This window comes from Phyllostomus discolor, chromosome 2 (assembly GCF_004126475.2).
Source record: "Phyllostomus discolor isolate MPI-MPIP mPhyDis1 chromosome 2, mPhyDis1.pri.v3, whole genome shotgun sequence".
NCBI classification, from domain to species: domain Eukaryota; kingdom Metazoa; phylum Chordata; class Mammalia; order Chiroptera; family Phyllostomidae; genus Phyllostomus; species Phyllostomus discolor.
In genome coordinates, this window is record NC_040904.2 from 52,752,038 (window position 1) to 52,895,534 (window position 143,497).

The following is a 143,497-nucleotide window of genomic DNA, read 5'->3' on the forward strand; positions in this document are numbered from 1 at the left end:
CTTATCTTTGGGGCTATAGTCTAAGTCCCCCAAGGGATGCTTGAAACCTCAGGTAGTACTGAATGCTCTATAGAGAGTAGTCTGTAGAGTATAGAATATACTCTATACTCTAACATATCATAGGTATGTATGTTTTCCTATACATACATACCTATGATAAAGTTTAATTTATAAATCAGGCACAATAAAGGATTAACAACAATAAATAATAAAATAGGACAATTATAACAATATGCTGTTATAAAAGTTATGTGAATGGGGTCTCTTAAAAAACATTTTATTATACTGTCCTCACCCTTCTTGTGATATAAGATGGTAAAATACATGATTTCATCATGCTACTCAGAATGGGAAGCAATTTAAGTTTTATAAATTGTTTATTTCTGGAAATTTTTGTTTAACAGTTCAGACTGTAGTGGCATATGGGTAACTAAAACCACAGAAAGTGAAACCACAGCCCTGATTGGTGTGGCCCATTGTGGCAGGCATTGTTCTGTGAACCAAACCAAAAGGTCGGGTCACTGATCTGGTTCAATTCTGGGTCAGGGTATGTGCCTGGATTGCAGGCCAGGTCCCCAGTTAGGAGTGTGTGAGAGGCAAATGATGGATGTTTCTCTTACACGTCGATGTTTCTCTTACTCTTTCTTCCTCCTCTCTCTAAAAATAAATAAATAAAATCCCTAAAAATAAATAAATAAAGCTTAAAAAAGAAAATGAAACCACAGATAAAGGGGGATGACGGCAATCAGAACTGATAATTTTAGAAATGATTGGTAGGAAACTCATACTAATTATTTCAAAACAAAAATCACATTTTTCAGATTTTTCTGTTGTCATTCAACAACCTCTTCTGAAAAAGAGTCTCAAAGTCAAATCCTGTTCACCAGTTCTATCTCATCTCCTGGTCTCTCTGTGTGGGATGGGCATAGGGGTCAGTCCTGGGGCCCCTCCTCATCTCCATGTCTACTCGCTCCCTGCGTGGCCTGAGCCATGCTCCGGCCTTCTATACCGTCCTGTGCTCATCACTCCCAAGGCATCTCTTCAGATTCTGATTTCCCAGTGCCATGACTTCCCCCACCTTACATTTCACTCATTCTCCCTTCCCCAAAGCCTTTTTCCTCATCTTTATTATTTCCAGCTGCTCAGGCCTCAACACTTGAATTCATCTTATCTTACATTCCTCTTTCTCCCTTGCTTCATAAACATCAAAAAATTCTACTTGTTCTACCTTCAAAATATACTCAGAATCCCTCTCACTCCCTCTCTCTTTACCGCCCTAGAGCAAGACATCATCTTGATCCTGGAAGCCTCTTCATTAACCTCCTACATTCCGTAGGAATCTTCTTACAAGAGTCAGATCAGGTCAAAACCCTTCCAGACATCTTCTTCAAGAGCCTGCCCCCTCACTCTGACCTGCTGTCCTGCCACTGCCCCAGTCTCACTCTGCTCCAACCACTCTGACCTCTTCCTTGAATAATGCAAGCAGTTCATGCTTCTCCAAGGTATGTCTGGCTCGATCCCTTCATGTTCTTTCTTAATATTTCTACTAAAATAATCTCTTATCAGAGAGGCCTCCCTAGGCCATGGCATCTGAAGTGACATCACCACCCTTTGGTCCTCTTGTCTCCTTATTTTGCTTTGTTTTTCTTCATTGCACTTAATGACCACTTAGCATTTTATCTATTCATCTGCTTATTTGTTGTCATTATCCCCCCACCAGAGTATATACTCAGTGGGGGCAAAGGGGAATTTTTGTTTGTTTGCTCCTAAATCCCAGTCCTTGGCACTAGTAGGAGCTCAATAAATTGATGTTAAATGGGGGAATTGAAAGGCTCCTGGGTTCATTCAGTCCAAACGTATCACTCTACACAAGAGGATACCACGGCTAGAGAGGACAACTGTCTAGAGGAGACCACTTACATGGTCAATAGCTGTGCTGGAAGGAGTTCCACACGCCCTGGCACCCAGCCAACTCCACTACCTGAGGTTCCAGGTGACGAGTGCATTCTACTCAATACCCAGCACGCATTTGTCTGTGTGTGTTATCTACTATTTAAATTTACTATGTGTAATATACTCTGATGCTTATATTCAATCCGAATTCCAGTTAATTTTCTTTATTTTTTATTTTTCAATTATGGTTTACTCTCAATATTATTTTTATTGGTTTCAGGTATACAGCATAATGGTTAGGCAATCATATGCTTTACAAAGTATTCCTCCTAATATTTCTAGTACCCAACTATTTCATTCTTTGAAAAATGTTGACCCTACTCCATTAAATTAATTTCATGTCCTATTAATGGGTTGTAAGCCGCAGTTTGAAACCAGTACACTATACTACAAGGACCAAAAATCACTCCATATATCTTTCCAAAGAGTAGTAAAAAATATGGCCAATGCACAAACACATTTGTTTAAAGACTTTTAAAAGTGCCAGAGGAAAATAATCTAGTGACAGTAATTCTATAGTTAACTTGGCTATGCAGAGAAATAAAAGAAATATTGAAGGTCTGTTTTCTTGGCTCTCATATATTTATATTAATATCGTGTATATTAATCTCAAAACATTGTTTTATTTCTGATTCCACCCTTGTCCCCCTCTTTCCAGTTCTGAATTTCACGCTATGCCATGTCATACTCATTTTCTTGGTTTTGCGTCTTGTTTTCTGTACCAACTCATGCTTATAAATTACTGCTTTGTGCTTGCAGTCAGAACAGTGCATTCCGAAAGGACGCAGGAGGAATGGTGAGGTTTTCACATAGCTGACTTTGTTTTGACAGGGATGGTATCTGATGGAGTGGGAACTGATTATAGCCCAACACCCAGCCCCACTGCACACACCAACTATTCATAGCTGCAGGGGTGGGGAGACGCATGCGAGCATGGGGATGAGAGACTGAGAAGCTGATCAAGCCGAGGACAGCGAATATGTGGTTATGCAAGGCACAGAGGTCAAGGTCATGCTAAAAATCAAGTATTTAAAATATTGGCTCCAGCACAATAACTCTGTGGTCTAAATTTATCCCACTCTTGCTATTCTCACAGGACTGACAGAGCAGCTAGTGTTACCACTCAGGAAAAAGGCAGAACGGGGTCCAAATCTGTATCTAAAAGAAATCTCAAATGAAAAAGATGCAGAGAATCTGACCTGGCTTCTTCAGATACTGTGAAAGATGCGCCGAGTAACTGGATATCATTGCGGGAGAACGTGGTTACATAACGTCACCACTTTCATTATTGTTGCTCTCCACCCATGTGGTTGGAAATTTCACTGGGCATATACCACCCAGTTCAGGCCATTCAGACTCTTCTCACAGACATGGGAAGAAACGGCAGTGACTAGGAGACGCTCAAGACTCGCGTCCTGGTTATTCTCCATGTGCCTCCACCACCCATCGCTGCCCTGCTCACCTGCTCTGTGTTCTCTATAACTGCATCACCAGTCCCCCGCCATTCCTTTGACTTCCTGTTGGGTTCAGCTATGGGAGTCCCTGGCAAAAGATCCCAGGCTGACATGTTTGTAATTTACTCCATCTCACCACATCCAGGCTGCCATGCTCCTGCTTTACTGCGTTCTGGCCACAGTCACATTCTTCTGCAGCCCCGTCTCCTGTGGGAGGTCCCTCTCCCACTAATCCAGCTAGCACAGACTCCAGCCACATTTCCTCCTCTTGCCTTTTAGGTCTAGTCCTAGTCCCTGATGCCTCAGCATCTCACGTTAGATTCTTAACTCTGGCCACACCGTTATAAACAGTCCCTTCACTGAGCTTTTCTTCTGCCCCCTTCCCCCAGTTAAAAACTTTTGAGTGCACATCTGCTGCCTGCTGGGACCCAGACTGACGTATTGTACTTAGTCTCACATCTATGGGTGCTCTGGGCCTTGCTTATACCCGGTTCTCAAAAGGTCCAGCCAGGCAGCACACTTTGCTGCCTTGAAATCTGACTTCTGGCCCAGGCACAGGCCCTTGGGACTCTCCCTCTTCCCACTCAGGTCCTGCTTGTCTGGAATAGTTGCCAGCTACTGAATGCCAACAGCTGGCCCACTGAAAGAGTCCCTGACTTTGTTATGATATTTTGAGCAGAATCAGGTAAGGGCCAAAGCTCACAGCAGTGGCCCTGGTTTTATGGGCCTCAGTCCTTTCCAAGGGCTCAGGAGAGATGGAAATGCCTGGTTCAAGCTAGTGCCTAAGGGAAAATAGACTCTCAGGCCTGGAAAGAACATTAAAAGTCATCTGGGCCAACCCTCTGCCTTTGTAGCTAGGAAAGCGAAGGTCCAGGGAGAAGTGATTCCCGGGAGCACAGGTGAGAATCACGGTGAGAATCCAAAGGTCCTGAATATTCATGATCAAATCTCAGTATTGGAAGGAGTATTAAAGTTTGTACAGCCTGACCACAATAAGTAGCAAAATAGAGGGCTCTGCCATTTACAAGGGGTGGGGGTACCAGAGCTACAGTGGTCCCTGGTGACCTGCAAACCCAACCCTCACCAGGGACAGTCCATACAGCTCAGCACGATGGGATTTGGAGCAGAGGCACCAAGGAAACTCCCTTCTACTCAGGGTCACCAATAGCTCCCCGCTCTTAACAGGGCAAACATCCTGCCAGGGGGCCAGCTTCCTGAGCAGCCACGCAGTGTGGGCAGCACAGCCTCCCCAGCTTCCTGGGAGCCAACCCCTTGGCAGAGTGCTGACTGTGTCCCTAGCCAGGCTCACTTCCTGGGTCCTCAGTGGAGCTAGGTTTCCCAGTTGCTGGAGGCTAGATGGGGCCACGTGACGAATCCTCACCAACAGAAGCAAGCGAAAGTTATAGGTCCCTTTCAGTTCATGGTGGCAAAGAAAAAGCTTTATTTTCTTTTCTGTCCCTCTGGCTGGAGGCAAAGGATTCCAAGACGGTGAAGTTACCACATGGGCCCAGACAGGATGCCCATGTCTCTGGAAGACAGCTATGTGGGAACACTGCCCTACCAGCCCCACCCACATCTTACAGTAATGGGTGAGAAATAAGTAAGCTAGTGGAATGCTGAACCCTGGGACAAGGGGTGAAAGAGGGCGAATAGCAGCTAACAACCCTGACTGATATAGAAATTGAATACTTTCCAGGTTACCCACAAATTCCTCCAATCCCTCAGGATTGATCTTTCAGAGACATCTTCAAGCCATCCCTTCTGCCCTGTTGTGGAAGTCTAATTCCACAGTGTCTCCCACATGCCTCGCCTGCCCCTTCCTTCCCTCACACTCTCTCCTGCCATCTGTCTCCTGAACAGCCTTCTAGAGAGTGGGCTTTCTCCCCCTAGAAGGGCCCTTCTCACTCTGCCAGCACCGTTTCTTTAAAGGGCCCTCTGACCCTCTGTAGTCCTCAAACAACACACCTAGAATTGCCCCTGGAATTGTCCCAATCCCAATAGTCAGCACCAGGCCACTTTTCTTAAAGCAAAGCTGAGGGAGAACAGCAATATTCCTGTTAGCTCTGCAAATACACTCAGAGCCTCCGTTATCTCCTTTATTGTTCTAAAGGGACAATAATTTAAGAGCACTATTTACAAGTTTTTGATAACAACAACAATAATAGCAATGACAGAGATGATAACCCCGCCTTTTTTTTCCATTGTAGAAACTTCCAGCCATTCACCCTATCAATCCCTTAAAATAGAGTCCTTCCTATCTTGACTCTTCCCTTTTGGGACATGACCTGGGTTTCAATGTCTAATCTCCAAGATCCCGGGGTGGTACCCACAGAGAGATTTTGTTTTTTAATTTCTTCAGGCCATAGGGGATTTTCTGCTGAGGAGACAATGACATTTGTGCTTTTTCCCACCCTTCTGGAGAAAGAAAGATTTCAGGGGGCACCGTACCTAAACATCCTGGCCATTTCCAGCAAATCTTAGCAGATGATGAGATGGATGGGGAAAATGTTGCTGCTGAGGCCTATATTGCTGGTGGTAGGGCTTTGTTTTGTCTTTTTTAATCAGTGTAGATGATAGATTAAGCTACATTTGCCTAGTCTTTTATCAGTTTCTCTTGACTTGCTTTTGAGTTCTTAACCAGTAAAAATCTTTTGTGAGACAATTATGTATGACTATGGGTTGCGCCTTAGTGAATTATTGACTGATTGACTGAATTAATGAATATTATAAACTACTAGCCTCATGACCATGTGAGGCTGTGGAAAGCAGGCTCACCAAAGTCAGGGGACCTAGGGCCCAGCCTTGGCCTGTTTTGAACTCAACCATGTGCTTATAAGCAGGTCACTTCTGCAGACTGACACTTGATTTCATCACATGTAAAATGAAGAGGTTGGATTAGGCCAGTGCTTCTCACATATCCATCACTTGGGGATCTCGTGAAACGCAGATTCTGAATCGGGAGGTCTGGGGTGGGGACCAAGATTCTTTATGTCTAACAAGGTCCAAGTGATGCCAATTCTTCTGGTCAATGCACCACACTTTGAGCAGCAAGAGCCTTGCTAGATCTCCATGGTCCCTTTCCTAATCTTTAATGGCTCTACTCTTCGAAGATTAGAATAATCAGTTTATTCACCACTCAGCAACCAGACTCTTTATAAAAGGTAAGTTTAACTCTTTGGTGGCTCCCTGTATCTAGAATAAAATTCAATTTTTATAATATAGTCCCGCAGAGCCTACATGGTCTGATTCCCCCAATTCCTTTACTTTTCTGACCCCATTTGTCATCGTTTCTTTCCTTGCTTATATACTTTAGCCACATTGATCTCTGCTGTTTCAGATGTGTGCTGACCTCAGAGCCTTTGCACATGCTGTTCCCTCCACCTGGAATACCTCCAGATATCTGTATAATTGGGTCTTTGTTCATGTCACCTTATCAGAAAGACATACCCAGATATCATATAAAAGTTGTTCCCCACTTATACCCTATCCCCTTATCCTGCTTAATTTTTATTCATAGTAAATATTGCCAACTAATATTTTATATATTTAGGTTTTGCAGTTAGCAATTGTCTTACATATTTAGTGTATTTATATTGATTATTGTGTATTTAGATTATCTTTCTCCCCTAAAGAATGTGAGCCCCGTGAGAGCAGGAATCATGTCTATTTGGCTCACTGCTATCTCCCCAGGGCCTGACTGGTGCTCAGTCATTATTTGGTGAACAGGTAAATAAATGAACCGATGAATAGGAAAGTGAGGTAAGGACAGGCTATTAAAAAATAGGGCCCAATGGTGTCATCTGAACCACCTGCACCCTCTCTATCTTTAAGAAAAGCTGCGAGTGAGTCTGCAAGGCCTGTGAGGCCACCAGATAGAAGAAGGAAGTCTGTGAGGAGAATGGTTTGGGGTTCACCTCAGCCACAGAGCAGTTTCTGTGCTTTTAACTCACCTGACTTTCCTTTTTAGCCATTGTCACCTGAGAGGTGTATGTCACCCAGGTTGGGTAGTGGATGCATCAGGCCACTGTTCAGATGACCAAACTGACACTCCTTACTCTATTCTAGGGCTATCGTTAGCCTCCTCATTGTGGTTTGGCTTCCCACAGGGAGAAGGGGCAGGCTGGTCTGGCTGACTCAGATGCCTGCTGCACGCAGCATTCATAATATCGTGATAAAGGAATCATTTAGCATTCTGCTTTATCCCCTCCAGTCTCCTCCGAGGGAGTCAGCTTTCCAAGTCCCATTAACTCTGGGGCCCTGTTGGGATCCAGTTTCTGAACTTTTGAGACCAGACCCTGGACAGCAGCTACTTCTATAACATGTTGCTATCCTGTGAAGGTTCTCAGCAGTTGGCCAGCTGGTCCTTCCCAGCACCACCCAGCTTCACTATAAGATTTGTTTAACATTTTCCCACAGACCCAGCAATTCCACTTAGAGAAGTTTATATGAAGGAGATAATTGGATAAATATGTAAAGACATATGTAATTATTGCTTTGTCATCCCCCTACTTCCTTAGCTGGAGGTGGAGGAGGTGATGCTTTTGTATCACATGCTGTCCCCAGAGTGTGGGTAGATGCTGCAGCACTCCAGTCCCCACCTCATATAGCACCCATGGGAATGAAGTGATGATGCTGTGTCTTACCACAGTTGTGAAGGTAAGTATGGGTAACAGAGTAGCAGTGGGTTAATCTATAACCAGAATCTGTAATCTGTACCCAGAATCCAGAAGTAAATGAACATTTGGCCTCATTTAGTGATGAAGGAATTAGGCAGCCGTGTCTCTGACTAGGGCCAGGAGTGGAGTCCTGGCCAGAGAGCAGCAGCTGGCCTGGGTGAGCTGAGTCCTGGAGCAGGGGCTGGTCTGGTCCTCGGTTCTTGGTGTTGCTGTGGGCACTGCCAGGGCAGATTTGCAAGATGACCTGGAAGTCTGCCAGAGTCAGATGGGCTCCAGCCCCTGACCTCTCCGTGAGGCCTCCCCCTGGAGTATGGCAGCTTCTCTGGAAACCAAAGGTCCCTTTATATTCACTTTCCCAGAGGGGAGAGTGGCACTGTCCACCCACCCACTCACTTTGCAGGAGCCTATGCCCGACAATCACCCTGCTCACCACTTTGGAGGAAGCAAGTTACTTGTAGTTTCCAGGGATGATTCAGCCTCCCAAGGGTGACCTAGATGACTTCTCTCCTGGAAGCAGGAAATAACGTCCCAACTTAGCAAAAAACTAGGAACACTAATCCATCAGCCAGAATCGGGCTCACTATGTTAAGGCTTATTCATACAGCATATGAAGGCATATTATGCATCATATTAAGGTTTCTCATGCTGCCATTAAAATGAAACTGTAGATCTGTACAAACAGTTAAGTGAAAAGAAGAATGTGACAAAACTGCACTTTTAAAAAATACTTTATTTATTTATTTTTAGACAGACGGTAAAGGAAGGGGAGAGGGAGGGAGAGAAACATCGATGTGAGAGAGAAGTATTGATCATTTGCCTCTTGTATGCACCCTAGCCAGGGACTGAACATGCAACCCAGGCATGTACCCTGACCTGGGAATCGAACTGGCCACCTTTCACTCTGTGAGGCACACTGGTCAGGGCAAAACTGCACTTTATACTCTGGTTCCAATTTTACAAAAGTGTGAATGTGCAACTGTAAACATGTGTGCATGGAGAAATAATTAAAAATATGCAAGATACTAACAGTGATTATATTTGGGCGGTGAGATTTCTGGTAAGTCTTTTATCCTCCTCTGTATTATTTCAAATTTTACAATGAGTATGTTTACTTTATAACTTACAAAAACTACCATCAGTTTGGAAGAAAAAAATGTCATTCAATTTGATATACTTTAATTTAACATACAAAATGCTGGATTATTGGCTACTACAGAGTACCATGGAAACATGGGGTTGAAAGTGGCATTGACCCTGCCCAATATTTGCCGGATCAGCGTGCCCTGGGTCAGATGACTTCCACGATAGGTCTTCCTATTTCAAGAATCTGTGATTCAAAGACGCCAAACATTATCTCTAGATCAAAACTATTTATAAGAATCATTTCCTTCTTAATGAGTTGAACTTCCACTAACTGCTTGTATGTTTAGGTGACATCATCTCTGAGATTTATGTGAAATGACTCCTTTTCCTTGATGTTATCAAGGAGTTTCAGCAGCTGAGTTCCTTATATTTCTTTGTGTTTAAATGATATCTGAAGAAGCTGTCACTTGTCAAGGTTTAATTGTTTCCATTATTTTTTTCCTGGTAAGTATCCAGATATTGCTGGGCAGATTTGATTGTGAGTCTGGCGAAGATGTTGAGAGACGGAACATGCCTGCAAGTTCCAGGTTCTCGCCCAGATCCTTCACTTTTTAGCTGTGTGACCTTGAGTCAGTTGCTCTTTCTGGGCTCTACTTTTTAACATTTATATAAAAAGGGGAGAGAAGGGAAGTTAGACAAGATGATTTTAAAGATTCTGTTCAGCTCTGACTCTCTATGATGAGTTTTAACTCTGAGATTATCAAGGAGTATCTCATAGTCTTGCTTCCAAATTTTCTTAATGTTATCTTAATAGCGAAGTCTTTCAGTAATTACAGAGTTATGTTTCTGAATGGTGTGTCAGAGTCTACTGCTTAAATCTCTCCTACAACACCAGTACGAGGTGATCACCCTGTATCCATGTACTAACACATGCAGGGACAAGATGCTCGCTTCCTCCCAAAGCAGCCGTTTCCCTTTAGTTGGAAAAAGCATATAAAAAGGTGTTTCTTGGCAGAACTGAAATCTGCCACCCTCCTACCCAGTGTTCTGCACTCTGGATCACCTTGCAAAGCCCACGCAGAAGGCAGTTTTCTTTTGTCCCCATTCACTGCCCACTTGACAGTCCCAGTGAAGGTGTTTCCTGATATCAATCTTGGAGGAGAAAGTCTCCACTTTCTATTTTAGACCTCGGCACCCAAACATAGTTAAGAAGTTCTTTACTCAATGCTCCAGTGATGAATGTGAGCCACACAGAGTCGGAGTATGGAACTCAGGCATTGACTTTTCTCAGACTTTGTCCTTTCCCCCTGAGCAATGTCTGAAGCCTCCTGCCCTGACTTAGAACCATGTGGGCGTCCCTTCCTTTCCTAACATTAGCTCTTCTCTCTCTTCTCATATTCCCTCTCCCCTCACCCCTGCCGAGTACCTGCATCTCCCCATCCCATTTTCCTGAGTTACCAACAATCTTATCAGAAACCCAGGTCCAAGTCCCCTCTGTGTCTATAAACTGTGCCACCTCCAGCACTTTGCTCCTCTCTCTCCACTTTCTGCCACTGGGTACAAAGGAGAGGCGGTTCTGAGACCCAACAATGGAAAGACAGGACATCCAGAAAAAAGGGGCCTCCCATTTTAGAGTGCTGTGTGCCTTCCTCCAAATAGGATAGAAAAATATTAGACACATCCTGCACCTTAAGGATCACAGACTTACAACTAGCAGTTAAGTACGTCATGGAGAGCTAGTGCACAGCATAGCGACTATAGTAAAAAATACTGCATTAGATGCTTCAAAGTTGCTAAGAGGCCAGATCTTCATTGTAATCACCAAAATTAATAATAATAATAATAATAATAATGTGATGTGATGTGATGTGATAGAGGTGTTAACTAACACCAGGGTGATAATCATATTGCAATACATAAATGTATAAATTAACACCTTGCATACTTTAAACTTATAAAATGTTATATGTCAAGTATATCTCAATTTAAAAAACAGGAATAAAAAAGGACTAGTGAACCTTCAATTGATCTACATGAGTACTTTATATTCCTTTTGTCAACATAATTTTAATCTTTCATTTTGTAAAGGAACAGAAGTCCCCCTGCCTTCCCAGCCCTGGGTTTTCATTACAATGTTCTCTTCCATTAACTTGAGGGAACCATGCCCATATGCTCACGCCTAAGTCTTGGGTTTCTCTTTTGGTTGGGAAGGTGGGAGATTGGAGGATCTTTGGAGAGACGGGTTTCTAAGGTCTTTATCAGGCAGAATTCAACTAGAGAAGAGCAAGTAGGAGATACATATTAATATATTAAGAGAGTCATTGCAGGGACTTTTTGCCTTATGCAATTGCAGGGAAGTGTGAAGCCCACAGGGCAGACCATCAGGAAAGGTAGGCTGGGACTCTCAGGTGGATTTCTTTTTCTCCAGGGGATCCTCAGCTCTGCTCTTAGACTTTTCAAATGATTGGAATGACTGATTATCTAGAATAGTCTCCCTTACTTAAAGTCAATTGGTTAAAGACTTTAATCAAATGTATAAAAAAGACCATTACATTCCCCAAATACCTAACTTGGAACTTTAGAAGTGACTTATTTCATATGTAGTATACACCTGCTTATTTTTTTTCCATTTTTTTAAAGAACTAATAAAAAGTGTGCCTTAATGTATCAGTTTTCTTTAGAAATGTTCGCATCCTTTGCTCAAGGCAGTAATCCCCTCTTTGTTAATTGAGAGGCAGCAGAGCCCCAAATGGCTGGGTGGCAGTCTCAGTGTCTGCTTCAATGGGACCATTGTGTTTCCTGGTGGGAGCCTTCCTCCCTTTGGAACTGAGACCTCTAGACCAGCGGAGCCTAGGATCACAAGAAAGGAAAGTAGAAGTTCTGCTATTGAATCCATTAATTCCTGAACCCATACATTCTGGCTATGAGAGAAACAACGCCACATACTAGATACTGATTTAGAGAATATACAGCATCTTAGAGGACACTGCCACAGCCCCATGAGATAGTGCCATCTAGCTGGTGCTATAACCAGCTGTTCTTCAAAAGGCCATTCGCACCATTGTATCAAGTCAGCTGATTCAAGATGATGGGGAACATGGCAAGATGAGTGAATTCCATGAGCAGATGTTCATTGCTCACTTCACTGGCTACCAGTTGAGTTTCTTGATCAGAGACAGTGCTGAGTGGGATACTGTGATGGTGTATAAAGTATTCTGTAGTCCAAATTTGGTAGTTTTTGCAGAGTCATTGTGTGCAGGGAAGGCAAGTCCACATTCAGACTAAGTGGCTATTCCAGTAGGAACAAAGTTCTGACACTTGCATGATGGAAATGATATCAATTTGCCACCAAAGTAATCAGTTTGCCACCAGGTAGCCAGCAGATCACCCCAGAGTCACATAGGGAGCTCAGTGTTGGTGTCTGCCGATGGCAGATTGGACACCTAGCAGTGGCCACAGGCAGGTCAGCACTGGGTAGTGGAAAATCTATGTTGCTGGGCCTGTGCATAACCTCTGTCCCTGCCACCATTCCCACCTGGTTCTGTTTCTCTGGAGAATCCTGGCTAATACAGAGGGGAAGAAAGAGAAGAAGAAAGTATTCTTCTACATTAAGAAGAAAGAATAGGTAAGTCCTGGAAATTAATATAACATAGATTTGGAGGACAGGGGAAAGAGACAAGAATGATTCCAAGGTTTTCCCCTGGAGACCCAAACAGAGGATACACTGCTTAATCAGTAGGTTTGGAGAAGAAAAAAGGGATCTGATTTAGCCAGTCTGAGTTTGAGAGGCATGGGGTATGCCCAGGGGTGGATGTGTAGGTTCCTGTAGGGAACTTTGAACTGGTTCTTGGAAAATAGATCTAGTCTGTGGGGGTCATCTCTACCAAGAGAGTTGTAATTTTAGAGCGAATGAGACCATGTAGATGATCTCAAAGGTCCTGTCCAGCTTTGACTATGATGAGTTTGAATTCTGGGATTATAATAGTCCTGGTTCCAAATATTCTTCAAGTTATCTTGGTATCTAAGTCATTCAATACTTACAGATTTATATGGTTGAGCAGTGCCTCAGAGACCAGCGCTGGAGTCTCTCCCGCACCAGCCCTGCCAGATGGTCACCCTGCATCCACTAATACCTACAGGGACAGGAAGCTCACTTCCCCCCTAGATGGACCATTTCTCCTTTTGGTCAGAAAGACAAAAAGGCTGATTCTTGAGAGAAGTTCATGGTGGAAAGGGTTTAAAGGGGAAAATTTGCCAGTAAAACAGAGAAAGTGGTAGATGGACCAAAGAGGAACAAAGGGAGGCTGGTATCAGGGGAAGTCCAGGAAGGGCAGATTAAGAAGGCACAGAAGAAGTAGAATTTAGGTTCTTGGAGTTAAATGAGGAGTCTCCCTGGTGACTGAGGAGAGGATGATGCCAAAGGAGTGATCGAGACTGAAGCTGATCTCCAGAGGCCAAGACAGGTTTGGTGGCAGGGTGGAGAGTGGGATTGTTCAAGCAAAAGCTCCTTTAGTGGATTTTGTGTGACCTCCTCAGCAAGGTGAATCAGATCCCTTCCATCAGCAAAGTGAATCTGAGCCTTCCTTGGTACTTGCAGGTAGAATACCTATATCTGTTATGAATATTCAAGACTATGTAATGCAGTTTAAAAGGTAGGTGTATAAGAATCCAGCTTTGAATGATTGCTGCATAAAATGGGATGGGCTTAGCAGACACAATTTTGTGATGGGTCATATGCAACCAGGCTGGAGACATCTACTGCTGTGTTACAAATCCACCCCACAATTTAGTGGCAGAAAACAACAATCATGACTTACTCTCTCATTATTTTTGTGGGTCTGGAATTCAGAGAGGGCACAGCATGAATAGCTTATCTCTGCTGCATGTCTCTGGGCCTCAGCTGAAGATTCAAACACTGAGGAGCTAGAATCACCTGAAAGCTTCATTGGGAGAGAAGGATCTGCCTTCAGACCTAGTTCATTCATGTGCCTGGCAAGTTCATGCTGGAAGTTGGTTCCTCCTGACGTGGTCTTGCCACAGTGTTGCTTGAATGTCCTTACAATGTGGTGCTGGCTTCCCTGAGTGAGCAACTGAAGGGCTCGAGGTAGAAGCTGCAATTTTTGCAGACGGTCTCTCTTGAGTACCACACACCACCAGGTGTGCACTATCTTATTCGTCACGTGGATCAGTCCTCATCATTGTTCGAGGGGACTACACAGGGTGTGAAAATCGAGTGCTGAGGTCAGTAGGGGCCACCTTGGAGGCTGGCTGTCACACCTGGCATGACAGAGGTCAGTCAAAGCCAGATCAGAGCAGTACTGATGGAATGCTGAAGAGCAGGCAACTGGCAGAAGCCTGAGCCTGACAGGAGGCTCACTGTCTTAGCTGTTGCAACCAAGGGGTCTTCAGATGGTATCCATGGTCTAGGAGAGTTTTCATCAGCCCGAATAACCTTCCTGGGTGGAGTTTATAGTTTCCTGAAAGGGAAGTGTCAGCTGGGACCTTCAAAACAAAACCACACACAAAGCCACATTGCTGGGATGAACGAACTCAGCTTGCTACATGTCTGTGGGATGCACTGTTTCCGGAGGCACAATGTCTGTGGCTGCCAGTGAATTTAGGGCTGAGTGAGCAGGGAGACAACAGCAAGGCTTCGAAAAGGATTCTCCGCTGAGCGAAGTGAAGAAGAAATTGATGTGACCTAGTGGGTTTGGATTGAGAATAGTCTCCTCACTCTTTGTAAACAGAAAGCACTGAGTACGATTGTGTGGTGATACGCAGCGCTCTGCAGGAGCCAGCAGGAGCTTCCACTTTGGCACTTCATGGTTTAATGCACCTCTGCAGCTGTTCTACTGACCCACAGGACAACTGCGAGCCTAACATATTTCCTTCTCGTCACCTCCTCCACCCACTGCGGGGAGCTTTCCTGCTATTTTGCCTTTCCGGACAGAATGGTACAGCTGGGGACAGCTGAGATAGCTCCTGCCTGAACACAAGGGCAGGGAAAACCAGTGGGACAAGAGGTGAAAGGACTTAGTAAACATGGGAGAGATATTGAGGTGCCAAAAACACAGCCACAGAGCTTCCCCTCTAGACAAGTGTTGCGTAGAACGGGCTTTCTCTTCTTCCTGGGACGATGAGTGGTCGAGAGCAGCTCAGACTGGTGCGCCTCTGTCCTCACTGGAGCTCCCTGCAGCTGAGGCCTGTTGCTTCTAAGCAGCGAAGTCATGATGAAAAGGAAAGAATTTTCCTTCCCAAAATCAAGGGCTTCTGTTTCCATGACACACCCTCTGCTGTTACTGTGCTATGTGACCAGGGCAAGCTGCAACCTTTCCACCTGTACTTTCTTCATCAGTGGATAATAATATCCTGCTTCTCTGTGGCTTGAACACATAGTTATTAAGTGCAGAAGGAATGAATAGATATTTACTGAGCTCCAGAACACCATTAGGTGAAAGCTTATGAGGGAAACTTGAAACAAAAGTGTTAATTTGCTCTCTAGTAATTATCCTGGCTTCTCCCAGACAAGAAAAAGCTAAAGGAGTTCATCACCACCAAACCAAGATAACAAGAAATGTTCAAGGGCCTTCTTTAAGAAGAGGAAGGGAAGAAAAGATTTTTAACAATATGAATAATAAAATGGCAATAAACACATATCTATCAACAATTACTTTAAATGAGAATGATTAAACGGTCCAGTCAAAAGACATGTGGTGGCTAAATGGGTAATGAAACAAGATTCTTGCCCTGACTGGTGTGGCTGAGTTGATTGGGCATCATCCTGCAAAGCTAAAAGTCACTGTTTCGATTCCCAGTCAGGGCACACGCCTGGGTTGCAGTTCTAGTCCCTGGTCTGGGTACATATGGGAGACAACCTATTGTTGTTTCTCTCTCATGTCAACATTTCCCTCCTCCCTCTCTCTCTCCCTTTCCCTTCCTCTAAAATCAATAAACATGTCCTCAGTTGAGGATTATAAATTAATTAATTAATTAAGCAAAGGCTATAACAAGAGACAAAGAAGAACCCAGCAATTCCATTTCTGGGTATTTATCTGAAGAAACCCAAAATACTAAATAGAAAAGATATACATATATATGTCCATATGTTCATTGCAGCACTAGTTACAATAGGTAAGGTACGGAAGCAACCTAAGTATCCAACAACAGTTGAATGGATAAAAAAGAACTGGGGTATATATACACGCACAGCCATATATATACAGGAATATGACAGCCATAAAAAAGAGTGAAATCTTGTCATCTGCAGCATGGGAGACTGAGAGCATACTGTGTTGACTGAAATAAGTCAGGCGGAGAAGACAAATGCCATATGATTTCACTTATATGGGTAATCTAAAAAGCAAAATAAATGAGGAAGCAGAACAGAAACAGACTCATAGATACAGAGACAATTTGACAGTTGCCGAATAGAGAAGTCTAGGTGGACTGGGTGAGAGAGGTGAGGGGTGGAGACGTGCAAATGGCTGTAGTTGTGGAACCGTCATGGGGATGCAAAGTCCAGCGCAGGGAACACAGCCGAAAATATTATAACAACTGTGCGTATTGTCATCTGGACACTAGATTTATCAAGGTGATCACTTTATAAGTGATATAAATGTTTAATTACAGGGCTGCATATCTGGAACTAATATAGTATTGTATGTCAACTTTAATTAAAAAATAGAAAAATATTTTTAAAAACTAAACTAAAATAAATAATTATTTAATTGGGGGAGGGGGAGTGGTGAGGGGTTCACAGTTAAAAAACTCAAATCTCAAGCCTTGAGTTGTCCTTTTAGAGATTCTCAGCCTGGACAAGACTCCTGCCACCGCAGCGCAGCCAAGCCTGGGTTCCCATCGCCCCCTCCCCTCTAGCATTGTTTTCCAAATCCCTGGTGATCTAAGCAGATGCCCTGGAGCAAAGGAACCAGGCCCACCCTAGCTTCCTCAAGCTGGACCAGGCCTGCCTGCTTTTCTTCAATCCCAGAAAAGCCAAAATTAGCCTCACTTTTGTTTCTTTTTTCAGGAGTCTGTCATTGTATCTCAGGAAAGGATTATTGTGCTCTGGGGACCCTATCTTATCGTGGGGTGTGGGGGAGGTGATGAGTGAAAGGAAAATGGTCTTTGACAAATTGGTTCAATTTGGACAATCACATGACTTTCCAGTAATTGCCCACCACTGCTTCAGTAAGGCTATTGTTTCAGCTCCCAAATATTTAGCCAAGTGGGAGGCTGGGAAGGTTGGGAAACGGTCAGAGGTTTGAGGGCATGACAATGTGGGGAAAGGAATTTTTTGGTGATCTTTAGGCATGCTGGGAATTGTGAGTTCTTTATCACCGAGTTCTTTGGGAGTCAGGAGACACCGCAGGGTCACCGATGGAATGCAGAGGAGCAAAAGGGTCCTTCTGAGGTGTGGGCTCTGGTGGAGAGCGCTAAAGCCTAGTTAGATGAAGTAATTGCCTTCTTAATGGCTGGACAGGCTGAGGAGCTGACTCCTCTGGGGATAGATAGAAATATTTTTTGGCCACAATGAATCGTCACAATGAACACTGCTCAGAGAAATCACATGCAGGGAGCCAGGGGCAACTGTGACTTGAGCTGTCAGAGCTGAAGGTTTCTTTTTACCCCAAGAATTCAATGCAAGAATAAGCATTTGCCCTTATCCAACTTTCAAAATCCCTGCATCTCCAGGGAGGCTTGCTCAGCCTGACATCACCCCACTATGGGACAGGAGGCGAGTGGCGGCAGCAGCACGTGAGAACATGTGTTATCGATGGGAACACTTTTCCCCTGAGCTCATGTGGTCATCTGTCTGATATGCCTGTGGGTGGAGGTGGGCAGAGGGGAAGGGAGTGTCTGGTCACCGGCGACAGAAAAGAGCCATGAGGTCATCGGAGCCCAAGGCTTTCCTTGCAGACCATTGGCAGCAATTGTCTTCCTGGCTGCTATTCCCAAGGGTTCATCTCCGCTCCCACGGAGAGCTCTGATATCGGGATTCCTGCCTTGAACATACATGTTCTTCCATCTGAAAAAGTGCCCCAATAGCCAGATAGGGGATATATTATTTGGCAAGAGGTTTCAGACTTACCTTTGAGAGCTGTATTTTGTTTCCAGCTTCTGATGACAAGTCCCTCCTGTCTGATCTCACCTGCGAGGTGCCACCCCTGCCTTTCACAACTCCCTGCTTGGGCATGACTGTGTGGGCAGCCCTCACCCCACCCGCTTTGCCCACACCCTCCCTGGGTCCCTTTCCATGGCCCAATACAGTTCGTGATTCTTCTCTATTCGTCCATCGGAACTATTGAATCAGCCAGACTGAGAATGTGTATGACAAGCAGACTACCCAGGATTCTGCTGCACACTGAATTTGAGAATCATTGAGGCAGCTGATCTCGAAAGACAAATTTAGCTCCGGTCTTCTAGAATCATGATGTTCTAAGGAATGGCAGCCTCCGGGGAAGAAGCACACAGCCTTCCACCTGCGCCAGTGAGTTAAATACCCAGTAAGTCTCAGTCTTCTTACTCCCGTGATTCTTTGCCTTGGCTGCACGTGAGAATCACGTGTGGGGTCTTTTAAAAGTTACACCTAATATGGTTTCCAAGCAGAGATTAGATGTGTGGGTTTCCCTTCTCTAAGAAGCAAAATATTGCCTTAGAATTGCCTGCCAAAAGGGTGTGTGTTGGCACCTGGTAACCTCTTGGGGAATTTCCCTAAGGAGGGGCAATCACATGGGGCCACAGAGAACAGATAGCCTTCTGAACAAAGTGGGGTGTGGGAACCCCAGGACTTGCCCTGGTAGCTTTCTTTAAAGGGGTGGCCTCACTGGGGAAAGGGACGGACTCAGACCCTTTAGGCTCCAAGACGGTGGAAGAAAAGCTGCAGACCCTGGAGTGGATCTCTGTGGGGAGGACAGGGGACAGTGGAGATGCCGGCTGCACCCACAGTGGGGCTGGGGCTGGGACAGACTCGGAACTGCAGGTCCAGCGGGCGTCCTGGGAGGGGGCTGCGCCAGTGAACTGCTAAGGAAACTAAGTCAGGATACACTTGGCCACAGTTAGCAAAGTGGTAGCAGTGGTCCCTTCCCTGAGGGCCACCGTGTAGCCTAAAAGGCTGGTAGACACAGCTGGTGGGCAACAGCTGAGGCCAAGGTAGGACCAGTATCCAACAGTGACACCGTGAGGCCACCAGTGGTCATAGAAGAAGTAATGATAACTGCTAATATTTCTCTGGTGTTGTTTGCCCAGCATTGATGTAAGTACGTTGCACTGATTCATTCATTTAATAACAATTTAATAACAGTTTTGTGAGGGAGTTACTATCACCACTATTGTACATAGAAGGAAACTGAGGCACGGGGAATCTAGAGTAGCTGCCAGGCTATGACCAAGGCCACCTGGCTCCGGAGCCCACACCCCCTAACCACAGGGCAGGCCTGGCTGCCTCTATAACAACAGCCATCACCTTCTGAGCACTCACGATGCGCTCTTATGTTCTCTGTGTCTGTCAGTCTTCACCACTGACTTATCAGGCAAGAACTTTGTATTCCCGTCTCACAGATGAGGGAAGCGGGGCACAGGGGAGATAATCAGGGGACTGCTCCTCATCCATTCTCTCCTTCTGGGAACGGAGGCCGGACTAACCCTACCTACTCCCATCACAGCTCCTTCACTTTTTGGAACTTCTAAGCCTTTAGGGTTCTCAGAAAATGGAAGCGAGGTCAGAATCTTTACTGGAGGATACGGGGCCTCCTGTAATAAAACGCATGCAGTCTGCAGCAAGGAAGTGGAAAAGCAAAGATGATGCAACAGTGCTTCTGCCTCCCGATTTGCGATTTGCAAGCGCAGAGCATGCCGGTTCCAGGAGCCCTGTCTCGGGTGTGCTGAAGCCGAGTCCCTCAAGGACAAGGTAACGCAAACCCCAAAAGCAAACCACAGGTGATTCTGACACATGGTCAAGGTTGAGAACTGCTGCCCTTTTTTTCAAGGAATATTTCACAGCCCCCAGTGAGCAGGCAGCAGTGTTTCCAGAAACTGTTTCTAGTTTTCAAATCCTCATGAGTAAAAAGAAGTTGTGTGTGGAAGCTGACCAGAGGGAGAGAGGACCAGGGCCGAGAAGCAAAGCCCACGGGCCCAGGGCTCACACCGTGCGCTGTGTTTACGCCCGCCCCTTGCCTTCTCTCCGTGGACGATTAGATCTGTTCTTCAAAGACAGGCTCAAACGTCCCATTCTTGGTGAACACTTTGCTGTCTGGCTTCCCCTCCCCCAACTTCACCCCCTCCAAACACTGCCCCTGGTCGGCCCACAGCCCCAACCTCCCTGCGAGTCTCTTCTCTGTCCTTGACCCCACCAGGCAAGACACTCTTGGGGCCAGGTGTTATTTACTCACTCCCCTGGCCCAGCAGGGTTTCTGGGACACAGAAACTGCCCAGAAAGTGCTAGGGGATGAACATCAGGGAGAGAAAGAAGGGAGGAGTAAAGGTTGGGGGGCGGGGAGGACAAAGAGGGCAAAGGAGCACCCACAGAGGGAGACAGCTGTGAAATCAAATTCAGTGCTGACCCCAGAGCACATGTGACCTTTGCTCTGCTCAACGGGACAGCCAGTTCCAGGCACTCACGTGGTTACCTGGAAGTGTGGGCAGAAGACTGAGAAAGAGGTGAGAACATTTATGATTTCACCAAGAATCATTTATTGTCTCTTCTGATGCTTAAAACAGTCAGTCCTATGAAATAAGCAGCGTAGGTGTTAACAATCTCATTTCACAGCTGAGAAAACTAAGACTCACACAGCTAATAAACATGTCAAAGTCACATGGCCAGTAAGCAGAGAATGAATTAATTCAAATTCATTGCTAGACAAAAATAGCTCAGATTCTTAAGGTTGGAAAAGCCCTGGCATATCATCTGATCCAGCTCTCTGGCCAAGGAGGCATCTTCCCCCAGACATCTTAGAGGAGAGGTGATGGAATCACTCTAGTGTTAGAGAGCTCCCAGTAACCACAGCAGCTTGGACTGGGCAAAAGGAAGGTTCTCCCTTGCACTGAGTTAAACTCTGTCTCTAGAGCACACATCTGTTAGCTCAGACCTCTGCTTCTGAAAGTCTATCAAAAGCGTTGCTCCCAGCCGGCTCTGTCAACACTGCTCTGCTGCCCCTGCATCGCCAAGGCCGCAGTCCAGGACTGAAGAGGCTCGCTTCCCCTCCCTGGCTGCGCTCCAGCAGAGGCCTGCGGGCGCTCACTCAGCGAGGACTGACTCACTCTGGACAGTCCCGTGAGTCACTGCTTGCCCGTGGGGATCTGTTTCCCAATTAAGGCATATCAAAGGGGTAAGTAACATCCTCTGCCACTTTCTGCTTGCTCGGGAGGAAGTGGAGCATCATCTCAAAGTTATTTCAATCCTGCCTCCTCAGAAGTTCGAAAGGCTGCACTCATACAACCTCCCCATGAAAATGCACTCTGGGCCAAAGAGTCATCCCAGGGGAATTGGACCTAAAATTGGGGGAAGCTGCAAAATGAATTGCTTCATGTCTAGGAAGTAATGTTAATAACTGACATGTGGACGGCCTTTACGAGGCAAAAAGGCCCTTTCATCGTCTGTTTCCAGTTTGTGCAGCCCATGAGTAAGGCAAGTAGGAGAGAAGTAAATGTTCTTTGGGAGAACAAGGATAAAGGGATCAGTCTCACAGTTGGAGAGTGTTGGGCTCAGGACTTGCCCCCAGGCCAAGACTTTGACCCACTTGTGGCAGGACTGGTCTCCCTCTGGAGACCACCCAGGTGCGGCAGCGGCAGCACTCCAGGGCTCCTGCCTGAGCTCCGCAGCTTGCTCCCGCTGGGATTGGTGGCAGCAGGTCTGGCCTGGCGTTTTATTGTGTACTATCTTATCTCAATAGGAAAAGGCAATTCAGGGAAGAATTTCCTTGTCACAGTGCTCCAGGCTTTCCATTGTCCAGCTTTCTTAGCCCAAGTTCATCCCCTGGGTCCGACCATTACTCATATCCATGGAGGTGCCTTATCACGGTTGTCTAAGATATAGAGCCTATTTTTTTCTCAATACCAGACAAACTGGAATCTGTCCACCCTTTGTGGCCTGATATAATCCCACAATTAGCGGAATCTGGCCACACAGGGAAGCTGCTTTAAAAGCAGTTAGCCAGCTGTTTCCTTGGCAAAACCCTGGGATTTCGGGTCCTCATTGGTGAGTGTGACAGAGAGCTACCTCCAGGTGGGTGGGGCTGACTGAGAGTCTTTACTCCCGGACTTGCACCCCCAGCGTTGTTCTCTGAAAAACTTCAAACCCACAGAAAAGCTGAAAGAATGACACAATGAACATGCTTACACTATTTACCTGGATTCACCACCCATTCCCATTTTTGTCATATTTTCTCTATCTCTCTCTGTGTGTACATATATATACCTGAAAATATGTGGGGCTCCGGAACAAGTCACCCCAAGTTGTGTCTCTGTGGTATGCAGATTGTCTTGAGCTAAAGGCAACTTTAGTCACAAGCTCAAGAGAAACTCCAACCACCCCCACCCGACCTCAAACTACCTAGAAGAGTTTGAATCTAGGGCTTTGCCCATAAGATATTATCAGGGGTAACTTCTTTTCACTTATCTATAGTGCAGGGCAAACTTCTGTTTACTAAACACCTGTTCTTACCATCCTGCACTGACCCTTTGAAGTCCCCAGGGTGGCTTATCTCCTCCCTACCTCAGGATGTCTTACAGACAGACTCACTTTCCCTTTTATCTCTGAAGCACTCCTGCAGGTGGCATGCATCTCAGGTGTGTGGGGTTCTCATGTATATGTATGTATTAAATTTGGTTATTTTCTCCTGCTAATCTGTCCCTTGTCTGTTTGATTATTAGACCAGCCAGAAGAATCTTGAGGATAGAGGAAAGTTTGTCCCTCCCCCACAAATATATACTTTTAAAAAAATCCTTGTTGAACCATTTTAAAGTTGCCTAGTTATGATGCTTTTCTCCTCAATAGTTCAGCTTTGTATCCTAGGAATAGGACATTCTCCTATAAAACCATAATCCTATTATAACTCTCAAGAAATAAAACAATGGCTCTCGGCCTCTGCTGATTTTGCCCACAACCGGAAAGGGTCTCTACAGGCCATTTCTTGAGTAAACTTAAATCCACTCTGTCCTGCAAGCTTTAGACCATCTCCAGGTTGGGATCGCTTAATTCACAAGTGGCACACACAAGGCCCGCCGGCTGAATCTGGCCCTCCACCCTGTTTTATCTGTCCCAGCACCTGGTTTCTACCCGGCAGCAGCACCAAGCTCTCTTTTAACTGTTAAGGAGTAGTTACATTTATACAGTCCTAAAATTATATTCGGCCCTTTGAAGGCAACCACAAAGCTGATGTGGCCCCGGTGAAAATGAGTTTGACACCCTGCTAGATTATTTGGGCCCTAACGCCCTGTGCCTCCAGGCAGCTTTCTGATCAACTAGAATCCAAAATAAAGTAGCTCAAACTAGCCCTGACTGGTGTGGCTCAGTGGATTGAGCGCGGGCTACAAAGCAAAGGCACAGGCCTGGATTGTAGCCCAGGTCTCCAGTGCTCAAGAGGCAACCATACACTGATACTTCTCTCCCCTTTTTCTCCTTCTCTTTCCCTCTGTCTAAAAATGAATAAATACACTTAAAAAAAATAAAGTAGCTCAAATTAATGTTAGCTACTTTGACAAAATATTTGAGGTGAGGATGGAAGGGGACTTTGAATTACAAATAATTTCTTAATTTAGCAAGTGGAAGGTGGGCTTTGTGTGATAAAAATTTTTATTTGCTACCCTTTTCCCAATAAACATATTGAACAACATGTTACTTTTGCCAAAGTCAGTAGACTTTACGTAGTTTACCTTGGTTCCACAAAATTTAAATGGGAAGAGATTTCCAAAGAAATAGTTGTTTATTCAGAAAGGAAAATAACATAAGCCATGTTGTCTGCCTTAGTAATTTGGCTTTGTATAACATAAAAATTTATTCTGAGCTCAAATGTTTTTTACTAGTTTTGAAAGTTGAAAAACAGCTGAAAATATATTGTAAATTAAGTGCCTGAATTAATGTAGGGTTATGGGGGCAATGATACAGTATTGCTAGAATTATTATTTTTACAGCATATGTTATTTTTTAAGTGGGAAACGTATTTGCTTACTCAATCCATTGCTTTTTAAAATTTTGTGGTGTTTTTAGGATGATGAGAAAAGACCTGAGCTAAAGGAGTATATATATTTTTAAAACTTTAATAGTTACATGCAATAAGTAGTTATGTTTGCTTATTATAATGTTTCTTATATCTCTAAAAATCAGTTTTTATATCAAGAAATAAGTTTTTTATAACAGGAAATAAGTCTAAAAAGACCATTAGACAAAGTGATTCATTACTAGAAGAATATTCAGCTTCTTAAGTAACATGTATACTTTATTGGTCTAAAAACAAGTTTTTGATTATTTGCCATTAAATGAGCTTTATTTTCCATTTTTCCACCTACTTTTATGTTTGTCAGTTTGGGTAAGGAGACTGACATTTAGGTAGTTAAAATAAGTTATTTACTGTGCATAGTTGGCGGCTAAGAGTATGAGCTCTGGCTTTGAATACCAGCTTCACCTCTGGACAGTTGTGTGACGTCAGCTAGGTTTCTTGTCTTCTCTGCACCTCATTTTCTTCATTTTAAAAAATTTTGTTTTTAATCTTCACCCAAGGATACATTTTTTTAAAGATTTCATTTGCTATTTTTAGAGAGAGGAGAACAGAGGGAGAAAGAGAGAGAAACATCTGACAGTCACCTCTCACACACCCGAACCAGGGGCCAGGCTTGCAACCCAGGCATGAGCCCTGATGGGGAATTGAACCATCGACATTCTGCTCTGTGGGACAATGCCCAACCCACTGAGCCACACCAGTTAGGTCCCAAGGATATGTTTTTTCATTGACTTTTTTTTTGAGAGAAAGAGAGTAAGGGAGAGAGAGACTTTGATGTGAGAGAGAAACATTGATCAGTTGACTCCCATACATGCCCCACCGGTGATCAAACCCACAACTCAGGCATGTGTCCTGACTGGAAATTGAACCCACAACCTTTTGGAGTAGAGACAATGCTCCAACAAACTGAGCCTCCAGCCAGGACTTATTCTTTATTTATAAAATCAGAATAATAATGCTGATCTTAGAGTTTTGTTAGGATTAAATGAGTTTTAAAAATGTAGAGACTTGTGACATTAATAGTCAACACATGTTAATTATTATTATGTGACTCATTATATTGGAAAACTAAATGTTCCTTAATAATATTCAGTCCACTAATGAATTGTTTTGTTGTTGTTTTGACCACTCAGGCTTTTCCAGGTAGTGTGGAGCATGATTGATTGATCTGTTTTGTTAGCTAAAATTTAAGTTAGATTAAATTGAATGTGTTGAAATTATTTTTCAAAACAATTTTGCAAATCCACACAACAATAGTAAAAATGACTAGATAATCACATGTTCTTATGTTTGTTAAAAGTCTTATGCCTAAAAAAACACAAAATGAATGAAAAATAAAACAAAAACAAACTCAGATACAGAGAACAGATTGGTGATTATAAAAGGGGTTGGGGGAAGAAAGAATGGGTGAAGGGGGTCAAAAAAATAAACAATGTTAACTAATAGACTGTGCATATGCAAGTTTCCTCAGTTGTCTCAGTAATCCCATAGAGCTTCCCACTCCTCCCTTTAGACGCCTTTAGACTAGAACAGTTAGCTAGTCTTTCTTTATTTTTCTTTCATAACACTGACATTTTAAAAATCAAAGGACTTTTATTTTTGTAGAATTGATAAGGGTGCCAAGAGTTAAAGATTCTTGTTGCAGTTACAGTTGACAGACTTAAATGACTAATGTAGAAGGGAACTCAATAGTTACAAATTTTAGCTGTAGTTATAGTTGACAGGCTTAAGTGATTGACGCATGTGGAATGCAGTTGTTCCAAGAACTGGAATACAGCACACCTACGTGACTCCAGGAGGTGGACAGCAATTCAAACTTTGTGCCCCAGGGTGTCTGCAAGCCATTGTTGCGTCTGAGCCCGTTGCGTTCCAGGGAGGGAACTCAGTGATGAAGATAAAGAATTACTGATCAGCAGATAGAAAAATACTGGGAAAATATACACGGGCTGCAACTCCCATCTGATTAAACTTTCCCCCAAGCCCCTTACCTATCCTTTCTTCTCCTTATAAAAAGGTCTTCTTGAGATGAGATGTTAAGACAGTTTTTGAGGTTACATAACCCACCAACTTCTCAGATGGCTGGCATCTGAATTAAGCACCCATAATGATTCAATCTTTGTCTCTACTTATTGCTTCTTTCTGGTAGTGATAGGCAGCATGAATGCCGACTTTTCTAATTTCAGAATGTCCCATGATTTGTCAGACTGTTTCCACAAAAATTAGATCCCAATTAGAACATTTTGGCAAGAATATTTCATATATGGCCTAGTTAGGACTCACTTGGTTAGAGCATTGCTCCATACACCAAAAGGTTGTGGGTTTGTTCCTGGATCAGGGCACATACCTAGGCTACAAGTTCGATCCCCAGTTGGGGTGTGTGCAGGAGGCAACTGATCAGTGTTTCTCTCTTAGATCAATGTTTCTCCCTCTCTCTTCACTTTCCCTTCTCTCTAAAATTAATAAACATATCCTCAGCTGAGGATTAAAAAGAAGGATATTTCATATATGGTGTTATATCCTGCTCAGGATATGACAGCAGGAGATGCTTATTGTTAATTTACTCCATTTTTTTGGGAACCACTCTGCTTGGTTTCAGGAGCTGTAACCCCCTGTGGCTAAGGCTGAGTGAGAGACCTCCAGACCAGGAGACACTAAGGAGACAAGCTTATCTCCCTGGCAGGAGCGCTGCCTGCTCCTTGTCTGGCCCCCATTGCTTGGTCAGTTAGCCAATGATGGGTAATATTCCCCAGAGGAGGATGGATCTAAGACAGGTATGATTACATGGGAAGGACCTCAGGGAAAGACTCAGGGGGCCATGGAAAAGAGGGGGTGATCGACCCCCGCCCCACGGCTTTGAAAAAGCCTGAGTCCTCATTCTGCCTGTGAGAAATCCCAGTCTCCCAGCTGCCTTTGTCTCCTCTGCCCGACTCAAGCCTGTGACAATACCAAAGGGTGGTGCAATCCACACTGGGGACAGCAGACTTCCTGGGCTGATTTGACCTGAAAAAAGGCTATATAAAATCCTGTGAAACCTGCTTGCTGACAATGCTTTTAATTAGATTATGAAGGCCCGGACAGGAAATGAACCTAGCCCCTCAAATTCTGTGGTTTTTTAGGTGATAAGACCCCTCACTCAGTGTGAGCCCTTTCTAACTCTTTGAATGTACCTACTTGTTTGATCCTCACTGCTAGACAATGGTTAATAAGCTGTATCCATATTCCTACCCAAAAACTACCTAATAAAAGCCTGCTGAGGTAGCGGTGTGGGGCACTCTCCTTTGAGAGAGTGGCCAGGCCACTCCGAGACACCCTCCCCTTGAGAGGGTAGCCGGTCCATCCCTATTCCTCCACAGGACTCGGTGGTCCGTGTGTATTTCTCTCGTATCTCGACCATCCGCAGCGGCCGCAAATACTGCTGGCCAGTATCCACCACACATTTTGTTAATGTGAACTTGATTACTTATTTGAAGTGATATCCTCCAGATTTCATAATTGTAAAGAAACAATTTCCATTTGTAATTTTTAAAAAAATTATAAGAATTTATTTGAGCCAAAACTGATGACAAGCTGGGAATCAAGATCTCAAATGCTTCTCATTTGGAATTAATAAAGGAGTCTGTATGCTGGTATTTTGAAACTGTATGAATATCCTATTCCCAATAATCTTTCCCTCAATTCTTTTTTTTTTTTTCTTCTTAAGATTTTACTTATTTGTTTTTTAGAGCAAGGGGAAGGGAGAGAGAAAGAAAGGGAGAGAAACAGTGATGCAGGAGAGACTGGACTGCAAAATGAACCTTTCGGTTTGCGGGTTTGTGGGGCAATGCCCAACCCACTGAGGCACACCCATCAGGGCTCACCTCATTCTCTTAGCCACTATTAAGGTCCTTGTCTATCATAAGTGTGAATCAATTTTTGTTTGTTTTTATATAATTTTAAGAGAAATACGTACTCATTATATAAAAGATCTATAAAGGAAATATATTTCTACATACACACAGAAAGCAAGATAAAAATGCATGCACCAACCCTGGCTGGTGTGGCTCAGCTGGTTGGAGCCTTGTCTCTGTAACCAAAAGATTTGATTCCCTGTCAAGGTTCATGTCTGAGTTGTGGGTTTGATCCCTGGTCCTTGCTGCAACCGATCAGTGTTTCTCTCTTCCTCTCTCTCTCTCTAAAAGTAATGGGGAAAAAATGTCCTCAGGTGAGGATAAAAAATACATCTATATCTATATGTATATATGTACCAATACACATAGTTACTTATGAATTTCCTAATGTTTATGTGAATTTTGAGGGAGCATATACATATTAATAAATTTCTTTAGTTTGTTTTGGCTAGTTATACAATAAATATATATTAATTGAAAAAAGTTTATAAAGCACCAAAAAACATTAAAAAGTATAAAATTCATAAACATCCATGACAAAGTAACATTTTTTCTTTTTCATATGTCTCTTTTCTTATTTATACTAAGAACTCTAAAGAAAATCTGTCCTTTTAATTTTCCTGTCCTGCTTTTATTTTTTTTTCTGTCCTGTTTTTAAATAGTAATTAAGCTGCCGTATTCCCCTGGGGGCTCTCTCCCACCTGTTTTCCGTGATTTGGGAGCAGTTTCTATTTGGTCTTCCACTACTTTTCTCTGGTCTCGTGAGGCATGATTAGCAAAGAGCTGGAATGCAGCAGCTGCTAGAGGTAAGAGGTGCTCTTGGAATAAAAGGTGTTTGTGCCACAAACTTTAAAGAAAAGGGAATTTATGGGGAGGAAATTTTAATTTGGGGGATGTATTTAACTACTTCCACTTTCAAGAAACCACTATTACAAGAATCCACAGCAGCCCTTTACAATGGAAAGTCTTAATCATGACTTGTACAACTTTTCTGATCTTGTTAGTAAACAGTGTTTTTCTTAAATACCTGCTAATAGTGGCACACACTCTCTTGTGTTCTACTTTTGTTCCTTGATATTGTAGTTGTTGTTTTTTTTAACCATGTTAGAACTGGGAATTCATGTTGTGAGACAGCAAGCCACTCACACACTTAACTAGATTATTTCACAGTAATTCAGGTCTGTTCTTCAGTCTATGGTTTTGTGATCTTTTAAGTTTAATGAAAAAATATCATTTCTTCATTAAAGTACAGATGGCCAACAACTTACATGATGGTTCAACTCATGGAGGTTTGATTTCACCATGGTGTGAAAGCTATAGGCACAATAAAATACAGGAGATATGCAACAATTTATTATAAAATAGGCTTTGTGTTAAATGACTTTGCCCAACTGTAGGCTAATGTAAGAGCTCTGAGCATGTTTAAGGTAGGTTAGTCTATGCTAAGCTATGTTGTTCCATAAGTTAGGTGAATTAAATGCATTTTCAACTTACCATACCATCTTACAATGGGTTTATCAGGACATAACTCCATCATAAGTTGAAGAGCACCTGTGTAATGTTTAATCTTTCCCAACAGTGAGGTTTGGGGCTTTATCACATTTTTTTTTGTTGCTATTCTGAATAGTTTTATGAGAACAACTCCTACAAATAGATAAATTTAAAAACGAATTTCCTTAGGGTAGCATTTCTCAAAGAGTAGTCTTGGATCACCTATAATAGAATCAATGGGGGAGCTTTTTAAAGATTCTTAGGCCTTGGTTGGTTGGAGCATTGTCCTGTACACCAAAAGGTTGAAGGTTCAATCCCTTGTCAGGGTACACGCTTAGGTTGCAGGTTCCATCTGCCTATACAGGAGGCAACCGATAGATCAGCTTCTCTCGAACATCAATGTTCTATCTCTCTCTCTCCTGCCCCCCTCTCTCTTAAAAAAAAAATTCAATAAACACATCCTTGGCTGAGGATTTAAAATAATACTAATAAAAATTCCCAGGCCCTGCCCAAATCACCAGGGGTGGGGCCTAAGAGCCTGCATTTGAACAAGTGTCTCACATATCAGAGCTTTAGCATATACGTATTCCACAAAATGAAACTGCCAGTCAGGAGGAAGGGACCATGGAATGGCTCTTCTCACATGTGGCCAGGCGGGTCCCTGGGAAAGACTGTGGTGGTGGTGTACAAGAGCCCTTGCTCCAGTTTCAGGTTTAGAAAATCCTTCAGACTTGCACTGGACATGCTCCAAGTGCTAAGACACCTTCAGCAGGAGGGATAAAAGGCTGAAAGGCAAGGTCAAGTCCAGAGCAGAGGAGTAGAAGTTGCCAGTCTATGGAAGGCTATTGTAAGTTGGAACGGCTGGCCTCAGAAGTTGGATTCTAGCTCAGGAAACAGCATGGCCAAAGGGGCCCTGGCCCAAATGATTCCAAAGCAACCTTCAGGATGTGAATGAAGATCATTCTTCATACACATCCCTCAATACATGGGTCCCAGCACAACAGTGGCCCTATCCTAGCTGCTGTGTCTCATTAGCCTGCACTTAATGGAAGCTGGAGAAAATCCAACTAAAATTTTGTTTTGGTTTGCAGGCCAGCAATCAATCCCCTGATCCACGCCAGCCAGGGCTAAAAAAATTTTTTTTGAAAAGGATAATCTTAGAACCTTATAGCTGGAAAGCATATTTGAATTCAAACCTAAATGGGGGCTGGGTGGAAAAGGTGAAAGAATTAAGAAAACAAAACAAATTTATAAACATAGACAATAATATGGTGATTACCAGTAGAAAAGAGGGTGGGGGAGGCAGAAGAGGGTAAAGGAGGGATAAATAGTGATGGAAGGAGACTTGACTTGGGGTGGTGAACACAAAATACAATACATAGATGATGTATTATAGAATCGTACACCTGAAACCTAATTTAATTAACCAGTGTTACCTCAATACACTCAATTTTTAAAAAGGGGAAAAAGAGAAAAATACTAGAACAAAAACGTTAAAACTGGTCACCTCAAAAAACAAAACAGAAAAACGGTTACCAGAGAAGCAGGACTGTTGGGGGCTAAAGGGAGGAGCAAGGCACTGTCGTTTTTCTTCATAAACATTTTGCTGTAATATGATCCTCTTAAGTAAACAAAACGAAAAACACGAGGGATGTGAAATGCACACTAGAAACCGTTCTGGGAAGTCTCCCGAGGTCGGCGCGCCTCTGCAGCGGAGCCAGCAGCGCGCAGCAGCGCGCAGGGCCAGAGTTGACCCAGTGGGACACACGTGCGGCGGTGGCAGAGCGCGCAGGCGCAGAACCGAGTAGGTCCTCCCTTCCCGGAAGTCCCGGGGGGTATTGAATGGACCGTGAGACGCAGAGGTTTGGCGACTTGTCTGAGGAAAGAGGTAGGCCTCCGGAGCGGGGATACAGCTCTGAAGGTGCCAACAGTGGGGGCCACGCCCCTCGCAGCCGGAGGAGACCGCCTACCGCCCCCCTTGCAGTCGCGGAGGAGCACTACGAAGGCTGAAGAGGTGGGCAAGCGCACCCCGTTGCAACCACAGCTGCAGACCCTGAGGAGCAGCAAGAGAAAAGCTGGGCTGTTTTCGGCCGATGACGACTGGTGGAAAATTTCCAACAGAAACGGGAGGGTACGTTGAGTTCTCCAAGCGTCAGATTAAGTTAATCTGAAGGTATTTCAAATTAATGCGCTGTCGAATGAAGTACCTGGCCCAGAAGATGCCATCCTGGACGCGTGGTGGCTTGTTCGGCTTTCAAAGCCAAAGAAGTAAAGTAAAAGCAAACCAGGTGTTCCCTAAATCACTTGATTTAGCACCATATTTTGAACTTCTCTATGAACGTCTTTCTTGTCTGATGATGATCCTTGGAATAATGTAGGATAGACGTGTAAACTGCAAGAGATCTTCAACATTACACAAGATCTTGTGTTCCTTCAAGGCAGAGCCTCCTCTGCTGAAGCACAGACCTAAACCTTGGGGCGGGGAGGGGGTACCATTTAAAGTTGAAGAGAGTAGATTGATGACTGCATAGTAGGAAAATATGGAAAGGAATTATCAAGAAGGGACTTGATCAAGAAAACGAAGTGCAGAGAATCTTAGAAGTGTTGTGAAATTAGTCTGGAGACGCTGCTAAAACATCTCTGTTTTTTCCTTAATGACTTACAGATTCTTTCTCTCGCACTGTGGAAAATATTTTTCTTATGCTCTTCAGTGTAAGAGATGGTTTAGCAAGAATGAAGCTTGACCAAAATAAACTGCCAATAATAGAGCCTCTGAGTTTTAAGAAAGTAAATGAAGTGACCAGAATCCCCAAGTTTAGAAGCAAGGTGTTAGTGTTTTTAGTTTTTGGTACTGGAAGGAATCTGCAAAATTTGTAAATGTCAAATGCTGTGCTTTCTTTATGTTAAAGCAAAGATGGGGTTCTTGAGAGTTTATAAAGATGTCAGTCTTTTAAGGGAAACAACTATTCATTGGCATATTCATAAATGAGGGAAAAGGAAAGAAATATGGCCTAATTTTTATTTTATAGATGAGGAAACTGTGGTTCAGAAAGAGAAGTGACTTCTCAAGGATCACACTGAGTCAGACCTGGGAGCTGGACCCCAGCCCTGCCCCTTGGCAAGTGCCTCTCCTTACTCTGGGAGCTTATACCCCATTGTAACAGGCATGATGTAAGTATGGCATCAGATGGTGTTCACAAATCTATTCATCATACTGAAGTACTGGCAGGGGATAAGAGGATTGGTTCTTTGGGATCTAGACAGGATTTTAAGAACATCTCAGTGATCTGAGCTCTCCCTTATGATACAATTTTCTTTGAGAGACAAAATGGGTGAGATCCTTTTAATGGAGTATAATCAGGGTGTAGGTAATTACTTATTAAGGTTATTGTCATGGGGATTCAAATCACTGAAATCTTTTCCAACCTCATTCTTTGGTTACCTGTGTGGCCAGAAGGCATAGGGAGGAAGGAAACATCCTGCTTTACTGTCTACTTTGAGTCAGGTACTGTGTTTTGCATTTCATAGATGTTAATTCACTTAATCTTCACTACAAGCTTTCTTGATAGGTATTATACTCAGTCTACCTCTGGAGTTCATACAGGTTAGGTAACATGCTCCGAACCATGCAGAATACAGGTGGCACGACTAACACTGTAGGACACCATCTCTCATTTCCAGATGAGTGGGCCGAAGAGGATTACACATTTGCTCCCCATCCTCTCCCCAGTGTAGGTAACCCCCTGCACTGTTCAGTGAGTCTTCAGAGCAAGTAACTCCCATTATTCCCCCTGGCCTAACAGCTAGTGAGGAAGCTGTGTTGGAGGCAGGGACACTCCTACTAGGAGAAAGGCATTTAGGTTAGCACCTCTTCACAAAGGCTCCAGTTACAAGCTTTGCAGAACAGGCAGATTCTCATTGAATGATGAGGGCAAACTTCTGAAATTCCCAGTTTCATATTTCATAGCTGACCCTGGAAGAAGAGACACAGGATTCAGCTTTGAGACAAGCTTGGACCCTGATGATAGGAGCTGGTCTGGGAAGAAAGTGTCTGGAATGAAAGGATCTAGGAAGTCAGGCACCTGGAGCTCAAGTAGTTTGTGGTGCTGAGAGTCAGCAAGATCATTATCTAAAGACTTTATTTTTTAAAAGCAGTTTCTAATTTACAGCAAAATTGAAAGGAAGGTATAGTAAGATGTTCCACACATAGCAAGGTCATTTGATGTTCTTGGGTGAATGGCCATTTCCATCAGGGTCCAGTCAATTTTTGGTGCCTCGGAGCATGAGCCAGCATCCCCTTGAGAAAGCAGCATCGCCTGTGCTAAAGGCGAACTTCAGGGATGTCATCTTATCCCCATGTCCCTGCCTTTTTAAAAATGAACCCTCCTCCTATCCTGCTGTTCCCACTTGGATTAGGCATGTTCCCCATGTTCACACTGCATCCATCACTGTACATTTCTGCATCCTGAGAAGTTGTGGCCCTGGGGATGAAAAGCTCACCCATGAGCTGTGGCCTGCCTGAGGCACATCAGTGACCTGCCCACCATGGTGTCTTCGAAGCTCTATCTCTAACCTCCAGCAGAAAACTCAGGTGGGTGAGCAGAAGGCAGGAGCCAGTTCCCATCAGTACCTGTGGTTGTGTCCCAGGCCCCCAGCATGTGGGTGCAACCCTCTCATCTAGGCTTAGTCAGGTCTTGCAGAATGGGGCTCTACTGAGATTCAAAGACATTAGTTATTTTTAGATGAACTCATCCCTGGCACCTAGCAGATGTTCAGAGCATGGTTGAATCATGCTCTGAGAAAGGGGAAAAAGTAACTTTAGATGACTTATGTTTCACAAGAGTTCTGTGTGAACTTCAAATTTTCAGAACTCTGAGCATGTCAAGTCTGTCCACAGGACCCAAAGTCTTCACTCCATTGTGAGCATGGCACAGACAAGCCAAGGTCAGTGACAGCTCTTGGTTCCTCACTTCGTTGAGCAGACTCAGCAAAGCTTAAATGCCTGCCATGGGTGTCACTGCCAGTTGAGGCCTGCTCAGTTCCTGACACTGGGCTTTGGGCTCTGAGCTGTTGAGGTGGCTCCAAAAAGTGTCACTCCTCAGAGTTCAAGTCAACTGGCCTCATAGAGCACTTGTGCATCTGGGATCTAAGCATCTCCACGTCGTCTTTGTTCCCTTCAAGGCTTATATCTTCAGGGGCCCACTGTGGAGAAAAGACAGAAAAGGTACCCTGCTGGAACAGACCCTTCTTATCTCCTACAATCCCCCAACAGCAGCTCCAATCCTGGTTCCCATGGCCCAGGCACACGCAAGGACACACGGGTAAGGGCAGGGTAACCAGGCCTGTGATTCTAGGACCTGCCAGGGCAAGCATAACTTTAAATAAAGGAAGTAATGGACAACCACCCTGAACAGACCAGCCCTACCTGCTCACCACCCTCTTTTTCTTGTCACCAAGTCCTTCTCCAGTGAGACTGAGTCATATTCTCTTTATTCTAAGAATTCCCACCTCCATGCCTAACTCATTCCTAGAAAGGACCAGGCAAACACAACCCATTCTTTATGGTCCAAGTGAATACTTTTCCAGGAAGCCTACCCTGACTGCTTACATACATTGAGCTCGCACCCCCTTCTCTTTGTACTGCCTGTACCACTCATTTGCAGATGAGCATGGGCAGCCCTGCCCTATCACTGGGCCTCTCCCTCGTCCTCTCAGGTAGATGATGAGCTCCTTAAGAACAGGGCACTTGTCTGTCCTTCCCCCTCCCCACCCCTGTCCTCCCAAGGCATTTTCTCTAAACTTGAGATCAGCAGACTTGCCAAAAACAAACATTTAAGGCCTAATGCAGAGTGGTTACTGCCAATGAATATTTCATTGCTCTCAGACAAGTAGGGGAAATTGAAATTTGCAGGAATAGGTTAAAGGTTAAAAAGAGAGGTTAGCACACACACTGGTACAGCTATTTGCAAAGCCCTCCTATTGCTCTAGTGTGATGGACAAGAGAGAGGAGCTCATACACAACTGAAGAGAAGGGAATCCCCACTGTGATTCTAGCCACAGAGGCAAAGAGGGGTTGGGCTCAAGTCTTCCTTCTGCCACTAACTTGCTCTCTCTTCTCTGGGCCTTGGTTTCTCCATGTGTGAGTGGGGATTTTGGATCAGTAACTATGTAACATGATCTCTTTTCTTTCTGAGTTTCTATGACTGATGATTCTGAGTCATAGGTCACATCTGACAGCATCAAAAGACCCAGAAAATAACAAGCAAAGGCCACGTAGACTCCATCAGCCACAGGCCGGATGACCTATTTGGGCAAGAAAATAGAATCAGGTGTGGACATGCGCGCCAAGAAAAATGCTCCACCAGATACTCAAATTTGATCTGAATCAATTGTTCCAGTCCTCAGAGGTTCAGGATAAAGTCTTCAAGGCTCCCTGAGCCAGGCAGTGCCTATACTGTGCCAGAGGTAAAACACAAATTATGGCGTTGTTTTGGACAGAAGGAAAGAGCCTGATTCAATGAGAGTTACTGGTAATAACTGAACTGAGTTCTACTACTTGGTGACTGAAAGTAAACAGCGTCATGTCAGAAAGACCACCTCATCCCCACTAACCCTGCAGGCCAGGGACTTAGCTGATTTGGTTGGTGCAGATCAGCCCCTGCTACCTGTCTGAGGCTGCGCCAGCCACTGCCAGTGCTCACTTCTCATTTACTTGTGGCTACAGATTTGGGGAGACATCTCTAAACAAATTCCCTTCTGACTTTAACAAAGATTCACATACAAGAGTTCCCAGCCCTCAGCCTCTGTGGTACAGTTGCCCTGTGGTTGAAGCCGGAGCCTGTTTTCTGAGGATGGACAGTGTGCTTTTTGATAAATGCTGTTATTCAGGTGAGGGGCACACTCTAGATTAGATTTCTGAGTGTGCTCTGGACCAACCTCACCAGAAGGGCCCAGGTGCTCACTCAAAGGGCCGATGTGGGTGACCCACTCTAGACCCTATCTGTGGGCTGAGACCTAAAGTTTGGCTCTGATGCTTCAGAACCATGGCTCCGGTTCTTGCTACACCTGATGACTCAGCTTCCAGCAAACAGAAACAGCCCACCGCTTGGATCAAGTGAACTCTCTGAAATGGGCTGTGCCTTCAAAAGCATTTTAAATCTTTCTTCTGATTCTCCAGAATAGTTTTAAAACTTCATTTTAAATAATAAAAACATGGCTGTTATCCAGGCGTAAAGAGAATTTGAGCAGAAGATGATCCACTGTCTTCTTAGATATAGTTCTGGGAGAGAGCAGGCAAGGTGGTTGTGAGAAACCACATGCTCACGCATCGCTTGGAGGCAAGGGTGGCCAGGAGACAGCAGCAGCTGCCAAGGCCTCAGAATCTTTACCTCAACTGCTGCTGCCACTCCCAGCACCACTGTCATTAGCAACCATCGGTCATTCTTGCTGACAGACCTGTTTTCCAAACCACGTTTCTTCCTTGGGCTAGACATCTTTTCTGGGCCCCTACTAGATGGCCTGGACAAAGCAGGAAGGACTCTGAACTGAGAGAACCAGGGAAATCCCTTGATGCCAAGACTTGCCTCTCATTTTCACATTCTTTTTTTGCCCCTGAAGGAATCTGGCATGGTCCCAGCCATCCAAGGGGGGTGGTTAACAAAAACAGGAACTAAAATCAAGCCACAGGAAGTCCCTCCTGGAACAGAGAGCACAACTGTCCATACCTGCCCCGAATTTAGGGTTTCCCAATACTGGTGCTGCAGAATAAAAACACAGAAACGTGTATGATAGATTTTGCCACCATTGCAGAGCAGAACTGAGCACCTGGCCCTGGCTGCTCAGTGGGCCAGGAGGCAGGCCCTCCGACAGTCTGAGAACAGAGAAGAGCAGGCAGAACGGGAGCAGCTCTTCGCAGCTACAGTGAGTTAAGTGATCAATAGAATACCTGTGATCATTATGAAGGCTGCAGGTCCATGGAAAAATTATTACCCATACAGATTTTTAAATCACCATTATTAGAAATTACTATTACCAGGTATAATAATAATAATAAATCTTCCATTTATTAACCACATGGCAGAGGTGAGTCAACTGAAAACCACAAAAGTAAGACAGAGAATTGCAAATAAAATCTCCACCTTCAAAGTACAGGGTATTTGCTACAGCCAAGATTCATTTTTACTCAACCTTTACTGCATGGTTGGTTCCACTCCAAGCCTCAAGTATGCCTGAGTCAGTTCTTGAAGGGCGGCTTTGCACTTGGCTCTCGTCCTCCGGCACCGCACGCAGTGCCTGGGAGACATGTTCTGACAGAGCTCTGAACCTGCACGTGTCAGTTTGACTGCTCTGTGAATGTCTAGTAGGTTGAGCAGCTGCCAATCTGGAAGGTCCACAGGATTTGCATTACTGTCACATTAAAACCAAGCCTCTCCTGTTCAATTCTTTTACATTTCCATTTAAAACAACTTTTGAGTGATAAGATTTTCTATTGTAAACAAGAGGATAGCCTCATGAACACCCATGGACACACCCTGTTTTATTTGCTCTAATTCCTCAATTTTTTAATTGGCTTAACTATTTTAATTTCTTCTGTAAATACTTCAGTGTGTATCTTACTGATAAGGACAGTTAAAAAAATTGTATGTACAATGCCACTTTTATATCTAACAAAGTCAGTAGTAATTTCATAGCATTCATATTTTAAGGACATCCTGATTGGAGGGATATAAGCCAAAAAAGAAAAGACTAATTGGAGAAGGCACGACATTACTAAAAATGATGGTTCCACACACATTGCACAACACAGACATGTCGATGACAACATCAAAAAGTTAAGCAACTCCCACAGATAAATACAGGTATTCAGGCAAAACTGAAACGGTTTTCTGTGGTTGCTACAGTGGGTAGGTGTTTTTTTTCGCTAACCAAATTACTAAATGCAATGTGTATACTGGAATGTGACCTGAAACAGAATAAGCATATTAGTGGCAAACTGGTGAAATTTAAATAAAATCTATAGTTTGGTTAATAGTAATGTACTAACATTAATATCTTACTTTTGACCAATGTAACATAGTTTTGTAAGATGTTAACATTAGGGGAAACGGTAGAAGTATACAGGAACTCTCTGTACTACCTTTGCAACTTTTCTGTAAATCTAAAATTATTCCAAAATGAAAAAGTTTATTTAAAGCTGAGCAAACAAACAATAAAGAATCTTAAAAGTCTCGCCAACTGGGTTGAAATGAAACCTTGAAACTTCCTTCCAAATCTGCAGCATCACAGGCAATCTAAAATTTGAGAAGAGTGCCCTCTAGTGGAGATAGTAGTCAGTCAAAATTTCTTTTTTACGTTTTTAAACCACTGATAAGGTGTGCCTGAGCACAATTAACTCAAATCTTTGTAACCGAGGTCTTTCCCCACCCCTCTAAAGTAAAAATAAATAAAATTTTATAGTCTTTTCTTCATTTCAAGAGCAGAATGTGCTCAATTTTATATAGAAGTTTTTTCAAAAGAACTAAAGATTGCCCATAATTTTATCTCCAAAAGAGCCTCTATGAAGTTATTCAATAGCATTCAAAAATACATATACACGCCAAACTGTGCAAATGGCCATCCCTCCTTAACATGTAATGAGTATTTCCACACATCCTTACAGATCACCAAAGTTCCATCACGTTTGTGAACCACAGCATAGAGTACTTTACTTCAATTCACCTCATTTCTCTAAGCACACTTCTTCATGCTTCTGAAACCAAGAGGTATCCCGTAGCCCTTGTCCACAGGACAAGGTAACTTCTCCTTTGCTCCTGAAGACTTGGAGGTGTGTCTTACTTAGCCATTGAGGGAACGGTCACTATCCAGGCTTCCATTTTAGACCATGGAGCTGGATGTGCCTCACAGACCATTTGTCCAGCTTCTGCCTCTTACCCTTGGGGAGAAGTGACTCCCTGACACTGGAGAAGTGAGATGTTGCTGCACTCAGCACCAATTATAAAGTTTTTTTGTTTCTTCTGATTACAAAGTTTTAAGACTGGTCAGAGACACACCAGCCATAGCTCTCTCTTAATTTTATTCAGCAGATTTCCTTTTGACCTGGTACCTTACAGACTTTTAAACATTCCCCCATAGCCCTGGCTGGGTAACTCAGTTGGTTAGAACATCATTCTAATATGCCAAGGTTTCAGGTTCGATCCCCAGTCAGGCCACATACAACAACCAACCAATGAATGCACAAGTTAAGTGGAATGACAAATTAATGTTTCTCTTTCTCCCTCCTTTCCTGTCTCTCTCTCTCAAATCAATAAATAAAATTTAAAAAAATTCCACCAGTATGCTTCAAAATTTCATCCTTTCTATTTCTTTTTTTTTTTTTTTTTGCAACTGGTGCAATACTTTAGTTAGTTAATTAAGGAGTTCTTTGACACTCTGTATCAAGCACCGTGTTCCAACTCTCACTCTTTCTTCCCCCCTCTCTAACTGCCCAAACTTCCCACGCTGCTCTTTCTTCCCAGGCCACTGCGGGGAAAACGGGATGTGACACGAGAACATGCGTCACAGGCTGTGAAGTGCTGTGTAAAAGGGCCAGTGTGAACTTGATCGGCAAGAGGGAAGTTCTGAACCACAGCGGGGCTGGTTTTCTTTATGCAGATGACACAGTTTCACTTCAGGTCTCTCTGAAGGCTGCAGCGAAAGTGCCCAGACGGAGGAGCCCTGGGCATTAAAAAGGTGGGCAGCAGCGTGGGGAGCAGCGCCTCCAGCTCCAGTCACAAGGAGATACAAACACCATTTTAGGCTGATAAATCCCAGCACCACCAGAGGGAAAGGTTGGCAGCCTGGGCTCCCGTTCCTCACTTTCTTTTTTGTTTTTTTCCCTCACTTTTTAAAACAATTTTTTCCTAGTTTCTGAGATATAGTTGATACATCACATTGTGTGTTCCTAAATTCCTGGAAGAAATTTTGCTGCTCAAATGCTGCTCAGAAAAGCTAAGGAAGCAGTCAAAGGCAGGGCCAGAAGTGCAAATAATCCAGTTTGATTCAGGAGCAGGGTTGCCAGACAAAACAAGGGGTGCCCAGTGAAATCTGAACTTCAGATCACAAATAATGTTTTCAGATTTCATTGGACATCCTCTGCTTTTGCCTGTTAAGTGTAGCAACTGTACTCTGGCATGCAGGGAAGTCTTCCTGGAGAAAGCAGAATTTAGCCAGTACTTTGAAGGGCAGGAAGAGAAGACTGAAATAAGTAAAGAAACCCAGAAAAGAGAAAGCTGGCCAGATGTGCAAGAAACACCTGGGGAATTGGCCCAGTGCCAGATGACCAAATGTCCTGGGGGTCAGGATAAAGGGTCCGGACTTAAACTGCAAGTGGGAAGGAGCCACAGAAGGTCTTACAGCAGGGAGACCATGGGGTCAAGTGCTGGGAAGCTCCTGGGTAGACACCAATGAATGGGAGATGGGGGCAGGATCTCAGTCAGGAGAACCTGCACTGGTTCAAGTGGAAATAGTAACACTCTTCCCTGGTTTCAGGAAGTGGGTTTGGAAATTCTTCTGGAGACTGTGGAGGCCAGAGGTCCAGAGTGGCATCTGGCCAGACCCAGCGGCTTGAGCTCCTGTACTGTAAGTTCAGACCCTGGCTGGTGTGGCTCAGTGGATCAAGCACCAGCCTATGAACCGAAAGGTCACTGGTTCAATTCCTGGTCAGAGCACATTCCTGGGTTGTGGGCTGGGTCCCCAGTTAGGGGTGTGTGAGGGGCAATGGAGTGGTGGTTTTTTCCCTCCCTTTCCCTTTCTCTAAAAATAAACACATCAAATCTTTAAAAAATAAATAAGTTAGGCAGGAGGCTGACCCTTCTGGTTTTTTTCTTAAAAAAAAAAAACAAAGACTTTATTTATTTTTAGAGAGAGGGGAAGAGAGGGTTGCAAACATTGATGTGAGAGAGAAACATCAATTGCTGCATCTCCTCTGTGCCCCGACCAGGGCCCAAACCAGCGACCTTTTGCTTTGTGGGGCGATGCCCAACCAACCGAGCCACACCCGTCAGGGCCCTTCTGTTTTCTGGCTGGAAGCCTTTCTACTGTTAAGAATTGACCGGTGCAATTAATTTCATCCGACTTCTTTCAACAACACCCTTTGACACTTAGGGTCACGCTGCTAAGGGGGACCTTAAAGATCGCCCAGTCCAAAGTTAGGGTTTCACAATGAGCATTTGCGTGACCAGCACTCTACTGCATCAGGGCTCCTTCACATCCTGGCCTTGGTGGGGTCTCGTCATTCTCCCTGAGCTCTCTGTCTGCACTTTCAGAACAGGTCCAGCCAAATGAGCAGGTGTCGCCTAGTTCCACAGCTAAAAGGGCCAAGTGAGCAGTGAAGCCCACTTCCAGCCTGGTTTCTAATGCAGGACATGTATCGCCTTTGGGAGTCTTGCAAAGCCCCACCAGCACCCCCATTTGACCCTCACAGTCACTCTGTAATACAGGCAGGGAAGGTCTCGTGATTCCCACTTACCGAGGGAGGAGCAGAGTCAAGAGACAATCCCCTGTGTCCACTTTCTTCACCCCCAGGGGAACCAGCTGACTGCCCCACGCACGTCAGGGTGTCCTGTCGTTCACTCTCTCACGGCAGGTGATGCCATCTTCCCCGGGAGGAAACACATCAGTGGAGAAACCACGTCCTCAACCTCGTTTCTAGCCTTTGGTACCTTTTGTAATGTTCTGGCCACTTTCTTCTTTCTTACATGTATTTTCTTCTAACATGAGCACTTTAAAAAAATCTTCACCCAAATATATGCTTATTGATTTTAGAATAAGAGGAAGGAAGGGAGAGAGAGAGAGAGAGAATGAGAGAGAGAGAGAAACATTGACTGGCTGCCTCACACACCCACCCTGACCAGGGATTGAACCCGCAACCTACGTATGGGGATCAAACCTGCAACCTTTTGGTACACGGGATGATGCTCCAACCAACTGAACCACACAGCCAGGGCTAACACGAACACTTTTATAGTCTGCACGGGCACATGTGTGTATTTGTTTGCTCCTTAAAAGAATGATATGGCTTTAAAAATGGCAAATGTCCAAAGGAAACTGCCTTGGTCTGCTGGAAGCAGGGTTTGGAGAGGGAACAAGCGGTCCCAGTTGTCAAGAGCCCTGGGCACACAGACCCAGGACTTGACCTTCTTGCTGACAGAGCGCTCTGGTGCTGGCCTTCGTGGCCCCCCCACCCCACCCCACACACACACAATGGCACCAGCTCCAGTCACAGCCATTCTCCAACATGCAGACTCTGTTTCAATGACAGAAGCAGCCTCCTTGCAGAATTCCTACAAAGCTTCCTACGCCAGGTCTACGGCATTGCTAGGAAGTGCAGAGGGAAAGAATAACTACATGCGCTTTTGTCGCAAAGTTCAACTTAACCTGTTCTTGCATCCCAGAGACTAAAAAATAAAATAAAACACAACCTTTCAAAGGCAGAGGAACAGTGTCAGTGCTGGGGGAAAGTGAACGCTGCACTCACAAAGCAGGTGCTGCAGCCCTGGAAAGTGACTCCCGAAAGCCCTGCTCCCTCTGGGCCTCTGCCCCAGCTGCAGACCATGGGCGGAGCATCACCTGCACTCAGCCTCTGCCCACTGTGCTCTCTGGGTGGCTGTGCCAAGAGTAGGGCCGCGGTGTGCTGCAGGGGCGAGTGAGCAGAGGAAGAGTGGACCCACGGGCTCTGCGGAGTGCACCACCTCTTGTGAAGGTGCATGGAAGCTCACATAGCCCAGGCAAGAGGCCGGAGGCTCCAACGCATGCATCCGACGCCCTGACCAGCGCAGCCGGTGGACACTGGCGGAAAGGTGAAAATACTCAAGTTCTCCCTCCATGTGAGCCTCCATGGCCTGATCTGTCTCACCACATCTCCCATTCTGCCATCACTGGAGTTACTTGTGATTCTCAGTGTTTTATTCTGTTTATTAGAAAGAGCGCCCCTGGGGAACCCAGGCAGAGCACAGGTGCGTGGGAAGAGCCCTGGGGAGAGTCAGCTTTCTTGCCTGTAAAAAGGGAATGATGAGTACTAAACCTGGTCTTGCATAGCACCTGGGGTGGAGCTCCTGCCAAGGCAGGGGGCCCAGTGGTTACAACAGGGGTTCCAGAGCCAGACAGAGCTGGGTTCAAATCCCAGGTCTGCTAATCATCATCATCATCATCACTATGGAGGGGGATAAGTTACTTAAATGCAGTGGTCCAGTCCTCTCTTCTGGAAAGCAAGGATAACGAAGGTAGTGGCCTCGGGGTTAAGAGGGTTACACCAAACAGTGACTGTAAAGTAGGAACATCAACTGCCTGGCTCATGACACACACAGTTGCTGTCAGACACACACGCCGAGTCCTGTTATTCTTATTAGTGGACTTTCAAACACTTAGTGAGCCGCGCACAGTGGGTGTGGTGTGTTGCTGAGGCACCGCTGTTCTCCGCCTCTCCCAGCGCAGCAGGAAGGAGGAATTCAAAACAGGCGATGTGTGTCCCAAGCACGTGGACACAAAGCCACCTGACAGTTAAGTTACAAAATCATAAAGAACCACAGAAAAGATAAACACTCATCTTCCCGTCACTGAGTGGCCCAGGCTCGCAGGCCTCCACAATGGGAGTTGAAAAGGACACACCGATGGCCCCACAAGGTCAGGCAGAAGCAGACGCAGGGGCGGTGGAGGGCAGGAAGCCCACCCTGGTAGGTCCAGGGGAGACAGCTTGGGTGGGGGGCATCCTAAGGGAGGCGGAAAGAGCCCCAAGTGTCTCAGCCCAATGCCATAAAATGTTTAAATTGTGAAATCCTGGGAGCAAGAGAAGTCACCAGCCTGGGGTGTGAGGGCCCTGACTGATCCAAGTGGCCCAGTCCCTTTGGAATGTGGCCTGGAGGAGCCAGGCGAGGGTCAGACTCCTGGCTGTGACCACCTGGCCAAGACCTCCCACCCTGAGGGGGGCGCTTGGGCCGGCCCATCGGTCCTTGGGCATCTTTCTTTCAAACCCCCACCCTCAGAAAACCTCTGAACGAGTGTCTAAACAGACCAGCCAGGTGCCGAGTTGCGCTCATCTGCTAACGGACTCCTTCGTACTCACGTTCAGCTGCAAAGAAGCCGGGACCTTTAAGGAATATTGTCCCCAAACAGGGGAGGCTGTCAAGCCTGCACAGTCCCTCCACTGGCTGGCAGTCGCTGGTGGGTGGGCACATGAATTTATTTTAATTTTCTTTACATTTTCCAAACTTTCCACAGTAAGTATGTATTGTTTTTAAGGACAGAAAATACAGACCACCAGAGGCCCAGGAGATCACGTACCTGACAAAGGCTTCGCATGTGCTGCTCACATACTCAACTATCTGTACTGGGAGCTTTGCGAGCCATGGGACCTGCTGGTGTTCACACCCAGGGAATTCCAAGGTGCCGCGCCGCAGGGCCCCGCAGCTCTGCCCTTCGGCATGTGTGTGCTTCGGGCATGCGTGTGCTGCAGGCGTGTGTGTGCTGTGGCTGTGTGTGTGCTGCGGGCGTGTGCGTGCTGCGGGCGTGTGTGTGCTGCGGGCGGTGAGGAGGACTGTGATGAGGGTGGGGGTGGGGTGGGCTGCGGCAGCTGTGCTTCTAAAACATGTTCCTTTTAACATGAGCAAAAGCGTCCATTTCCATTTGCCTGATTTAAGAGTGAGAGACCTTGTCCCCTTGGAATTTATGAAGTTAAAGAAATTGTCTGAAAAGAGAGAGATACTAGAGTAGGGCAAGAACGAGGAATGCAAAACAGAGAAATGGCCCAGGCCAGCCACAATGACAAATATCCGAATCTTTCGAGGCCACTGTCCAATCCTTACCTGAACTGAGGGTGGATGACAAAAACCGCCCTTGTTTCCACGGAGCTAAAGTCGTCCCACCCGCAACCTCCCGAGGCCCTCCCCGGACGTGCTGACTGAACTTCTCCTGCCCGTCCCTTCTCCTCCCTGAGCACACCTCACCGTCCGGCCAGCTGTTTCCGTGGGATCTCAGATGGCTGCCGGAACTGCTGGCTCCCAGCTGCCCAGCCGTGTGCCTTGGGCAGATGGACCCAAGAGACGAACAACACTGAGGGACAGGGGGATACTCCAGCCCCCAACGGTTCTCAGTCTGGTGCGGAGTTCCTCAATCAACACTCAGCTCACCACAACTAGCTGTGGTCCCAGATCGAGGGATAAAGGAAGACGAAGGTGGCCCAAGCGCTGCACCTTAAAGCTCCTGCAAGCCTGGTGGAGAGACGGCCCCTCCAGCTCACTGGCTACATGGCAAACAGTGGAAACTGTGTGTGAGAGAGATGTATACTCTGGGCATCCCAGGGAAGGAGCCTTAATCTCTGGTGTGGTGGGAGGTGTGTGTGGGGGGGCTAGTTCCACACAGCAGGTGGCATCTGGGTGGGATTCTGACTCATGGAAACTGGGCCAGAGAAAACCCCAGGTAGAAAGGCCTGGAGGCTGGGCACAGGGTACAGTCCACAGCCCAGGGGGACACCGAGGTGAGGGCGGGGAGGCACCCGAGGCTGGGGCGGGTGTGGAAGGTCTGGAACCTCACATGAAGGAATCTGGACTTCATCCACAGGTCAAGGGCTCTGCCTCTTTGCGACTTCAGGTCCCACTATGAGTTCACTAAATTTGGGGGGGGTCTACTTAGGATGGGTAATGGATTATTTTGCCAAATAAGGCCATTAAAACCAAAACAGAAAACACTGACTACCACATATTATCATTTCATAAAAGGGCATTTAACACCTAAAAGTAGGAGAACGCAAACCCAGACTGAAGCACGGCCCCCCAGCTGACACCCTCCGGCCCAGAGTGCATGTGCCCCACACCACCTGGTCCCCGATTTCCGACTCAGGGCACTTCCTGGTAAACAGGCTGGGGGCCACAGCCATGGGACTGAGTGGCAGGACAGCTCAGACCTGAGGCTTCGCCCGTTTGTGGCACCCAAGATGTGACGCGATTTGTTCACAGATCCGAAAACCAAAATGAGGGAAAGTTTATGAACGTGCCAGGCTTGCCTGACCCCAAGTATGACCCCGATGGTACCATTGGGTGCAGCCAGTGCTACTGGGGGCCGCCGGGGGTGGGGAATGCTCCCATGGCCACGTGGGTTTGGGAAACACCGAGACCCTTTCAAAGTTTATTATTCATGCATTTATTTTTGTAAATGAATGTGCAAGTGATCTCTGAGGCCGCATGTGCCATGCAGCGTTCCCCTGACTAATCTGACCGTGGAAAGCCCTCCTCAGCACTGTCAGTGTGGGAAACTCCTCAGGCAGGCGTCAGTAGAGGCTTATTCATTATTTAGCAGGTGTGAGGTTAGCGTGGGCGGATTGGCGAACCGCAGCGCAAGCACCCAGGAGGCAGCGGCAGGGGTCAGGAAGGAGGACGCCCATGCACCCGCAGGCAGGCAACAGCGTGTACCTCAACGTCGGAGTTGACGGAAGGGACCTCGGAGGAGCTGCTGGAGGACACACGGGCCCGGATGACTCGAATGGGAGGGTACGAGGGGGGTTCCTGCAGGGACACGGCTCCCGAGCACATCTGTCCATCCCCCGGCAGCCTGGTGGCGCTGCAGCCTGCCTGCAAGGTATTGTGGGGAAGGGTGGACAGGGACACTTGATACACTTCTTTATTTTTGATTTGTCAAAGCCCTCACCTACTCCAGGATTCAGAAGGCAGGAAAGGGTGTAGAGTGCACTGCCTCCCTCCACCCTCCTTCCCCAGCCATCCTGTGGGCTCGGTTCTTGTGCTCCCGCCCTTGCAGGCAGCCCAGCACGTGCAGTCAGAGGCAGGCATGCAACTCTCTGGCGCGTGCGGGTATGCTCAACTCTCTGACGCGTCTTCTTTTCTTCTTCTTAATCAGCGTGTCTCAGAGAGTACTTTGTTTCAGACTTTTTTGGGTAGCATTGTATAGGAGGTCACAATCTACTTAACCAGCCCCCTACTAATGGACTTTAAGTTATTTCCAATCTCTTGCTCTTACAATCACCACTGACTGCAGTAAATTACATTGTGCACCCAAAACTTCAGGGTATTTATAAAGGATGAATTCCTCGAAGTCGAATTGCTGGCTCAGAGGGTGTGTGCCTCTGTAATGTGGACAGCTGTCACCAACGATGTACTCCAGAGAGGCCTCACCGACTCACACCCACCAGCAGCAGAGAGTTAGTTGGCAAGGCTGACGGGAGCGTCCGCATCTGTCTACCGATCATCCATCTCTGTTCTATCTATGACCTGTCAACCATCTATTCATCTATCATCTCTCTTTCTATCACGTATCAGCTATCTCTCTTTTCTATGTATCTATCATCTTTTTAATCTGTATTCTATCAATCATTTGCCTGTCTATATCATCTATCTATCTATCTTTCAGAAGACAGCTTCTCCCCACAGGGCTCACGAGAGTTGGGGAAGGGCTTCCCAAACGTACAGGAAGCAGTGAGGGCTGGGATTTCAGAGCCCAGCAGTCATTCCACTGACACACCGCAGGGGGAAAACTGCCTTCTGGGTCCATATTCTTGACCAACTAACCATGTGACCTAGGGAAGAAATTAATCCTCCTCGAGTCTCTGTTTCCTAATCTGTAAAAGGGGCTAGTAATCCCTGCCATGCCTCCTTTGAAGCAGTGTCACAGGGCTCAGATGTGAACATCCTGGGCACGTAACAACCCCCACTCGTACTGGACCCCAGCGTGAGTGGAGCGTGACTGCAGGGGGATTCCGGTGTAAGTGTAGATTCTTGTGAGAGCCGACTGGACAGGCGGACAAAGTCCCCAAAGGAGACAGGAGTGTTCCAGGTGGCCCCTGGGCGGGGTGTGCGAAGTGAGGGAAACAAAAGCCTCCCAGGCAACGACAGATTCTATAGAAACCTCTGGGCCTGACCACACCTGAGTCAACAGGTAATGTGGAGTTTTCAAATGCTCTAATCCTTTTGCCCCCGTGCCCCACACCCCTTGGCCCCCAGCTCAGCCTGAACCCAGCTGCATCTCTTGGGAAATCCCTCCTGAGGGCTAGTGTTTGGGAGGGGACCCTGGGAAGAGGCCTAAGCTGCCTGTGGCTCTGGCTGCCCACTCACAGGGCTGTCTACACAGGACACAGATCAACACACGTGGCTGCAGGGCACCCCCTCACCACAACCCTGCCCATTGGGACAGTCCCCCCCAAAAATTGCTAACCGAGCCGGCATGATGCGGCAGCAATGAGAGTATGCTCTCTTTATAAAAGCTCAGGTCCCAGAACAGACAGGCTTAGTTTAAAACCTATATGATTTCCTAACTCTGGGATTTGGGCAAGTGACTTAACCCTCTTTGTGGTTCAATTTAAAATAAAAATAAAATTATTTTTAATAAATAATAACAATAGAAACAATAGTATCAATCTCCTAGGTTATTATGAAAATGTGTGTTAATGGTAATTTAAAAAAATAATCATTTATCAAGTGCTTACTTCGTGTCAGCCATTACATCAAGGGCACAGACTCAGGTAGAGACAAATCTGAATCCTGGGTCCAGCACTGACAAACTGTGTGACCTTGAGCAAGTTGCTAAACCTCTCTGTGCCCCATTTTCCTCATCTGTAAAATAAGGGCAATACCTCAGGGGCTGGCTGGGAGGATTAAATGAGTTAATCTATGCAAAGCACTGGGACCAGCACTGTAAGAACTATGACCAGTACAATCAGCATCATGGAAACGCTGGCTGTTACTGTTCACTCAGAGCCTGGCAAGTAGTCAGCCCTGCAGCCCAGGGAGGTGGCTTCCTGCCCAGAGCATGTGGGACTCCGGGTCCCTGCAGGGAGCTCTCTCAGACACCTCTCGTCCTCTGGTGGACACAGAGAGAAGAGGCCGGGTGCAAGTATTGGCTCAAAAATGTACTAGCTCACAGGTGGCAAACACAAGGCCTGAGGGCCCAATGCTGCCCTACACCTCATTTTATCCGGCCTGGCACCTTGTTTCTATACTTGGCAGCAGTGCTGAGCTCTCACTTAACTGTTAAGGAGTAGTTACATTTACACAGTCCTAAAGTTATATTCGGCCCTTCGAAGGCAACCACAAGGCGGATGTGGCCCCCAGTGAAAATGAGTTTGACACCCCTGTACTAGCTGGTCTCAATGGGAGAGAACCAAGGAGGAACACATTCTCCTCTCAAGAAGTCTGTTCCCTAGCAGGAATCTACTCAAGACTCCAGCACCACAAGGGTTAAAGTAAATGCATTTTTTGCACTATTATTTTTCAGAAGTTCCATGATTGTAAAATGTCTTGTGCCAAGATTTGGCCAGATGCTACTGGGGCTCCCTCTGCTTTCCCAGGGGCCTCCCGTCACCCGCCAGCCCACCCTCCTGTGGGAGGGAGGATTTCATAACCGAAGTGGCCTCTTAATGGACCAAGTATGCTCCAAAATTCCCTGAACTTCACTTACAGCGCCTATGGGTTATTTGCACCCACTTTCCAAGGAACAACAACAGAGAGGTAAGCTTCTGTCTCAGCCCAAATCCACTGACTGTCAGGATGGCCCGTGGGCAGCGTAGCAGGGCCAGCGACCCCTGAACGCCGTGTTCCAAACACCCCTCTCCAGAGAACCTGGGACGTGACAGACCAGGGTCTGGGCAAACAGCACAGAAGGAGACAAAGTTTGTATCCCAGCAGGGAACGGACAACAAACAAAAGTCAAAGATCTCGGGAAGTGTTCTCTGCAGAGCATTTAAAAAGGCAATAAAACACAGGAGTGTGACAGAGATGGAGACTGCCTTTGAATGAGTGGTTGGGGAAGGCCTTTGGAGAAAGTGGCGTTTGGACTGAAGACTGAAAGACGAGAAGAGGCAGCCGTGTGAAGAACAGAATGAGAACGAAGGGCGCCCAGACAGAGGAAAGAAGAGAAATCCTGTAGGAGAGAGGAGGGAAGAGGGGAGAGAACAGGGGGCAGCCAGGGCGGGAGCACAGGGCTGGCAGGGTCTGGGACATCTACACCGGGGTTTCAGGTTTCATTCTTCATGAAATGGGGATCCAGGAGTATTTTAATTATTAATTAGTCATTTTTATGTTTTAGATTTTATTTATTTTTAGAGAGAGGGGAAGGGAGAGATAAAGAGGGGGAGAGAAACATCAGTATAGGAGAGAAACATCCATCAGTTGCCCCTCATACACCCCCAACTGGGACCTGGCCCACAACCCAGGCATGTGCCCTGACCGGGGATAGAACTGGCGACAGAACCAGTGACTTTTCGCTTTGTGGGATGATGATCAGCCAACTGAGCCACACGGGTCAGGGCTCCAGAGGAGTACTTTAAACGAAGGAGGCACAAGATGCAATTTACATTTGTAAGAGACCCTTGCAGATGGAGAGGATGGGACAAAAATAGCAGTGGAGGGCGAACGGAGTTAGGAGGCTGCTGGATCTATTTAAATAGTACGAGGCACATATTTATAGATTCACAAATGGATTGGACAGGCTTGGACGTGTAGTGAGGGGAAGAGAGGAATTTGGGGTTTGACCACCTGCGCAGACAATGGTGTCCTTCACAGAGATCAGGAAGAGGGGGAGAGGTCTCAGCATGGAAATCCAGAATTCTTTGTCAGACGTGGGGAGTGTGAGACGCCATGTGGTGTCTCTAAACAGGCAGCTGGCAGCCAACGCTGCAGGGGGGGTGTAACAGTGGGAAATCGTTAACGCTGGGAAATTGTAACGCAAGCTCACCTCACCATTCTTTTGACACCGTTTCTGTAAGTGCTGACTCTGACTAATATGTAGCTTGTAGATAAACAGCATGTTTGTATAAGAACCCTAGGAATTAACTCCAAAAGACAGGGACCTGAGTCCCTGTCTTCAGTCACCCCAGCTCCGGGAGACTTGCTGACCTTCACCCACGGACCCGGGAGGACGTGAGGCTGAGATGATGTGGAGCCGGGGTGACTACGCCAGGATGGTGCACACGGGACCATCACTTGCCATATCGGAACGGACCGTGCTCATCTGCACGTAGAGAACTTTCTGTAACCCCCTCCCTTGGTCTCTTTGTTCTGTTCCCCTCCCCCTCCTTATAAAAACCTCTGCCTCTGCTGATAGGTGGAGATGGGCTTTAAGACATGAGTCCCCCATCTTCCAGGTGGCCAGCACCTAAACATAAACCACTTTCCTTTACCTCAGCACCTGCCTCTCAAGTATTGGCTTTCCCAGCAGCAGGCAGCTGGACCGGCTTTCGGCTACAGAGGGAGAGGGAAGGGACAGAGACAAGTGGGGGAAATCAGCGAGGGCTGGTGTGTGAGCTGTGGCACCGGGCGGCTGGCAGAGGATACAGAGGGGACAGGGACCTGCAGCCTCAAAGGCAAGCTCACCAGGAGGAGGCAGAAGAAGTGACAGGGAAAGAAAACCTGTGACGGTGTCAGCTGGAAGAGTGCGGGTCCCAGAAGTCACAAGGAGCTAGTGGCAAAGGGAGTTAAAAGGACCCCAGGATTTAGCAACTTGGAAGTCACCAGTAACCTCGACAGGAATAGTCACAGTGGGGTGGTGGGACCTGACCTTTCGCCTCCTCCCTCTTTCCTCCCCTCTCCCCCTCCTGAGGACCCCACACGCAGGCCGGAACCCTGGGAGCCCTCTGTCTCCCTCACCCGCACGTCCTCACTCCCCACAGTGTTCCACCTGCCAACCCTCTCCACCCCATCGCTGCTTCTCCCCCTGCTCCCACCCTGGTTCCGGCGTCACCACGCCTCTCCTGGGCTTACAACTGTCCCTCACTGACCACGCTGATTCTTGCCTCCTCTCCCCAGTCTGTCCTCCAACACGGCCCGAGCGATGGCTCTACGATGCACGCCTGACCTTGAGTCTCTAGTGCTGAAGCCTCTGAGACTCCCATCCCCTCAGGATGACAGCTTCCGTAGTGTGTGCTGGTGTCACCCTTGCCCGCTCCCCACCCTGTCATCTCCCAAATTCTCCCCATCTGTCTCCCATGGAGATCTGAGAGAGCTCCTCCCTTTTTCTTTTTTCCCCTTTTTATTAGTTTTTAAAATCTTTCTCTTGTTTTTCCCTTTCTCTTTTTCATGCTTCCCTGCCTCATCCTGCCTACCTTGTAGCTAAGTGTTACCTCCTCCAGGAAGGCTTCCATGACCACTGCCCTCCCTCTGGGCACCTGGCTGTGTCCCATGGCCACTCACCTGCTGCACCGGCTCGATGGTCAGCTCCATGTAGCGACTGATGGCTGCTGTGGCCCTGAGGGACTTGCAGTGCGGCAGCGTAGTGAGAGGCACCCAATCCAAGTTCTTTCCAGCAGAGACGGGGAGACAGGCAGGGGGATTCTTAAGTCAGGAGACATTTTCTGAAAACAAGGTCCCGTTTTCTTCCCCCCAAAATCCCTAAAGCGGTTTCTTTTTCTTGTATGGCACATCTCCCTTTCTGCTGCCTGTAAAACATGTCATCTCTCTGCCACACACCAGCTCGGTGGTCCCCACACTTGGCTGCACAGTATAGCATCCCCTGGGCACCCTGGCAAACCAAACAACTGCTGTCCAGCTCTCAGCCCCTTCCTCCCGGACGCTCTGGGTCTGGGGCAGGGATGTGACTGGAGAGCTGAAAAGCCTCACAGATGATCCTCAGGTTCGGGAACCACTGCAGCTGGTGCTCAGTAGATGCCTTTGTCACGCGGCGGCTCCCAAACTGCAGTGTGCGTCAGAAGTACCCAGAGGGCTGACTTATGACGACGCCCTGAGTTTAGGATTTGGGGGGCTGGGTGGGACCCTAGAATCTCCACTTCTAACGACGATGGCCAAGGACCCCACTCTGAGAGCCGCTGCTGCTAAGGAATGCTGAAGGGACCGCCAAGCTCCGCTTCCCCCTTAGAACCACCAGACACACGGGCTCTCTCTACGTATTTTAGCTCCCTTCTGGGATATAGTTTCACAGCATTTTCTAGAATGGGACGAAAACAACCTCCCATGAGAGCTTCCCGGAACTGGGATCTTCGGTCCAGGCACCTGCATAACCCCCCATCGCTTTGTCCACACCCCCACTACCTTCTATTTCCCGACCTCAGTCAGAGTACATGTTAAGTTTGGTGACATGTGAATTTAAGTACACGTAAGTAGGTTACTACATAGCATAAGTGGGCATTTGACTATTTCATCTACATTGCCAAAAATACACTGGAGTTTATTAAGTGTTCAAAAACTTTTAAAAAATGTTGTCATTGGGAAAGTGGAAGAGCCCATTTATTCAGGGCCCCTTGGCGCTGGGGACAAAGAGTTGTGTTTTAGAGTGACCAGGGGCCCAGCTCAGAGGGGCCCCGCGTCCCAGGCCCAGCTCTGTGCCCTCCACGCGCAAACGCCGGTGGGACCCTCGGTTTCCCAGCCCGTGAGACCTTGCCTCGTTCCTTGCCTCTTCGTTGTCTTCCTCTTTCTCTGCACAGGTCAGAAGGGCTTGGGTGTCCGGGCTCTCTCTGGCCTCAGAGGCGAATCCCAAGGCCGTCCTCATCTTGCTTTTCATCACGCAGGAAAGGAAAATGATCTGGGAAGTGGAGTTAAGGTCCAAGGAAGCAGAGAGCTCCAGCCACCTGGTGCTGCCTTCACCTGTGCACCCGAGGGCCCCACCCCAGGCTCTTGCTCCCTGCGTTGGGGCGCTCACCTGAGGACAGGGCCAGGTGGCTCTGCTCTCCCGCTCACAGGCCTGGCGCCCAGTAAGACCCCGCCCCTCCCAGGCACCCAGGAAATCTCATTAAACAAAAGCATTGTGAAAAACACCTTCCTCAAAGGACTTGGCTCCTAGGAACCGTACCTGTGGGGGGCTGAGTAGTGTCCCCTCAAAGTTCATGTCCATCTGGAACCCCAGAACGTGACCTCACTTGGATATAGGGTCTTTGCCGGTGTGATTAGTGAAGATGGGGTCATACTGGACTAGGGTGGACCCGATTCCCCCGACGGGAGCCCTGATGGGAGGACAGGACACACAGAGGGGCACGGGAGGAAGGCGGCCGTGTGGAGACAAAGGCAGAGGTTAAACTACGCTGCCGCCAGCCGCCAGCCAGGGAGCCCCAGGAGCCAGCAGCAGCTGGAAGACGAGAGTCTCCCCGAGCGCCTTCAGAGAGAGTGTGCCCTGCCTGCGTTTGGGCTTTTAGCCTCCAGAGCCGAGAGAATACAATTCTGTTAAGTTGTCAGGTATGTGGCAATTTGTTATGGCAGCCCTAACATGTTTTTTAAATTGAATGTATTGCAGTGACATTGGGTAATAAAAGTACATAGTTTTCAGGTGCACAATTCTGTAACCTGTCATCGGTGTATTGTGTGTTCATCACCCAAGTCAGGTCTCCTTCCACCACCATGTATCCGCCTGTACCCTCTGCTGCCTCCCCCAACCCATCCCCTGCCCAATTAGCAGAACACATGAGAAAATCAGTCTCTGAACTACTGATGCTGAATCCACAGGTTTTACACACACACACACACACACACACACACACACACCCCATCTCCACCTACTGCTGTCTGCACTCAGCTGCCTTTGAGGTCCTCGTGCCAAGGTCACTGCTGTGTCAGCACATTGAGAAACACCCCCGGGGAGCCAGGAAGGTGCTCACTATCACTGACGAAGGGCGGCCTTGCAAACTTTTATCTCAGCTTCGCCAACTCAGCCTCCAAGACCACAGAGAACCCAGGGAATGATCACCCTGCACAGCAGGTCAGCTTGCAAAGCCTTCTCCCAGCCCGTGGGAAAGGCAAGGCCGAGATGAGGAAAACAGGTTCACAGAGGTCAGGGACCGACCCAGGTTGGGGACAGAGCTGAGACTGGAACCTGGCTCTCCTGGTCCCGGGGCCAGAAACCGTCACAGACCCCTTTGCTGTTTCTCAGAGTTCCCGCCAAGAGAGAATTCTCATTTTTTTAAAAAAGGAAACAAAACGCATTACCACACATTGCAGTTATGTCTCCCTGCACTAGGCTGCAAACCACCTCCCTGGCCAACAGGAGAGAATTCCCTCTAGCAAGGGGGAAGGAGGGCATGACGGGGGCGGGAGGACATGCGGCAGGCAGGCAGGCGCCCCGGGGCCTGGGCAGATACGGCGAGGTCCAGCGCAGCACGGCCCAGGGACGTCAGGAACCAGGGTGTGGCCCGCAGCAGGTACTCAGGACTCCGGTCGTGGGCCACAATGGCTGAGGCGTAGAGGAGACCAGCCAGGGCCAACAGGAGCCGCGCCCACAGGTGGATGGAGGAAAATGTCTTACCCCGGCACTGGGAACAGAGAGGAGACAGCTGGGCAGGGAGGACCACTGCCGTGGCCCCAGCTGCCCTCAGGGCTGAGCCCCTGGGCCCTGGTGGCAGAGCAGACCGGAGGGCACCCCAGGGAGCACTTATCTTGCAGCCAAGGGGCCACCATGCTTGAATGCCTTTAGTGATGGGGAGCCCACTACCTCCAAATGTAGGAATGACAATATACTGGCTGCTCTCAACATGCCAGGCACTGTGCTAGGTGTCTAACCCTTGAGTGGGAAGTGGCCTTCCTGTAACTTCTTCCCAGTGCTTTTCTCCAAGACTGCAGAGGACAAGGCCGCTCTTCCTGCCCCAAGATGGCTCTTTTGATTCCTACATCCACGAGCTTCCTTTTTTTTCAAACCACATCAAATCACTCAGTGAGCAGTGTTTGCTGGCACCTGCGGGCCCCACGCTCTGGAATGCAGTGGGCAACACAACAGAGAAGCCCACTGCTCTCACGGGGCTGATGTTCTGCTCTCTTGTTCCCAAGGGAACGACTTGGTAAAGAACCGAAGGAGCTAATTTCAGGACGTGACGAAGGCTGTGGAGAAAGTGAAGCAGAGCGAGGGACTCAGTGGTGGGGCTGGCCGGGGTTACTTTATGTGGGGCCATGGTCTGGGTTGAACTGTGTCCCCGCCAAAAATGTGAAAGTGCCAACCCCAGAGCCTGTGATTGTGACCTTACTTAGAGATCGGGCCTTTGCCGATGACCACGTGGAGACGAAGTCGTTGGGGAGAGCCTGGATCTAACTGGGTTGTGTTTGCACAAAACGGAGAAGCTGGACACAGACACACACAGAGGGAAGGCCGCGTGAGATGCCTGAGCAGGGAGAAGGCCGTGCGCTGGAGTCGTGCCGCCAGCAGCCGAGGGACGTCCAGAGGCTTGGAGAGAGGCCTGGAACAGATCCTCCCCGGCACCTTCAGAGCCAGTGTGGCCCTGCTGACACCTTGATATTGGACTTTGGACCTCCAGGACTTCAAGAACTCAGTACCTTTCTGTTGTTCGGGGTCTGTGATGCTTCGTTACAGCGGCGCTAGTAACTAAGACAGGTGGTGGGAGCACTGCAGTAGTTTCTTCTAAGACCTTCAGGTGACACGGTTTCCCAGCCCCCGTGCTACCCTGCACACCTGTCCCGGGGTCACTGCAGGGGGAGCAGTGCTTCTTACTCTGCCCTCCCTTGGTCTGCAGAGAACCTGTGCTGATGAGACCCAGTGTCCTGTGGGGTTTCTGGCCGTCACAGCACAGGCGACAGCTTCCACAAATGATCGACTGAGCACCTGGCATTCCCGGAGTCCGTTCTGGCACTGCTATTAAACGAGGCTCTTGGGCGGGTGATTTTTTTAGATGCAAGGATAGGCTCATCGTGTTTCTGGCATGAGAATGGCGATTATTCCTTCAGCAAGGCCCCCTGGAAGTGCGTGTGTGCATGTCCACAGTATCTTGCTCTGTCTTGCCTCAGTGGCTTTTCCATGCACTCTCCTCTCTCCCTCAACTCTGACTCCTCACACCCCACCTTCCCTTCGGAGACAACCTGAGGCCTCCCCAGCACCCACCGGCCTGGCAGTGTGAACAGTTTTCAGCTTCACTCATCTGAATAGTGTGGGAGCCTTCTCTCCCTCTTCTGAAACCCCAGACGCCTGATGCTATATTTCTTAGGGCATTCAATGACCCTGCTTTGCAGTTCTGTGTCTTCCGTGAGGCTGTGGGCTCCCCAGGGGCAAGCACAGTGTGTCAGTGCCTCGAGTACGTCTGCATCCTCCAGGGACTGGCCAGCACAGGTCTTCCCTCACCCTAGATGCCTGAAGACACCTGCCAATGAGATGCTCTCACATACACAGAGCTCCATGATTCTATCCTCTGAAACCTTCTCTTTCCCTAGTGGGATGTTTGATGGTCCAACCCTGGTGGCTTTTTCCCAAGAGCCTGCTTTTCATTTGCTATGAGAAGTGGAGAGAATGCGGTGGGCTCTCCAGAGTTCTCAGGACCGTTCCTGGGCCACCCACCCACACATGCCCCCCCCCCCACCATGGGGTGACACCACCTCTCTGTCCCGGTGACCTGGAGCTCTGACAATGCTCCCAGATGCCCTAAAACCTGCCATGGTGGCCCACCATCCCAGCCCCAGCCCAGCCTCACGATTCTGGAGAGAAAGGGGATCCGGGACGCCCAGGAGCCGAAGGCTGCGATGCCACCCAGCAGGTAGCCAAAAACGTCAGTGTTGTCCTGTGGGAACAGGCGTTAAACACTCAGCGCCCCGAGGAGACCATGTGCATCCCAGGCCCGTCCTTTCCCGCCTTTAGTGGGTTCCTCCCAACCAAGGCTAACCCTGCTCACCCCCACCCCTGAGGTGTGTGTTGGGACCTGCAGAGGGAAGGGACCTTCACCCCCACCCCGTGCACCCCCAGCTAGCCCAGCCTCACCTGCAGCAGGCTTCCCAGCAGCCTCCGCTGTGGCCCTTGGACAAGGCCTGAGGCCTTTGGGGCAGCAGCCCAGAGAGCCCAGCAGGGGCCCAGGCTCAGGGGCAGCATCAGGACAAATACGCTGGCCCTGAGCCGCTGCCTCCTCTTCCTCTCCTGGGACCTGTGACCTGCAACAGACACCAAAATCCCATGTGGTTCCTGGGAACTCGACAGGCTGGGAAGAACTGGTGTTGGCCCAGCCCTGATGCGGGGACACACTCCCATGTTGTTCTCCTAGCCAGAGCCTCCCACCCTTTCAAGGCCCTATGGTTGTACCACCTCTGTGAAGGAGTGTTTCCTCCCCACCCCCACCCCCCTACACACACACACACACACACACACACACACACACGACTGGTACTCTCTCCTTCCTTGGCCCTCTTATAACGTTTATGTTCACGGCAGGATGATGCCTCCCTTATCATGTGTGTGTATCTGACTGTGCAGGGCCGCCTCTGCTGGGCTGGAGCCCTCTGAGGGCAGGCGCTGTGCCCTGGCAGTCCCCACAGTCTCTTCAGAGCCTGGCTCAGAGCAGAACTGGCACAAGCCTGGTGGAGGCATCAATGAGTGCACATGTTTGTGCCAGGACACAAACGGAGAGGGACAAGGAGCGTTGTCTTTTAAAGTCCCCTTGAAATACAATCCTAGGAACACTCCTCCTCTGGGCAGCACTGAGCAGCTGAGGGCACCTCACAGCACCCCCCGGATGCATGAACCTCCCTTTGGACAAGGGTCCACCCACACTGCTGCCCCTCCTCGGGAATGCACCTGTCCCACAGCTTGACTACTCATCAGGGCCATGCCAGGCAGAGCCGGGGCAGCTCTGCCTGGTGTGGCCCATGCCCATTCCTGGCATCCATTTCTGGAAGCTGTAGGACTTCACTGCCCCCCACCCCCACCGGACCTGCACACTGAGGTGTCACTGTTCATCCCCCAAGCCTGACACCACGTCTCTTCCCAGCCTTTGCTCACACTGTTTTTTTTTTTTTCTTTTTTTAATATATTTTATTGATTATGCTATTACAGTTGTCCCATTTCTCCCCTTCTCTCCCCTCCACCCTGTACCCCCCTCCCACCCACATTTCCCCCTTTAGTTCATGTCCATGTGTCATACATATGAGTTCTTTAGTTTCTACATTTCCCGTTCTGGGTCTTGCCCTCCCCCTATCTATTTTCAGCCTACATTCTATGCTACTTATTCTCTATACCTTTTCCCCCTCTCTCCTCCTCCCACCCCCCTGCTGCTAATCCTCCATGTGACCTCCATTTCTGTGGTTCTGTTCCTGTTCTAATTGTTTACTTAGTTTCTTTTGGTTTTGCTTTAGGTGTGGTTGTTAATATTTGTGAGTTTGCTGTCCTTTTACTATACATGTCTTTTCTTTATCTTCTCTTCTTAGATAAGTCCCTTTAGCATTTCATAAAATAAGGGCTTGGTGATGTTGAACTCCTTTAACTTGACCTTATCTGAGAAGCACTTTATCTGTCCTTCCATTCTAAATGAGAGCTTTGCTGGATAGAGCAATCTGGGATGTAGGTCCTTGTCTTTCATGACTTGGAATATTTCTTTCCAGCCCCTTCTTGCCTGTAAGGTCTCTTTGGAGAAATCAGCTGACAGTCTGATGGGAACTCCTTTGTAGGTTACTGTCCCCTTACCTCTTGCTGCTTCTAGGATTCTCTCCTTCGTTTTTACCTTGGCTAATGTAATTATGATGTGCCTTGGTGTGTTTCTTCTTGGGTCCAACTTCTTTGGGGCTCTCTGAGCTTCTTGGATTTCTTGGAAGACTGTTCCCTTTGCCAGATTGGGGAAGTTCTCCTTTATTATTTGTTCAAATACGTGCTCAATCTGTTGCTTTTCCCCTTCCGATTCTGGTACCCCTATGATTCGGATATTGGAACGTTTAAAGGTGTCTTGGATGCTCTTAATCTTTTCCTCAATTTTTTGGATTCTTATTTCATCATGCTTTCCTGCTTGGTTGATTCTATCTTCCTTCTGGTCCACTGTATTGTTTTGAGACTCATATTCCTTCCTTTCACTATTGGCTCTCCTCCGCGTGTCTTCCTGCATCTGTTTTATGGTAATCTGCATTCTTTCATCTAAATTTCGTCCAAAATCCACCAGTTCTGTGAGCTTTCTGATCACCAGTGTTTTGAACTGCGCATCTGATAGATTGGCTAATTCTTGGTCGCTCAAAAGGATGAGTCCTGGGGGACTGATCTGCTCTGTTGAAAACATACTTTTTTTTCCCCTGTCTCTCCTTTTTTTTTTTCTGGTCTGGTTGCTCTTGTTACGGTGGGGGGCGGAGCCTTAGGTGCTCACTGGGGCTGGGCACCCCAGTCGCTAGATTGTGACGTTATATGTGGGGGTGGGGCAGGAGCGGGAGCGGGGCGGGAGAAAACAATGGCGGTAGTTCTGTTCCCCTGCACTCAGACCCTTGTCTGGGCTTCCGGGCCGCGAGTTCTGCCCTGGTCCACAATCGCTGCCCCTCTGGGTCTGCCAGCCGCAGCTTGCGTACTCAGGGATCACCGCTGCCTTCTTGCGCGCCCGATGGCTTTTGCACCGATTTCGCGCCAAACCTTCCCCCGACCTCCGCGCGCCGCCGACCCGAGCCAGCCCCGCGCCCGCCCGGCTCGTCTTCTCCTACCAGTCTGGATGAACGTGTCTACTTCAGCTTCTTGGCTGCCCGACTTCCATTCAGATAAATCCTCTGCCGGATCTGGGTGTTATTCTGATAGTAAATTATTGTTGTAAATTATTGGTTTTCTAATCTTGGTTGTACGAGGAGGAACCGTGCGTCCACCTATTCCTCCATCTTGACGGAAGTCCTCCCTCACACTGTCTTTTCACTTGGAACGCCCTTCCCTGCAGTCCCAGTTCCAGCGTCACCGCCTTCCCTGACACCTGCACTCCCTTCCCTTCCCCAGTGCCCATGGCGGGTGTGTGCACTCCTCCTCACTAGCAGCTCTAAGGACTGCTTAGGGCCCTGTCTCCCTCCTCTGGCTCGGTCATTCGTGTGTGCCTGGCAGGGGTCCAGCTCGGGCGGGGCGAGGCATTGGCACTCAGTGCGCTGATGAATGAGAGCCTGAATGAAGACAGGAACAGATGGCCACACACTCACCCAAATTAGACTTGAACTTGGAGCCACAGATTGGGAAAAGAATGAACACAAAGTTCATCAAGTCAACAGCTGCTAGGTAGGCACCAGTGAATACCTGGGAGCAAATGGAGAGAGTCTTCATGTTCAAACAATTTTTCAGCAACTGCAGCACCTCTCGTCCTGGATCTCCTCTACCACATGTGTTCCGCTGACTAGTGCTTCCAGGGACGCCTCCCAACCCCAGGAAAGGCCGAGATCACCTCCACTTGACTGGTAAGAAGGTGGGGTGGATGCTTAAATGATTCATCTCAAGTAATGAAGCTGCCCAGCAGGGGAGATGGGCGGGAAACCTAGCCCTCCGCTTCCTATCCCACACTCTCTACCGCATGGTGAAATCCCTGCTGTGTAACTTTGGCCAAGCCACTGACCTGTAGGCCTCAGTTTCCTCATCTGCAAAACAAGGAGAACAACAGTGCCTCCCTCACCTTGTGAGCAGATTACGTGAGTCAGTACGTGGGAGGAGCTTAGTCCGGCCCCAGAGCAGAGGAAAATGCACCCACCTAGAAATGCGCCAGCGACTAGGGCAGTGTGGTCAGCGCTAAGAGCACGAGTTTGGGGTTTGACTCCTGGCACTGCAACTTGGTGAAGTTATTTAACCTCTCTTTGCATCAGTTTCCACGCATGTACAATAGGGGTAAGAGCACTCATGGCAGAATGATTTGAGGGTCCAATGATTAATACACAAAAAGCCCTTAGTGCTAAGTATGCAGTGCAGTATTTAACAAGTGCCAGCTGTTGTTATTGGACTGCAGCTGGGCCTGATTACTCCCCATCTCCTAATGGGATGGGCACCCAAAATGAAAGGTGATCTGTTTCTGAGACAGTACTGCTCAAAGCAGGGTTGAGAACTCCCCCAGTCTGTGTCACGATCACTAAGCTGTCCTCCTTCATATCCAGCTGGGTGGGCAAAAGGTCAGCAGCAGCCCTATGAGGTAGCCCTGCAGGGGAGTCCCCAGGTTTTCCTTGGGATAAATGTTCTGGGATAGACCCTTCTTATACAGGTTTGTTGGGGGGCCTAAACTTTGGGAAAAGTAAAAATTGCTTCTCATCACCACCTGGGAAAGGATTCAGGCACCCCTGCATGAGCTGGGCCCGGGCCTGAGCTCTAAAAACAAAGCACCAACAATCACTGTTTATTGAGCATCTACTGTGTGCCAGATGCTATTTTAAGTGATGGGGATATGGCATTGAATACAAGTTTTTGCTCCTGTGGAGCTGACATGCTAATAGGGGTTAAATACAATCAGCAATAAACACACTAAGTAAGTAAAGCAGATGGTGTACTGGGAGTAAGCCATGGAAAAAAATAATAAAGCAGGATGAGGGTGTCTGTGGTGGAGGGGAAGGTCAGGGGAGGCCTTTCTGAGAAGGTGGCTTCTGAGCTAAGACTTGACGGAGATGATCAGGGAGCCACGTGGCTGTCCGGACAAGAGCATGGGAGGTGGGCAGAAAGACCAATAAGAACACAAGCCTGGAGGCAAACTGTGCCTTGCACGGTGAGGGCACAAGACAGAAGCTATGGTCTGCTGTGAGCCTGACACACCTGGATCGTGAGCTGCCTGGCCAGAATCGCCCCAACCGTGTCACACAGGCTGGTCAGGAGGCAGCACGCAGCACAAAGCGCCGACTGGGCCTGTCCGGATCTCTTTGCGCACATCAGATAGAGAAGCCTGTGGGAACAGAGAGGAGTGTGGACAAAACATGGCAGCTGCAAGTTTGGGCTCCTAAACAAGCATCTGAGCAAGACAATTGTGACTGTGTGTCCTTCCGAAGCACCCTCTCCCCAGGTATTCCACGGTGGTTTTGCGCCTGAAAAAGAAAGGATCAAATAGCTCCCTGACCCGCCCTTCTAACGAAGAGGAATTTCTTCCCTCCCACAAATCTGGCCAACTCAAGTTCATGACCACCTTTTCAGTGCTGACAAACTAGCTGTCAGGTTTCATTTCATGAAAGGAAACAGGAGGGTTATAAAAGTAACCCAATCACAGCAGTTTACTGCAGAGCAGAATTAATCGCCTCAATATAAAAAGGCAACTTGTTTCTTTGAAATTAAAGTGAAATCCTTCTAATCCATCTGTGTAACAGTGTGGCCAGGCTCCTGCTGGCCCACATCCAAGCCGATCTCATTCTGGGTACACATGCTTTACACGGGGACTTAGCACAACTCCTAGAGGATGCTGTGGAACTGTGGGCTAACCAACCAAGACTTGCTGGGTTATCTCCCTTATTGCCTCCACCCCCTCCACCCTACATGAGTTCAGAAAGGCAGAGCATGCTGGGAGGGGCCAGAGGTCTCTCCGTCAGGGTCACGGATTAGATCTCAGAAACACTTTGTTCTAGATGTTTCCCTACTACATTTCCAAGGAGAAGCCAAGGCACAACTGCAGCTCTGGTTTCATTTCTTCATTCTTAGGACTCACAGGGTGGTACTTACTCCACATCCTTAGGACCATTTAGCTGGTTCTGAGCTGCAGGCCTTGGGAATAATGGATGAGGATGGAAGATACTAGGTTCCCAAACATCCCTGACCTGCCAGGGGAAGCCCGAAGCTCACAGTAGGAAGATCAACCTTTAATTTGGTCCCTGGGCTCCTGAAATGGGTTCAAAGTCTAAGAGTAAAGACTCTAAATTAGAAACTCTCTGAGTTAGACCCAGATGAGGAATAACTGATCTCAAACCTCCCACCTGAAAGTGGAGAAAGCTGAGGCTACAGTGAGAGGGGAGTTAAGGGTGGGCCTTCTGGCTTCATGGAGGCTTCATTCCGTGTGGACCCTGCTGCTGTGCAGTCACTTTCCAGCTCTCAGGGGTTAGGGATGCCAGGCCAACCGTGACCCAGCTCACACACAGCTGGGAGGAGATACAATCCCTAAAGATAAATGAAGGTTCGGGGATGGCCAAGTCCTAGAAACAGAGAGTCCAGACCTGAGGCAGGTGAGAAAGCAGAGGCTCTGCTCTCAGAAGGACTGGCTGGGCATGCCCCAGAATTACTCACTCTCGCCAAACCTTGGTTTGCAGGTTGGTAAAATGTCTGTCACGCAGACCTCAGAGGGTGGCCGTGGGGAACACACGAGGTAAATGCGTGCAAAGTGCCTCTGCAGTTTCCTCTGGTCTGGTTGGTTTAATCCTTACCTGACTGCCCTTTTCTAATAGGATCTGGGGAATCAGTTCTTTCCATTCATTTGGGCAAGTTAGTTAACCTGTCAGAACCTGGGGCTTCCTGATCTAAATGGGGATGATTACAGTCCCTACCTCCTGGGGCTGCCGCAGAGATTAAATGAGCTAGTGAATGCAACATGAGTATCATTTTAGTCTTATTGCAGTGACCGAGCAGCAGGGCTGAGAATCCATAATGCCATCAAACGTCTGAGGGGACACCCACTGAGCACCTAAGGTGAGGCAGTGCCAGTCTCCTGGGGGGTGCTAGTTCTTTCTCCTCTGCCAGGGTATACTTGGGTGGCATGATCCACCAGCTTGGGACAGGGTGGCTGAAGACCTGGAGGCCATTTTAACCAGACTTCACCCTTACGACCCAGGTTATGGTGGTGTCTTGACCCAACGACTCCAGGTGCTGACAGAGCAGGGCAAACTCTGGCTAGAGTCAGATCATTCCTTCCCCGTTTCCCAGTTAAGAGGGCCTTGGGGAATTGAGGCCAGAAACATCAAGACACTTGTTCAAGGTCCTCACTCTCTGCCAAGAGTTGGTGGCAGAGCTGGAGCAATTATAATGATATTTAATGAGCACTTAACTAAGTGCTTTATCGGTGCTAACTTTTAATCCTCCCTGTAGTCCCCTGAGTTATCATCCCCAATTACGTTAGGAAAATGGGGCCCAGAGGTTTTATGGCTTGCCCAACGCACACCTCTAGTCCGTGGGGAAAGGGAGACAAGAGAACCCAAGACTGGCGGCGCCCAGTCCAGGGCCCTGCCCACTGCATCTCCCAGCCTCCTCCTGTGGCCCACAGCCCAGCCTCCCCGTGCGTGTTACCCGGAAAGAAGTAGCCCGACTTCAGTCTACAGCGAACTGTTAGTTTCGGTGCTGGAATTGTGCTACCTCCTGCAATCTCCCTCTCTGCCCCCTTCCCTCTAGGTTTCCAACAGGGACTAAGGAGGTGGGGTGGGGGTGAAGGGTAGCTTCCCATTCCCGGCCGCCCCCGGCAGCCGACCCGCCCCGCCCCTGCCCTGGCGCTGCCAGGTCTTGGTCCCCATTACAGTGCGTGGGCGGCGATCCAGCAGCAGCAGGCGCAGATCCACAGGCCAAAGGAGATGCAGACGCGGTGGTCGGCGAAGCAGTGGTCCAGGTAGTCTGAGTTCCAAAGAGCGGGCGCGGGGCTGGGTGCCTCCTCCATGGCAAGCTCTGCTCCCCCGGTCCAGCGCCAGAGCCTCCCGCCTGGCCGGGGACCCGCGCCCAGCCTCCCTGGGCCGCGGGCCGTCCCGGGCGCTGCCGCCCCTCGCCCCTTCTCTGGGTTAGGTTCGGCTGCGGCAATCCTGCTGAGCCCCGACTGCGTGCGGGAGAAGGGCGCGTCCAGCTCTGAGCTCCCGGGAGCTGGCAGCACCGGCTAAGACTCGAGGTTAAAGTTTCCGGACCGGGCGGCTCCCCACCCCTGGCGCTATTGTTGGGGGTCCACTGGCTGGAGGCCGCCCCCCAGTGGCCGGAGCCGGGAGCAGCCTCTGTACAAAGGCTGCAGCCCCCACCCCTGACAGCAACCGCGGCACCGCTCCCGCGGACCCCCTCGCTGTCACCGAGCCCCCCAAACTCATGGCGTGAGCAGAATACAGTGACCCTGTAAGGCACTTTGTCCGTTCATCAAGGCACCACATTTTCTGGGCCGACAATGCACACTTCGCGCCTGGTGAAGGTCCTGCGTGCTGGGGATCCCGAGATGAGTGGAGTGTGGCCCTGATGGTTAAAAGGCTGCAGTACAAAGGTGTGGGGGGAGGTTGGGAGGGAGGAGACAAATGTGCTGGTGAACAAATCCCTCTCTATCTTCTCTTTTGTGAAGCCAGAATGGCACCCTCTGCCCAGCCAGGCTTCCTAGGATGGCTACCACAGCAGCCACGGCACCTCTTTCTGTCCAGCCACACCACCACACTTGAGGTACACAGGGCCGTTTTTCCTGAAAATAAACTATCATCGTAATGTTTAAATTTCCTGTTGATTTTAGTAAATTTTCTTAAAGAAGAACATGCCTGTCATTTTTTATTTATAAAAATAGCAGCTTTATTGAGAGCTTCTTCATATACTATAAAATTCACGTTTTCATTTATTTTTTTAAAAAGATTTCTTGAAATTTACTTTTAGAGAGAAGGGAAGAGAGGGAGAAAGGGAGAGAAACATCGATTGGTTGCTTCTCACACACCACCGGGGACCTGGCCCGCAACCCTTGGGTCTGTAGGATGTCGCCCAACTCAACGAGCCACACAATCAGGGCGAAAGATGCCTCAGTGTCACAGCCATTTTCAACACTGTTAGGCAGTGGTTGTCCAGAGTTACTCTGACTTTGATCCATGAACCCAGGTTTTACAAGCTGCCGTGACTGTATAGAGTTTCTCTCTGGGAAAGGCTAACAGGACAGTGCTTGTGGGATGCGGATGCTTGGGACTGGGACCTGTTGTCCTGTGGTGCAGTAATGGATGTTTCGGGGACACCAGTACACTAGCGATGCAAGGTTAAGTAAGTTTGGCTAGGTTTCTTTACCATATAACTTTTAATGCTCTCTAGCATAACTTGCGGCCTATGACGGGAAGATAAAGTACCTAACGCTTTCTAAACTCGTGGTACAGGGTTCTGTGGACCATGGGTCCAGCAACGCTGTTGGAGGGTGTACAGTGAGGCAATGACTAAAAAGGAAAGCAAACAAAAAGTGCTACAAGTTTATTTACAAAAATAAATCATTTTCAGATGCTGTGATTATTTCCCTATAAAATTTAAGAAAACCAATTTAAAAACTGGTTAGCTATGACATTAATAGTTTTATAGTATATCAGTAAAACCAGTTAAAATAAAGAAAATATCATATTTAAGTACTATTAAAAATATAAAACTCCCCTGGCTGGCGTAGCTCAGTGGATTGAGTGTGGGCTGGGAACCAAAGTGTCCCAGGTTCGATTCCCAGCCAGGGTACATTCCTGGGTTGCAGGCCAGAATCCCCAGCAACTGCACATTAATGTTTCTCTCTCCCTCTCTCTCTCTCTCTCTCTCTCTCTCTCTCTCTCTCCCTTCCCTCTCTAAAAATAAATTTAAAAAAATCTTAAAAAAAATTAAAAAAAGAAGTTTAAAAAAAATATAAAACTCCTAGCAATAAAATTAATAAGAAGTGTACCTGATCTATATGAAGAAAACCAAAGCCTCAGCTAGGTGGATCTGTTCATGGGAGCATCGTCCCTAAACCAAGAGGCCAGGGCACATACCGAGGTCTCTGGTTCAATCCCCAGTCAGGGCACCAATGGGAGGCAACCAGTCAATGTCTCCCCCTCACACTGATGCCTCCCTCCCTTGCTCCCTTTCTTCCTTCCTATACATATCCTTGGGTGAGGATTAAAAAAATAAAACAAAATCCAAACGTGTTCATTCTTGAAGAAAAAAGAACAAATGAGAAACATTTTCAAGGTTGCTGTGAACATGTTAATTTCTCAAATAAAATTCACCCTTTTAAAGTATACAATCCAGCAGTTTTTAGTATATCCATAGAGTTTTGTGAACATTGCCACTATCTAATTTTAGAACATTTTTCCTCATCTGCCAAAAAACCCAGGACCACGAGTGGTTACTGCCCACTCCCTGTGGCGTTCCCAGCCCCGGGCAACCACAGATCTACCTCTGTCCCTAAGGATTTACCAATGATGGACCTTCCTTATAAATGGAATGATCCAACAGGTAAGCTTTTTGTGACTGACTTAGCATTAATTCTTAAAGTTCCATCTATGTTGCCGCTTATATCACACTTCATTCTTTTGTATGGCTGAATAATAATCCATTGCATGGAGGTAGCACATTTGATTTGCCCATTTATCAGTTGATGGACATTCAGGTGTTTTCACATTTTGGCTATTATGGATAATGCTGCTGTGAACATTCATGGATGAGTTTATTGTGTGGACATAGGTTTTGAATTCTCTGGGGCACAGACCTAGGAGAGGAATCGCTGGGTCCTGTGGTAACCCTGTGTAAGGTTTTGAGGAACTGCTGGGCTGTTTTCTAAAGTGGCTACACTATTTTACCAGCTTACTCATTTTTAAAAATGAGTAGTTATGAACACTCACAGGAGAAATGGAACACTGTATGTCCGGCATTGTGCTGTGAGCTGGGGATACCTTGTTGAGAAAAACAGACGAGGTCCCTACCTTTGTGGAGCTTCCAGTGACTTCAGTGGAGGAAGGAGACACTAAACAAGCAATTGACCAAATACAACTAAAATGAAAATACGTTATTAAACAAAAGGGGCAGAAATTAAAATGATAAAATGATTACAATTAAGTGATATAAAATGAATATCAACTAAGACAAGATTGAAGGGTTATGTGAAAAGGGAAATATATGTATAAAAGCCATGTTTCCCACAGTCTACCAACAACAAACGCGCCCAGTCCAAAATGCCCGCCCTCAGGGATTCACGCTCCGCCCCCCAGCAGCTGCGACTTGGGCACCATAGCACTGGTCCTCTCCGCACTCGGCTATTCTCACCTACACGTGCGGGTGACAGCACCTGCCTTGGAGTTACTGTGATCATTAGAAACCCTGCAGACAGAGCACCTGGCACAGGTCACGAGGAGAACTTATTATTGTTATTGCCTTTCCTAGAAGGGCCTTAGAGCCATTAGAACAGAAAATGGTTCAAGGTAATGTGACGAGAAAGATCAGCTAATGGTGGAGACACAGGGCCCAGTTCTAGGTTCTCTTCTCTTCCCTCCCAGATGCCAGAGGCATCCGGTCTTCTGGCTTTAAATACTGTCCCTGTCCCTGTGCCTCCCAGCTGAGTGTCTCCAGATCAGGCCACCCCTCCCCCACACTTTAGACTCACGTGTGCAGCTGCCTACTCGACATTTCCTCTTGCACATCTGATCGAACACGTCTAAAACCAAACTCGTAACTTTTCCTCCCCAAAGCTACTCCACCGACAGCCTTTCCTCTGCAGGCTGACGGGTGTCCTGGTCCCTCAGGACACAAGCGCCTGTGTCTGCACTCCTGCTCTGCTGGGACACCTCTCCCAGCATGACGAGCAGTACGCTTCGACCAGGCTGCGAGCACCCTGAAGCCAGGGCTGTTCAGTTCACACCATATCCCCAGCTCTTAGCTCAGTGCTTGATCCATAGTGGGATAATATTCATTGAACAAGTAAGTTGAGTTGGAAACAGTTCATAGGAATCTGTCGTGTACTGTAGTAGGAGCATGTTCACACTGCTTTGGCAGCACCTAACATTGCATGCGCGGGTGTGCTGGGGAAGGCTTTTGAGAAATGCAGGAGCTGGGCTTTGGAGAATGTTTGCTTTTGGCAAGGAGGCCATGGCACCTGTCCTGCAAAGGGAGGCGGGAAGAGCATGGCCTGTGGCCACCAGCAAGCAGCAGAGGGTAGGAGATGAGGTGAGAGAGGCCGTCTGCAGCCGGGCAGCAGGCTGCAGGGAACACTTAGCATTAAGTATTCTAACCAACACCCTCCCTGCCAGTAGGACCCCTCCCAGACTGTCCCAGTCTGTTCCAGAGGGCTCTCCACAGGGTCAGTCCTCAGGAAGTGAATCAGTTCCATTACCAGGCACTCTGAGGTGTGGTGGCTGCCCCGCCCAGAGGCTAATGTTTTTTGGCCAAGGTCCTGAGTTTGCCGAAAAGTAAAACCAACAAGCAGATCATAACACATGTTCTCCCTTCAAGGAGGCATTTCCTGCTGGCAGAGGCACTGCACCCACGGGCATTGTCCTGAAGAAGAGTGGGCTGCAGCAATGTGGGCTGTCCAGTGAGTGGGCAGCCAGTCATGGCCATGAATCCCAGATATTTGGGGGGACAGGCCAGCAGCTCGACAGCTTTCTCTTCTGAGGACACGTTGCCTTCTGCCAATGTTCATGTAAAATGTATTATGTAGATGAAGGGCGCGTGGCTACTCCTCAAACAATGACATTAAAAAAACCCCCATGAGTTTGATTTACCTGCTATAAATGTAGAGAAATGGATTCTAAGAGAATGCATTTTAAAATAACAGCATTTTCAAATGTTAATCCTATTGTAGACATGCTGCAGTGTGGTGATTAAAGCAGGTGGTAGGACTATTGGGTCCTGGGTTCTATTTAAAAATCTGTCATCTGGCCCTGGCCCATGTGGCTCAGTTAGTTGGAGCATCGTCCAGTAACCGAAGTGTTGTGGGTTCAATTCTTGGTCAGGGCACATACCTAGGTTGTGGGTTCAGTCTCTGGTCTTCTGGGTGCATGTGGAAGGCAGTCAATCAATGGTTCTCTCTCACATCGACCTTTCTCTCACTCCCTTCCTCTCTCCCTAAAAGCAATGAGAAAAAAACTGTCCTTGGATTTAGATGAGGATTAAAAAAAATTACAGGTCTATCATCAATACAATTCATAATCTTGTGAGGTGTTTTTTTAAACTTATTTTCCTTCAAGTTCTTCATTAATAACATCTGATTCCTGAAAGTCACTTGCTTCACGAGGCCCAGCAGCGAGGCAGGAACTAATGGAACCAACAGATGTGACGAGAAAAGCCCTGCCTCTCTAAAGAGGTAAAGCTCAATGAGTATCGTCAAACAGCAAGGCAACTAACTTTTAAAGAGCCAACTAAGTAGAAAGCAGTTCTTGAATATTTGTATTGAAATAATTATTGAAAAGAAAGGTAAGTTCCCACTGCAGTGTACAACTCAGAAAGAAACCAGCATCCTACCAAGTTCCTACAGGCCAGTGTGAGAGCTGGGTAACCCTGCGCCCCACAAGCCAGCGACAGCAGAGGAAAGAAAGACAGAAGCTGTGATTCTGTCCCCGGCGGTCACGATTTGGTTCTGGTCTCCCAGTACAATTCTGGCTGTTCTTCTGAGTGACTGTGAGCCCTTGTGATAATATTTAACTTTCTTCTGTTATGACCTCACAATCCCCAATTTTTTTATTTTGAAAAATTTCAAAACCACAAAAAAGGTGACATTGGAACTCACCAACTGAACACACAAGACAAATAGTGGAGATTATTCAGGGTGGAAATCTTGAACTTCCTCCCTCCCCGCAAAGACTGGCGAAGGGCAAGGCTGGGGACACGGGGCGGTGAGCAGACTTCTGGCTCGCTGCCGAGTCTCCCACGTTGCCCATCAGGAAAACACGCTGCTGTTGGCTTCTTGACAAAACTTCAACGTCCGTCTGACTTCCCAAGATGTAAACAGATGACAGATATGTAGCAGGTTGTACTTTAAATGGGTGGTACCTTCCTTGTAATGAAAGTGCTCGGGGAAAATGTCAGAATAATAGAGCAATAACTGCAATTTGTAAGTCTAAATAAAGTACTATGCTGAACGAGGGTAGGAATACTTTCAAAAACACACGGGAGGCTTAAGAAAACATTCTGGGCAGAATGGACATCATTTCAGGGTGTCCTACTTTGGGTTCCTCAGACTCTAAACAAAGGACTGTGGTTCAGTTAGTTAATTTAGGAGATAATTCCACGAATTAGAAGTGAGGGTGTGGAGGTGGTGAGACAGGGACAGGAGAAAGGCAACGAAGGGCGAGTTAATGAGATGGTTTTAGCTTAGGGCAAGTGGGGCTCGATTCCACTTAGGACTGAGTGAGCAACGTGGAGAATGTACAGTGTGATGGGGAAGCTGGGGTTCTTCCTAACCAGTCCCCCTCCCTATTTGGGGGTTGCTCTGGGGGCATTAATCCCCAGCCCTTGTAGACAGCCCTATGTGCAGGCTGAGCACATTCTTGTGGGGCAGGAAGGCAGAAAACAGCGGCATGCATTGGAAAGGGGTCCACAGGGCTGCCCGTGAACTGCAAGTAGGGTTGGGCAGGGTGTCTACATGGACCTCTCTTACCAGTAATAGTTGTTAGAAAGACACTCCGCCCAACTGTTCCACGTTCATGGACGTTCAATATCAAAGGCAGACGTCCAGAAATATGCCTTCACATGTACATTAGATTTTCAACAAGGGCACCAAAACAATGCAATGGGGAAACGCTAGTCTTTTCAACAAAGTGTTGGACTACTGGCTATCCATAAGCAAAGGAATGAAGTTGGTCCATTCCCTACCTTATACCATATACAAAAATTAACTCAAAATGGATCAGAGACCTAAATATAAGGCCTAAAACTATAAAAATCTTAGAAGAAAATGTAGGGGTAAATCTTAATAATCTTGGCTGTGCCAATAGTTTTTAAAACATAACAACAAAAGAACAAGGAACCAAATTATAAACTTGGACTTCATCAACATTAAAAATGTGCTTCAGCCCTGGCTGGTGTGGCTTAGTGGACTGAGCGCTGGCCTGTGAACCAAAGGGTCACAGGTTCAATTCCCAGTCAGGGCACATGCCTGGGTTGCAGGCCAGGTCCCCAGTAGGGGGCACAAGAGAGGCAACCACGCATTGCTGTTTCTCTCCCTTTCTCTCTACCTCCCATCCCCTCTAAAATGAAATAAATTAATGATTAAAAAATTAAAAAAATACTTGAACAATGATTAAAATAAAATAAAAAAAAAGAATATGAAAAGACAACCTACTGAATGGAAGAAAGTATTTGCAAATTATATATCTGATAAGGGACTTGTATCTAGAACATATGAACTTTTGCAGCTCAACAATAAAAAGACAAATAACCCAATTAAAAATGAGCAAAGAATCAGAGTAGACCTGTCTCCAAAGAAGATATACGTGCAAGTGGCCGATAAGCACATGAACAGACACTCTGCCTCATTAGCCATCAAGGGGATGCAAATCAAAGCCACACTGAGACACCACTTGCACATCCCACTGACTAGGACAGCTACAACAGAGGGCAGTGAGGAACAAGGGTGTGGAGAAATCAGGAGCTGATATACTATTGTTGGAAAATGTATAATGGTGCAGCTGCTTTGGAAAACAGTCTAGCAGCTGCTCAAGAGGTTACATATGTAGCAGATCCAATGACCCAGCAATTCTACTCCTAGATGTATACCCAAGAGAATGAAAAACGTGTGTCCACACAAAAACTTGTACATAAATGGTCACAGCATTATTCATTATAACCAAAAAATGGAAGCCCAAATGTCTATTAACTGATAAATGGATAAACAAAATGTGGTATGTATATACAATGGAATATTATTCAGCAATAAAAAGAAAATACTGGTAGATGCTATCACAGAGATGAACCTTGATGTCTGATTAAGTAAAAGTAGTCATAGGTCATTGTGTGGCTCCATTTGTAAAATGTGTAGAACAAACAAATCTCTATGTGAACTAGATGGATGGTTGCTGAGGGCTGGGGGATGAGAGGACTGGGGACTGACCACTAAAGGGCACTGGGTTTCCTTTTGGAGCAACAGTGTAAAATTGTGGCAGTGGTTATACAACTCCATGGACTCACTAAAAACCATTGAATAGTATACACTTTGAATTGGTGAATTTGCAAGGTGTGTGAATTATCTCAATAAACTTGTTACAAAAATAATCAAATGCATGGAAGCATAAAATTTTTTCTAAGAAGTCTCATGTTTTCGCTATTACACGTCATTAGAACAAAACCTTCTAAATAAGCACATTTTGTCCACTTGGTATGAGTCTCTGCTACATGCCTGTGTCTGTTCTTCAGTAAATGGAAGTACGTTTCCACGTGCCAATGCTCGTTCTTCTTCCATCACGAGCTCTTTAGATGGTCTTACTTCTTTCAGATGAAAGGGAATGAATGGGCACAAATAGTTTGATAGAGGAACGCAAGCTTAGAACATCTCCAGCTTTGCATTTTCTAGGTCTTCCTCAGCTTTGATCTGGAGTAACCTTTCATGTGGTATAAAATGAAGCAGAACACATCTCATTCCTCACTGGCACAAACCCTCCCTTGGTGTACACACTGCTTGGAGAGAACACCCAGGCTCCCTTCACAGGCTCCAAGGCCCCAGGGACCCGGCTCTGGCCACATTCCATCCTGTGGTGCTCCTTCCTGCTTCACAGCCCACCCCACTGTTGTCATTTCTTTGGACTGTCCTTCCTGTCACATGGTAGGTAGTCAACAAGTATTTGTTAAATACATGTAATTTTGTCATTCCCTAGATATAACACAATTTCAAATATCTTTTTTAATTGAATTTATTGGGGTGACACTGACTCACAAAACCATGCAGGTTTCAAGTGTACAACTCAACCCAGTGTCATCTGCACCCTGCGCCCAACGCCCTAAGCAGTCTCCTCCCGTCCGCACTTGTCCCCCTTTGCCCACCTCCACCCACCCCTACCCCCCTTTCAAGGCAGGGTATTACTGTGAATTCATGGCTGAATTCTGGGGGAGGGGGTCTGCAAATCTTCTATTTTGCAAAACTGTATATATGGGAATGTGCATTTTTCTAGAGAGCAGCCATCACTTCCATTAGATTTCCACAAACATCTGTGACAGAAAACAAGGTACTGATCTGGGTTAAGGGAACGAGGCTCAGAGGAAAAGGGAGACAAAGGTGAAGAAGTCAGTGGCTTAAATGGCCACAGTGCACTACAAGTGTATTAGAGTGAGTGTGACTGTAGAAGGAAAACTGCCCTTGTCTTCCTCTTAATGGTCGTCAGTACTGAGGAAGTTCTAAGGGCATCAGCGATCCCCATGCCTAAAACAAACACAAGCTGACTGCCTGTGTTCTCACTCCCTGACAGTTAGCTACAGAAAAACACATGCCAGCCCCCTCATCCCAAGACTTGATATGCCTTCTGCCCTACCAGGGGTGTGCTGAGTATGCGTGAGGTTGAGAATCATTAATCTAAAGGATGTACCTAAAAGAATCCATCTAAAAATCCAGTCAGGTTTTAGCAAATTGTCTATAAAGAATGTGAAATGTCAGCCCTGGCTGGCGTAACTCAGTGGACTGAGCGCGGGCTGCAAATCAAAGTGTCGCAGGTTCAATTCTCAGTCAGGCCATATGCCTGGGTTGCAGGCCACAGCCCCCAGCAACCACACATTGATGTTTCTCTCTTTCTCTTTCTCCCTCCCTCCCTTCCCTCTCTAAAAATAAATAAATAAAATCTTTAAAAAAAATGTGAAATGTCCAAATGGCAGTGTATGTGCATAAACCAATAAAACACGTTAATGGTAATTTAATTTTAATTATCTGTTCAAAAAATTCCCAACTTATAAATTAGTATACATTTGTGTGTATGTTTATACAAACAAATATACATCTGGAAATTTAGTATCTTTTCAAACAATTTCCAACTTACAAGTCTGCGTATGTTTACACAAACAAACATTCCACCCCTTCTTAAACCCAGCCTTCTACAGGAGGAGGCTTTTGGGGCTCCCAGATGTCTACAGCAGGCAGAGCCGGTGCTTCCAGGAGTTCCGCAGTCCTGCCACCGACTGCTGGGTGGGCTGTGCGCTCCCAGAGCAGGGTCCATCCTGTAGCACCACAGGCAAGAAGCCACTTCTGCTCTTTTCCAGATGCACAGTGCAGACGCCATTTCTGTTGCATTCATGTATCCAGGTGCTTGTAGAGTCTACGACTTTTCTCTTTTTTATTTCTGTTGCCATGTTTTTTCCAGGGCTTCCCAGTGCTGCTCTCAGAGCTCACAGTGGCTGCGGTCACCAGGCCACTCCCAGGCTTATAGCCCATCACAGCCTGCACACCTCTGGTCAAAGCTCTCACATTTTCCTAACAACGAGAGAGAATATTGAGCAATCAGCAGTCTCCTTTAGAAGATATGCACAGTACTGTTTACTGAGAACTCCAAGATAGTGGATTTCCATCTCTTTACCTGGTCCTTTCTCCCCATTAAATGCTAAGTTTTCAGTACTGTGTGTTTAGTTCATTCTCTTTCCCTCAACTTTGCTTAGTTTCACAGCCTCAAAAATTATCTGTACCGAGAATCACAGAACTAGCTACTTCTTGGAAATCTGTCTTGATATTGAAATTCGACCTGCCTCAGGCTACATTTAGTTAGAAACTGACTCTCTGTACTTTTTAAGTGAGTAGTATGAAGAACCTGCCCAGCTGCCAAGAAGGCGCATTCTCTCCATCTTCCTCATCTATTATACACAGGCGGTGGGCCTCTAAGTTCTGTTGATCCTGGTCTCTGGAATTTCGTTCTTTTCTCCCCACTGCTCTAACCCAGGTGCTCATTAGCTTCATCGGGCCACTGCAAGACTCATTTCTACAAGAGTTCTCTAATCATAATCTCTCCATTCCTGCCCTCACAAATCTCTGACGGCTCCTGGTAGCCAGGGGAATCAAGTTCAGATCCTCTCACAGGGCACACAGTGTCACCTACAACATGGCCTCTTTAATGATAAACCCCACATTCCCGTAAGCCTTTGTTCACGCAACTCCTTCTGCCTGGAAATCTGGCCCTCGCCACTCCTTCCAACTGGTGCATTTTTATTTGTCTCTCAAAGTCCAGCTTAAACATCGCTTCCTCTCTACAGATAGCTCTTAGTCACCCACTCTGCTCTCAGCCCCGACACAACTGTTCTCCGGTCCGGGTTCAGAGTCCTTGACTCACACCTCTCTCCCACACTTCACATGGCACGTTATTTGTTACCTTGCCAATCTTCCCTTTGCTAGGATGTGATTCCCATCAAGGCAGTAATTGCGTCTTACTAATTTTCTTATCTTACTCTTACATCTTACTCTTGTTCACAATCAGTGTAAGAGATGGCACACAGTACTCAAAAAAGTTGTTGTAAACTTGTGATTTAAGTAAGAAAAAATAAGTTTACTGACTAGAAAAAATTTAATCTGATATAATTTTGAAGTATAAAGCAGTATCTTGGCCCCGCCTGGTGTAGCTCAGTGGATTGAGCGCGGGCTGCGAACCAAAGCATCGCAGGTTTGATTCCCAGTCAGGCCACATGCCTGGGTTGCAGGCCAGGTCCCCAGTGGGGGCCACGTGAGAGGCAACCACACATTGATGTTTCTCTCTCTCTCTCTTTCTCCCATCCTTCCCCTCTCTAAAAATAAATAAATAATAAATAAGTAAAAACTATTAAAAAAGAAACATTTAAAAAAATGACAAAAAGAAAAGTTCAACAACAAAAAATTAAATCAGAAAAATCGATTTTAAAAAAGCAGTATCTCATGGTCTTCTTAAAATAGTAAAACATTACTCTAGAAACTAAAGCTTAGATAATTATTCCATAATTACCTATAACTTTTCAGCTTTCTTATACATGACCTTTAGAAACTTTTTGCAAACACTTAAAACTTCAACTTAAATGTCCTGTATGACAGTGATAGACCCAAGAAAGAACCTCTAATTTTTCTGCTTATTGGTAAATTTTCTTCTAAATACTGGCAGACTTGAAGTAATTCAAACGAGGAACCACAACAACTTAAATCCACACCCAGCTCTGCCACTTAAAACCAGTGTCCTTAAGTAAGTCACTGTGCCGTCTGCAGCCTCGGTGTCTTCCAGGATGAAGGGGGACGGTGTGCCTGCCCGGGTGCCTCGGCAGGACCGCTGCGTAAGGCGCCACACAGATACAGGAAAAGTCACTCTCTGTATGCATCTGACTGCTGCGTCCTATTTTTATGGTTATAGTAGTCACAAAAGTATTTAAAAATATATATTAGGTATGATTATATGACTTAACTGTTCTGCACATCAATTTGGTCTTTAAAATGCCATATACAAATTGTACCTGTGATGTGCCAGATGGATACTAGACTTGACAGGGTGACCACTGTTAAGTTACTAAATGTTTGATCACTATGTTGTACACCCAGAACTAATACAATATTGTATGCAACTATAATTGAAAAAGTTTTTTAAATTAAAAAGTTGTACCTGTGATATAAACACAGTGATTAAAATGTGGTAGCTCAGAGAAAAGACAATCCACTAAATGTGAGAAAAATCTGCAAACTATAAACGATAAAGGCTCATATCCAGAATATACGAAGAACTCTTACAACCCAACAACCATGAACAATCCTCCAGAGAAGAGATATGTACATGTGCCAATGAGCACATAAAAGCAGTCATTAGGGAAGCATCACGTCACACATACTAGGGTGGCTAAAATAAAAAAGGGAGAGCCTTGCTGGTGTGGCTCAGTGGGCTGAGCACTGGCCTGCGAACTGAAAGGTCACTGGTACAATTCTCGGTCAGGCCACACGCCTGGGCTGCAGGCCAGGTCCCCAGTAGGAGGCGTGTGAGAGGCAACTGATAGATGTTTCTCTCCCTCTCTTTTTCCCTCCCTTATGTTTCTCTTTTTCTCTCCCTCTCTAAAAAGTAAAAGTAAATAAAATAAACTAGAACCCTTATACATGCTAGTGGGAATGTAATGTAGCAGCTACTTTGGAAAGTTACATGTGGAGTTACCATATGACCCAGCAATGCCATTCTTAAAAATATACCCAAGAGAACAGAAAATGTATGTCCACACAAAAACGTGCCCATGAATGTTCACAGTAGCATTATTCATAATAGACAAAGAGTGGAAACAACCCAGATATCTGTCCGTCAACTGACTGAATGGATAAACAAAATGTGCTCTATCCACTCAATGAAATATTACTTGGCAAGAAAAAGGAATACAGTCCTGCTACATGGATGAACCTTGAAGTCACTAAAGCCAATTAAAGAAACCAGTCCCAAAAGACCACAGTGTATGATGCCATTTATAACAAATGTCCAGAACAGGCAAATCTACGGAGAAAGTAAATCAGTGGTTGGCAGGGCCTGGTGAGAGAGGGAAATGGAGAGCAGCTGCTAATGGGTCTGGGGTTGCTTTTTAGAGTCATAAAAATGTTCTAAAACTAGTGGTTATGGTTGCACAACTCTGTGAATGTAACTTAAACTACTAAACTGTGTGTTTTAAAAAGGTGAATTTAGTGTTACAATGTGTGAATTGTATGCCAACAAAAATGTTACACAAAATGCGTTGGAGGAGAAATTAAGAAAAACTTTAAAACTTACCTGATGGAAAAAGCTTTTGTCAACAACATTTTCAATCTGTTCTCTCTTTTTTCCCCCCGGCTGTGTTTTTGTTTCACCACCATCCCATCTGTTCTCTCGTAGTCGCTGGTGCTGATACTGAAAGGTCATGGGGTCTCTTCCCGGAGGAGGGTGACAATACAGAAGTTTACCCTGTAAAGACCACATGAACAGTAGCAGTGCATTGTAAGTGCCACCTGTGCCGTCCCAGGACAGAGAAGCAGTCCTCAGACAAGGCCCCCCACCAGGCACCCTCGACAGGCTTCCTGCTTTCGGTGACCAGCTGAATGGAGCTGGCAGACTGCAGCTGAAGAGCCCATTAAACTGATGATGGGTCTTGGTGTTCCAGAGGCCGAGCCTCCTGCCACAGCCGCCAGGCAAGAATAAAATCTCTCTTCTTTTGTGCTCCTTTTTGCCTCATTTGCACTTCCACTGAAGCATTCCTGGGCACGCTTCTATGACCACATTTACGATGTGCATCTTCCAAAGCGAAGACCAGGTCACAACCAGACAGTGTGGCTGCGCTAACGGGGACGCAGGGCCGGCGGCAGCTGTTCGCTGGGGCAGACCTCCCTTGTTTCACCACAGACACTCCAAACACTGTGACTGTTTCTAATGCGCCCTCCCATCCTCCAGGTCTACAGACGGTAAGTAAATAATTTACTCACAAAGGATTCCACTATTTTCCCCTGACCTGAGGGCAAGAGAAGGTGACTGCCCACCTTTCTCTCTCTGCTCCAAGATCCCCACTAACGTGGCCCCGAGGAGGGAATACAGCCAAATCCTCAAACCTGTTATCACTAGGGCCTTGTAATGCTCATTTGTGGAAAGAATTAAGAGCTTAATACATAAAAATTATTGGGGCTAATTATATGTCAGGCACTGAGCTTCATGGTGTGTGTGTATCTCCACACCTGTATGTTGTTCTCACATATTTTCTGTAATAATCTCATGAGACAGGTAGTGTTAGCTGCTCTTTCCCTGATGAGGAGAACCCAAAACTTGGCACGTCCTCATTTATAATATGAGAATAATAACCTCACAGATTTATGTACGTTTAATGAGATAATACATGTAAAACATTCAAAACTATTCCCAGCAGGGTTAGCTCTGAATACATGTTAGCTATTACTATCATTACTAGATAAGTGTAGGGCATATAAAGAACTGTATTACATGGAAGACTGTGCTATAGGATTTGGAAAAACCAGACATTAATTTATTGCTTTCACTGACAACAGGTGTTCAGAGACCTTCATCTCTCACATTATCAGTCACTTCACTGATTTATATGATGCTAGCTCTCTTGCATCAAGAATATAAATCCAGTTATAAAACAATCTCAATGAGACTGTATCTCCTTTATAATTTAACAGGTTGTCATTTCCTAAACTCATACCATGGAGAAAGAAGACCTAATTATTCAAGAGCGACAAGAAGCAGGGCTCACTCACGCTGACGTAATCCTTCAGGACGTAGCGTGCAGACCGCGGCTGGTCCGGCTGCCCGTGCGCTGTCATGAACCCCCGCATACCTGTGAGGAGAAATGGATTCCACAAAACCTAAGTCAGAGGACAGAACACCACAGCACAGATAACTGAGGTGATGGAAGCTTAGTCCTTTCCCTTACCTCACTATGCATCCTGACTCTCTACTTTAAAAGTCAATTAGCACTGTAAAAAATATTCTGGTTAGCATTATAAAAACAGCCCTGATAACCCAGGAGAAGAGACCATGTTGTTTTATCCAATATCCTAGTACCACATTGTAACACATACAACTTCTACTCCACTTGTTTCTTCCATTTCTTTATTTTAAACATTTATTCAAGGAGCCTACTTGTAGAATACTACGTTGTCAATATTAGCAGCAAACCAAAAAGCAACAGAGCAAGTCCTCTTATACACATGCTCACACTTTTTCCAGTCTCCCAAACACACAACAGAGGTCCCTTGATACTAACTCAGAAGGGAGTAGCAGAGCACAGTGGGTAGAATACAGGCTCTGGCAGACCAGCCGGGTTCAAAACTCAGCTCCCTTACATACTAGCTGTGTGTTGGCTCTTTCAGTTTAGAAGAAAACAGAATCCCAGAGTTCACACCACACGCAAAAGTACATTTAGGCAGATTAAAAATGTAAAGGTTTTAAAAAACAGAAGACACTACAGACAACAGTTTTACCCTTTTGGGATATGGAAGGCCTTCCCCAAGTAAAAACACCAAATCCAATCAAGCCACGGGAGGGAAAAAAGAAAAAAACTCATCTATTAAAATTGTTAACTTCTGTAGTCCTGAAGAAACCACAAACATTGGGAAAAACATTTGTGGCACATTTCATAAAGCATAAGTCAAGGGGAAAACAAGTAATGTGTAGAGAAAAGGTGATTCCCAAAAGAAATACAAGTGTAAGTCACTAACAAACATATGAACAGCCGCTTCAGCTGCACTGGTATTTAAAGAAAATACACACTGAGCTTTAGCAACATCTTTAAAATGAACTGTCAGAGACCATTCTTCATGGACCTACAGGCGGCAATCTTTGAAACTGCATGCGCAGTCATCCCTTCCTGCGAGCTGGCTTTCCCCTTCCTCTGCCTGCATCAGACGGCGTACGGAGACAGGTCTGAGTCAGGGATCCGGGCTGTCATCCAGGCTAAGCCACCCGCCAGACCCCAGCTTGGGCAAGGTATGTCACTTTGATTTCAGGTTACTTGTCTTACAGAGTAAGAGAGGTGGTGTGATCTTCAGGGTCTCTTCCTGTCCTATGATTCTGTGATTATACCAGTCTTAACCACAAATGCTTATTAGTATTTATCCTCTTTAAAGACTCTCAATGAAGGTGAAATTCAAGGTCTGATTTAAGTGTTGTTCCTATCAAATCACCCTTTTCCGCCAGTAAATTCTCAAACTGAACTCTTTCCCAGGTGGAGACAACCCCTTTAAAGGCAGGTCACACACGCACAGAAAGGTTTCTGACAGTGCTATTTCTTTAGGTGGATGCAGGTTCCCCAGACCACCTTTCAAGTTTCTGTTTAAGGTAAACAACTCAATCAAAAATGGAAAAATGATATGCTAAGATAACTCCCATGTAGAACTTGGGTAAAACATGGAGGTGGGACAGCTGTGGACTCATTTTAAAGTTAACCAAGGCTTACAAGGGACTGATGGAAGGGGAGGGAAGACATCTCAGGTCCCTCTCCTAACCAGCTCCGCTGCTGACTCTGAGGTCTTTCCCTTCTGATGCTGTCTTCATAACTGTCCTGCTCCGATGAGCATATCCATTTTTCCCCAAATACTCCCTTTCTTCCCTGTTTGGGAGAAGTCTCCACAAGAAGCTTACGTAGCCTCAGGTCAGAACCACGGTGTCTACACTCGGGTGCCAGGGTACCACCAAAGTGGTGAATGTGCTCGGGCTTTTCCTTTATAAGGCTGTGGTAACTGCCGGCTGGACCTGCGCTCCCTGCGGGAGCTTGGAACACTGCCCACACGGAGGCCTCCTATGTGGGAAGGGCCTGAGACGAGGGAACTAGGGACTGGCTTCTGTGATGACGGTTAGGCAAGGGCAGACCTGGGGAAGAGGCAAGGGATACGAAGCATCTCTTCCTCTAACTTCTACAAAGCACTTAGCACAATGAAGTAAAATACCACTCAGGTAGCGCTCAGCTCTCCCTCCTTTACTGCTGGACCCTGAAGCCACCACCAATCCAGCTACTTGGAGGAGGCCACTTTCTAGGCAAGGCCAGCAGAGAAAACAAAAATATCAACCATGGAAGATTAACTGAAAAATGCTAAGAAAAAATTCTGAATTTGTTATCTTTGCAGAGGACTACTTCTCTCATTAGCTGTATTATTTTTGGTTCATGTTTTAAAATAAATCACAACTCACATCCATAAGCTGTCAGCAGTTCTTCCGATGTTGGAGGTCGATGGGGATCTTCATCCTCTCTAGGCTTTATGATATTAATGCCATAGGTAGCTTCTAAAACATGTCTTGGAATATTCTGGCAAATGTAAGCTTGTCAAGGAAACCACCCTTGAACTGAACCCCTCTCCCCGTGCCATCTGACATGTGCTTGGAAGAACATGGTACTTCAGCACTTCTATGGAAAAACCCTTTTCACCTCTCCAAAAGAGCAACAGAGGTATTCATTCATTTAAAAAGACTTTTTAAAATGAAGCCTTATGCACCAGTGATCACTTCCAAATGAATCCTTTTAAGTGACATTAAAATATCTCTGAAATACATCGTAAAGGTGACACATTTTTATTTAAAGGAACTATCAAATTTGTAAGATGATCCTAATTCAGACACAAAGTCTGTTTCTGATCCCTACACCTCTGTAAGCAGAGGCTATTTTTCTTCCCTTGCCTAATTACCCAGAGTCTTCTTAACCTACTTGTGATGTCCTATCGCTGTCTTGTACTGGTTACTCATGTTTGTGCCGCACATCCCCGACTGACTGAACGCTGAAAGGGCAGGATCCACATCGGATTCACACCTGCATCCTCCACAGAACCCAACCTAATCTGACTTGTAATAAATGCTTTGAGATTCTCCAGGTTACTACAAGTAGATTTAACGCATTCTTTAAAAAAACTTTTCAATTAGTTTACTTCCAATATTATTTTGTATTAGATTTAGGTGTACAAGTGTAGTGGTAAGACAATTACATAATTTTATTTATTTTAAAAAAGATTTTATTTACTTTTAGAGAGAGGAAGGGAGAAAAGAGGGAGAGGAACATCAATGTGCGGTAGCTTCTTGCACGTCGCCTACTGGGGACCCAGCCCACAACCCAGGCATGTGCCATGACTGGGAATGGAACCAGCGACTCTTTGGTTTGCAGTCCAGCAATCAATCCACTGGACCACACCAGCCAGGGCCAGTTACATAATTTTAAAGTGGTCCCCCAATAAGTCTAGCCCCCACCTGGCACCATCCATAGTTATTGTAGTATTACTGGCTACATTCCTTATATTGTACTTTATGCATTCTTTTAAACAACTGTATTCTATGTTAGAGATATACCATATTTTATTTATCATAGTGAATGAATTCTTACTCGTTATTTCTTATAGAAAGAGGAAACAAAATGGGGTAAACAAAAGTTGTGGCTTTAAGTGTAGTTATGAAGAATCCTGTCAAGAATCATGCAGGGCCTGGGATTCGACCCTAATTATAAGTTAGCAAATTTGCATGCCAGGCTTCACGGAGTCTCCTCTTCTGCCAGCACCCACGAAACAGTAAGACTAACTTGTTAGCTTTAAGTAGGGTTAAACCTTAGACCCTGCAGTTCTTAACAGACCCATCTATGAGTACGTTTTCCATGCCAGACTCTAGCCTAGCTGCTTTATGTAAGTTAACTCGTTATACCACTGACAGCAAAGTTCCTAATCTGTACTTGCTAACTGAGATCTGCGGCAAATTGTTTAACTTCTGTGTGCCTCAGTTTCCTCAGTAACAGTACCCACCTCAAGGAATGTCTTGAAAATGAAATGAGGCATTACTTGTTAAGTGTTTAGCAAATTACATAGCAAAAATTCAATACACGTTAGCTACGGTTAAATTCTAACTGTGAGGCAGAGATTACTGCCCTCATTTAATAGAAAGGGAAAGATTCTGGAAGGTTAGGCAAGTTTTCCAAGGTCACTCAGTAAAACGGCAGTGTCAGGATTCAAACAGGCTTGCAACTGGCAGCCGAGATCCCAGCCTAGGATCCTCCACTTATACCAGGCTGCCCTGCTGCAGCCAGGACGTGAGGCTCTCATTCTTAAGTGCTGCTGCTGTCTTGCTGCATGAACCTGGGCAGAGCACTAGTAAGTAAGTATTTCAGGTTTTCCATTCTCAGATACCAGTCCTGAACACATTAAATGCGAGGCAATGTCCAAAATAAACCCAAAGCCCCAATTCACACATAACAACCAGGGTCTTTGCAAAGCAGAAAGGATATTAGTGATATAGGTGGAATGTGATCCCTCATCTGGTCAATTGGGAGGATTCCACTGCAGATCATCTCCGCCTTGGTAGAGACAAAGGATGGCATCACCAGGCCTGGGCAGTCACACAGGCAAAGGCCAGGTTCCACAAAGAGAGTCTGAAAGACACATGAGCAGTTTATGTGGGCCCACAGCAAAGGAAGGGAAGGAGCGGCACATGAAAGGCATTCAGAAGATACCCAGCAGGAGGAACTGGTTGAGAAGACACAGAGGCCAATGCTTAGAAATGAGTACCTGAAAATGCTTGGTGTGCCCAGGTGTGGCGGACACGGACACTTTCTTGTTGCCCATGATGGTGTTGATTGTTGAACTCTTACCCACATTCGGGTAGCCCACCTGGAGGAGAATGAGAAGTCACTGCGCAGTCAAATGGTGCATCTATCAAAGACCCAAAGGTATTACACGAACAGTGGCAGCTCCAGCACAAGCGTCTACCTGATTCGGAAGATGATCTGTGCTGCAAGTTGTTTGTTGTCAGGCGCCCTCCCCCCTCCCGTGGTATGGTTGTATTTATTCAAATTTGTTTCCAGTGACGAACAGTCAAGCTAAATAAATGCATTTCATTTTTATAGGTTTTTCTCTAAGAGCAGATGCTATAGTGAAACTCACTGCCTGGTTCCCAGCTCTTCCCCACCTCCCACCAACAGGCATTTCAGAGTTTTCACTGGACCTCCCATACTGGGTGAAGCTCAACATCAGGCATTTTCATCACTACAACATACCATTACTTTTATTAACATCACCAAGTTTCTGTCTTGCCGGGCAAAAACTTAAAACGGTACAATGACTTGACATGGGTTATCAAGCTACTAAAACTCTTCAATTACTCTTGGGTTCTGGGAGAAACAATATCTATTGTTCTACCTCTGCCTCTCCCCCAGCTATCAATAAATATGAAATGTTGCATTGCCTCACATTGAGCAGGTCATATCCGGGAACAAAAGTAGTTCCAAAATGACAAGCAAACTTATTGCTCAAACTATGCCACTCTTGTTCTCTGCTTTTTTCCCAGGCTTCCCCCCGGGCCTCCAAATCCAATTCACGCCCTTACGTGGTTCCGAGAATCCTCCCGGCAGACTGGAAGATTATAAAATGCCAATCCCATTTGATATAAAATCCCAACCTGTCCATCTCTATTCTAAGACCTAAAGAGGACTCACTCCTACCAACCCACTCTCCACTCTGACCACCCTTCCAGCTCCAGCCACTCAATCACATGCCGTGCCACGAACCCACTCTTCCATTCCTGGGGCTCTGCTTCAACACTCCCCTTCCACCTGTCTGGAATGCTCTTCCACCGTCACTTGTCCAAACCTTACATCACACTTTAAGATATAAACTCTTAAGGATTTCAGGTAACTGCTTACTACTTTCAATATTCTCCTAATGTTATGTTTGTATCTTGATTACATGATATATTACTATATGCTTAAACGCTGTTTGTTGGGGGTTGGAGTAGGGGAAGGGACTTCTGTTGCTGTCATCCTCGCCCTGTCCAATCAGGCTCCCTCATGATAACTCCTACAGGGCGCTGAACATCCCCTGCCTCACCCTCATCACTTGGAATTGCAAGACCTATGAGGGTGGGACTGTGTCTGTCCTGTCTGCTCCATCCGTGGCCAGGGCCCCCCCCAGCGGGATACTCGGCACGCAGCAGGTGGTCAGTGTTTGCAGAGTGAGTTAATTAACATGCGCCAGGATTTCTACAGAGACAAACTGAGAAAAGGAGGGAGGCTGCTTCTCATTCCCCTAAACATAAGAAAGAAATGAAGTAACTCATAGGGAAGCTGGGCTTTCTGGTACACGTGGTAAATAAGTTTTTAGCACATAGAGAAACGAAGCCTTAAATCTGAAAGACATTACATAACTTTTCCAAGGTTTGTAGCAAGTCAAGTCAGTGCCACTACAGAACTGGGAATCTCACCTAGGTCTGCCTGGCTTCAGAGACAACTCTCTTAATCAATGAACTAAAAGAAAATTTGTGAAAAAACAAACAAACAAAAAAACACTTTGAGTTAGCTATACTTGATGCATAATTTAAGAGCCAGGAAGACTGTCATGATTTACTTTCTTCCACTGTCGTGTTCTCCCAGAGGGAAAATCTTTAGAATGAATACTTTCTCTAATGTTTCAATTTCCTCAGCTAAAGGTGTGGCCATCTGCAACCACACTGTATTCCCTGGGGGTCTGGGCACTTTTATCAGCCACCTTGCAATCAGGGTATACGTAGTTGAGAGATGAGCTCTCCTTCCCCTTATCTGCAGTGTTTGTGCAACTACAGCATTTATCATATTTTCCCTGGCCCCAAGTTGTTGGGAGTTTCCCTAACATACTCCTGGAACACTTACAGTATAAGTTGGCAAGGATCACAGGGTGCCAAAAGCCTACTTTTCCTAACAAGCCTACCTTACCTAAAGGTAAGAACACAGGACTAGAAGTCCAAAGACAACCATAAAAGCTCTCACTCTAGTAGCTCTCGGTAAGTCACACGTCAGGTAGGGCTGAGCTGAGAGAGACTGGGGAAGACTAATACGAACAGGGCCGTAACCAATGTAAGCCTTGAGAAAGTTCACTCTTTTAAGTTGAACTCTGCCTGTCCCTCTGCCTTTCCCACAATGGCAGTGGCTATTAAGAGAGGATTAATGTTTCCCGTGATACCAGAAACCTGGGTTCCAGTGTAGCGACCAAAGGATGGAGAATGAAGACCCTCGTGGTAAGTGATTTATGACATGACTCATCTTACCAGTCCAACGGTAAGGTGCTGATCTTTCACCTTCTTCCCGGTGTGCAGCTGCTTAAAGATGTCCAGCAACTCCTGCTTTGATACCAGGTGGCTCAAGTTGTGCGTCTGCCTCTCCTGCGGGGGTTTCATGCCCTGAGCCTCAGAGTCCACCGCACAGCTTTTCTCCCAGTTCTGGCCACAGGCTTCTTCATTAGGGTTGTTGTCCTCTTCTGAACATGTCTGCCAATCTTCCTCCTCCTCCTCCTCCTCCTGGCAGTCCTCATACTCACTCTCGTGTTCGTCACTAGGGACAGCTTCACTAACTGAGGGAGAATCCTTGTCTAGGAGATGTTGAGCCTCACCCCGTGGAATTTCAGCCTCATCGCAGCTGGAGTTTTCAGAGTCAGTTCCTTTGCCTTCTTCAGCCTCTCCACTCGCTTGTTCCTGATGAAATAATAGAAAACAAAAACTCAGAAGTGTGTTAACTGCACTTTTTCACTCCAGTGAGAATACTCAAGCTGGTTACCCAAGATGAACAGAGGATAGGAAAAGTTCTGAAGGAGATTACAGAAGGTGAATACAGGGAGGGGCCGATGCAAGCCTTTCGGGGCGAGGACACAAGCACACTACCAACAGTGGTGCCCTTGGGGAGGGAGGAGCGGTGGACCTCCACTTTATACTTTTCTGTGGTGCCTGAACCTTGTACAATAATATGTATTATTTTTGGAACACACAATCTGCAAGAAAGCGAGGGCTTAGGAAAGCCTATGGCAAGTTGAATTCTTTGGCAGTACATCACTTTGCAATGGACTGCAGAATAAAACAAAGTATTTCTCGTTAACGACAAAACATTTTCTTCTTTGCACAAAGCAAGAAGGGTTTAATTGGTAGTCTGGGCTTCATTTTACATTTGCATTTTTAAAGACAGTGGTTTGCTTGTTAAGGAAACTGCTATTTTTAAAGACTTTTTAAATCGCCTTTAATAAATCAAAGCACTGTGGAGACAGCTCCCTGTGTGTACAATGCAGGATCAACAAAACTCAACTCTGTATGTAGAAAATATTCACCAATTAAAGATTTTCTCTGGAGAAAGAGAAAAATCAGGTACTATGCATAGTGTATTAATTCTTTTGAATTCCTATTGATAACAAAGCAAAAATAAAGCAATTTACAGTCTTGCTAATTTGTACCAACAAGGGTGAACTGGTCTGGATTGAGAAGTGATGGAAAGAAGACTTAGATTGATTCCCAGTCAGGGCACATGCCTGGGTTGCAGGCCATGACCCCCAGCAACCGCACATTGATGTTTCTCTCTCTATCTTCCTCCCTTCCCTCTCTAAAAATAAATAAATAAAATCTTAAAAAAAAAAGCCTTATTTCACTTCCAAATAATCTATGGTGTTTGAATGTGTAGACATCACAGGAGACATGATGAATTCAGGCAAACAGGTACCCTGTTTTAGGAAAGCAACGTAAATAAACGTGAGGGAAAATGGGTATTTCATAATAATGCCTGACCATCTAAAGGAAACATGGAACTGGAGGAAATTTCTCTGACGAACGAACAAGGAATGAGAAGTCACTGTGCCCTCTTCTGAATCATTTCAAAATACCGAAGGAAGCAAAACACAAGAATGTGAACTGACACGCCTGTACAGGTTCGGGAAAAGTGATAATGACAACAAAAGAACTTTGTGGTAGTTACATCAAAAATAAAAAGAAGGGAAGAGCCAATCTTTTGGGGGAATGCAGTACAGTTTAACAGATGACCAAGAGAAAACTAAGGTACTCAACTCAAAAAAAGTGTTTTGTTTTGTTTTTAATATGAGGTTAAGTATCTGCAGACCAAAAAAAAAAAAAAAAAAAAAACTTTAAATAGGTGAGAAAACAGCGAATATCAAACTATTTTTAGTAAGTTCATGTTTGATAGTCAAATGACAGATAAGATTATAGATAGAACATCACAGTGGTAACTGGTATTTTCTCTTGGGAAATCATGAAAAACAGGTTTCAAAGGACTTGGAAGTAGTGAATGGGGCATAACTTATAAAAAGGAAAAAGAATATCTTCCATAAACCACACATTGTTAGTCCAGAATCTGACATAGAAACGATTCCACAGTTTGCTGGTGAGCCCTGAAAAAAGAGACACTCAGTAACAGGGGTTCCCTGAGGACAGACCATGCCGACAGATTCCACATTCCTTTGAAATCTACCACCTGGTGAACAGTGCGAGGAATACCGCAGATGTAGAAACCAATCCTTTTTCCATTTTTGACAGGGTTGCTGGGTTGGTGAATCAGAGGTAAGCAAAAGAATGATAAATATTTATTAAAAAACTTCAGTGACACATCGACTGAAACAACAAATGATGAAGAGAACAAACCAGGAAGCCAGAGCCGGAGGATAATGAGCACTTATGCTTATTGCTGAGAAGACCAAAGGAATAAAATACATAGTGCTTAGAATAGCAGTATCTGGCAGAGAATAAATTTCCTCTGACTTAGTTTTTAACAACAATAACATTGTAATTGCCCCTGTTACATCCTTGCAAACACATCTGTATTCATCAGGCAGTGCTGAGTCCACATACAGTTACAGAGCTCTAACCCTGGTCCTCATCTATTCAACAATGTTATTAATTACTAGAAAAAAGATAAAGGACAAACACACAAATTGTGCAGATGATTCAAAGACAGAAGAGAAAAGCAAGCTGCACAACCAAAATGAACTCTACCCTGGCCCCAAATCACTGATATTTAAAAGGAACAGTGATATCCTAGGTTAAGGCAAAAACAAAATGAAACATTTCCACATGTAAGGACAGGATGACACCTGCCTAAGTCTTTCTTTTAAGTATTTGAGGGAGTTGGTTGTTCACAGCTTCAATGAGCCAAGGGCATAACATAGCTCCTTCGGAAAGGGATGAATTAACAAAAAGTCTGAATTACTGGGAGTATTCTGATCACAAGAAATAACAGTCCCTCTGTAATGCCCGAGCAAACCACACCTGGAATAATGTATTCAATTAGGTTCCACTAATCTGTGCGTCATCCTGACACAGGCAGGCAGGCACTCAGGATCAGTGCCCCGAAGGTGCTGTCCATGAGCGACACGAAAGCAGAAAATCCATAGTTTGCAGAGCTAAGGAAACAAGGGAACAGACCTTAGATCAAAGGTTAGGGTACGCCTTTGCTTCACTTAACTAAAGAACTTTCAAAATTTAGAGAGAAAAAGAATGAACTGCCTGGTCTCTGTCACTTAAAGTGGTCAAAGAGAGGTTGTGTGACTGTTTGCCAGGGAGGGGGAGGAGAATTTCCTTCCGAGTTAGAGCTCACTAACTTGAGAGCTCGGCAAAGGGCGGGTGTCGTGTTCACTGCACCCAGTCAACACACTGAACAGTCACAGATGGCTGACCAATAGGAAAGGAAAGGAGGAGGAGAGGTCAGTGTGTAACACAGAGCCGTGGGGACAGCAGGGAAAAGCCGCCCGTGACTCCCTTTCCACAGGTCCTCCTGGTCTTGTCACAGCACTTGGGGGGCGGGACGACCAAACAAAACCCCCAAAGTTCCACAAATCTGTATAAGAAAAAGCAAGGCACACTAACCAGAAACTAGAACCCCGTTCCCTGAAACCCAACCTGGAAAAGCGCCCCAGGTTACCTTAGAGTCAGCAGGAATGGCTTCGGCCAGCGCCGACCAGAAAATCACCTTCACGTTTTCTTTCTCAAAGTATGTGGCCCAGGCACGCCGCTGCTCAGAAGTCAACAAGTCTGCCTTATTTATCAGAATAACATTTTCCTTACTGCTGTCAATTTCTTTCACGTAACATTCCTAGGCAAGATGAAAGACATTTAGGAAGGCCCCTCGAACATGTAAAAATTAACCTAATTATACTGAAGATCCTGCACTGTCCCCAGTTCTAAGTCATTCCTAATTTAAATATTTTTAATTGTGGTACATTCTACTGATCCTCTCTGTAAGCTCTGAAAAGGAGTTACATCACATAAGAAACTGGAAGGGGTTAGAAAAAGAAATGCTTTCCTGCCCTGATGAGGTGTAACAGGTCCTTTTCTCTTTATTAGTGCTGAAATGCTTCTTTTAAACAAAGTTAAAGACTGCACAACTAGCTCTGTGAGCCAGCAGGGACTATTTTTCAGCCGAGTGATGGCAGTCAACAATATTTAATGTAAAAATCATTTCTAAAGTCTAAAAGAAAACCAAGACTCAGTAATTGAAATCAATTCCCAAATTTGGCTCACCATTAGGAAACACACCAGAAATATAAAAGCTGACTTCATAAGAGTTCCACCAGTAAGATTCTTGTTATTCACCAGTGGATTTAAAAAGAATCTGTACTATTATTACTATGGGCCTCAGTAGAAACACTTCATGTGTGTATAGCGTTTTATTAATTCAAAGCCTTTGTTATGTTATTTCATATGATTCTCACACCTTCTTACCCCCTGTGGCAGCTTACTTTACTTGTAAGTCGCCATAGGGTTTAATAACTGATATATGAGAAAACATAATGGGATGGATAAGAAGTGACCAGGAATTCGATGAAGGAAGTAAAATGCTACTGTGATCGGTGTCTCGAAAAATGAGAAACATTGGCAAATGTCTGTTAACAAAGTGGCTTCTAAACTAAAAGCTACAAAGTTCCGGTCAGTGTCTGTGCCTTCCTGCAGACAGAAACAACCGTTTGAGAAAACACCTGTCTAAACACTTGCATTATGCAAGCTCCTGACCTTGGGAGGAGAGGGAGGCCTAATTAAACACAGCCAGAGAGAGGACAGAGCGCCTGCCTAGGGTTACTGTGATCAGGGATGCTGTCCTCCCACTGCTCCTCCAAGGACCTTAAGTCTGAATCTTGTCACACTTTACTTACCAAATCCTCACATCTAAACAGGAGTGGGTTTCGAGCATCTACTATCTGGACCACGATATCACTGCAAGACAAATGTGAGATGCTTTAATCTCTCTGTGAAGTGAAAGGAAATACCAATCATAGAGTAATAGTAGAAAACACTTTCCATATATTAAGCATTTGACATATGTAACTTCCTAAAGGTACAATCATTTCCAGTTTATATGGGAGGAAACTAAAGCTTAGAACAAGAAAGTAACTTCTTCAAGGTCACCAGCTATGAAATGATGGAGCCAGAATGGGAACTCAGGCAGTCTGGACCAGGGGCCACGCTCATAATCATAACTTTCTCCTCCTCTTATACCGATGGCCTAGTGGGGCTCTCGTGATGTTTCATTGCTAAAATTTTAACTGTAACCTCTTCAGGAAAGATAAAGTGAGGTCTACTGTATATTCAGTACCTGATCCATACTGTGCTAAGGCCTCCAAAGAAAACTAATATATCACCTGTGACAGCTGCCACTATCAAAGCCTGCATCTTATTTAAACCCATGGCTGATAAGACAAAGCATATAAGTAGCAAATAATCATCCACCCATTCCAAGAATGTGTTTAGATAGCAAGAATCCAAAACAGCAAAATACACACTGCAGTTGCCATCCTGAAGGAGTGAGGAGTCCAACTCCTTCAGTCACATAGAAGAAGATGCAGCAATAAGAAAACTTTCTACAGCTGAGAACAGGCCCCTTGAATCCCTAAAAAGTATGGTAGGGACCACAGCAGCTCAGCACTGCATGAATACATGTGCCACTTCCCTGGGAGGATCCCTCCTTCCTTCAGGATAGGAAAGGTGCTTTTCTAAGGGCCAGCTGTGACTGCCACTGGAGAGGGGTAAGATGCAGGTGCGCTGCCTACCCCCTTACAGGAGCCTCCCCACATCCATGTCTGGTTTGCCTTTTTGGAGCTAACTCTTCTGCAACCGTGCTGAGTACCGAGGACCTGTATGAAATCACGGTCACCATTCAGGACAGGTTTCTGACAATCAAAGTGTACTTCCTTCAGAGTAGTTGCACTTCCAGCATAATTAGGTGATTCAAAGGAATTCACAGACTTGTTGATTTATGATAAATTGTTTTTAAATTCTCAAATTAAGCAGATCCTCATATTTTCTTCTTTAAAGTAATAATCTGCCACTGTCAATACTGTGATGATTTAAGAGTAAATGTAGAAATGACTGCAAAAAAATGGACAAAGCCTAATGAACTAAAATTACAAGGTCCAATGAATGATATTATCTACCTACTAAACATGCAGAAATAATAAGAATAATCAGCTTAGAAACACCAGTACGAAAACACGACAAATTCAACACAGCTTGCTTCCTGTGCTGAATTAGGGCGCAGAAAAAAGTGCCAGCTGTGTACCAGGAAGGCTTGGTGCCATGCAGTGGAAGCACCTGCGTCATGGAATGCAGGGTCCTGCCCTCAGTGCCACAGCAGTTTCCTGCATTTCAATACATGTTATATGTCCAATCTTTTCTGATAACTACTTTTGAATTACAGAGACAGATGGCTTAGCTGCCTGTTACCAAACAGGAGACATCTGTTGTACAGAACCCACCAATACATATTTCCTGTTAAAAGATGTGGCAGTAGTCACTTTATTGATAATAATTCTATGTAACTGAGATCAACTGCCATGTAACACACACTATATTCGAACAGGGAAACATGGCTCGCCTCCTTGCACAGCCACATGGAAGTTACAACTAAAATACAGACTAATCATTACTTAGAACCATCAGAAATTGAATTGAATGGAAGTCTGAGAACTAGGGAATTAAAGAAACTATATCTATCCAGACTGGTAGGAGGGGCACAGACGTGGAAGGGGCTGGTCTCTCATCCACATGTGGTGGATGAAAATTAGGGAGGGATATTTCAGGAGCAAGGAATCCCAGCCCTACACTAGGCCCCCAGCCAAGGTTCGAGTGCCACGAAGATAAGCCTCCATAACTTCTGGCTGCAAAAACCAGCAGGGATTGAGTCCACGGAAAAAATTTCTGGAGTCCCAAGCAGTTCCTCTTAACCTACACACGGGCTTAATCAGACTCACTCCCTCTGAGCTTCAGCACCAGGGTAGCAGCTTGAAAGGCACCAGTGGTATAAAGGGAAGAACTGAAGTGTCACCATCAAGGTGAGAACTGGGGGACAGCTTTCTCCCAGACAGAAAGGTGAGCCACTGTCCCTTTTCTGAAACTTCCCTGCACAGAGTCATATCTGAGACTCTTATCAGTCTGGCTAACACTATTTGCCTCGCCCAGGAGATCCCTAGAGACTCTTCGAGACTCTGCCCCACCCCAAGCTGCTTTTCCATACAAATGACTGGTCTTGGTTCACGCCTCACAACTTCCTAAAACATCTCAAACAACCAACAGCTAGCTTCAGTGAGACCCCAGCCCCTATACCTCTTGCTAAGAAGCCTCAGGCCTGGCACTAGCAGCAGCCAGCCTAGATTCACAGCTTGGCTTTGCCTGGGATTCTCCACAACCAGCACAAGTAGCAGCCATCTCAGATTGCTTTATAGCTCAGGCAGGGTGGCCCCAGCAAAACACAGGTGGGTGCTAACTTTGGCCTGCACCACCCGGGAAACCCCAGAGCCTGTGCACCCAGTGGACCACACAGTCCACACAGGCGCACTGTGAGCCTGTCCCCGCACAGCTGATCCTTCACAGAGGGTGGAGGCTGGTGCTCAGTGGTTACAGCCAGTTCTTGCAGCTGACTGGCCTGCGTAAATCCCTCCCACTGATCTGCCAACAGCAATCAAGGCTCAACTACAAAGGAGGGTGTACTCAGCCCACACAAAGGGTGTACCTCAAGTGCCCAGCTTTGGTGATGGGGGAGGCTGTGCCACTGGACCCTACAGGACATCTACTACATTAGGCCACATTACCAGGACAGGGAGTCAAAGCAGCCCTAATACACAGAAACAAACACGGGAGGCTACAAAAACGAGGACACAGAGACATGGCCCAAATGCAAGAATAAATCAAAACTCCCGACAAAGAACTAAACAAAATGGAGATAAGCAATGTATCAGATGCAGAGCTCACAACATTGGTTATAAGGATGCTTAAGAAAGTTAGTGAGGCCTGGCTGGCGGAGCTCAGTGGATTGAGCTCGGGCTGCGCACCAAAGTATCACAGGTTCGATTCCCAGTCAGGGCACATGCCTGGGTTGCAGGCCATGGCCCCCAGTAACCGCACATTGATGTTTCTCTCTTTCTCTCTCTCTCTCCCTCCCTCCCTCTGTCTCCCTCCCTCTCTCTCTCTCTCTTTCTCCCTCCCTTCCCTCTCTAAAAACAAATAAAATCTTTAAAAAAAGATTAAAAAAAAGTGAGAACCTCAACAGCATAAAAAAGATCTAGTCAGAAATGAAGGATACACTAATTGAAATAAAAAACAATTTATAGGGAAACAACAGCAGAGTGGATGAGGCAGAGAATCAAATCAATGATTTGGAACACAAAGAAGCAAAAAACAACCAATCAAACAAGAAGAGAGAATCCAAAAAATGAGGATAGTGTAAGCAGCCTGTGGGACAACTTTAAGAAATCCAACTTTTGCCTCTAGGGGTGCCACAAAGAGAAGCGAAAGAGCAAGAAATTAGAAATCTATTCCAAAAAATAATGAAGGAAAGCTTCCCTTAATGATGAAGGAAATAAACATGCAAGTCCAGGAAGCAGAGTCCCAAACAAGATAGATGCAAAGAAACCCATTCTAAGACACATCATAATTAACATGCCAAAGGTTAAAGATAAAGAGAGAATCTTAAAAGCAGTAACAGGAAAGCAGTTAGTAAACTACAAGGGAGTTTCCATAAGACTGTCAGCTGATTTCTCAAAAGAAACTCTGCAGGCAAGAAAGGACTGGCAAGAAATATTCGAAGTCATGAGAAGCAGGGACCTACAGCCAAGATTGCTCTACCCAGCAAAGATGTCATTTAGAATCAAAGGGCAGATAAAGAGTTTCCCAGACAAGAAAAAACTAAAGGAGTTTATCATTACCAAACCATTATTATATGAAATGTTAAGGGAATTTATTTAAGAGAAAGATCAAAACATGAACAACAAATGTTCAAAACTAAGAACAAAACTATGAATTTAATCAACAATTGACTCTATCAAACTAACTAAGCAAATAAGCAGAACAGAGAGAGAATCATGATACAGAAAGTGTTTTGATGGTTGCCAGGTTTGGGGTGGGGGTATGGGTGAATGAGTGAAGAGGGGAAGGGATTAAGAAGTACAAATAAGCAGTTATAGAATAGCCATGGGGATGTAAAATACAGGATAGGATACGGAGTAGCCAAAGAATTTACACACTTGACTCATGGACAGGAACAATGCTGTGGGGATTGCCTGAGGGAGTGGGGGGTGGAGGGGGTCAAAGGGGGAAAAACTGGGACAACTGTAATAGCATAAACAATAACGTATAATTAAAGAATAAAATATACTATATGCAATGAAGTAGAAATATGTTCCCTCTTATAAAAAGAGAAATATCACTTAAGAAAAGTAAAGCAAATAATACTATAGTCCAATTGATACTAAAAGTTTCACAAGCACAGGTTCATGCTAGGGAAACCAATCACTTATTTAGGGGCATAAAAAGTGGGTAAAGGGCCATCCTGTTGATATGGAAGAACACACATGGTTATCTCTGCTCCCTCTCAAAACCTAAAAAAAAAAAATGAACAGAAAGGCTGGAACTCATTAGGACAAAGAGAAAGAAAGAACAGCAACTAAGAAATGTCAAACCCATAAGAAGCAAGCCTGTTCCTGCCCCAGTGTCCCAGAGAAAGCTCAGGATTAGAAGCATCCGATCTAGTTCTGAAGGGTGGGGGATGGGCCTGAAATCAATCTGAACAGGGATCCCTTAGGACATTCCCCTGTTGCATTCAACCAGGCAACCACACCCGCCTGTTTCACAAATTTAATCCAAGTAGCATTTTGTCTGTATTTTTTTCCTAACAATGTTGAATGAACAAATAACCTTTTCTAAGAACCAGTAAAACATCCTGTTTCCTAATGTTCTCACTTGGTGTATTTTATGGATTTCAAAAAAATACAACCTGAAGCTTCCTTGTTAAAAATCATCTTTTCAAATATAAGCTTTATTTATGGAGTCCTTGTAAATAATTCAGACACTCTGAAGAAAACAAAAACCTTTTAACTATAGCAATTATTTTCAACCTTCTTCATCTCATATAAACTAATACTAAAATTTGCGGCACACCCAATAACTGTTTTTGCCAATCTGCCAAAAAAATAGGCGTCATTTTGATTCATTCACACTGGATGGCTATTGTGTTGGCTATTGGCATTGTTTAATTTGACAATCTAAGGGTAGAGAGGCTAGTGCACCTGCCAAAACAGTCAGGCACTGCATGCTTTCAAAATTTTTGCAGTGGACTACTTGAAAATCGCTTAGTTATACCAAGAGGTGAGACTGGAGAAAGCAGATTCATCAATATCTAACAATCAGGACATAAAAAAAAGACCAAAAATCTCCCATTCTTAATTTCTCAAGTTCAAATCCCAATTAGAATAAATCATCTCATTCCCCCACAACCTTTACCAACTGGTCCTTCTCCTGCTGTGACTCGGCCTACCTCCTTTCTTTCCACAATGAAGCAGGAACTGCACTCCGCTTTGTACTTCAGCAGGTTCACCTGAGTTCGAAGACTGCGTTCCGTTCATCTGCATGCCCTGGTGCCTGGCTCTTCACTCGCCCCCTCACCCTCTCTTTGCAGGTAGGCACCTATCCCTTTTCACACCCATGTTTTCCATATCACCAGCAGAAATTCAATATAGATTTGCTGAAATAACTACAGTTGCTTCAGAACTCATCTTACAGAAAACGTTCACCATTCTCACAAGCCTGTCAATGTGTTCATCTAATAACAAAAACCATCTATATTAAAAAATACAGTATCATATTTTCAGTTTTCATAATAATTCTCAACAGCCCTTTGCGTAGCTTAACCCCCGCCCCAAATCCCTGGGCCTGTAAACATGTATTAATACCAAAATCCAACACAATACGACAACTTCACCACCCTTTAGTGGTCATTTACCTTCTCTCAATCACCCTCCAGAGCTGGCGCCAAAAGTCCAAATTTCTTTCAAATGGAGTCAATATCAGCTTTTGTTCCTCTTCTAGCCTGGCTTTAAAATGACAGGTTTATAACTTTGCCAGATTATAACAGAAGGTTTTGAGTAATATAAATAGTTGAACACAATGCATTAAAAAGCAAGTACACAAATGCTGTCAAATTATTTTTATATACTTTCTGCTGAGGCAATAAAGAAAAACAAATTCAAGTTTTACACTTAATCTATTTAAACCCTGAAAGGTTATCTATCACACAAAGTGACGTTTCTCCAAGGCATCCACCTCCTCCCTCCAGGAGGAAGGCTGGAGAGCAGTGCTCACCCCCGGGGTGACCACGGCTGGAGAAGAGTACAAAGGACAGAACAGATACGGAGCGGACCAGCCAACCCACCGCCTCCGTGCAAGGCTTCCCATGCAGCCAGCAGTGCTGTCTGCATGCAAACCAATTTGTACTTAAAAGAAGATATGTACCATTTTTCTTTGTAAAGAATCAAGATTTTAAAATGCAATGCAAACAGCCATGCAAACACACCAAAATGTCTGACTTGGAATTTCAAGGCAAATCTTCAAATAGGCTAACACTCACCGGACAAGCTGACGTCTCCATTCTAGAAAGTTATCCTTCTCTGCCTGTTTGAGTTCTTCAGGACTAGTGTTTTTGTCCCACTTTGGTCTGAAACAATCACAGAGAAAAGAAAATTCCACGTGAGTTACCAAAATAAAACAGGAGATGTGGATTAATAATGGCTGCTGAGAGAAGCTAGCAGGAAAAAAGTGTACGCCACCTTAAAAAACTTCTGCTCAGTGGCCTTGTGGTGCCTTGTAACGTCCCACTTTGTTGTTCGACTCACCTCCTTGGTATGCACAAGAACTGTCTGTTTTCTTCATGGAGCTTCTTGATTCTCTGGCTCTCCTCGAAAGATAGCAGTCCAGTTTTGGCCTCAGGAAGCACAAACTTAATGTTAAGCTTCTCTGTTTATAGAACAGAAAAGTATTGTTACTTAAGAGGTGATATAGATAGTGAATGTCAGTCATTACTTCAGTAACTAAAAATATGAGCACCTAAAACAGAATTTAAGCTTTTTTGATTTAGATTCTTCTAGTCTTGGATAAATTATAATTTCCAAATGAAACTTTCTACCAAAAGAAAGAAAAAAAGATTTTTATTAAAGTTTTCAAAAGGTCAACCATTTTTTCAAGTACTAATTTTATAACACTCCATACACTAAATGCAGTAAGAGTGGGAAGCAATTGTAAAGATTCACTGCAACCAATCCCTTCATTGTGCGTAGGGAGAATTGTGAGCCAGTGGGAACGGGCGGGGAAGCCAGGATGCAGCAGTCTCCCTCCAGTTAGAAATGGTGAACTGCTGCGCTGCTGTAACTGACGTGATACTTATGGTGAACACCCGACTAATGCTGTATGAGTTCAAATAATAAGATAAATCTGAAGTCCATGTATAAACTACAGAGACCTCTATTCTAGGGCTCCACTACCCGCCCTTCTCCTGCCCCAGCAGCCATTCCAGAGTTGCTCCAGGCCATGCCAATGCACCACACACAGCCCCCTGGTCTCCTTGGGCAGGTGACCTCACTGAGTAAGAACCTATAAAGCCAGCTAAGCTTATTACCGAAATGGCAAGGGAAGGTCCTATTCAAAGGTAACATGACATCTTCAGCAACATTCCTAATGACCTTTAGGTGAAGTGTAGTCTGTCACCCTTCTCAGACCAACACCATCTAGGACTTTGGTCTGCTCAGTCTAGTAACCTAGAGTTCAACCACCATTCTCTTAGACGCCATCCTCAGTCAACAGTCAAAGCACACACCTTCAAGCTACATACATTTGGTAATTCTTTCACACTGATCCCTCCTTCCAGTGGCCATCTCCCACCCAACGTCCAACCACTGTAAATACCTCTAGCCCTCTGATTCTCTACTCTTCTCCCAGGCCATCATCCAGTTTGTAGCTTCACTTCTTTCCCTGTTTGGCTAAAACCATACAGCACACACATTCGACCACTGATTGAACATCCGCACTCATTACTCCACTGCACCCACTCCCAAATCTCCAGCCTTAGGTACAGCCAACTGTCTTTTCTCCTCATTTCCACAGAGACGCCATGAGTGCTGCTCCAAGTATCCATTCAACAATGCAGCCACTGGTCTCTGAACTGTGTTTACTACCAACACTTCTGACACCCAGTATGTGGGTTTCCCACACCACTAACCGAGTCTCCAACTCTCCACACATCAGCTGCGTGCCCTGCAATTTAATTGTATTCTGCCTGACTCCACAGGTATAAGGGCTGTCCCACCATTTCACTTCAGGTGTCAAATCCATGAATGGGTTTTATGGAGGCCTCATCATGTAGGCATGAATGATTATTGGTCAGTGGTGATTAACTCAACCGTCAGCATCTCCAGAGGCTGTGTGTAGGGGGCGGGTATATCCTGAAAATTCCCACACTCTAATCACCAGGTTGGCTCCCGTGGGAATCAGCCCCTCCCCACCCACGCAGAAGTTACCTGAGGGCCCACTAACCACCTCATAGCACAAACACTTTCTAGCCCCCATCACTCAAGAAGTTGTAAGGATTTTAGCAGCTTTTTGTATCAGGAGCTGGGGACGAAGACCAAATATATATGTTATTACATTACCAAACCTTCCCTTATTTACTGAAAATAAGGAATGAGTGCCATCTTTTAAAAAGTAGCGTCCCCAGCAAGCATTCATACTTGCCATTATTCGGCACTCCTTTGTAGGTCAGGGACTCGTATGAGAACTTACTGAAAAACTACAGACCATCACCACATCCACAAATGCACAAATGCACACACATGCACACAATCCCACATGCAGTCCTGGGGTGCACAGACGGCTGAGACTTGCAGTCTCCAGGTTAGAGATCACTGTCCCTGTGTGTATAGCAGCCAGTGTTGTCTGCAGACCACAGAGAATTGTGAACAAAGTTCTATCACCTTTACATTATTAATGAAAAGAAAGGGAAGGTTTAAAATAAATGTTAATAAGAAATTTAATGGATTTTCAAAAGGTTTATGAAGGTCTCATTATGTAGGCACGATTTTTTAAATTATTGCCCATTAGTAATTGTATCTCCAGACCCACTCCCCTCCCCAGAGGTGGGGCTGCAAGTTCCAGGTCTAATTATGCCCCATTCTGTTTAAAAGACCAACCCTCATTCTGAAGTTCCCCAGGGGCCCCCAACCACCAATTACCAGAGCATACAAAAAGACACTGTAATCACACCAGAGATTCCAAAGGTAATTTTGAAATTTTCATGTCAAGAACCCAGACAGAAGACCAAATATATAATTTCTTATTGTATCACACTATCAGTATCACTACAAGTGTATGGGCTCAACATCAGCTAAGTCCTTAGGATTTTCCACAGAAGGAAGAAAGTCTTTCTATGTTCATGGTTTTCCTCTCACTCCCTAAATTGTAAATACTGTCCTTCAACTCCCTACTCCTCTCCTCTGCCCACTTCCTTTCAGAAGAAGGCCTCCTATCTTACCAAGAGAAAAATCCAAACTATTAGATATGCAGCCTCTCAACTGCTGACCCACACATCTCTAACGTGTGTGCTCCCCTTCAGCTTCCTTCTTCCTTCTCTCAGCTTCGGAGGACGCCACGCTCCTTTCACATGAAGCGTACCCCTGCAACTTTGTTTTTGATCGCATTCTGTTCCCACCTCCTTCCAGAGTCAAACTTTGCTCCATTTCCTCACTAATCTCTATTTTGTTCCATGGTTTTAAAAATTAACTTTTACTTACACATTTACAGAATACATCAACTCTCTTTGTAAAAAATTCAACCATAAAGGCACACTTTTCTCTGACCAACCCCCAATCCCCTTTCCCTCCTCCTGCAATCCCAGTTCCCTCCCTTGAGATTATTGATTAAATGCATAGCTTTCCAAGTTTCCCCCACACACATACATGGATTTGTCAGTTTTTAAAAATATTTTTTTTAATTTTTCGATTACAGTGGATATACAGTATTTTAATTAGTTTTAGGTATACAACGTCATGATCAGACTTTTACATAACTTACAAAGTGAGCATCCCATTAAGTCTAGTACCCAGGTCAGGTTTTTAAAATGCAAATGGTGCCATACTATATGCACTATTCTGCAACTTGGAAACTTGGTCTTTTCATTTCATAATTGGTCTTGAAGATCCTTCACGTTAGTACTCAGACACTTACTGCATTCCTTTTAACTATCGAATAGTATTGCACAGCACATCCATACCATCGTTTACTTAGCCATTTTTCCACCAATTGAACATGTAGGTTGTTTCCAAGTATTCACTGTTAAAATACAGCATCATCTGAGAACTTGTTAGAAATGCAAATTCTCAGGCTCAACCCACATCTACTGAATCTCTAGAAAAGTAGCCCAGAAATCTTTGTCCCAAGTTTTCCAGGTAATTCTGATGTTCGCTAAAATCCAAAAACTACTGCTCTCGCATAGATACTGAAAAGTGGAAATGGCTGGGCATAGGAATATGTATGTTAAATGTTTTAACAGTTACTGCCAAGCCAAATGCTGCTGTATTTTTAACCTCTCCCTCTCTACGGCTCCCACACCATAACCTATGCACATGCTAATATTTACCTCCATCTTACACGCACACTCACAAACATTCTTTCTCTCTCAATCTCACCCTGCCATAGTCAAATATCTCAAAAGAGTACAACACTCTCATTAACTCTACTTCCTTTCCTTCCACTCCTTTCTTCTCTCACCTTCAATTTTGGCTCTACCTCTCCTTACTCTTCTTCACTTAGTCCACCCTCTTCACAAAGTCTGGTTTATAGCTCCCTCACAATAGTGCTCCTGTTCTTTTCTTCATTCTTCTACTATCACTATTTTAGTTACGGGCCTGCTTCTCTTGTTGAACTAAAACAAGTCTCCTAACTGGTCTTCGTAAAATTCACCAGTAATGTTAAAAGAAAAGAAAAGAAATTATGTTTAATACTTGTTTAAAGCCCTCAAAGACCCCTTTAAAGCCCTTATTCTCTCCAGGACCTGGCACTCACCCACCTCCTCAGTGTTTGCATATTGCTTCCTGTCCCTCCACACTTTAAGGACCAGTAAGGCCAAACTTCTACCCATTTTCTGAACAATGCAGGCTGATGCTCTCATCTTAGCTGGAGACCTCTGCTTGCCTGTGTTATAACATCCTGTGTCACTTCACCTTTTCTTCTAACATCTACTTATCTCTTGAGACTCCACCTCAGCGTAAATTTTCCTTGACCAGCCCTAGTCTTCTTTTAAATAGAAGTGAATACAAACTCCATCCTTTGTGACCCCATTGCCTGCTACAGACTTCTTTCATAACATCTAAGACAAAATTCTGCAGAACCAAAAGTTGTTTTATTCAACACTGTACTCTCAATAGCCAGTACACTGCCTAAGAGTAGCTGAGGCTAAACAAAAGCATTTTGAACAAATGAGTCAATCTGCTAAACAACTTAATAGTATCTACAATAAAAGAGCAACAGAAATAATAATTTATAATGCTATCTCTGTGCCAGGTACTTTTCCAAGTGCTCAGAAACACATATAAAAAAAAAGGGAGAGAAGTGACTAAATTACATGCATGGAAAAACTCACTATAATGTGTTAGAAGTATTTTAAAATACAATTCAAATTACCTAAGTAACAGCGGCAGACCCAGAATTTTGCTTTTAACAGTGGTATCAGAAAACACCCTGGAAAATACTAGTATTGTCCACCACAATGTTGACTGGTCTTTTTTTCTATGAGAGGTTGAGTTTCTTGAACTTGCTATGATACTGCATAATCTGAAGTGTTTTTTCAGAGCTGAATTTTAAAGCTGTGGCACATTCTATAGCACACACCTTGAGGACCACTGGACCTCCCCACAGTGCCTCTGGGATATCTCCCCGTGTGTTAAAGGCAGCTCATTTATGAGTTTAGTAGGGTCTGCAAAACAGTTCCAAGTACATTTATTTGTATCTAGTCAGCAAAGACAGAAATGTGACCATTGTCACAAACCCTCGGCAATAAACAACTTACCAGCTACGAACTCTGTTCCTGCAAGTTCTGCAGTGGCAAGGAAGTCATCAAGGGAGCTCTGCTCAGTCACCGACTGAAGATTAAGGCGACCCCAATCATAGCCATCATTGAGTTCACTTGTGTGCAACTATGAACGAAACAGGGTGAAAATACAGCTCCTCTCTTCTGCTTTGGACATCCAAACACTCAAACCCCCAAGGCACTAACTATTCTGCTGTCTTGAGTATGACGTCAGGAGCTTTAGAGTCAATACTAAGTAATAACTAACATTTACAGGAGCACTCTCTTACCTCATTTTTTCATTTAATTTTCAAAATCTTTTGAAGTAAATTTTAATGTCTATTTTACCTGATAAGGAAACAGGCTTAAATAGATAAAAAATAAACTACCTAGAGTTGTAACTAGTAAGTGAAAAGAGGTAGAATTTGAACACAGACTCTCTGGCCCTGGCAGCCACAGAGTAGTGAAAAATTTTGATGAGCCCCAGAGTAAGTTTTACACAGTGACCCAAATGCTGTGATACACATAATGATACAATTGTGTACCACTCAGTGGAGTAACATAATAATAATAATAATAATAAAAAGAATCCAATGAAGTTACCTTACTACATGTAACACACTGATATTTTGAATTTTTTTTTGTTGGGTTAAAAAACCACTAGTTGCCACCTCCTTAACTGATTTCCAGACACAACCAGGAGTTGAAAAACACCACTCTAGCTACATGCTCAGTACAGGTACAAATAAAAGGAAAACAAAACTGAAGGTTAAAAGGTTTGCCCAAGGCCACAGAATCAGCAAAGGTCAGAATAAGGATTAGAATCCAGTTCTTTAGAATTCATATTAAATCCCCCCAGAACTTCCTAAAGGCTACATTAATGACAAGCTGCTTCCAAATCCACTGAAATGATCAGTAATCTAACGTCCAGAGAAACTCTGACCTGATGAGCCCAAAAGAGCCCTGAATGAGGCTTACTCTGCATATTATATGGATGGAAACCAGTGGCACATGGACAGTTAGCCCCAGGGACACCTATGACATTAGCAGATTCTTGTCCCAAATACTTGGGGTTCTGAACGGTCAAAATAGCAAGCACAAATCAAACCACTTCGCCCATTTCTCAAGATCATAAAACTATGATCTTTTCTAGCCCTGGGAAAACAATGGGCCAGTCACATTCTGGAGATGAAGTGTTCATCTTTAAGGGCCACTACTAGGAAAAAACAAGGGTCAAGCAGGAATTAGATACGCTGGATTTCTAGTAGCAACCAGCCACTCTTGGAGGGTCATTTCTTTGAACTAATTAATACAAAAAGAAGTAGAATTTGTGTCTTTCACTTCCAAACGCTCCCATGACTTGTAAGACAAACACCAAACTGTTACCCTGACATAAAGGCTCTTCGAGATTTCACTCCTGCTTCATCACATTAGTCTTACTTTTAAGCCTCCACCTTTGTGTCCTCTGTCCCTCCGTAAAGAGGACCTGCTTATCGGCCTGGGAGAAACGTACTCATCCTTCAAAACCCTATCAGGATTCGCAGCATTCACGCTCACAGCCGGACCGAAAGGCTGAGAAAGATGACAAGATCTGTCTCACCCAGGAGTCGGTGTGACGGTGGCTACGGCTCCGCTGAGTCTGATGGCGGATAAGTGCCCGGCCGAGGGATCCAGTACCCGCCGCTTTTTTGCGGCCCATTGCAACATAAACGCCCAACTTTCTCTGCCAAACGCGCACGTTTTCTGATATTCCACCGCCGGACCCCAGGAAGTGACGTTATGAGCGAGCCCAAGTAGTGAAGGCCCACGTGGAACATAAACAGAGATAACTTGCTCAAAACTGCCTCCTTATGTCTCGAGTTTGCCATCCCCGTAGAAAAAAATCTCAAGTTTTCTGATAACTTAATGTTCTATAGCTATCTCTAGTAATAGCTCGAACTTTGAAAGAGGGGTTGAATCGAAGCATGGTACCTTCCAAACTCGTGCGTCGGTCTTCAGCGTCCGGCGAGGAACCGGGAGAGCTAGGAAACAGGGCCGGGGGTACTCGGGGTGCTAACCCCGCCTCCCTGCTGTTTTCGTCGGGAGGAGGCGGGGACTCGAGGGAAGGGTATTACAGAGCCTGTGCACGAGTTACGTTGCCCCTGGGCTCTGGTGTTCAGCGGGCGTCCGAAGGTTTGGTCTCACTGCTTGGAGTCCTAGCATCTAAATAGCTTTTTGTTTTCTTAGTCTTCCCGAGCTGCTTATTGGGGAGGGAAAAAAGCCCTGTCTCGTTAGGAGTTAGGAACGAAAGGATGAATAATGCTTCCAGAGCTTGGCAAAATTGCAGGGAAACCAACAGGATCTGACTTAAAAGCTTTATTTCACATAGTAGTTATAGGAGGATTTTCTACTCCCCTGGAGGTTGGCGCCCCAACTACCGCCTTTTTCAAGGGTCAACTATAATTTTAAAAAGTTTAAATTTTCCAGTTATAATTGTATTAAAACTTTCCTGTAAGTAAAGTGAAAACAGTGAGGCGGCTCTGCTCTGCAGCCTGGGCTTTTGTTCTCACTTTACCGTTAGTGCCCTATAATTGGGAATATAAAAAGTCAGGTTGGGGTCCTAGAGGTGCTGGGCATTTTACCTACATTTCATAAATCAGGTGGACCACTTCAGTGATACGATGCTTGGAGAGGAAGCAGCGTGCTCAAGTCAGGTGGGATATGTGTGGTGTCTGAAGTCGAACCCAAGTCCTATCAGCTATGCTACATGTTCCTGGTGAAAGGAGAGAGAGAGGGTTGTTAACATGTATTTTGAACCAAGTGCTTTTCAAACTTTAATGTGCATATGAACCCTCCTGGAAATCTCTGTAACACGCAGATGTTGATTTACAAGGTCTGGGATGTAGCCAGGGATTCTGTGCTTCTAACAAACTCCCAGATGACGCTAATGTTGCCAGTCTGGCCCATGGGCGGCGCTTTGAGTAGCAAGATTAAGTCTACTCTCCTGTGATGCAGATGAAGACACTGAAGTGGGCTGGCTACAACTTCGTCACAGCAAGTTAGAGGCATGCAAAACTGGGACCATATCATCCACCCATCTCTGGATTTCCTACCAAGGCCACACTGTGTACTGCATAGGCTTTGGGAACTCAGTGCATGCAGATCAGTAACGGAATGCATCAGAACATGGTTTTTCCCATTTCTCAACTCAGAAACAGTATATCTTTAAAAAAATTGTGAACATAATCTCCAGAAGTGAAATGGAGAAGACTCATAGAAGAGAATAAGCAGATAGTTCTTTTGCAGCATAGCAGTTAAAGATAAAATCATAAAGTAAGTTTAAATGACTTACATTCTAATGACAATAATAATAATAATAATAATAAGGAGATGATATGAAAGAAACCTGCCATCTCATCCTTAGAGGTCAGTCAGTTCTTCACCCTCCTTTTCCAGATTTTGTCACTTTGATTCGGAAAAGCAAACACTTTGGGTTTCTATAGTCATTTTCATGGGCTCCAAAAAATCTTGACCAAATAAAATTATAACTTAATATTTTAAGACTGGTGGGGAGTCAAAAAAGACACTGACATTGTAAGATTAAAATAGCAGTTCATAACTGACAAATAAGGCATAAATTTAATATTTTCCCCAAGATGTTCCTCAAATCTGCCATAGAGAAAGAAGAGCCTCAGTTTTCTTATCTGGTTAGTGGGGATAACAATCCTGTCGTATAGAGGTAGCAAATAAGATAATGCTGCAAGGTCATTCATTGCCTAGTAGTTTGTGGCATACCAATTTTTACAGCTGAACAAATTTTTCCCCAACAACTGGCTTATGTAGGTGAGAATGCAGATGTACAATTGACCCATGTACAATTGACTCAATGATGCTAGTTCATTGAGAAGAGTGGGGAAGGGAATTGAAGGTGCTGATAAGATCATGGGTCCACATTCAGAGGACCAAGCGAGAATGAGGGGAGAGTGATGACGGCAGTGGTAAAGGGTGGGGCAAGGTGCTGGCTGCTGCCCAAGTGAGGGGGTTGCAAAGATGAATCAGTCCAGGTCCTTACCCTCCAGCTGTAGAAGTCATTCCACCCACACACTTCAGGAAACAAGGCAATCCAGCCAGACTTCCCTCATCACCTTGTCAGGACACTCCTACACTGGGTTTATGTCTGGAAGACTGATCAGGTCCGCCTGATTTCCCACATGGCTGACCCCTCGTGATGAAGCCACAGTTCTCTAAACAGCTGACCCCTGAAGGAGGATGCATTGATTTCAGGGTTGGAAGCCTCCTATTCAGCTTCCAAAAAGCAACACAGGGAGTGTTCCTCATTTGTGATGTTACATAACACTTGATTTACTGTGGCTAAACAAATGTAGTTACAACCAGGACACCCACACCTGGGAACAAACCTTGAAGTAACTTTCGCTCCAACTCCACATTGTTGAGCCTCTGGGATCTACATCAGCCTGGGAAGGGAGAGTTGAAAGTGAGTGGGGTTTCTGTCTTTTCTTTTCAGCCCTTGGCAAAAATGTGTCAGTGGAAGAAAAATTGTTCCAAGGCAAGATTGCAGCCCTGCCCCTCCCCTCTCCCACTCTCCATACCACCGTGTCCCACAAGGACATTGAAGCAGTCTGCATAAGGCTGGGAACTGTGGAAATAAGTCTGCCAGTCACTGCAGAGCCACTGAATCAGTAAGGAAACTTCCTTTGACTGTCATTCTCTATTTATCCTATTGAAAATGGTTATCATAAATCATTGAGTCACTTCAATCAAACATTGATTGCTACTTCATTGATTGCAAGTCATTGTGTGTGCAATGAAGAATGTAAAAGACCTCTTGCTTTAGTGATGCAGACTACAAGATTCTATGCACACTGTATTTGCACCTATGAATTCTACCCCAATCCTTGTAGTTATATGTGGAGTATCCAGGGTCTGTAATTTAGAGATGATTTTGAGATTAATTTTTCCCTCACAATGGTCAAGTTAGAAAGGGCATTGCTATTGTTCTGAACTTTTAGTTATAATTTTTTTTTAATCCTCAACCCGAGGACAGTCTTATTGATTTTAGAGAGAGAGGAAGGGAGGGAGAAATAGAGGGAGAGAAACATCGATTGATTCTAGCACAAGCCCTGACCAGGGACCAAACCTGCAACCCAGGTGTGTACCCTGACTGAGAATCAAACTGTGACATTTCAGTTTACAGGACAACATCCAACCAACTGAGTCACACTGGCCAGGCCTAGTTGTAAATTTTGAGATCCAATAAAGTTAAGCAAAGTAAAACAAGGTAAAGGAGGCTAGAAGTAAAATTGATAATCACCAACTCTAAAATCTGCAGATAGAAAGCACCAGATTTCTTTAATTCATTCATTCCTTCACTGATTTATCACTAGACTCTTGGGAGTTAGCACTGGGTAAACTCCCTTCCCTCAAGGCCCCATTTTGCCCCAAGAGCTTACATTTTAGTGGTCATCTCCCTGACCAAGGGACTCACCCAAGGCAAAACAGCTCTGGTCAGTGATGGAGCTATGAATGATACTACCAGTTAGACCCTACTCCACCACAAAGGCCTTCTGACCACTGGGATTTTTTTTTCTAAACGTGACCCTTCCCCTTAAATCACTGACAAATTTATTAAGTGTTAGTATGTCAAGTTGGATGGTGAAGGAATAAGGAAAACTTGAAGACTCCCAGGGTATGTGGGGGCCAGTTGCTATTTATGTGAAGACTGAAATACAGAAGGGACGGAAGATTGTTCTGAGTAGAGACAAGGCAAGTAGAACTAGAACAAGTGGGGAGAAAGTACAGAGTCACAATTTTAGGTTCAATTTGTTTGAGCCTTCTTGCAGTCACAGTGGTTCACGGGTGGAATAGACAGCCTTTTAAAGCAGTGAGGTCCCTGCCTCCAGAGGGGTTCAAGCAAAGGCTGAATAACCAAATGTCAGAGTGTTCTAAAGCAAGTTCATAGTTCATAGTGGGTATTGAAATAGAGGACCACTGAGGTGCTTAAGAGACACCTTACCTTCAATCTAAGGTAACAGGAACAATAGTGGTTTCAGAAAGGGTGCCTGGGCTGGCTTGCAGCACTTTTACCATGTGTGGTAACTTGGGGAGAAGATTACATCCTGCCCTGTTTGCCACGTGAGGGATGAGGGCACTGTGAACCACCCTCTAGCCAATTCAATCATCATTAATTACAAATACTATTACTATGAATGGAAATGTCACCATCCAAGGATTCTGCATTAAAGCTAACCATGCAGGGATAGGGATTTCTCCTCCTTCCACCTTCAGAGAGGACAAACCACTCTACTCCTTCTTTGCTGGTCATTGCCTCTGGTGGCACTGATGAGAAAGGCTCACCTGCAAGGCTCTCGGTCTCACTTTTCCTTCTCATGCCTTTGTATTTCTGCCTCGGTCTTATTCAGGTGGCAAACATTCCTAGTAAACAGCCCGTGAAAAGAGGGGCTTCATGGCAAACAAAGGTTGTGGTGAGAACCTTTCTGGAGGCTTGGCCGGTGTGGTGACCTCTGGAATGTGTAAACATCTGATTTGTCTATTGCTCCTCTCTCACTCCAGCAACTTCTTGTCATGGCCCCTGTGTTGGGCTGAACAGTGTCATACTGGGTTAGAGTGGGCTCTAATTCACTGATGGATATCCTTATAAGAAGATTCAAACTTGGATACACACAGAGAAGACACAGAGAGAAACACCATGTGAAGACGGAGGCAGAGATTAGAGTGATTTGTCTGTAAGCTGAGGACTGCAGTCAACTGCCAGAAACTAGGAAGAGCAAGGAAACATGCCTCTTTCTTTAAGCCTCCAGAATTGTGAGAGAAAAAAATTCTGTTGTTTTAAGCCACCCTGCTCATGGTAATTTGTTATGGCAGCCCCAGGAAACCAAACAGCCTCTTACAATCTTCTAACCGGAAGGGAATTACTCAGCTCATAAACAGGGAGGTGAGGGCCCAGAGAGGGGCAGCAGCTTGCTCTGGGACCCTCAGTGAGTCAGGGCTGGGATGTGAGCTCTGGCTCTGACCATGGCATGCCCCTGCTCAAATGCCTCCAGTGACTCACCACCACAGCTCGGGAGACACCTCCACTGGCTAGTCAGAGGTCTCTAGGGTCAGGCCCTGACCTGACTCAAACACAGAGAGCGTAGGCTTTGGAGACCTTGGGCAAATTTCTTAACTCCTTCAAATCTCAGCCCATTTCCTCTGTAAAATGAAGAGAATGCCGTGGACTCCACAACACTCTTATGAGGATGAAACATCCAGAAGCATTTAACATACTGTCTGACACATAGTCAGTGGGCAGACTCTAGTTCTCAGGAAAACACATGAGGATTTTCACCCTGTGCGGTAACCTGGGGAGAAGATCACATCCCGCCCTGTTTGCCATGTGAGGGCTGAGGGCACTGTGAACTACCATCCAGCCTGAGTTCCCTGCTTTTGCCTCAGTCGTAAACGTTCAGCACCAGCCTTTGTATTTGTGAGGCATTTTCTCCCTCTGGACTACTTGCCTCCGCCTCTGTCCATAGCAACCTGCCCATCCTTCAATGAAGCATGAAGCCCACCCCCTCATCTCTTTACCGATTGGCTAGAAGTTATTTTTCCCTTTGAACCACTAGAGTGTTCTGTGTTTAGCTCAGACTTCATGATCATAGATCAGACTTTTTTGTACCTGTGTTTCATCTCCTGCAGCATACCCAAAATACCTCCTCAAGTCCACTCTGCATCAGTGAATACCGTATTATGCCCTCTTTAAGGGTGAGATCACGTGCATCTCACCACCACCTAGTGGGGAGAGACCAGGACAGTTAATATTTGTGATTGAATAGCTGCTTCTCTGCCAGCTCAAGTGCATAGCCTAGCTAAAGATGTGCCAGGCCCACATGCCCAGACAGAATGCAAAAACAAAAGATAAACTAAAGATAGGTTGCATAATATCCTCTCCACTCTCAACTTTAAAGTCTCCAAGTATTTACTGTACACATTTATACTATTATACTATTTCCTGAGAAATAAGAACTGCTATAACTCTCATTGTTGTTGAAGTCAAACCCCCAGAGAGGTCGAGGGTCCTGGGCAGAGCAGAGGAACCCAATGGGCCACCAGATTCTCATGGACCTGAGCATGATCTTGACCACCAAGGGGACCAAAGTCTTAGTATGACCTTGACAGTCATGCTTGACTCTAACCTCTTTGGTGGCAGTGAGAGCCAGGAACAAGGGGACTGTGTTTTTAAAAAATGCTTAAAAATTTTTTTAATTGATTGATTTTAGAGAGAGAGGAAATGAGGTAGGGAGGGAGAGGGAGAGGGGGAGAAATGTGAGGAAGAGAGAGATTAATTTGTTGTTCCACTTCTTTATGCATTCATTGGTGATTCTTTTTTATTATTATTTTTTTTATTTTAATCATTGTTCAAGTACAGTTTTCTCCCCCCTACTCCCATTCCAGCCCACCCACCCAACCCTCCCCCTTCCCCCCATTACCTCCCACCCCTAGTTTTTGTCCATGTGTCCTCCAAATTTGTTCCTGTAAACCCTACCCATTCCCCCCTGAAATTCCCTCTTCTCTCCCCTCTGGCCACTGTCAGACTATCCCCTATTTCAGTGTCTTTGGTTATATTTTGCTAGTTTTTTTTTGTTTTGTTGTTTAGATTCCTGTTAAAGGTGATATCATGTGGTATTTGTCTTTCACTGCCTGGCTTGTTTCGCTTAGCATAATGCTTTCCAGCTCCATCCATGCTGTTGCAAAGGGTATGAGCTCCTTCTTTCTTTCTGCTGCATAGAATTCCATTGTGTAAATGTACCATAGTTTTTTGATCCATTCATTTACTGATGGGCATCTAGGTTGCTTCCAGCACCTAGCTATTGTAAATTGTGCTGCTATGAACATCGGGGTGCAAAGGTTCTTTTGTATTGGTGTTTTAGTGTTCTTAGGATAGAGTCCCAGCAATGGAATTGCCGGGTCAAAAGGCAGATCCATTTTTAGTTTTCTGAGGAAGTTCCAAACTGCTTTCCATAGTGGTTGTACCAATCTTCAGACCCACCAACAGTGCACTAGGGACCCCCTTTCTCCACATCCTCTCCAATACTTGTTGTTTGTTGCTTTGTTTATGATGGCCATTCTGACTGGTGTGAAGTAGTATCTCATTGTGGTTTTAATCTGCATCTCTCTGATGGCTAGCGATATTGAGCATCGCTTCATGTGTCTTTGGATTTTCTGTATGTCCTCCTTGGAGAAGTGTCTATTCAAGTCCTTTGCCCATTTTTTAATTGGGTTACTTGTCTTCTTAGAGTGGAGTCATGTAAGTTCTTTATATATTTTGGAGATTAAACCCTTGTCTGAGGTATCATTGGCAAATATGTTTTCCCATACAGTTGGTTCTCTTTTTATTTTGATACTGTTTTCCTTAGCTGTGCAAAAGCTTTTCATTTCGATGAGGTCCCATGTGTTTATCCTTTCCTTTATGTCCCTTTCTCTAGGAGACAATTCAGTAAAATGTTTCTGCGTGAAATATCTGAGATTTTCCTACCTACGTTCTCTTCTAGGACTTTAATGGTGTCACGCTTTATATTTAAGTCTTTTATCCACCTTGAATCTATTTTTGTATAAGGTGTAAGTTGGTGCTCGAGTTTCATCTTTTTGCACGTAGCTGTCCAGTTCTCCCAACACCATTTGTTGAAGAGGCTATTTTTATTCCATTTTATGTTGCTGCTTCCTTTGTCAAATATTAATTGACCGTAGAGGCTTGGGTTTATTTCTGGGCTCTCTGTTCTGTTCCATTGGTCCATGTGCCTGTTTTTATGCCAGTACCAGGCTGTTTTGATTACAGTGGCCTTGTAGTATAGTTTAGTGTCAGGTATTGTGATCCGTCCTACTTTACTCTTCTTTCTCAAAATTGCAGCAGCTACTCAGGGTCGTTTATGGTTCTATATAAATTGTTGAAGTGTTTGTTCTATGTCTGTGAAATATGCCATTGGTAATTTAATAGGTATTGCATTGAATGTGTAAATTGCTTTTCGTAGTATGGACATTTTGATGATATTAATTCTTCCAATCCATGAACACGGTATATGTTTCCATTTGTTTGTGTCTTCCTTGATTTCTCTCCTCAGTGTTATGTAGTTTTCTGAATACAGGTCTTTTACCTCTTTGGTTAGGTTTATTCCTAGGTATTTTATTTTTCTTTTTGCTATTTCAAATGGGATTTTTTATCTTGATTTCTGCTTCTGCTGTTTCATTGTTGGTGTACAGAAATGCCTTTGATTTCTGGATATTGACTTTGTATCCCGCTGTTTTACCAAATTCATTTATTAGGTCAAGCAGTTTTTTGGTGGAGTCTATAGGATTTTCTATGTACACTATCATGTCATCTGCAAACAGTGACAGTTTTGTTTCCTCCTTTCCAATTTGGATTCCTTTTATTTCTTTTTCTTGTCTGATTGCTGTGGCTAGAACTTCCAGTACTATATTGAATAGAAGTGGTGAAAGTGGACATCCTTGTCTTGCTCCTGTTCTTAGTGGAAAAGATTTTAATTTTTGCCCATTGAGTATAATGTTGGCTGTAGGTTTCTCATATATGGCCTTTATTATGTTGAGGAATGCTCCCTCTATTCCCACTTTACTGAGTGTTTTTATCATAAATGGGTGCTGTACCTTATCAAATGCTTTTTCTGCATCTATTGATATGATCATGTGGTTTTTGTCTTTGCTTTTGTTTATGTGATGTATTACATTTACTGATTTACGAATATTGTACCATCCTTGCATACCTGGAATGAATCCCACCTGGTCATGGTGTATGATCTTCTTAATGTACTGTTGGATGCGGTTTGCCAGTATCTTGTTGAGGATTTTAGCGTCAATGTTCGTCAGCGATATTGGCCTGTAGTTTTCTTTCTTTGTTATGTCTTTGTCTGGTTTTGGAATTAAGATGATGTTGGCCTCATAAAAAGAGTTTGAGAGTCTTCCATCTTTTTGGATTTTTTGAAATAGTCTGTGAAGGATAGGTGTTAGTTCTTCCTTAAATGCTTTGTAGAATTCTCCTGTGAAACCATCTGGTCCAGGGCTTTTGTGTGTTGGGAGTTTTTTGATTACTGCTTCAATTTCTTTTGCTGTTATTGGTTTGTTCAGGCTTTCTGCTTCTATTTTATTGAGTTTTGGAAGATTATATTTTTCTAGAAATTTGTCCATTTCATCTAGGTTTTCAAATTTCTTGGCATACAGCTCTTTGTAGTAATTTCTCACAATCCTTTGTATTTCTGTGGTATCTGTTGTAATCTCTCCTCTTTCATTTCTGATTGTGTTTATTTGGGTTTTCTCTCTTTTTGCTTGATGAGTCTGCTTAAAGGCTTGTCGATTTTGTTTATCTTTTCAAAGAACCACCTCTTGGATTCATTGATCTTTAGAATTGTGCTTTTAGTCTCTATGTCATTTAATTCTGCTCTGATCTTGGTTATTTCCTTCCTTCTGCTTGCTCTGGGCTGTGTTTGTTGTTGTTCCTCTAGTTCTTGTAGACGTAGGGTTAGGTTGTTTGTTTGAAATGTTTCTAACTTTTTTAGGTGGGCCTGTATTGCTATGAACTTCCCTCTCAGGACTGCCTTGGCTGTGTCCCATAAGTTTTGGGTTGTTGTGAGTTTGTTTTCATTTGTTTCCAAAAACCGTTTGATTTCTTCCCTAATATCATTCTTGACCCATTCATTGTTTAATAGCATGCTGTTTAATCTCCATGAATTTGAGTGTTTTGGGTTATTTTCCTTGGGGTTGGTTTCTAGTTTCAGTCCCTTGTGATCCAAGAAATTGCTTGGTATGATTTCAATTTTTTTTGAAATTGTTGAGGCTTGTTTTGTGTCCTATCATGTGGTCAATCTTTGAGAATGTTCCATGTACATTTGAAAAAAATGTGTATTTAGCTTCTTTGGGATGGAGGATTCTGTAAATATCAGTAAAACCCAGTTCGTCTAGGGCAATGTTCAATGCCACAATATCTTTGTTGATATTTTGTTTGGAAGATCTGTCCATTTTTGATAGTAGGGTGTTAAAATCCCCCACAATAATTGTGTTGCTGTCCATATCTTTCTTGAAGTCCTCTAAGATTTTCTTTATGTATTTGGGTGCTCCTATGTTGGGTGCATATATCCAAAAATATCCAAATATTTACAATATTTATGTCTTCTTGGTGAATTCTTCCCTTGAGTATTATGAAATGACCTTCTGGGTCTCTCTTTATTGCCCTTCTTTGGAAGTCTATTTTGTCAGATATGAGTATTGCTACCCTGGCTTTTTTTTCCTGTCCATTTGCTTGGAAAATTTGTTTCCAGCCCTTCACTTTCAACCTGTGCAGATCTTTTATCCTGAGGTGGGTCTCTTGTAGACAGCATATGTGTGGGTTATGTTTTCTTATCCAATCAGCTATTCTATGTCTTTTGATTGGAGTGTTTAATCCATTTACGTTTAAGGTTATTATTGATAGGTACTTATTCATTGCCTTTTATGTACGTGTGATCCTCTCTCACTCTCTCTTTTCCTTTCTTTCCTTAAAGCAGTCCCTTTAGCATCTCTTGCAGAGCTGGTTTAGTGGAGGTGTATTCTTTTAGACTTCTTTTGTTTGAGAAGCTTCTTATTTGGCCTTCTATCTTAATTGAGAGCCTTCCTGGGTAAAGTAGCTGTGGTTGCAGGCCTCTGGTTCTCATTACTTGGATTGTTTCTTGCCATTCTCTTCTGGCTTGGAGTGTTTCCATTGAGAAGTCAGCTGTTAGCCTTATTGGGGCCCCTTTGTATGTTACTTCCTGTTTCTCCCTTGCTGCCTTTAATATTCTCTCTTTGTCTTGAAATTTTGCCATTTTAATTATGATGTGTCTTGAGGTGGGCCTCTTTGGGTTCCTCTTGATTGGGACTCTCTGTGTTTCCTGGATTTGTGTGACTTTTTGTCTCATCAAATTAGGGAAGTTTTCCATCATCACTTGTTCAACTAGGTTTTCTATCCCTTGTTCTTCTTCTTCTCCTTCTGGTATCCCTATTATACGGATATTATTACATTTCATATTGTCTTGCATTTCTCTTAATCCCTCTTCATTTTTTCTGAGCCTCTTTTCCTTTTCTTGCTCTTTCTGGGTGTTTTCTTCTACTTTGTCCTCTAGCTCGCTGATCTGATCTTCTGCTTCATAGATCCTGCTTTTCATTCCTTCTACTGTGTTCTTCAGTTCAGAAATTGTATTCTTCATTTCCTCTTGGCCCTTGTTGAGAGTTTCTATTTCCTTTTTTATGCTGATGTAGTTTTCATTGAGTTCATTGTAGCTTCCCTGTAGTTTCTTGTAGCTCATTGTGAGCTCATTGAGCTTCCTGACAATCACTGCTTTGAATTCAATATCTGATAGTTGAATTGCCTCTATTTCATTTAGCATTCTTTTTGAGGCTTCCTCCTTTCCTTTCATTTGGGGATTATTTCTTTGTCTTCCCATTGTTTGTGAGACTCTTCTTGTTCACCTCAGCTTCTTATATTGATCTGTTCTGGCTCCCTGGGTTTATGTTGTGAACTTCTTTAGTAGAGTAGCAGTGAGTTTCAGTGGTGCTGTTTCCTTGATCCCCCAAGCTCACTGGTCTTGGGCTGTCGTTTAAGTTGGCTTTGTGTTTGCCTTCGGGTTTTGATTGTTGTTGAGTCTTTCTTTGGTGGTTCCTTCCCACCAGCTGGTTAATGTGGGACACTCTGTCCACCACCTTCTGTATTTTGTTGTGCTGGTGAGGGCAGGTTGTGTTGAAGCTGGTTCTTCTGTGTGTACAAGGTTTAAAGAAATCTTGTTCAGTTGTTTGTATTGGGTACTGTCTCTACTGTTTAGTTGTATTTCCAGATAAGTCCTGGATTGAGGTTTGTGTGGTTACTACTCCCTCCTTCACCTTCTTCTGCTGTTATCTGTTAGTGGTTCCTTTGTTGTTGGGTTCCCTCTTCCAGTGGGTATCCTGGTGTTCACTTCCTCCACCTTGATGAAGAAAGCCAGGATGCGACCCATTGGTGATGGGTTCTTGTATGTGCCCTGACCAGGGATCAAACCCACAACCTTGGCATATCAGATGATGCTCTAACCAACTGAGCTACCTGGCCAGGGCACAAGGTCTTTTGATTAAGGGCCCAGTGAGTGGCAGCCATTAGGTCACAGGAAGAAGGATATTTAGTGGATAAGGGCTGCTCTGGCCCAGCCTATCCAACAAACCCATAAGGTCCCAAAACACAGCCCTTCACAGAAGAGGAGAGAGTATAGAATGTGTGTTCTACACATCATTTATGTGTTTAAAAGCCTCTGGCTTTATGTTCAGGTGAAGAAAAGTGCCCTGAATTTAGAGTCAGGCTACATGGGTCCTAATCTTGATTTGGCTGCTAAATAGCTGTATGCCCATGTGCATCACTCTCACGGCCTCATTTCCACAACTGCAAAACCTGGGGGGCGGTGGTGAACAATGGTTGTCAGGGGGCCCTCCTTCAGTTCTGACAGTCTGTTTTTGATAGTTTCATCACTGTGAAAATAAACCTAAGGTTATTGTTCACTCCAGAAACATTTATGGTGTACCGACTTGGTAGGCATTGTGCTAGTAGCTGTGGGCAGAGGGTGAACTGAGCATAGTCACGTTCCTCGAGGAGCTCACAGTCTAGTGAGGGAGGCAGACAAAGATGCCATTACAACAAGCAAGGCAAGAGCAGAAGTACAGGCATACACAGGGGAGCACAGAAAAGGAGTTAGAGAGGCCAAGGCATTTTTCTGGAGAAGATGGAACCTGAGCTGGCTCTTTAAAAATGAGAAGGGGTCAGCCAGGAGAAGTGGCAGGAGGAGATCATTCCAGTTAAACAGAACCGCATAAGAATGGCCGGAAAACAAGAAACAGTCTCTTGGGCATGGTGAGTGCAGAAATTACAAGGCCAGGAGAAGTGATAAATGAGGCTGGAGAGGCAGGTAGTTGCCAGACCTGAAAATCCTCAGGTGTTTTCCTGAGAACTAGAGCCCGCGACCTGTGGTTGGTGGGAAGCCACTGGATGCTTATACTAGAAAAAGGTATGAGGTCAGATTTGTGGTTTGGAGGATGGATTTGAGGGGACAGGTACAAGGGAAGAAAAACTTTTGAGCCTGGAGGAGAGAGGTGAGAATGGGTGTGGACGTGGCTAAGTGAGGTGGTGCTGGGTTGGCACACAGTAAAAGTAGCTGTAGCTGCCTCAGGTTTCTTAGGGAAGCACCAGGTCCCTTGCTTGGCTCTGATGGGGAGTGCACAGCTTTGGAAAAGTGGTGAAGTTTCAGGGCATGAAAAATGGGGAGTGGGAGAGGAAATAGAGTAAAGATGAGAGAAAAGATGGCTGGATGGGAGGTGTGTTGTTGCTGTGACAAATGACCATAAACTTGGCTTAACCTGACACAAATTTACAGTTCTGCAGGTTAGGAGTCCAACACCAGTCTCCCTGGGCTAGAATCAAGGTGTCATAGGGTGTCCTTTCTGGAAGGTATGGGGCAGAATTAGTTCTTGCCTTTTCCAGCATCTAGAGGTGCTTGTGTTCTTTGGCTTTTGGCCCCTTCCTCCATCTTCCAAAACAGCAAGGGAAGGTGGAGAGTTTTTCATATTGTATCACTCCAATCCCCTCCTGCCTCCTTCTTTCCAATTAAAAATAAATCATGATGTGATGCATATAGAATAAAAACAATCATTTAAAAGTGAACAATTAAGTAATATTTTGCATGTTCACAATGTGCCACACTACATCTCGTTCCAAAATGTTTTCATGACCCCAAAAGGAAACCCTGCAGCTGTTAAGTAGTGTTCCCCCATTCCTTCCTCCCCCACCCCCTGGCAACCACCGATCTGTGTTGTCTTTATGGACCCACCCATCGTGGACAGTTCTTATAAATGGACTACTCTAATACATGACCTTTGTGTCTGGCTTCTTTCACTTCACATAATGTTTTTGAGGTCCCCACTTCCACTTTGAGGGAGACTGGTGATTACATTGGGCCCATCTGGATAACTGGGGATACTCTCCCTGTTTTAAGGTCAGCTAGTTACCAACCTTAATTCCATCTACAATCTTTCTTCCCCTTTGCCATGTGATGTGGCATAATCAAAGGTTCTGCAGATTAGGACAGAGACATCTCTGTGGTGGGGTCATTACTCTGCTTACCGTGGGAGAAGTGTGTCGAGGATAGAGCGTCTGAGAGAAGCTACTCAGCAGTCCAGCTCCAGAAGCAGAGCACGTGGACCGCGGTAATGGTCCAGGGTCGGGGGTCTGCTGGGTGGGTGTGTTGTAGAGAAACTGTGGATCTGACACTCATCTGCCAGGTCTTGGGTGGGGAGGAGCAGAAAGATAAGAGGCTAGGCAGGAGATGGTACAGGAAACAATGAAGTGGGCTAGGGCAGGGCCCCCTAAACTTTAATAAGTGTTCAATCACAGGAGAAGTTGAAGCAGAGATTTCAACTTACGGGTGCGATCTAGGAATTGGCCCAGTGAATTCTGACGTGGCTAGTGGGAGAATCCTCTCTGTGAGGAATGCTGATGTAGATCCTGGAAGTCTCAAGGTTAAAGAACTCATGTGATAGGAGTTAGGAGGGCTGGCAGAGTAAAAGGCTGGGATCACACAGTGGGATTTTTGAAGCTGGAGCTCAATTTTGAAACTGCTGAGCTTATTCCCACCTTAAGGCCTTCACATTAGCTATACCATTTGTCTAGCACAATGCTGTCCATACACATGGTTGTTAATATTCTAGTACCCACATTCAAGAGGTGTAAGGGAGCGAGCAAAATTAATTTTAATAATATATTCTAACTCAACATAGTCAAAATATCATTCAACATACAATTACTGTAAAATTATTGAGGTATTTTCACTTCATTTTTGTCTTACTACCTCTTCAAAATCCAATGTGTATTTCATACTTGCTTCACATCTCAATTTGGACCAACTGCCTTCGACTGCTCATTAGCCCACGTGGCTACCATGTTCATCAGCACAGAATCGAATGTTGCTCCCCTCTCCCCAAATCTTTGTATGGGTGGCTCCATCTCGTTCAGGTTTCTGCCCAGAGATGTCTTTCTTGGCCACACTGTCTCGACCAGCCACCTTACACTCCTAACACTTTCCCCCCTCTTTTCCTCAGAGACTTATTGCTATCTGATGTCTTGTTAGTTATTTGTTTGCTTATTATCTGCCTCCCTGTAAGATATAAATCCCATGAGGGCAAAGAACTGTCTACCTTCTTTAGAGCAATATCCCCAGCAACTACATCATATTCTCAATAGACTCTAAACAAATATTTGTTGAATGACTGAAGGTTCCAGATTCTTCATTTTTTGTTTCTGAAGTCAATGTTCATTTAGTAGGATGTTGGGGGAAGGGGCCAAAAAGGAGGAGCATTATGCAGGAAACAAGGTGGGAGAAAGGCAGCCTGAAAGCTTTCGTGAGCTAAAAGGCTGGCTCTCAGATGTCAACTTAGAAGCCAGGTTGCTTTGCAGCTGTGACTTGGCTGCTTGTTGATCCAACCACTGGTTTATCTGGTTCTGTTAGAAACCATCTCACTAAGTGGTACTTCTGCCTGGCACCAGTAGATGGGGCAGCATCATAACAAAAAAAACGTGGCCTGCCCTCCAATGGGGTGTCTAACCCCTTTCCCAACACATTTTGCTGAAGTTCTGTTCTGGAAAGGCCCTACATCTCAGATCTGTGGTGTGGGCTCATAAATGCTGCCGCCAGCTCTCCCAACAAAATGAATAAAGACTCAGTTGTGACTTGTGATTTCCAAGGGGGTGGCCAGCTTCCCCAAAAGGTGAGGCAGGCTGCAGAGGCTGGCCTGGGCTTCCAGGAAAGAGCCTGGTCCTCCTCCTGGGTCTAAGAGCACAGCCACAGAGCATGACTCACACAAAGGAGTGTTCCTGTTTATCTAGAACCTTTCTGTCCTCCTGAGGTTGAAAACAAGCTTACTGAGAAGGTAGTCCAGGTGGGGCAGAGACCAGTTTACAGGAGCACTCCGTGGGCCTGTGTGTCTGGGACTGACACTCTGGCTGCCATGGAAAAGCCTGACCCACCAGTGGAACCCTCCCTGACACTCTGCACCACTGGTTTCCCTGCCACTGCGTGAAGCTCACGGTGGTGCCCTTTGCAGACGCTGAGGCTGACCGTAGCTCCTACATGTCCTACCCCCTCCTCCCCAAACCCTTCTGACCCTTGAACCTCCAAGCAGTTTGGAAATGTTAACTGGTTGAGTATGATGTATATTTTTGTAGAGTTTAGACTTTGAGATTATGGAACAGTTAAAAGGTCATTTAGCACAGGTTAATTTGGTGCATTTTTACTGGATTTTTTTGTTTGGAGCATGTGCTTTCTACTTCATTGCCACTGCAACATATTCTGAAATTTGAGAGAAAAAGGAATTAACTGTAGCTTACGTAGCTTATTGTAATCCTAACTAGCTCGTTCCAGCCTCATGCCTGGTGTCCATCTGTGCAGCTGAGGAGTAAGACATGGCAGCTCTGGTCTAACGACAGGCTGGGGCTGGCTGGCCATGGAAAAGCCATTGCTTCCCTCAGAGACTTGGGGGGCGGGGGCAAAAAAAAGCATGGTCAAGAGACTTTCTTCTTTGATCAGGAAATTTTCTTCTTTCATCATTACAATCATTAAACTCCATCCTAATCTGTACATGTGCATGCATTTTCCTGTTCTATAACTTTGTTGCCCCCTATACCCAGAAAGCCCATTAATTCTTCCCTGCTTGTTTATCCTTCATACATTACTACCTCTGTGGAGCCTTCTCTGATTTTCCTAGGCACAATGAACCTTTTCTTCTTCCAGTGTTGGGTCTTTCTCAGGACATTTGGCTTACTCTGTCTTCTTGTTCACACTCATGTCCCATTCATTGACTCAACAATTAAGCAGTGCCTGTTTGCACTGGGCACGGGGGATACAGGGTGCTCTCACAGAACTGCAAACCCAGAGCTGGGTGGGAGCTTCACTGGACTGGGAGCTTTTGGAGACAGGAATTGGGTCTACAAGGGACTACTAGGTCAGGGACTGGCACCAAAAGGTACTCAGAAGCCAGTTAAACTGAAACTCAGCACCAGTGACTTTGAGAAAACTGGGTTAGAGTTTTTAAAAGGTTATAAGTTAGCAAAGGTAGAAGGCCAGGGAATTTCCAGGAGGGGCTACAGTGCTTCTGAAATCTGGCCTGGAAGCCAGAGAGGCCCACCATCCCCCCATGGATGAGGCCTGTGGACTGTAGGTCGCACTGTCCAATTGCAGGAGGAATTTGGGTGTTCGACACAGGGTCATCTGGCGTTTATCACACTTTCTAGCTAGAAGGTTTTTTGTTTGTTTGTTTGTTTGTGCTTTGATTGAGACGACCATAGAAGCCAGCAGGTTGTTCCAAAGCCCAGAAATGAGTTAGTAGCCAAAGGTCAAGCTGGTCAGATGATTAAAGCTACATTGTCTAATTGGCACATAAAAAAAGTGCGATTCACGTAACTATTCATTCCCAGTGGAGGGTCGCCTGCCATTATTTGACACTCAGGTAAAAAACATCATTTGAATTTTTACTAGGAATTCTCATCTAAAATATGTCAATGATGTAAAAAATTGAAGGACTGGCCTGTCAAATCAGTCTTATGCTTATTTGTGATTAAAACTGAGTTCTGATCGCACATAAGCATTACTTGGAAACTCTCTCGGAAAACTGAGATAATGCGGAACCTGACAGCAGCAGGGGGCACCGCGGGGGTCAGGAGCGGGGAGCATCTTACTCTCAGACAGACTACCCACTATATTGTTCCCTCCAGTCGTCTCACTATTACCTGTGGAGAAAGGCTCCAGATAATGAAAGATATGTCTTGGTGTTTTCTTTGTCCCTCTCCAGTTTCTTTAATAGAATAAAAGTATGGAAAAAAATATTAAACAGCACCCCTCCATTCTCAGAGAGCTGTCACGCAAAGAAAAACTACTATTTTCCACAACCTTTTTGCATAATAAGCTGTAGTATAAAATTCCACCTTGTACCACCTCCTCCATAAGTTTCGATGGAGACATTTATTCAGTGAGTTGCAATTCATCTTGAGGGTGGAGTGTCAGAATTCAAGATGCTTCAACAGAGGGGTAAGCCCAGATCTTGGCGATATCTGTAGATAAAAGAGATGCTGGTAACTTTGAGCTGTAATTGCTGGATTGAGCAGTCTCCCCATCCCCTTGACCAAGAGCTGCAACCAGGTCCCTTTAAGAGACCAGGAACCCGCCGGGCTTCCGAGACCGAAACAGATAATCTCTGCTCCTCCCCTGTCCCTGCGCAGCGAATGGTTCGCTCCGGCCTATATTTACCCGAGATGTTCGTCCCAGACCGCAAGGATGTGAGGCTGGCGAGCTGGCTAGCTCTCGCAGCACCGGAGGGGTCGCGCTGCATAGGAGAGTAGTAGACCCAGCGGAGCCCGGGAGCGGAGTTGGAGAACCCCGGAAGGCAAAAATGAGGTAGCGACCGTCCCTGGAGCTGACCATGTACGCACCCCGCCTTTGGAGCCCCGCGGTACCCCGGCGGAGCCAGCCCGGACAGTGAGCCCGCGGAGCGAGAGTCCCCCGCGTCCGGTCGGAGCCAAGATGCAGTGAGAGCCACGGTGGGACTGCTGCGCGGGGCCCTCCGCGGCCAGCCGGACCCACCATCTGACCACACTTGGGACAAGCAGCTGATTCTGGGACCAGCCCGGCGGAGGGGCTCTCCGCTTCCAGCACCCCCTGAGGGTGGGGAGCACTGGCCCCTAGGCTCACTCGCTGTTGAGTTTCCGAGGCTTCTGGCCCCAGCCCTGGGAATTGTGTGTGTGTTTGAGAGGGCGGCCCTTTTCACATTCGCCGAGGAGTTCCTGCATTATTTTAGCACCATCTCGGCTGCTTTTGCTTGGGGTCCCTCTGTTTCCAGGGGCGCATCTTTTTTTTTTTTTTTGTTTCCTAAAGATATTGTCTACACTACTCTCGTTCGGTCTTTTTCTCATTTTCCTTGCTTAAGAGTCTTTGCCTCTTCTCCTGCCCAGGCTGGAGTAAATCCTGTGTGCGCTTTTTTCCACACTCGCAGCTGAATATTTTCTAACCTCTTAAAAAAATTCTACCCGTAACCCCCGCAGGGTTTCCGAGCACTACACCCCTCTCCTGCCCCCCAACTCCTTACCACTGGGCCACTCCCAGCAGAGTTTTATTTTTCGGTCTTGCCCGGGCCGAGCCCAGCCTAGGCGGGTGGCTCAGCGGGACTCGCACCCGCCGCTGCCGCCCAGCTGCGCCGGGGCGCCCTCCGGAGATGCTGCCGTGGAAGAAACACAAGTTTGAGCTGCTGGCCGAGGCGCCGCCGAGGCAGGCGTCCAAGCCCAAGCACTACGCGGTGAGCCTGCACTACTCAGCGCTCAGCTCACTGGCGCGGGCGTGCCCCGAAGGCGCGCTCAGCCGAGTGGGCAGCATGTTCCGCTCCAAACGAAAGAAGCTGCACATCACCAGCGAGGACCCTACTTATACTGTGCTCTACCTGGGTAATGCCACCACCATCCAGGCGCGAGGCGACGGCTGCACCGACCTAGCTGTGGGCAAGATCTGGAGCAAGAGCGAGGCAGGCCGTCAGGGCACCAAGATGAAACTGACTGTGAGTGCGCAGGGTATCCGTATGGTGCACGCGGAGGAGCGGGCGTTGCGCCGTCCGGGCCACCTCTACCTGCTGCACCGCGTTACCTACTGCGTGGCGGACGCGCGGCTGCCCAAGGTCTTCGCCTGGGTGTATCGGCACGAGCTCAAGCACAAGGCGGTAATGCTTCGCTGCCACGCGGTGCTAGTGTCCAAGCCCGAGAAGGCGCAGGCCATGGCCCTGCTGCTCTACCAAACATCGGCCAACGCACTGGCGGAATTTAAACGGCTTAAGCGGCGGGACGACGCGCGTCACCAGCAGCAGGAGCTGGTAGGCGCGCACACCATCCCACTAGTGCCGCTGCGCAAGCTGCTTCTGCATGGACCTTGCTGCTACAAGCCGCCCGTGGAGCGCAGCCGCAGCGCGCCCAAGCTCGGCTCCATCACCGAGGACCTGGTGGGCGAACAGCAGGAACAGGAGCTTCAGGAAGAAGAGGAAGAGGAGCACAACGAGGGCTACCTGGAGGAGGAGGAGGAGGAAGAGGAGGAGGAAGACCATGTCAGGGAGGAGGACCCCGCAGAAGAAGCGGAGGAGCAGCGGGCACTGGTGGTGGCCATGCACTTCGAATGTGGGGATTTGCTGGACACATTGGAGAGTGGCCGGGAGGAGGCGCTGCGGGGCGGCGGGGTCTCGCTGAGCCCCGGGGTTGGGCCCCGGCCTTTGCTGCTGGGCAGCTCCTCTGACGTGAAAGCAGAGCTGTCGCAGGTTATTAACGACCTGGGCGAGCTCAGCTTCGGCAACGACGTGCGAAGCCTGGAGGCCGATTTGCGGGTGACGCGCCTGCTGTCTGGTGAGAGCACCGGCAGCGAGAGTTCCATAGAAGGCGGGGGCGCAGACGCCACCTCTGCCACTGCTGGCGACCAGTCCGGCCCTACCGATCGCACCAGCCCAGATGAGCCGAACTCCGGCTGAGCTCCCCGCAACCTTACGTGCGCGTCCTGGCGCCGCACCGTGACTCCCCACGTCTTCTCGATCGCCTCCTTACGTCTCCCTGCCACCCCACCCCGCCGGTCCCTGCTCGCTCGCAGGAAAGGGGAAATGGAGGCCTAAGGCCCGGAGTTCCCTCTGCCCCTCTCCCTCCACACATTTAGCTCTGTTGTAAGTGGAGCTCAGGTTGCCTGTGGAGATGTGCGGGGGTGGGATGGGGAGCCCTACAAGGAAGAAGAGAGGCACAACGCTCCGAGGTCCGGGGTGAGGGAAATGCCCGCAGGAGTTAGCAAAGCCCCGCAGGCGTCAGGTGCTTGCCCGCCGGCTTCCTGTTTGTGGGGCGCTGGGGCCTCAGGAGCAGGGGTTCACTTCCTCCCCACCCCTCCTATTGAGAGCGAGCTATCGTTGTCATTGGCATGTTATTTAAAAGGAAAAGGAATTTACAATCACAAGGTTTGAGGCTTTAGTGCCGCCTCTGAGCCCCCAGTCTTTCGGTGAGAGTGCTTGGGTTGTTTACCTCAGACTAAAACCCTTGAAATTCTGCCAAATTCCTCAGATAATTGTTTGGTGGGGGTGGGGGAGGGAAATGAAAGAAAGTTGTATTTTGTTTACAGTTAAAGACATCTAATATCTTTAAAAAAAGGAGTTTTCCTTTAGAAACACACACACCTTCCTTCTTGCTCAAAAGATCTCACTCCATGATACTGTGTAAAAATATTTTTGCACTGTTGTTAAGTATTTTTGACATCTTTGTTTTTGTACATAACTGTGTTCTCAGAGCTGGATGTTTATATCTTTTGCTGTGCAAAAGGGACATGTACAATGTTGTTCAGTTGTATATACAGAAATGTGTATAAAGCCTTTTGTTATTTTTGAAGAGTAGCACTACTCTGGTTCTGTTTGCCCGCCAGTGGGGAGAGAATAAAGAGGAAAATTGAGCAGAACAGGTGAGCGTCTGGAGCTGCTGCTGAGGCTGCGGGGCGGTGGGGGCTGGAAAGGGAGTTTGGGGGGCTGGGCGGTGTGGTCCGTCATGTGGCCGTTGCCTCGCTCAGAGGTGATTAAGGGAGGGACCTACTTTATGTGAAGTCGGGGGCCTCTGGCTACTTGCCACTCTGGGTACTGTGTCTGGGAACAGCCTTCTCAAGTATGTCCCATATTCTTAACTAATTAATTTCCGGGAGAATGGGCTTCCTTTGGTCTCTTTGAGATAATTCTTAGAGATGCAGGGTGAGTTCTGTTCCTCACACTCAGACCTGTGAGGTTATTTAGGGAGGAGTGACTTTCAACATCTTGGGAGGTTTTACCACCTTCTGTGGTTCATGCTAATGATCAAGTGTAAGAATTACAATACCATCTTTCCCTTTACAAACAGCTGAGGGAGCTTTAAAAATAAACTAGAGATCTAAAGAAAGTCTCCACTGGGCTCTCTGGGGAGTAGGACCATCATTGTTTTGTTTTGTTTTGTTTGTTTTCTGGGAGGAAAATCAAGGGTAGAGGAAAGTTGGGAGGTTTCAATGATGGCATGAGTGAGTAGAGGTGCAGGTGGGGTGGGTGGGGAGGCAGGTGGAAGAACCTCTTTCCTTCCCTCCTGCAACCCAGCGTGCCCGCGTGGGGATGGTGTGGAGGTCAAGGCAGAGAAAAGCTGTTGCAGCTTGCTGTGTGTGTTTTAGAGCTTTCATGTATTCTGTGTGTTTGTTTCTGTTGTAAACTCCAACAGATGTCTCTCATTTGGCTACACCCGGTCAGCTAGGAGTTGTAATAAGATGCTGCCAAAACCGTGCCTTCTGCGAACTAGTTTTTCCTTGTGCCCCTTGGGGCCCCTTTTATGACTTGCAGAAATGGATTGTACTCCTGGCCTTCCCTGGTGTCCTGAGGCTACTTTGCTTTGTTTTCATCATAAATATGTTTTAAGCAGCTAGACCCAGAAATTTGAAGGAGCCTGGAATTCACTGGAACCATAGAGGAATGGGAGAGGAAAGATCTTCCTAATGGAATGCTTCAGGCATAAGACTATCTTTAGAAGAGCAAAGCAAAGTTTGGGGAGGTGGGGGGAAATAATTTCTAAAATATTCAGCTGCTTCTTAGGGGCATTAAGACAAGGTCCAGGAAAGGGAGAGGAACATTGATGTGAGAGAGAAGCATCAATAGATTGCCACTCACATGTGACCCAACTGGGGACCAAACTCGCAACCTGGGTATGCGCCCTGATTGGGAATCGAACCCATGACCTTTCAGTGTACAGGACAATGCTCCCGCCAACTGAGCCACACTGTCCAGTGCTCATTGAATGACATTTTAAAACCCCCAGCTAGAGAGAGGTCAGGAAAGTCAAGTCCTATCCTACCTAGACACCTACATCAGGTACCTTCCACACTGTTGTCACCTGACCGGCAGACAGCTGTATGGACCATCACTATTTTGCGTGACTAGATTTCACATTTCAAATTATTTCTACATATTGCCAAGTTCCTTTGCTATTTGAAACTGATGAAAGCATTCAACAAGGTGAAGACCATATGGCCAGTACTTGGAGGTGTTCAGTTGTATATACAGAAATGTGTATAAAGCCTTTTGTTATTTTTGAAAAGTAGCACTACTCTGGTCCATATATCTTTATTCTTAACCAGTTTAGGTGTCCAGTGAGAACGCTAAGGTTGGCTTTCTTCCGTGACTGACTGATGGCGGTATGGTGACTGGTCAAAAAGTGCAGACAAATGACATTTAAACCAACACTACCAATAAATATAAGGCAACTCTCTTTAAAAGTCTGATTTTTCCCGTTATCTGATTTATAAATAGGGAAGGGGGGCTTACAGATTGAGGAAAGAGGAAGGAGAAAATAAGCAGACTGCAAAAAACCCAGCTCCCTTCCTCCTTTCTCCCCTCTGCTTTTTGGCTTTTATCCTCACTGCACCCTAGGGTTCTGGCTGATGTAATTCTAGAAGAGATGTGAAGGTGATACATGATTCACTCTTCTTACGGCTCAGTCTTCCAGGGATGATATCACTAGCGTAAGAAGAGATGTTTTAAATGAAAAAAAAAAAAAAAAGAGAACAACAACAACAACAATCCACAAACAGAAACAAAAAATGAAAACTAATTTGCTCCTGACGCTCAGAGGGTAAAGAGTGGTATGACAACAGCAAAACTAAGTACAGGTGGATGAAATACACAGGCCAGAAAAGCACCTGAGGTCGGTCTGGTTTACTCATCGAATTTAGCTTTTCCTTCTTGCAAGGTGAGACCTATGTTTCTCCTTTGCGTAACCTGATGGTACTTTAAATGCAGTAAGACACTTTCACATTCGTCCCCAGTCTAAGTAATCCTCCATGTCCAGCATTGCGGCATCAACAGCCTGAAAAACGGAGTGACTTCCGTCGCAAGAGAGATTGTTGCAGGGTGGCAGTGTGAGCCCACACATGGACTTCTCTTGTTCGGTGGTTGAGGGGAAGGAGGGAGGAGCAGGACAGTGTGAAATAAGCGATGGTATTGCACACCCTCCCAATTGTTAGAGTTTCAAAGAACACCCATCCCCCCCCCCCACACACATGCTGCTCCCTGAAGAAAACATCCCTTTCACTGTCCTACAGGTAGCAGAACAGTAGATTTTAAATTAAAAAGGCTCTGTTCTACTAAGAAAGCACAATTCCCTCCCAGGGACAGAGTTGCTTTTCAGGGTTTTGCTTGTGAAAGAGGGAACTGGCTGGTGGAATCTATCCCTGGCACCACACTGGAGATTAAAAACCTCATGGGAGTCACCAAGGATCATGAGAAACATAAAAATTCTATTAGGAGTAAGTTGCCCTCATTTCTGACTGGATTTAGTAATTTAATAAGCACAGGTCTTTCCTCTGTGTGGTATGCATCAGTAGCCCAGCATCTGCTGGTAAGTGATGCGTGACAGAGCTAGAAATGTGCGCGGACTGCCGGGGCGAGGAGCCATGTCTGACACATGGGGAACAACTTAGGGCTCCAGGCAGGCAGGAGGCCGCTGGGGCCAGGGCGTTCCATGCTGCAGGTACCAGGCTTTTCTGCAACATGGCCATCTGGATCTTGCTTCACTGTTATCTGGGATCTTTCCTACTCCTCCTGGCTCATTCATGTTCACAGGTCACAATGTACCTTGGGCCAACCCCCTCCCCCTCCACCAGCTCAGAAGTGATGCAATTTGAGCAGCCTTGCCTAACCACCGTTTTGTTTTGGTGGTTTGAATGGCTAGGAGCCCCTGCACATTGACACTCATTCCTTTCCCTCTCCAGGCTGTGCAGTAGCACTAGCAAAGGTCCGTGTTCCTAACCTCCTCCACAGAGTGGCCCTTCTGACAAGCTTCCTCTCCTGCCTCTGTTCATCACTCTCCCAGCCCACTTCCTCCTGTAACACATCCTTCTCCATTGGTTTCTTTTATTATCCCGCTTCCCATCTGATCCTGGCTTCGCTTCTCTTCCTTCCCACAAACCTAGCTCAGACCTTAAATCACCCAAAAGGAAAGAAAATCCAAACTTCAAGGGAAAAACAAATCAAGCACACATTTGTTGGGCAGCACTGCATGCTGTGGCCCTGCCCCCACTTAGAGATGAACGAATGAAGCAAAGAAGGATACTGTCCCGCCCACGGTTACACAAAAGTGGATCAAGACCCAGAGGTCCAAACTCTTCCATTCATGCCCTTGTCACATTCCTCCAGTTTTCATGGCTTATTGCCAGATTCTTAGCTTTGGGATGGCAGAAACTGACAGCTGATTTTTCCCCCTTTCTTTTATACCCTACATTTCATACATGGTAAATGCTTGATGATAAATATTAGTGATGCCGTTCATCAACATGCCACTCCCATTACCAAGTGGGTGTGAGTATCTACTAGCTGCACCATGCTGGAGGTTGAGATGTCAGATGCCTGTCTTCCTGGGGAGAATGTTCCTACTGGGTGGGTGGCAGCCTCCAGAGGGACATGGTCTTCTCCTGCTTCCACTTGAGATCTAGTCTGGCCAGACCTCACCCTAGAAAAGCAGGTCTAGTTTAAGGGTGGGGGAGCTCTCCCCATTGCATCACAAGTGTTGTTAATCATCCCTCCTTAGAATAATCCAAGGACAGGCATGTATCTTTAGGCATGTATCGTTAGGATTCACCAAACTTAGCAGAGAGCTTGGAACTTAGTAGATGCTCAGGAAACTCTAAGGATAGAGTAAAGAAGTGATTCTACTTTAGGTTAGGAAAATAGGTCCGATAAGGTTCAAGATCATCATCCAGATGGAGAAGCCAAGATTTTAAGGATATATGTTTGGAAAGCAAAGAAGATTAGGATTCAATTGACTCTTTCACTCCACAGAAGATAGATTCAATTCCTGAAATTTTCCTTGGAATTTTTTTGAACTTCTGAGGGAGGAATGGTTCTAGTTTGGAGGAGGATGGTTTATTTAATTGGCTCTGTCTCATTTCCACTCCAAGGTTATTGCCGAAGCTCTCTAATTTTAGTCAAATGAAGGGAGAAAACCTGCCGGTCAAGTGTCCTGGACTGTCTCTGCACTGACCCTTTCAGTCACCCCTCCTCTAGCCTCAAGGTTCTCATAGGTAAAATGGGTGGGTTGGATTAGATAATAGCAAGACTTTCAGCACCAATGTTTTGAATTGAAGGAGGAGCAAAAATCAAGGTCAAGTGTGTTTCTGTCTTCTTCCATCCCCTAGTGGGACAGAAGAGAAGAAACCTCTGACCGTGGGCTAGAAACTGTCTGTCCCCAGAGCCCAACTTTAGGATCCACTATGGTCTGGACCTCCACCAGAGTCTGACGTTGAGGTGATGTTCCTTTGGCCAAGGCAGACCAGTAGTTTCCTATTAGGTACCCCTTTCACTACTTCAAAACTTGGAGACCATGGTGGGCCTTAAAATGGGATTGACACTGAATCTAAGGGACCAGTTAGGGCCCATTAAATGATTTGATTAAGCTCATTCAGCAAGTTGTGGCCAGAACACAGGTCTCCTCACTCCAAGTCCCACACTTTTTCCTTTATCTTTCAGGTTGGAGTAAGTTAGTTTGGAAGTAACCCAGACACTATCCAAGGAAATGCGGCAGAGCCCAAGTGTCTGATCAAAGGCTATGCATGCACCTGGCAGCAGGCTGTCTTGTTTTCTTAACAATAGTGACCAGAAGCCACCTACACCAAGTCTGGGAATAAGACGGAGCTGATAACCTGGGCAAGCTTCCCCATCAACCTTTGCAGCAGGCTCCTCCCTATCCAGGAGCCACCCTAATTCTGGATTCTCTTCCTAGGAGAATTTATTCTTAGCTGTCTGTCAGGGATTCTTCCTTCCCTCCTTCTAGGATTAGCCACCAATGACTCAAGAGGTCACTAGCTCACTCCAAGACCTTTTATCCTCCCACGCTCTGAGATCCCAAGGCCCAGACAGAAGCTCAGTGCTTCTCTAGTCCAGTCCCCTCTTTTTACAGATGAGAAACAGAATTGACATTTTAATGAGGAACTATTGAATATTAAAAAGCTTTGAGATATATTGGGTTGGCCAAAAAGTCCATTTAGTTTTTTTGGTAAAATAAAAGACACATTTTTCATTTCCACAATAGCTGTATTGATTTGGATATTCGAGTATGTCGGCTACACTCTGCTATTGGCTTCTAGTGGGCAGAGGCCAGGGGTGCTGCTGGAAATCTTCCAATGCACAAGACAGCCCCACAGCAAAGAATTACTTGGTTAAAATGTCAATAGTACCAACAAACTTCACAAACCACTTTTGACACATTTGATTAGTCACAGCAGCTTCTCCATACACTGCACAAATCTTTTTTTGTGTTTTAGTTGTGCTTTTACCTGTCTTGAAATAATAAAGCATAATTACACCATAAATGTTGTGTATATTCTTCCATCTTCAATATTAAAATAGCTGCACAAAAATTCACCAATACTGATAATTAAAAAATATATACACTGATATGAGAGCTGTCACAATACAATCTAATAGAATTGTTTTGAATGAAATAAAAAGCAACTGAGCACTACTAGAACTATCATACAGAAAAAAACTAAGTGAACTTTTTGGCCAACCCAATAAAAGTCCAAATAAAAAGAATATTTCAAGCGCTGTGATGGGAAGAAGCTAGAATAAGCAAGAGGAAATATTTTGGTGCAGGGAGTACCTCTCCTAATGTTACAGATGTTCTCCGAGCATCATAATCCATATTCCTAAAAGTTCCACACTTGCAGCTGTACTCTTACACAGAAGAAGAGAAAGTGATGTTTCCAAGGTCACATGAATTCACAGGAACAGGGGAGGGTGGGGGCTGGGTAGGGCCACTGGATACCGACTGCACCAGCACACTCTCAGTTGTGTGTTGCAGTTCAGGACTTGCAAATGATTCCCAGGCACCATCTACAGAGCTACAAAGCCATCAGCATTTCCTTACCCACAGCTGCTGTCTGTCCTCCTCCAAGGCTTCCTCTGCAGATTAATTTGTCTTAGCCTTTGCATGTTAACTCATCCTCAGTTTCCCTGACTCCTAGGGAAAACTGTTCATCACCTGATTTCCAATAGAGAAGCTCATCTCTGTAAAAAAGCACCACGTTATTAGGTAGGTGTTCCTGTTTGTGCCTGGACCAAACCTCGCTGTTTGTCCAAATGAGATGTGTAGACACAGCAATGAGATGGGGGCCTTTCCTCTTATCTAAGCAGCAGCTCTTACAGATGAAGGAAGCTCACAGAGTCCATGGCTGTGTTCACATGTCCTTTTGGATGAGTTTGCATTGATGAAGTCAAAACAAGTTTCAATCTTACACTATATCTCTGCCATTGTATTCCTTTGACCCAGTTCTTAGCAAGTTACCATATTAACTGACAAATGTGAGACCGGGGAGCGGGGCTAGGGTGCGGTGGGGAGCACTATTCCCATGGGTGAGGCTGCAAGGTATAGCAGAAAGGGAACTGGACTTGACACCTGGGTCTAGCCCTGGTTTTTTCATACATTAGATCTTTGACCTTGGGCAAGTTTCCTTTTGGGGCTAGTTCTTTCTGTGAAATGGAGATAGAAATACTTGACCAAACTAACTCTCAGGTGATTTAGAGGCTCAAAATCCAAATATTGGATGAGTGAGTGTTTGTAAAGTGCAGTACAGGAAAGGAGTGCTTGCTGCTGGAATACTCAGATTGAAATAACACAGTTGCGATGAGTGAGCCTCTGTGGGGCTCCCTCACAGAGTGGGTGTGTGCGTGGACATATTCCATGAAATGTATTCCAGGGCTTAAGGAGGGAAAAGAGGCAAAAACAAGGAAGTAATCTGTTAAATACAGGAAATGGCAGGTGGGCCTTTAAAGGGCAGGCTTTCCATGGAAACATATCTGAAGCCCTAGATGTCCATGTGTGCTCCGTGGCTCCGCCCCCAGCTCCGCCTCTTCCACTGTCTGTGACAGGAGAGCAGGGCAGCTGCCATGCTCTCCGGCTGGATTTTTATTTGTTCCCTGTAATGGGATTCATTTTGTCAGCATGTAATTATCAGCCCAGATCAATATTTCTAGTGTGATTAGTATTCTATACTCAGACACACACACAAGCACTATTTCCCAATACTTCCCATACATATTTGCATTCCTGATTTCATTTACCTCTCAAACAGATGCTTCCGGAATGGACACGCTTCTCCTCAAGTAATCCTGCAGACTGATTTCTAGAAATGTGGAGGTTCTGAGGTTTTCCTTGGAGACAGTCTATATAGAGTACACACAGGGATATTTAGGATCCTCTTGTCCTGCTGAAATTGTAGTGTGTGTGTCCCCGGGGGTACACCTGGGACAGTGCTCAAGGGTGAATATGAGTTGTCTTGTAAACTCAGGTTGTTGTGGTTGGCATTAGTGTGAAGTGGTCAGTGAAGACTCATGGCGCAATGAGAGAGCTATGTTGATCCTCCAGATTCCTGCCAAGGAAAACTTCAAATCACATCACCCTTTCCTTTCCATTGTACTCTGACTTTTCTTTTTTCTTTGTTTTGAATCTTAAAAAGTTCTTAAACTAATAGAAATCACCAGTTCCTTCAGGAATGCTCTATATTTCTGGAGACTGTCATTCAAAGAGACCCACTGCTAAGCTGACCATAGATTCTGGTTTGATCCAGGTAGTCCTCATTTATGCCTGATGTCCTCACATAATTATAGTTGTGTGCCACTTAATAATGGGGATATGTTCTGAGAAATGTGTCATTACGTGATTCCATCATCATGTGGATACCATAGAGTGCGCTTACACAAACCTAGGCGGTAGAGCCCACTGCACACCTATGTTGTATGATATAACCTATTTGCTCCTTGGCTACAAGCCTGTACAGCATGTTGCTGTCCTGAATACTGTAAACCATTGTAATGCTCTATGCTATGACACTACAATGGCTATGATGTCACTAGGCTCACGAGGCAATAGGAATTTTTCAGCCCCATTATACTTTCTGGGGACCACAATTGTATATGTGGTCTATCCTTGATCAAAATTGTTTATGTGACACATGAATGTACAATAGAGCCACCTCTCATTCTCAAAGTGTCTTAACTTGGTGATATAGTTAAGTGATATAGTTACAACCTAGGTAATTTTGACCTTAACTTGTGCATGTCTTCATTCATTCATTCATTCATTCATTCCTCTTTTCTCCTTCACTGAGGAAACATATGTAGTGCATCTACTGTGTGCCAAGCACTGTGCTAGCTTTGGAGGTCAAGTGAGGGGAGTGTGAAGTGGGGGATGGAGGTGGGAAATAAGAACGAAACAAGAAAGGGGAATAAGAAGTAGTCTTTGCTCTCACGGAGCTCATAATCCAGTGGAAATGACCAAAACACGAAATACCTATCCTACATAAAAGAGGTATGGTCAGTTTACACGTACAGTGTTGAGGGAATGCAGCAGAGGAGCAGCCAACTTACCCCGACTGCCCCAGGGAGGGAGGGGTGGTCTTAGGGGAATAGAATATGGTTGGTAATTAAACAGGCTACAGAACGACAGCTGCTTTAACAAATCCCACACTCTTACTGGCTTATCCCAATAAGAGTTTTTATTTCTACTTGGGCTCCTTATATTTTGGGTCCACCATCTTCTAGAGCAGGAGTTCTGGCCGAATTGGGCCTGCTGGCTGTTTTTGTATATGGACTTTTATTGGAATACAATCATGTTCATTCATTTACCTATTGTCTTTGCCGACTTTGCACTACAACAGCAGAGTTGAGTAGTTGCAACAAAGATAGTAGCCCACAAGTCTAAGATATTTACTCTCTGGTGCTTTCCAGAAAATGCTTGCTGACCACTACCTCAGTGCCTCAGAATTCTCTCTGGGCCATAGCCTCTGGCCAGAGAGTGTCCTCCAGTGAACAGAGAGTGTAGAAGATCATTTGAAGCTTTTAATGGGCAGGCCTAGAGTGATACATACAACTTCTGACCACGTTCCATTCTCCAGAACTCAGCTATGGCTACCTGGAACTTCAAGTGCATCTGGAAAATATATTCTAGTTGTGGGCTCAGAGGAAGGGGGAAATGGGCTGGGGCAAGAGGTACACAGTCCCTCCACCAGACTCATCTCATGACCACTGGCCAGGTTTATGAAAGCTAAGGCTTCGGGAGGATGGGGGAAATTGTTATGGATAAGAGTGTGTGAAGGCATTCATCGTTCAGTTTTTACTTGGTCCTGTGGGCTGCTTTAAATAGCTCAGGGTCCAGAGCTCAAGTAACTTTTCAGAAATGGGCACTACAAATACTAGCTCAAAACTAGAAGGGACATTTGAGGTGGACTGTCTTCTCTTTGGGGTCTGCAAATTCCTGTGGCCTTTGGGAGATCTCTTTCTCTTAAGACAGCTCAGTCCCTGGATGGATAGCTCTGCTTCTTACAAAGTTCTAAGATTTGTCTCCCTGAAAACTGTCACACTTCCCTGTGAGGCTGCAGAGAGCAAGCTGGCTCATTCTTCCCCAGGTACCAGGCAGGTCAAAAGCTCTGGTAGGTGTCCCGCTCTCCCCTGTCAGAAAGGGCTCTGCTAACCAGCTGCATCAGCATCCTGGCTCAGTGTGGGCGGGACGAGGGGACTTTTACTTTATGCCATATTGCACTGGGTGGACTTTTAATTTTCTTAGCACGTTACATTTATAATAAGCTAATATAATTCAAAACTAAAAAACCCATATAATGCATTTTAGACATATTTTAATTCAACATGAAATTTTAAAAAAGCTTATGGTACCTAACAGGATTATCTGGAAAATTTACTGGAATGGGTGTTCATGTATTATGGCATTACTTTATTCATTACTATTCTTTGGTAAGTTTAGGGATAAACCTGAAAATAGTTTAAATAAATGCATCCTTGTCAAGAAAAAGAGGAAGGAAGGAAGGAAGAAAGGAAGGAAGGAAGGAAGGAAGGAAGGAAGGAAGGAAGGAAGGAAGGAAAGAAGGAAGGAAAGAAGGAAGGAAGGAAGGAGAAAACAAAGTCAACAAGTCCTGTCTCTTCTGGAGGGAACTACCACCTGAGGGGGAGCACAGCAATCCAGCTCAGAGGCCTGGGTTTGCACCCCACTCTGGAGTTTACTCCATTCTTCAGTTTGCACTCTGTTCCTGGATTTGTCCCTCATCCTTGGTTTTGCAGCCTGTTCTTGGGTTTGCACCCAGCTCTCTAAGGCTCCCTGTGTGTTATTGCACAATGAGGTGCAATTCTCTGAGGTCCTTGTTTGTAAATCATTATGCTACCTGTGACATTGTGAAATTCAAAGAAAATCATAAACATAAGCCACTTTTATGGCAAAGTGTGATACAAATCTGAGGAATTTTCATTGCTGTCTTCCTGGAGGAATCTGGAGGGCAGGCTGGGGTTGGATCTCAGGACAGATTCTGGTCCCATAGTGGCTGAGCCTACTCTGTTCTTCTCCCATTGCTTCCTGAAAGTCCTGCTTCCCGAAAAGGAGGACTTCTTGAGGATGGAGACTCAGTATTTCTTTAGGGCCTGCACTCCCGAAGTCCAGACCTAGACAGAGGTGGCCCTGCCAAGGAACGGACCCCCTGGAAGGCCGTGTCTGGCCAGTGATTCCTCCAGGACTCCAGCACTCCAGCACTGTCTCCTTCTGAGGAGGCCACTCTCTGTGCGTGTGCTACCATACAACTTAAAAATGATGCTTCTCAGCTATTTTCTCTCCTAATACTTATAACCACTCAGGAAGGCAGGCAGGGCAGCATCAGCACCACAATTTTCATATGCAGGACCTGGGGATTAAAGAGTGAAAAGGAGTAAAAGGGGAGGCCACTGACAAGTGTTTGGCACCTACTGAATGCAAGGCAAAATGCTGGGTACTTCAAGTGCAGGTATCTCACGATGGGTGACAGAGTAAGTAATGGGTAGATCTGGAATTGTGGTTCAAGTTTCCAGCTTCTGAGTGCTCCGTAAGCACAGAATGACATGGGGCAGAAGGATATGGTCATTGGATACTGGGGGACCGGTGGGTAGACAAGCAAGAGAGTAACAGGGAGAGGCAGGTGGGGGTGGGGAGAGGAGGTTGGCAGCTGACAAGTATGAAGCTGTGGGTGGGGCTGGGGCCATAGATCCCATTATGTGGCCGTCATCAAAGTGCCCAAATAAATAAAGGTTTGCAATTACTGGGAGACGTGGGTTTGGGAATCTCCCAGCAGCAAGGCCTAGATGTTAATTAAGCCTAAGATAGGTTATTATCTCTCTCCATTGGATTGAATAGAGGGAGGCTGATGCAGATGGCAGGTTGGGGACTTTCCCATATGACTGTTATGTGTTATTATTTCTGGTTTTTAAGAGGCACTCAACCTAGAGCTTTGGGGTGCAGCTGAGGGGAAGGAGGCCACCTTTAAGGGCTAGTCACTGAGAGCGTTTCTCACCCCTCCCCCACAGTTAAAGCAGGGCCTGACCAGGCACTCAGCATTTGCCCCATGGCTTTTGGAGCTAACTGGCTTGTGTTCCCACACTGGGGCTGCCCCAGAGCGAGGAGCAGAGTGTGGGGCACAGAGTGCCAGGACCCTGCAGGCTCCTCAGGCCAGACAGGCTGGGGGGCATTAAGATATTTAATGACCAGCATGGCCTGTTCACATACTATCTGAATGGACATTGGTCATAGCACTGGCCTAGCTCAGATCCTGGAAGCCCCTGTTTGGCCAGGTGTTAACTCTTCAATTCCTGGGTCTTAGATAGGGGTATGCGTGTGTGTGTGTGTGTGTGTGTGAGCGAGCGAGAGAGAGACAGAGAGAGAGAGAGAGAGAGAGAAGACATGGGGGCAAGGGGATGGAGGAGGAGTTTCCCAGAGGAAGGGACTGGGCAGTCAGAGCGACACCAGAAGGATCGATCACCTATGGAGGCTTGAATCAGTGACTATTTACCTGCAGATATGGAAATGATTCAATGTTTTACCTATCAGTATGGCTATACTAGCAGAATATCAATCATGATGAAAGTACTTTTTTACCTGTAAAATAATTTACAAATATCAAAGGTTTTACCATAATAACAATATGATGTTAAAATTGATAATATATTTAGTCTTTTGGTAAAAGCACCATTGGATTAGGCTTTCATGCCTGTTTTCAGATACCAAGAGGATGTTTCTGATCTGCTAGGCAGTGGACTGGAGGCCTTGGCTAACTCCTGCTTTGGGGGGTAGTAGGAGAAGTCAGTCATTTTTTCTTACTCCAGCGTCTTTCATCAGCAGAGGTTTTTACATTGTTGCAAGGTAGATGGTCACCTATGGATAGGCCATCTGGCTATCTGTGTCTGTCTACTTTTGTAGATCATGTACATAGGTGAAAAAGTGAGTTGCTTAGGATTCAACCTTTTATTCTGAATATCCTTTGGAATGACTGAACAGAAACTGCACTCCCAAGATAGTGGTAGTGGCAGGAGATGGAGGGCCTGGGTGTCCAGGGTGGCACATGAAGGAATACCAAAGGGAGGCGTGAGCCAGTAATTCTCAAGGATACTGTAACGATTTCCTAATTAGACCTTTATTGGGCTTGGAGACATGGGGATGAAGGCTACCGGGCAGAGTGTCGCCATTGAACTTGAACATCAAAGTGAGACCTGGTTTATTCCCGAATTTTGACCTTGCTTTTAAAGGGCTGAGTAGTAATAGTAATATATAATAATGCTGTTGGAAAGAAGACATTTGAAATACTAGAATGACCTAGTTACGCTCTACCTGGGAAAGGCAAACAGGCATGAGTTATGTTAATTCTCTTCAGCATATTTGTTAAAAGGCTGACTGAACATTTAAGAACAAGCATGCCTGGATTCTAATGGCCAATCCTTTGTGTAGGCCTTGGGGAATAAAATGAAATAATGAAAACTATTGATGAAGGCCTGGCCTGCCGTGTCTGCCCATTGCTCCCCCAGCAGATGTCTGATCTCTGAGTTTACCCAACCGTGTGAGGAGTCCCCACTCAGGAGCACTCGCCTTTAACATACTCTGGCTTTTCTCCCAACTTAACGTTCACCATGATGACTATAATCATGTTAAAATCTATTTAAATCCCTGAGGAATGTTTTAAAGACTTTAACACACTAATTAAATTTCATAAATAACAACTAACATATTTTAGTGTAGCTTGCAATGGTATTTTTATATTATCTCATTTGATCTTCAGGAGCTCTCTGAGATGGGTAGATACTATTATTCCCATCTTATAGACGGGGAGCTAAGGCACAGAGAGAGAGACTTGACTTAGAACCACAGTGTCAGAAATATCAGTGATATCTGGTCCCTAACTTCCTTTTCAGATGGAAAAACTAGCTGGAGCTAGTTTTCACATAGACAGGGGTCAGGCTGTACAGAGCTTGGATATCCAACAACTTTGACCTTTCCACGGAAAACCATGAGTCTGACGGGTTTTAAGGATCCATGGGCAGTGGGGTGCCATGAGATGTCAGTGCAAGAGTGCTCACTCCACGGTGGTGGGGAGGAGAGGTGGGACTGAGGAGAGCCTAGCGGTGGAGAGAATGGGGAAGAGACCTTTAGGGTAGTCCAGACAGGAGATAATAAAGGACTGGGCCAAGGAAGAGATGCCAGGGATGGGAGAGGGAGACGGGTCCCAGGGACATTTCAAAATAATCAAGAGGACAGTCAGGGAGTGAGGTGTCCAAAATGCAGGGGTGTGCTAGAGCCGCTGGTACTCTCTCAGGAGGCAATGTATAGTTTTCTCAACTCTGCACTTGGGAATGTCATTATGGGAACTTTCAATCAGCCTTGGCAGAAGTAGTAACACCACGGAGAACAAGAAAGGATACAAACCAGGACCTTTTCTCATAAGAGAGCTACTTTTTAAACATTTACGAATACACCACTCCTGAGGAAGGGGGCAGGGTCAGATGAAGTGTACTTGGGAGGGTTCAGAGGCATTTGA

General features: G+C 45.6%; 3 protein-coding genes and 2 long non-coding RNA genes across 13 annotated transcripts; 3 read left to right on the forward strand and 2 right to left on the reverse strand.

The window, feature by feature from the left end:
• Positions 1-32,663: 32,663 nt before the first annotated feature.
• Positions 32,664-66,091, reverse strand: TMEM44 (transmembrane protein 44). Of its 9 annotated transcripts, none has more exons than XM_036017861.1 (11): positions 65,825-66,091; positions 63,159-63,285; positions 61,577-61,670; positions 58,422-58,588; positions 58,138-58,224; positions 55,810-55,980; positions 54,123-54,263; positions 52,919-53,023; positions 47,195-47,349; positions 37,944-38,136; positions 35,073-36,205 (listed from the first exon to the last, which is right to left on the reverse strand). In XM_036017861.1, the coding sequence occupies exons 1-11, from the start codon at positions 65,959-65,961 to the stop codon at positions 36,158-36,160; spliced, it is 1,425 nt and encodes a 474-aa protein (XP_035873754.1). In that variant the 5' UTR covers positions 65,962-66,091; the 3' UTR covers positions 35,073-36,157. The 9 variants fall into 9 exon arrangements, with proteins under 9 accessions (XP_035873762.1, XP_035873757.1, XP_035873754.1 ...); XM_036017870.1 differs by lacking the exon at positions 65,825-66,091 and adding an exon at positions 61,984-62,005 and having other exon boundaries at positions 63,159-63,243; XM_036017869.1 differs by lacking the exons at positions 35,073-36,205; positions 37,944-38,136 and adding an exon at positions 32,664-34,958.
• Positions 65,843-66,280, forward strand: LOC118498841. The gene is made up of 2 exons (XR_004901322.1): positions 65,843-65,913; positions 66,084-66,280. It is a non-coding gene; the product is annotated as an uncharacterized LOC118498841 (long non-coding RNA).
• Positions 66,281-75,855: 9,575 nt separating this feature from the next.
• Positions 75,856-107,481, reverse strand: LSG1 (large 60S subunit nuclear export GTPase 1). The gene is made up of 14 exons (XM_028505198.2): positions 107,131-107,481; positions 105,531-105,657; positions 100,312-100,432; positions 100,047-100,133; positions 99,423-99,509; positions 93,307-93,367; positions 92,079-92,249; positions 88,439-88,861; positions 85,930-86,031; positions 85,650-85,793; positions 83,585-83,708; positions 81,154-81,233; positions 79,682-79,852; positions 75,856-76,416 (listed from the first exon to the last, which is right to left on the reverse strand). The coding sequence occupies exons 1-14, from the start codon at positions 107,227-107,229 to the stop codon at positions 76,237-76,239; spliced, it is 1,977 nt and encodes a 658-aa protein (XP_028360999.1). The 5' UTR covers positions 107,230-107,481; the 3' UTR covers positions 75,856-76,236.
• LOC118498842 lies at positions 94,879-112,396 on the forward strand. The gene is made up of 3 exons (XR_004901323.1): positions 94,879-94,889; positions 95,159-95,168; positions 112,220-112,396. It is a non-coding gene; the product is annotated as an uncharacterized LOC118498842 (long non-coding RNA).
• A 13,436-nt stretch (positions 112,397-125,832) lies between these two features.
• On the forward strand, positions 125,833-129,064 carry FAM43A (family with sequence similarity 43 member A). Its single transcript, XM_028505053.1, has one exon. It carries the CDS (start codon positions 126,819-126,821, stop codon positions 128,103-128,105), a length of 1,287 nt encoding a protein of 428 aa, XP_028360854.1. The 5' UTR covers positions 125,833-126,818; the 3' UTR covers positions 128,106-129,064.
• The last annotated feature ends 14,433 nt before the right edge of the window (positions 129,065-143,497 follow it).

Coding starts and splice junctions, on each gene's coding strand:
- FAM43A (XM_028505053.1), top strand. CDS start 126,819: ATGCTGCCGTGGAAGAAACACAAGTTTGAGCTGCTGGCCGAGGCGCCG.
- LSG1 (XM_028505198.2), bottom strand. CDS start 107,229: ATGGGCCGCAAAAAAGCGGCGGGTACTGGATCCCTCGGCCGGGCACTT. Junction 83,709..85,649: donor ACATTCCACCTATATCACTA/ATATCCTTTCTG, acceptor TGACAAGCTTAC/ATTTGCCAGAATATTCCAAG. Junction 79,853..81,153: donor TCCTGAAGGATTACGTCAGC/GTGAGTGAGCCC, acceptor TGGTCTTTACAG/GGTAAACTTCTGTATTGTCA.
- TMEM44 (XM_036017861.1), bottom strand. CDS start 65,961: ATGGAGGAGGCACCCAGCCCCGCGCCCGCTCTTTGGAACTCAGACTAC. Junction 63,286..65,824: donor TGGATCGCCGCCCACGCACT/GTAATGGGGACC, acceptor CTGTTCCCACAG/GCTTCTCTATCTGATGTGCG. Junction 36,206..37,943: donor GAACCAACCATGCAGTAAAG/GTTGAGTAAAAA, acceptor GGCACAGTATAG/GCACTGCCTGGCTCAGGGAG.